The sequence below is a fragment of the Urocampus carinirostris genome, chromosome 1 (genome assembly GCF_059441175.1).
Source record: "Urocampus carinirostris isolate Australia breed hairy pipefish chromosome 1, RoL_Ucar_1.0, whole genome shotgun sequence".
Taxonomy (NCBI): domain Eukaryota; kingdom Metazoa; phylum Chordata; class Actinopteri; order Syngnathiformes; family Syngnathidae; genus Urocampus; species Urocampus carinirostris.
The window spans coordinates 23,820,593-23,964,771 of record NC_142349.1 but is presented as its reverse complement, the minus strand read 5'-3'; the positions used below and the strand labels follow the sequence as shown (position 1 = coordinate 23,964,771).

General features: G+C 39.8%; 4 protein-coding genes across 10 annotated transcripts; 3 read left to right on the top strand and 1 right to left on the bottom strand.

Annotated features, from left to right (window-relative positions):
- Positions 1-51,338: 51,338 nt before the first annotated feature.
- Positions 51,339-58,629, bottom strand: LOC148374006 (neurogenic differentiation factor 2-like). Of its 2 annotated transcripts, none has more exons than XM_088331128.1 (2): positions 58,279-58,629; positions 51,339-53,758 (listed from the first exon to the last, which is right to left on the bottom strand). In XM_088331128.1, exon 2 carries the CDS (start codon positions 53,749-53,751, stop codon positions 52,672-52,674), a length of 1,080 nt encoding a protein of 359 aa, XP_088187254.1. In that variant the 5' UTR covers positions 53,752-53,758; positions 58,279-58,629; the 3' UTR covers positions 51,339-52,671. The 2 variants fall into 2 exon arrangements, with proteins under 2 accessions (XP_088187254.1, XP_088187246.1); XM_088331120.1 differs by having other exon boundaries at positions 58,142-58,282.
- A 21,304-nt stretch (positions 58,630-79,933) lies between these two features.
- ppp1r1b (protein phosphatase 1, regulatory (inhibitor) subunit 1B) lies at positions 79,934-111,826 on the top strand. The gene is made up of 5 exons (XM_088331110.1): positions 79,934-80,231; positions 102,953-103,042; positions 103,428-103,503; positions 108,871-108,975; positions 110,922-111,826. Exons 1-5 carry the CDS (start codon positions 80,124-80,126, stop codon positions 111,074-111,076), a joined length of 534 nt encoding a protein of 177 aa, XP_088187236.1. The 5' UTR covers positions 79,934-80,123; the 3' UTR covers positions 111,077-111,826.
- stard3 (StAR related lipid transfer domain containing 3) lies at positions 103,012-130,945 on the top strand. 6 transcript variants are annotated; one of them, XM_088331077.1, is made up of 16 exons: positions 103,012-103,042; positions 103,428-103,503; positions 116,110-116,340; positions 116,415-116,492; positions 119,110-119,187; positions 119,276-119,329; positions 119,524-119,641; positions 119,718-119,819; positions 119,885-119,940; positions 120,022-120,114; positions 121,007-121,069; positions 123,506-123,601; positions 124,132-124,211; positions 124,276-124,380; positions 124,469-124,562; positions 129,461-130,945. In XM_088331077.1, the coding sequence occupies exons 3-16, from the start codon at positions 116,125-116,127 to the stop codon at positions 129,590-129,592; spliced, it is 1,365 nt and encodes a 454-aa protein (XP_088187203.1). In that variant the 5' UTR covers positions 103,012-103,042; positions 103,428-103,503; positions 116,110-116,124; the 3' UTR covers positions 129,593-130,945. The 6 variants fall into 6 exon arrangements, with proteins under 6 accessions (XP_088187203.1, XP_088187223.1, XP_088187210.1 ...); XM_088331080.1 differs by lacking the exons at positions 103,012-103,042; positions 103,428-103,503 and adding an exon at positions 113,870-114,186 and having other exon boundaries at positions 119,143-119,187; XM_088331069.1 differs by lacking the exons at positions 103,012-103,042; positions 103,428-103,503 and adding an exon at positions 113,872-114,186.
- A 147-nt stretch (positions 130,946-131,092) lies between these two features.
- Positions 131,093-139,700, top strand: LOC148374003 (melanoregulin). Its single transcript, XM_088331099.1, has 6 exons — positions 131,093-132,687; positions 132,758-132,930; positions 134,788-134,953; positions 135,021-135,111; positions 136,920-137,083; positions 139,257-139,700. The coding sequence occupies exons 2-6, from the start codon at positions 132,842-132,844 to the stop codon at positions 139,443-139,445; spliced, it is 699 nt and encodes a 232-aa protein (XP_088187225.1). The 5' UTR covers positions 131,093-132,687; positions 132,758-132,841; the 3' UTR covers positions 139,446-139,700.
- The last annotated feature ends 4,479 nt before the right edge of the window (positions 139,701-144,179 follow it).

Below are 144,179 nucleotides of genomic sequence, written 5' to 3'. Positions count from 1 at the left end.
AAAAACTGCGATGACGAGCATAAAGTCACTCTCCAACCTCCCCCCCTCCCCTTGTTTCCTTCTATGTAATGGGTTGCGTGTCCCAAACAGCGTTGCTTAAAGTAAGATAAAAGCAGGTAAGCGAGGTGGAAATAAATATGATAAAGGCTCTTTGAACTTAGTTGGGCATCATTTACACCTAATTAATAGACAAACTATTCTACTCCTTAAGGACACCTCATATGACACACTTCACCTTTAAATAAACTGTAGTGGAAAGTGATTCAATTGTTTGTTTTTTGTTTATTTTTCTTTTACTTTTTTACAAATGAACAGTTAATACACACTACAAGACGATAAATCCTCAAAAACCCTCAATTATTGTTTTACTATTGAATCCTAAATCTATGAATCATTATTTAGTCGTGAGCCTCCAAATGATCCCCAACCCTACAGCTATGGCACACTTCTTATGCCATTAATTCACCACTCCGGCCCTGTGGAAGTGTGGTTTCTACGATGGGGCCCCTGAAATAAAATGAGTTCGACACTCATTGTTTAACAGCTTTTCTTGCAAGATCTAACGCACACGTGCAAGAAAGCGCACGCGTACCGACCATGCATTGGACCAGAATGTGGACGGAATATGTGGGCTGTCGTCTTTTTGCAGCGTCTCTTTTTGTGGAGATGACGAAGGGAAGTGAAGGATCCTCTAGTGCATTTGTGAACATTGTAGGTTTGTGTGCGTGTGTGTTTATATGCGTGTACATGATGCCAGCTTGCCGTCAGACAGCAGCAGTTTGCCGTGTGAGAATTAAATGTAGGGAAAGATGCCAAGTGGGTCCCCCGAGACACATACAAGAGACAGAGGAAATAAAAAGGACGATTAAAAAAAAAGTAAAGTAAGTGCGCGTGCACGTGCACCTATACAACACAGAAAACAGAGCAAAGCCAATAGAAAAAAAAGAACACAAAGACGCATTTATCACACAGTATACTTTCACAGCAAACTCAGTGTATTGTAAATGTATTGAAAAAAACATGTTGAACAAATGTAATTTTTGTTTTGCAATGATTCAATTTTATAAACCCAGCCATATTCTCTATTAAAACCCCCGTGTGTGATATTTGACTTTTAGATTGACTTCTAGATGGCACTATATTGCCTAATGCGAAAAAAACCCAGTTCCACGGCGCACAGTGTGGCTGCAAGATGCCAGGCAAACATGGTGGTGACCTCTAAGGTAGGGATTCCATTATCCGTCCATCCATTATCTGCACCGCTTATCCTCAGTAGGGTCGCGGGGGTGCTGGAGCCCATCCCAGTTATCTCCGAGCAGTGGACAGGGGACACCCTGGACTGGTTGCCAGCCGGTCGCAGGGCACATTTGCTCGCTCATTCACACCTAGGGACAATTTGGACCGGCCAATTAACCTGACATGGATGTTTTTTGGAATGTGGGAGGAAACCGTAATGCCCGAAGGAAACCCATGGAAGCACGGGGAGAACATGCAAACTCCACACGAGAGAATGACCTCAGAACTGTGCCGCACACGCAGTAACCACTGCGCCGCCGGGGATTCCACTATGTACAAGAAATAAAATTTTCATTTTCTTTTTTTTTCATTAACATTGGTGTGATAGTTCATGTAAATTTACCTCGTATTCAAATCAACATTTTTTTACTGAAGGAAAGTGTTTTTATTGTACAGGAGGCATTAAGTAGTACAAACGGTCCCTTTAGGTAAATACATAATAATTAATGGGACATTCTGTTTTATCAAGTGCCAACAAAATTGATTTGAATAATAAGCAAAACTATATCAACTCTCGTATCAACGTGTATTTTCTCATCGAAAGGGAGCAGATATGAGTGTCCACCATCCTGTCTGCTGTGGATACACCTTAAACAACAAAAACCTTGTGAAAGAGCAAAAAATGAGAAGAAAAATGAGTCCTTGTGCTTTTTAGCACTCGTTTTCAGTTGCACTACAACAGGGGTCACAAAACTTTTTGAAGCTGAGAGGTATATTTTGTTACTGATTGTTGCAAAGGTCTACCAATTTGATATACATTTCTAAAATCACGATGTATGTTATTACAATATTGTTACCATTTTATCACCAGGTTGTCATTATTAGAAGTTGGTACGTATTAGAAATCAACCACTGAAAAATCATGTCAGTTAGAAATTAAAATTACTAAAAAAATCGCAATGACCCATCACAGGTGTGTTATTTTCAGAGAATACTCAGGTGTTTATGAAAAGTTACCTGGTACCAACTGTATAGTGCCTGTTAGAGACTACTGTACTATACAATACAGTGACATCTCGTAGTCAAACATTACTCAGTGTCCCTTTAGGTAACATAATAATAATATACAGGATGTTTAATTATTATCATTAGATGTTTGTATAGGGCGGAGTGTCAGCTGGCTGGTTAGCGTGCATCCCATCGGTGCAGAGGTTTAGGGTTCAAGTCCAGCTACCGCAACCTCTCCGTGTGGAGTTTGCATGTTTTCTCTGTGCCTGCATGGGTTTCCCCTGGGCACTGCGGTTTCCTCCCACATCCTAAAAAACATGCATGTCAGGTTAATTGGCCGAATCCACAGTGTCCCAAGGTGTGAATGAGTGAGTTTAATAAGTCTTATAATCTTCATTATTAATATTTTTAATTTAATTTGCTTTTACCGTGAACTTTTTGTGATATTTACATACTAAATGGGAATCTGTAAAAAAATATTTTGCAGTAAACTTAAATACAATTTCTGTCCAATTAATTTTATTAATCCATTCAGTAGATAATTACATCTCGTTATTATATTTTATTGCATACTTTGACAAGTAAGCCTCAGCTTTCATTCCCTCTAATTGCTGTTTTGATGGTGTTTGGTGGAGATAAACACAGTGTTATGCTCTAACTTCCACAAAAAAATACAAAATATTGTGAAGACCGTATTTGCCGAGGGTAGGCGGATCAATCCAAATACCAATATTATCGATACTGAGTAAGTACCTGGATCGGATCGATGCTATTGTCTTGGGATCAATACAGTCTTTGCATTTCCACTATTACTAGATTATACATACATTATGGGTGGGTGTATCTCTTAACCACTAGGGTCGTCGGGGCACCATTTCCTGTGGTGTATATTGGGCAAGTACAGCCAGATGGCACCCATCCTTCTCCATGCCAACAAATGTTTTCACCCGGTCTCAGAACGTTCGTATGTTATCAGAATTCTACTGACTTTATTTTCAAACTACTGTGCAATGAGATGTATTCATTTTAGTGGTTTTGTTGACGTTGTCATACAGTGTATTTTGTTTGGATCGCTTCATTTTTGGTTTGACATTTGTTCTGAAACAGTCGTAGAAGTAAAAGTTTTTTACTTTTTATACTTTAAAGGTTTTTACATTGAATTTTTTACCTTGTCTGTGCTCGGACTTCATTTTCAAAATACTGTGAAATGGAAAGTAAAGTTTTCATGCTGACTTGGTTATATTTGTATTTTTGTTACTTTGTTTTTTGGGGGGTTTGACTCTCTTGACATTTATTCTGAAACTGTTGTCATGGAAATATTTATATTTATTTTCTATATTGTTAAAATTTACATTGCAGTTATTAAATATAGAAAATAGAGCTGAAGCAAGCTCCTCGAGCAAGGAAGCGGATCGCAAAGATGACAAGGAATATTGTGGACGACGACGAGTTTCAGAAGAGCTACCTGCTCTTGGCTGACATCTACACACACTTGGGGAAGTAGGACCTGGCGGATGATCAACAGAAAATCTGTCTCAATAATAATAATAAAGTCTGCTTTGGCGAAAATATATAAGTGTGTTTTTTTCACGATTTGTTACATTTATAGCCACATTAATCAAGTCACATTTATTTGAATTATCTTTAATCACAGAGAGTCTCAAAGGGCTGCGCAGACAACCATTACAACCTCCCCTGGTCTGAAACCGGCATCCAGGCAAGGAAAAAAAATCAAAAACCCCAGCGTGAGGAAAATTTCTCGTCATGTGGTTGCAATTATTGGCTGCCATTTTCAAATCACAGAGGCTGGATTTAAAAAGGGAGATTTAAAAATAATTATGTTATTGTTTTGTTTCCCAAGTATCTAAATAACTCAGTGGCCTTGGGGGTATGGCGCCCGCCCCGAGACTGGGAGGTTGTGGTTCAAGCCTCGGCAGAGTCATACCTAAGACTTAAACATTGGTACCCGTTGCCTCCCTGCTTGGCGTTCAGCATTAGGGGTTGGAATTGGGGGGTTTGGTCACCTAATGACTCCCAACACCTCAGTTGGGTTGAGCGAGGGGGCTGGGAATCCCCTCCTCTGAATCAACCTCCCAAAAAGAGTCAGAAATGACTCTAGCCACCTCCCATTAGGGGGATATGGCTGTGGTATACTGTATATAATATCTAAATAACAAAGTATTTCAATAAAGCCAGTTCTAAAAATGCAAGAGTAACCTTTGGTTTGTGTTTCCTAAACGATAGATAGATAGATAGATAGATAGATAGATAGATAGATAGATAGATAGATAGATAGATAGATAGATAGATAGATAGATAGATAGATAGATAGATAGATAGATAGATAGATAGATAGATAGATAGATAGATAGATAGATAGATAGATAGATAGATAGATAGATAGATAGATAGATAGACAGATAGACAGATAGACTGATAGACTGATAGATAGATACTTTATTTATAAGAATGAAGAATTATTTTGATATTCAATTAATCGCTAATGATGTCATTTTATCGATAAATCGGATGGACAAACTGTTCAAACCCCTGCCTATTAAAGCTATGGTCTGGCTCATCCCTGAAGAGCAGGATGACACTTTACACTGAAAAACAACAAGGTATTGTATCTGAGACTGATCAGGAGGCTTCATCTTCTACTGGTAACCATGGAAACCAGTATTGTTTCTTGTAGGGGAGCAAACCTCTATCCAAAAAATTGATGGACGCTGCCAGGCTGTACTTGCTCAAGGCACACCACAGAAAATAGTGTCCCCACGACCAAAGTTCCCTCTAATTTTCCACGGGCCTGAGCGTTCACACAAAGTCGGTGAGGAACGCTTGAAACAACAGTGAGCAACAACAATCCCAAGTGTGGCAACTAAATCATGATCAAACATGTCCAAAACTTGACATCACGTTACATTTTGCTGACTTTCCGGCAATGCAAAATTATTTTTCACTTTTGAATGAATTGACTGATGTATTATTGCAAAGGTTGTATGGCCTACAAACGTCATTTGTTTTTACAACAATTCTTTCACAAGATTTCCATTTCTTTTTGTTCCTGGTATCTTTTGTCGCATAATACTAACATTTTTGGGGGCTTATTTGGTCGGTTGCACGATACAGAACTGTATTTAATCACATTTTTTTATTGGAAGCACAATGTGGGCAACAGGATTGACTTGGTATAATTGGAAATTATTTGAATGCAACACAAACTTTTTCCTCTTTTTCCTGTTTTTTTCTATTTTTTTTAAATTCCTTTAAAAAAATCTCATTTTGTTAATTTATTTCTTTTTGATCTCTATTTACTTTCTTTCTTTTCTTTTTTTCTGGCTTTTTTTCAGAATTTTTCCTTCTTTTTTCTCTTCCTTTTGTTTCTTTTTTTCTCAGCTTTTCACTACTTTTTCATTTTGGTATTTTTTTCTTTTTTTTTCTATTTCCCCTCCTTCCTTTAAGTCATTTTGTGCACAAATTTACATAATATTTGGTCGTGTAGGGATTAAAGAAGCAAAAACAACCTGGAGAGCCGTTTGGGACCTGAAAGAGCCGGTTCGTTTTAGTGAGCCGAGCCAAAGAAGCCGGTTCTCGAAAAACTCTACTGACTTTACTCAACTTCGTCCCGCTTCGACATTGACTTCAAAATACTGCATTTAGAACACAGCGTCAGGGAAACCCATGTATTTTTTACCTTCATGCTCTGTAACTTTGACTTATTTCGCTTCTTAATTTGCAATTCCGAGCCCTGATTTTTGTGTGCTGGCTAGATTTTCTTGTGCGTGGAAAAGCTCTGGGTAGTGCGCAATTGTACAAACATGCAGCCTAGAGGGAAGATGGCGCTGGATAGATTTTCTTGTGCGCTGAGAATGTGCGGGCAGTGACCACAACCCTAACAGTTAAGTATCAGTGTACTGTGAACCTTGAACATCTTTTTGCTGTTTTTATTGTAATTATAATCTAACTCAAGGGGGGTTCAATTATTCAATGAGCATGACGATTCCAAACAAAATGTAACGGTGCCAGTATCAATCGATGTTACCTTGTATATACTTTGGATTGGATGAATACCCCTAAAAATTTCCCAGTTTTTTCCAGCCCTAGAATTCACTGCAGCCAATTATATCTTGCCCTTAGTTGTAACTCCCCTGTGGTGGAAAGTCAAAACGTTTGCCCCTTTGAGTAACAGTCACATTAAGACAGCCCACCCCCCCAACCACCACACACACTTCCCTCTCACCCTCATGGCTGTCTGTCTGGTTTTGGCGGTCCCGGGTGAGGTCACGCTCAGTGTGCTGTCATGTGACACTGAGCTCTCACCCACTTCCTCCGCATCACACCTCTGCCCCCTATTGGGCTGGCGCTGCCAACACACACAAGTCAAAATACACACGGACACACAGCGCCTGACACCTCCTCCTCTTACTCAGTGGGATTCAAACATCACTTTGGAATTCTTCAACTTTTGCATGGACAAATTTAAATTTTCTTCCCACGTTTAATTTCCTCTACATGTTCCTACTCACTATATCTCACTTTAAAATTCAAAGATAGCCTGCTTTAAAACGCAAACTCATATCCAACAATCGGTAAATGGCCATGTTAAATTTATACAAACGACTATCATCCGTAAAGCTGGGGTGCGTCGTTTTGGGTGTCTTTACGGCGGCAGAGATATCCAAGGTGGCGCACGGGCGAGTGCAGAGGCTTCAGGCTCTCCAGTTAGTCTTTTTTTTTGTGTTCTTTTATCCCTCATATTTTCCCTTCGACTCCTTTCACGACTACAATGACATCCGCAATATCCTGAGGGATATACAGAGACCACCGGGATCTCCCTGGGTGATCTGCCTGCCCGACAAACGATGGAGGTGGTGGAGGGAGCGAAAGTAAAAGCGAGGCTGCCGGTCAGGCCTAGCTGCCAGGCTAAGAAGGCTACCACACAGACCAGCGCTTCCAAGCATGTTCCTAACCAACGCCAGATCCATCGTTCAGAAAATGAGTGAATTTGAGCTGAGGATCGCCACCAGCAGCTTCGTCCAGAATTTCGGTATTTTTGTCATCGCGGAGTCTTGGCTTCCCCGACGCCGCAGTCCAACTAGCAAGACGCACGCTACACCAGCACGACCGAGACGGAGACTCTAAAAACAGGGGTGGGGACTATGCGCTGCAATAACAGCAGAATCATTGAAACACACTGCTCACCCGATATAGAGTTTCTATCAGTATCGTGTAGACCCTTCTATCTACCCAGAGAGCTAACTGTGGTCATTGTTATTGCTGTTTACGTTCCACCGGATGCTAACGTTAGCATAGCGCTAAATCTCCTGCTCGCTGCTATCAATAATCAGCAGCTTGCATACCCCGACGGAGCTTTTATCATCGCCGGCGACTTTAATCAGGCATGCTTAAGGACTGTTCTTCCCAAATTCATTCCTTACGTGGACTGTGCAACCATGGGGGAAAAAAACCACTGGACCGTGTGTACAGTACCATCAAACATGCGTACAGAGCTTCCCCCCTCCCCCCACCTATCTGGATCCGACCATCTCTGTCTGTCCCTCACCCCCTCATACACCCCCTCCGGAGAAAAACAAAGCCTGCAACAAGGACAATACAAACATCTTCTTTGTTCCTTTATCTTATTTGTTCTCTTCTATCCTCACTGTAAAATGTGAACCTGGAGTGCCACGTCCAATTTTGTTGTCACAATATGTTCAACCCATTTTGTAACAATGACAATAAAGGTATCTTCTATTCTATTCTTTAAAATGTTTAAAGTAAAATGTGTGTTAACAATGCTCAAGAGAGTTCAAAGAGCCTTTATGCTTTATTTTCCACTGTGCCTATCTGCGTTATTGAGTGGTTTGGGGAAGAACACACTAGACTCTAGGAATGGGGGCTGTAAGTGTCGCGTGAAAATTTTAAAAGTAACAAGAGGCCTTCTTTAATTACAGTTCAAACGCCAACCCAAACCCCAAGAAAGATGAAATAAGAAGACTTCATCCAAGCCCGTTAGAGAAATGCACTAATTGCTTGTGCATCATGAATAAGCCGACTAAGGCCGCAATCATGACTTTTAGCCAGGGGATGGCGGCAGAGAATAAAAAAGTTCCAAATACCAAACAGCTCCTTCAATTAAAATTCTCGAAGCAAAAAAAGTTATGATATGATTATGATAATAATCGCTACTACTAGTAATGCCCCTACTACTACTATTGTAGGTTTCCCTAAGTGTTTTATAATCCTGATGGACCATAATTATGGTTTAATACAAACAGTCATAAGGAATCAAATTCATTGAATAGTGGTTATTTGTAAATAGAGACAAAAATGGAGCAGGTTGGAATTCAAATGTGTTAACTGTGCACTTGCAGCAGGATTGCTTGGATAATGTGTAATAGGCATACTCTACTGTGACAACTTCACGGTGGCAGTTTACAAAGCAGAGTTGCTGTGCAAAATATTATCACGGTAAACTAGGAAAAATGCCAGTCGAATCCTCCTTTGTGCCTGGTACTTTTATAAACAAAAGCAATGTGGAAAATTTGGGATTTGCAGAAATGTGTGAAAATGGCTCGTTCCAAAATTTTGTACAGACTTTTTGGTTCCCGATGGAACATTCTTAAACACTCCGGGCTGAAAATCAAATGTCTTGCCAGAGGTGACAGGAAGTGAGGTGGCAAATAAGAAAACCATGTTATAGCGATGGATCAATCCATTCCCCAAACCGCCTGGTACAACCCTGATAATGATACCTGGTGTACCAACTAGCGCATTGTTTAAATACAAATGCTCATGAAGAATCAAATTCATTGAATAATGATGATTTTAAATGGATCGAGACATAGGGCAAATTGGAGTTCAAATACGTAAACTGTACGTTTACAGCAATATTATTTGGCATTTTCCGAAAAAATTATGAAAGCCACAAACGATGCAATGTGTATTGTTCCATGTGATACTGGAAATTTGGGAACAGAATTGTTTTTTTACCTGTGACTTAAGCTCTAGTATCAGTATTGTCACTCAAATGCCGCTGCCCGTCACTGTTGAGGTCTGGCTCACCTGTAAAGAGCAGTGTATACCAAAAAACAAAGGCGACCAGATGATAAAGGTAGTAACCATGGAAATCACTACTATCTGTTTCATATGGGAAAGAAAACCTTTACCCACAAAAGCAACCTGGAGAGGGATGGGCGCCACCTGGTTGTACTTGCCTACGACACACCACTGGAAGTAGTACCCCTACGACCCTGGCAATTAACTCATTCTGTGCCCTAAACGCATTTTCACGTTGTTCAAGTTTTTTTGCTAGACACAATTTCTTTATTCAATCCAAGAAGAAAGATATTTTTTACTTTCTTAAATTTAGATTGAGTTATAAATGGAAGTAAAAATATTGGATGGGATGATTTCCATTTTACTTTAATTCATACCTAAATTGTATTTTTTTAAAAGCAAATTTGTCCCTTACAGCATTTAATTATTTTTTTTTGTGTGCCGACACAAAAACACGTAAATGACGTGAAAATATATCTGTCAGAGACCAGAACAAGCACTCGGATCCAATAGCGTCAGTTTTATAGTTTATTTGGACAAGGGTCGGTGGAGCAGGCTTGAGACGTCGGCTCTTGGTGGCAGAAAGCCTCTTTGGACGGAATGGCAGCTCCGTGGTGAAACGCGTGACGAGCAACGTAGCAGGTAAGTCGGTGGCCGGGGCGGGAGAGTAGATCGTAAACTTGTAACAGAAAAGGGTCAGGCAACGAGAAGCAGGCTTGGAATAGACAAAGGGACCGTGGGTACCTTGAATGTTGGAGGCTCACTCATGGAAACGAGGAGTACACTCGAACGTCCATCTCTGGACGCTGACAGCTTAAGTAGAAAGCTTCCACCAATCAGGAAGCGCAATCCAGCACGCCAGCTGATTACCTCAGGTGGCTCCAGTTATGTAATCACGACAATATCTTTGACACTAAACATGTCAGGACCAGAACGGAAACATGACCCACTCGCGTATCGTTTACCACAAGTTTTATTGAAGGAATGAGGAAAGGGTGCGCCCACAATCCAGTGTTCGCCCTCGTACTCGGCTTGTGATCCGAACATGGAAGTGGATCTTTCGTAGCGAGCGATGGCGGTGTCAGGGGCGGAAAACTGGTCGGTAGCCGGGACTGGGAGGGCAAGTCGTGTTCGGAATCACAAACGGATCGTAAGCCGGGACGGGAGAGCATACGTGGTTGAGATCAAAACAGGTCATAGCGGAAGACAAACAGGAACAAAAAACGGGACAGGCGTGAGTCAGGGTCGAAAAAGGGCTTGCCGTGTAAAAACAGAGATTCGCAGATGGACCGACAAAAGGGGACGGATAGGAGTGGGTTTGAATAGGGACAGGGAGCCAATCAGAGTACAAGGCAGTTGGCGCCAAAGGAGCGGGCACAGGTGATTCACATCGGTAATCATGACAAAATATGGTACATATTTTTTTTATCTTGTTTAAAATTTACTTAGATTTATGACTTTGGCACTGAATGAGGTATGAAAGATTTTTTATTTTTTATTTTAAGGTATTTTAACTTAAATTTATGACTGAATTTTACTTAAAGAAAATGTAAATGCGTCTCTTTAATACATTTCAATCACGTTTTTGGTGGTGTCGTCATAAATGCATGTGAATAACCTGAAAATGCATCTTTAAGACTAAAGAAGGTACGAATAATTTCTTTTTTAAATTTTCAGATACTTTTACTTCAATTTATGAAGAAGTTATGCTTAAAATGGGTCCTTATGTAACACATGTCCTTAGTTATTTAATGGTTAGGGAAACATCTGTAAATGATGTAAAAATATGTCTTTGGCACTGAATGATTTGAGGGATCTGCGATGTGATGATGATATGAATGTGTAAAAGGCATACTCTACTGTTACGACTCCACTGTGGCAGTTTATATAGCAGGGTTGCTCTGCAAAATACTATTACTAAAAGCCAGCTCATATGCCATTCAAATCCTGTTTTGTGTCTGGTACTAACCAACAGCAATGTGAAAAATTCGGGCTTGGCAGAAATGTGTGAAAAGGGTTAGTTTTCGCACAGACTATTTAAATCCCATAGGAACATTTCTAAACACTCCGGGCTGGAAATCAAATGTCTTGCCAGAGGTGACAGGAAGTGAGGTGGAGAATAAATCAGGCGGGGATGTTTTTCCAGGAAGTTGGCAGGCGGCGCCCCCTGGTGAGGAGTCACGGTTGACCCGTCCGGCCTGTTCGGACAAAAGCGGGCATTCGGACCACTGCCGCCGTGGTGACCGTGGCCGATGCCCGCGATTGAGATATTTTCGCATTAGTTGGTGTCAGGAGTAAATTAGAGGCCAGATCTGTTTTCTAATCAGAGCACAAGCAGCGTGTTAGAGGAATTAGGGCGACAGCTGCCGGGAGCTTTTTATTCCTCTCTGCCTGAGCCAGAGACAGGCGGACCCTAGCTCAGGGACCACCTCTTTACCACAGCCACCTGTCAACAGTGCTATGCGCGTGTACATGTGCACGCATGTGTGCGTGTGCATGCATTTGTGCATGTGCACTTTCTCCCTCCCGCATTAGCGCGAATCGGTCGTCGCTTGCACGCGCCAACACCGTCTGGCGGGCTGACCTGCCCGACGCCATTTTGGAAACGAAATGACAGCGCAGGTTGTGCTGCCGTCTTTCGTGCAAAAGTCTCTGATGATGAGCGATCAAACTGGAACCAGGCCGGCCTCGCATATGTTTACTATAATTCAGGCCTTGAAGTGTCGCTGATGTTACGTATTCCATCTTTGAATTGTTTTTCTACATGCGTTGTATCCATTGAGTTCAAATTGAGGTGTTGGGGATTACTTTTTCGAGCATTAATTTCCGTTTTAATGAATACTACACACACACTCTTAAGTTGCTGCCCTTGCAACTGGATGTATGAGATGGATGGATGGAATTAAAAAAAAGGAATTAGACATCACTTAATAATAATAATAATAATAATTTCCTTTGTATTGTCATTCTTTGTAACAATGTACACAGAACGAAATGTCGATACACCTGACCCGTTGTAGCGAGTCGATGCAGCCGCAGCCAACAGAGGGCGCCGCCATTATACCAATTAGGTATGTCTCGGCCGAGGCGCGAACCAGCGACCTCCCAGTCTCAAAGCGGGCACACTACCATCTAGGCTACTGAGCTTAAGACAAAATAATCTTACTACACCATAAATAAACTGAGCTAGTAACTTGATGTACCCTTAACTAATAAAGTTTTGTTCATAAGGAGGTTCCATACCTGTCAACCCCAGCAATTTGCTTCCCTTAATGATGATTGCAATACCCCTTTTTAAGCTTTATTAAACCTTACAAACACAACACGGCCCCTATTACTCACAGCAAGATAGACTATTTAGAATATCAGGACGATGTTAGCAATCTACAATGATGATGTCGTCTGCTTTGGGGGAGCCGGAGCTACACTGTGGGAGTCCCGGCAGCAACGGCCTGGGTTGTGGAACCCAGAAGGGAGAGGACCCACGCAGAAGGGAAAGGACCCACACAGAGGACTGGAAGAATGCTGCTTGGGAGGGTGGGATGGCAGAGCTATGCCCTTGCACAATAGTATTGCCTTTTACACGCTGGTTAACTACTGTTAAAAGAAAATAACTCTGAAATTGTTTAATTGATGTTGAAAATGTCAGGAAAAAATGTTAAAACGTCATATCGTCACGTCATATTGTCAAATATAAAAAAATTGTGAATATGCTTGATGGCTGTGTTTTGCTGCTGTTGGTGTCGGTGGATTTGTTCAGACCGAGGACAATCGACTTTGGGCTGGACGGATCTATTGACACTAACAAAGATGTTATATAATGAAATTGTGAATATGTTTGATTTTCGAGAAGGTTTGTTCAAACCTCACTTTGTGTTTGCTGTTAAAAACGTAATATTGGAATATAATATTGTGAATGTGCTTAATTGCTCTTGAGATTGTCATGATTGTTTTCTGTTTTTAGTGTCAATAAATTTGTTCAAACCAACTTTGGCCTGGACGGATCTATTGACACTAACAAAGATGTTATATAATGAAATTGTGAATATGCTTGATTGCTATTAAGATTTTCGAGAAGGGTTGTTCAAACCTCACATTGTGACATTGTGCTTGCTGTTAAAAAAGTCATATTGAAATATAATATTGTGAATGTGCTTAATTGCTGTTGAGATTGTCATGATTGTTTTTTCTGTTATTAGTGTCAATAAATTTGTTCAAACCAAAAAAACCAGTGACAGAGACAATTTGTTTTAGAGTGGAAAAGGGCAAGACAAGATTGGTGTAACGAAAAAACGAGATAAAAGAAATTTGTACAAAAATTGCTATATGACCTACACAATTTCAAATGATCAGAAAATCGTAAGAAAATACTGCCAAATCGTATTAGTTGACAGGTATGAGGTTTTTACGGTATTTGAAAAGTTTAAACTCAGTAAATTGGGAGCACGACAGCAGGCACCAAAACCATACCGAGTCATGAACACAGCTCTGAAAATAATTGGCTGCTCTCTACCCAGTCTGGAGAACATTGCTGGCTTGCAGTACCGCAGGAGAGACTACAAGGTTATAAAGGACCCTTCACCCCTACAGGTCTCTTAAAACAAAGTCTAACAGGCTCAGGGCCATCACTGCCCTAAACAAGTGCACAAGACTGGGGGGGGGGAAATGTATATATATCTTACCTATGTTTATGAAATGAAATGATCTGCATTATATAGCGCTTTAGAAAAATTGATATTTATATCTGACTTATTTACGAATTATGTTGCTGCTAAATGTCATTTCACTATTTTCTATTGCAATATTGTTCTGATGCACTTACAACCAAGCACTAACTAGTAAATATGATTTATCTATTTATCCTGATGCTCTTTGTATCAATTTTTTCTCTTTTTTGTTTTTACTATGTGTCTATCTTAGACTACCATGTCTGAATGTTTTTCAAGCAATGTTCACTACATTTTTATCAATGACAATAAAGACAGTTCTAATTGTAGTTGTTATAGCGTAATGATTACGTAAGTTATAAGTAAGCTATACATAGCTCATTCTTATGCCTACATTACATGTTCCTTTTAAGCTAGCAGACGGGATGTAGTTATGTTTTGGGGGACAACATACTGTATAAGTAATTCTATGGTTGAAATTCAATTGGGCAGTGTTTTTCTCGAAATTTCGAAATACTGCTAACCTGTGAATGGTTCTTTACTGGTACATGCTAGCATTGAACAGCGAAGTACTTTTGTCGGACAAACATGTAGTATGCATCATCCCTCCATCCCTCCATCTGTCCTTCCCTCCATCCATCCAACCATCCAACCATCCATACATTTTCCGCACTGCTTTTCCTCACTAGGGTCGCGTAGTGTAAAGTAAATCGTTTTTGTAATTTTAACAAAACACAAATAAACTACATTTTATGTCTTTAATTGAAAATGTTGACTACTCATTATTTATTTCATATGATGAAGACTCCACAGATATTCAGCAAATTGAGGTGAGTACACTGGCATTTTGTCTTCAAAGATCCTATCACCTATTCTGCTGAAAAAGGCTATAAATCAAAATATTCCTCTAACATTTGTAAATAAAGGCTTTTCATTGGAAAGCTTTCACCAGATGTGAGTCATTTACAATCATAGATTAAGAAAAGAAGAAAGATGCAAAATCTAGAAAACTGCACTTTGTTCCACATCTGAACCAAAGCTATATGTTTCCTATTAAAAAAAACAAAAAAACGTGACCTATAAGTGAATTTAAATTAACGGGTGGTAATCAGTTTGGTTCTGCGGTTGGCTTATTTAAGGCAAAGTCAAGGACAATCACGGGCGAAAATTAACACATTTTTGGATCGAGTCCAAAGGTGTTAACGTTCATTTCGGGCGCTGTGACGCTGAAAAGGGACGACGGGCGATTCGCAGGAAGATGGATGATGAAAACGTGAGCATCATGAGCCACTTGGTGCTGCTGCTGATGATGATGATGATGGTTGTGGGAGGGTGAGAGGTGTGGGAGGTATTGTGGCAATGCACGCAAACTATGAATGCAAAAACACACAAACGCTGATGCGCGCATATATGCGTGCACACAAACACACACACACACACACACACATTCTTTACAAATGTCACTTCCCTCTTTTTAAAATCCACTAAGGACTTTAATGTGGCTGCACTATTCCATCATTTCCTTTTTTTTCAATGGCATATTTAATCAGATATTTTAGAAATATTTACATTCATTTCTAAATTAAATAAGCTTTTAACAAATTCACTTCTTCTTCTTCTTGAAATTAGGGGAGATGAAACACTGCATATGTTCTTGTTTTTTGATGCATCTCCAGAGTTCCGAATTGTATTGTTGTAATATTGAAATTTGTCACCGCCCATATTTAGTAGTTGTGATTGTATAATTTTCTTTTTTATTAAGTCATTCATTTAGTAGTAATCAAGTAACTTCTGTTGGGTTTTATTGTATAGTCAGAGGTCGCCTTAAGTGCCATTGTTCGGTCAATGAGGGGCAGGAGCCGAGTCAAGTCAAGTCATGTTTTTTTTGTAGTCCTTAATCACAAAGACTCTCCAAGGACTGCATAGACCACAGGCTATTGCAAACTACAAACTATTATTCTACCATCCCCTGACCTAAAACCTACATGAGGGAAAGGAAAAACTCAAAAACCTCAGCATGAGGAAGATGAAGAAAACATCAATTTCAGCTCATAAAGAGATGTATTTAGCTCATGGATACCAGCACAAATGATCGCATTAAGTAAAGTCTTGTCTTCACCCCAAATACTTAAATTCATTTGATTTCCTCAGAGATATGTTGAGCAGTTTGAGTGAGAATTCCCCAAAGATAATTAGGCTATCATCATTAGAACACGGCTCTGATAAACTGTGGGACCCCTTTAATGTTTAAAGTTAAACTTTGAAATAGACTTATGAACTGACCGTTTTGTGTAAGAAATACGGTAAACCACCTTAGCTTTTGGGAATACTACAGCAATTGTCTGTAATTCAATTATGACCAGAATACTCTGTAAATGAAATCTTCGAAGGAACTGCTCTTCCATTTTTCAGACTTTATTTTGAAAACGTACTAACACGTGGTAGAATAAAAAGATGATTATTAACAGCGTAGGTTTGATCTCAGCAAAAGTGGGAGCATTATTTTTTTCAACCGATCACAAAATATTGGTGGGGACGAATCAAAGATGGCTCAATATTTGTGGGGACAAGTCCGGTCTGTCCATGTTGGTATCTACTTAAGTCTGGACCTTTAGTGTGCCGGCTTTGAGACTGGGAGGTCGCTGGTTCGCGCCTCGACCGAGACATACCTAATTGGTATAATGGCGGCGCCCTCTGGCTGCGGCTGCACCGACTCGCTACAACGGGTCAGGTGTATCGACATTTCGTTCTGTGTACATTGTTACAAAGAATGACAATACAAAGGAAATTATTAATTATTATTATTATTATTATTATGATTCAAATAAAGCATTCTTCTTCAATGAAAGCCACTATATTATATTTGAAAAGGAAGGACACATATGTGAGCTCTAATTTTGACATACATTTCGTTTGTTTCCTATTCTAATACGGCGTTTTTTAAAAAAAACACTACCTATTGTTATCTTAATACACAATCTCTTGAACAATTAAGAAAATTACTTTTTTTGTCCAAGCATTTATTAATAGTTCAGATAATTACCATACACTTTAAAGTTAAAAAAAAAACATGTGGTTACAAGATTATTTATGTTGTTTATTGACCCTGCAATTTTATCAAATTTATATATTTAAATGACCTTTTCATTTTGTTTATTTTTTATATATATATATATTTTTTTTTAAAGGGACCTTGTGTAATATTTGACCAAATCTATTGTGGTGTGCAACCGAAAACAAGTGCTACATAGTACAGGCAAGAATACAAAGTACAGAAACCTAAAGTTTTTTTTTTCTTAAGGTTTTTGGTTTATGAGGATACCCGTAGCAACAAGATAGTGGATAATTATTGGAGCTCCTTAAAGGTGAGCCTCATGTTCTGGAGATAAATACAAACTCTTTGACCTATGAGTTTTAAAATTATATGATAGATCATATAGTTTGCTTATTTTTCAATTCAATAGTGTTTCTTTCCTAATGAATGAAGTATTTTTCACCTCTAGAAGACGCTAGATCAGGCATGTAAAATATACGTGCCAGATCCTTTGGATGCTTTAATCGACCTGTCGGAAATGTATGTATGTAAAAAAAAAAATCATGTCACTGTTATTTCATTTCTATCAAAAGTTATGATTTTATTCAATAAATACAAACAAAATGTTTCTTCCTGATGGTAGACGGCAGTAAAGGTGTAAAATAGCTGTCGTTCTAGTCTGGTTTTGAGTTAAAGACAACACTGTGAATATTTTTTCAGCTTCAGTATGCCCAGCTAAGTAGTTTGATTTGATGTTATTGCCCTAAAATACTTCATATTTATTTTTTATTTATCTCAAAACAATATGACAACTGAGGCAAGCATGTTTTTATTCATAGACCCCACTTGAGTTTGTTTAGCGGGTGAGTCGGTTCATATGTAAAGCTGCATTCCATGAACTGTTAATGTGAACAAATAGTTAACACATTCAATGCCGAACACGAAAAAACTTTCCATTGATTGTGAAAGAATGTTTTGCGCATAGAAAATATCCCTTAGCATCCGTGATTATAATTTGTGGGCTGAATGATAAAGCATAATACTGAAATACGAAGTTAATTATTTGGCGTTAACATTATTTTACTGATACGTCCTACCTGACAACATGAAGTCTGAACTAAGTTTGACATGCCTGCGCCAGATAATATGTAATGCCCGTTTAAGATCATGATATCTGTGCAAAGAAAAAAAAGGTGTGAACTTAATTTGTTTTGCATACATTCTATGTTTTGTTTCGAAAGTGTGAAAAAACAACAACATTGCACCTCATTTGCACCAAAAATAACCTGGTAGCAGCGTGCTATTAATATCGTTTCAATATGGAATTTGGCAGCACAGATTAAAATAAATGACGCAGTAGCGTGACCCATCTGGACACGTTGAAGAAACGCTTCGCGTTACCCTTTTGGAACTTCCGTTTTTGTCACGTAGCCGCCAACGCTAAGTTGCTAGACACAGGATGTGCGTATACATACACACAGTATCATATATAGAGTGAGAGTGGCGATGGTGGGACTGGATGCAAGCCAGCTCTGCACCAGCTCGACGGTTAAATTATTAAAAATGACGGTGTATTTGGAGGGGTCATGACAAAGAATAGATTTTTTTCAAAGTCGGTGGTAGAATTTAGGATGAGCACAGGAATTGAAGCCCTCGATGTCAACGGTATGCTAATGGTAGTATGTGTTTGTGTGTGTTTTGCAGAATGAGGGGCGGGGAAGAGCAATGGCGAGAGATCTGGGAATGTTGGTTCCAATCCAGAGAGTTAATGTTGCGCTCATTGATGGATAGAGTGCCAGTGAGGAGGCTACGCACAAAAGATGGATGGAGAGGAAGTCGCTCTGGCTCTACCATCACCCTGTCATCGTTTTTATAGAATGGAAAATTGCGTGGAAAACAGTTGTTTTACATTTGGATGCTAAAGGTACTGGGTTGAGCAAAGTCATGTAATTTTCATATCATTGAAGTATGACGCAGCAGCAAACAGCAGTATCAGCATTAATCCGGTATGAATAAATGCTAAAACAATCCACCCTAAATAATACTGTTTTTGTTGTATTGATACGGGCTTATAGAATCCAATTTATATCCATATATTCAAATCGATAGTGCTGCAAGACTACAATTGTAAAACCGTATTGCAATAGTTTTAACAAATGCAATATCAATCATTAATAATGTTCCATGAATCTCTTTTGGCTTCAGTTATCCCATGTAATAGCATTTACATGGCAAATACTTTGATATGATATAAATACTATACCTCTACATGTGTGCTTATTGAGTTTTTCCTTGCCCTCATATATGTTTTCAGGGGATGGTGTCATGGTCGTCTGTAGTACAGCCCCTTGAGACTTCTTGTGATTAAGAACTATAAAAATAAACATCACTTGACTTGACTTGATTTGCTTTTTTGCTTGTTGCACATGCAGTAGCAATACTATCAATAGAGAAGCAATATAAAAGCACTTGTTCAACTACAGAGGAAAGCTATTAGAATTATACATAATTCTGGATACAAAAAACAAAAAACAAACTGACTATCACAGAAAAAACTAAACTTTGGAAAAAGTGCTTCATATACCTCAGAAAGTGACTCTCCTTACTCTCCTTATAAATTATAAGTGTTTTTTCTTTTTTTCTCTTTTTCTTTTTTTTTAGATTTTTCTTTTTTAAATTTCTTTACATGCTCCTTAAAGCAGATTTCGGGAAGCACTGGGCCGTGGACCCGGTACCGGGCCGTAGGTTGTTCCATTATTGTTCCATTATTTTCAACTATGGTTTTTCTGACCCTGCAACGTTTCAGACTGAACCTCAACCGGGGCTTTGAGGTAGTATGTTTTAATTCAAATCAGTGTGGTCAGCACGTCTGCCTACCAGCTCAGAGGTACCGGATTTAATTCCAGCTGCCGGCCTCCTTGTGTGGAGTTGGCATGTTCTCCCCGAGCACTCGGGAAGTCTGGTTTAGTCCTGAGTGCGGGGGAATATATCAGTGGTTATTCTTCTCTCTCGTTGTATGCTCAGTTGATTACTATATCATACCTGTCAACCTGTACGTTTTTGCCATACAAAGTACGTTTATTATGCATTTTAAGATGTGTACGACGTGCAAGAAAATCTGTACGGAAAAACGCAAATTTGTCGATTATGGGTAACATCCGGTAAACACTGACTATCACGAAACGGCAAATCGATCAAATCTCTATTGTTTTTTTCGTTGTAAACGAAGCGAGCGGTTTGATGCTACTGTGCGCATGCATCTGCCGCCTGGGGATCTCCTATCATGTATCATTCCGAAAAAAAAATAAAAAATATGACGTAAGATTATTTTGTATTTTGTACGGGAAAATACGACAGTTTGTACGGGCATGGGCATGGAGCCGTGGAGGTTGACAGGGTATTGTTGCAATTCCCTTCTCTATGGCTTACCTCAAAAGTCCTTCCATAAACTCTGCCCCCCAACGCTGGAACTCATTGCCACCTGACCTCTGAAATTCAGCGACCCTGTCCACCTTCATATCTGGACTCAAAACTCACCACTTTTGACGTGTCTATTCTTGACCAAATGCCTCACACACCGCCTCTTTTAACTATAATGTGTTTTATTGGCTATTTATTACTTGCTTGTTTTACTCTTCATTTGTTGTTGTATCCTACTCATATGTACAGAAACCTTGGGTGTCCCAAAAGGCGCTTCAAAATACAATGTGTTATCATTATCTCATCTCATCTCATTAGCCGTACCGCTTATCCTCATTAGGGTCGCGGGGGGGCTGGAGCCCATCCCAGCCATCTCCGGGCAGTGGGCAGGGGACACCCTGAACTGGTTGCCAGCCAATCACAGGGCACACAGGGACAGACAACTCATTCGCTCATTCACACCTAGGGACAATTTGGACCGGCCAATTCACCTGAAATGCATGTTTTTGGAACGTGGGAGGAAAACGGAGTGCCCGGAGGAAACCCACGCAAGCACGGGGAGAACATACAAACTCCGCACAGGAAGTCTGGAGCTGGATTTGAACCCATGACAGGTTCCCATGACATGAACTGTGCCGCACAAGCGCTAACCACTGCGCCGCCGTGCTGCTGTTATCATTATTATTATTATTATTATTATTATTATTATTATTATTATTATTATTATTATTATTATTATTATTATTATGTTTTTATACAGCACTTTGAGTGGCGATTTTTTTGCCTGAAAAATGCTTACAAATAAATTTGATTTGATTTTGGTGTGATGTTACAAGTACATCTGAATGTTCCACTTGACTGTACAGTAGATTTAGGCTCATTAACATTATTTATGTTGTTATGATTATAAATGTTATGATTGTATTTACCATTACCGTTCTTATCATTATTTAAGAAAAAGTACAAATATTTTGAATGCTGCTCTTAGGCCGGGCTGTGAAATGATTGCAAGTCAACGCATCGGTCCGTGGAACAGAAAAGGATCATTACTTTATAAGACATAAGCACTCACATTACGCACAAATAATACACATCTTACGCTAACATTTGTAAACTAAACTGTTTATTCAACATACTCATACTTTGTTATGCTTTTTGTCATAATGTAAAATAGATTCTACTTCTAAGGCTATTGAGGAGAGTTAACTATTTAAATTTAAAATAGACACTAGTGATTTGTTTTGAGTTATATTTTTTCATGTAAAATATTTACCTCGGCTCAATAAAAGGTGTGAATCCTGCTCTCCACAGCGATAGGCTACAAAAAGTATAAAAATTTCTAAAGGAATGAAAAAGAATGTTTTCTATTTAGATTTTCCTTTTCTTCCTGCTAGGGAGCCACCACTCACAAACAGTGCATTCATGCACACACACTCTCCCCCCACACACATTTTCCCCATCTTCTTACTCTCTAGCTGGGGCATCGAAGAGGTGAAGTGATCTGTGCGAAAGCCTCCTGTTCGATGCACCGAGGCAGAGGAGGATTGTGGGTAGCGACTGTCTGCAGGGGTTGGGGGGGGGGGGGGGGGGGGGCATTTGGGGGCTGCAGTGTACTGAAGTCAGTGAGGATGGGGAAGGGCGGGATGGGTTGGCGGGGCAGGCGGCAGCAGATGGCGTGCCACACTGCGAGGCCCGTCGGCTGGCATCCAGAAGAGGAGGAGGAGGCAGTGAAGGGATTGGAGGGGCAACGCTCCCAAAGTGCCAGCAGGCATCAGGGGAAGGGAAGCAGGGAGGCAGAGAGGTGAGGGGGCTTCGCTGGGAGACGGGGCCTGCTAGACGTTGCCGGATTAGAGCTCATCAACGGGATTGCGCGGCTAATTGCGCAAGAAAAACAGCAACTGACGCCCATTTGTCTTTCAAGTTGAAATCACGAGCCGCCGTTGACCTTTCTGTGCTTTGTCAAGATGGCTTCCCGCCGTTGCGTGATGCTGGCGTTGGGTTGCTGTGACAAGCTGCTCCCATGAGCCACAAGTTTGGCAGGCCTGGCGTCAAGTTGGCGAAAGACTCACACCGAGTTAGCAAAATCCTTGATATACACTATGGTTCAAAGTCTTTGGGTCGATTAAAAGGTTCCTTATTATTAAAGGAATAGCAGTGAAGTTTTCTTTAAACTAATCAGAAATACACACCATACAATATTAACGTGGGAAAGGACTATTTTAGCTGTAAATGTCTTTTTTAGTGCAATATCTACATAAGTGTATAGAGCCCCCTTTCCATTTCAGCACTCCAATGTTCAAATGCATTGAGTTTGGTAATTATGTAAGAACCCTAATGGATGATTAGAAAACTCTTTGAGCTAATGTGGGTGTGATTAAACTTTCAAAATGGCCAGAATGGCCAGTCCATTCTTGTTCTAAGAAGTAAAACCTTCTTCATGCAAGAAAGTCCCAAGAAACCGAAGATCGCTACAACTTCTACAACTTCTTTCAGAGAACAGCACAAACAGGCTAAGTGGCAAGATGCCCAGTTTATCTTCAGTTTGAGGAATAGACTCCTCGCAGGTTTTCAACTATGAGCTTGGTCAAATAGTACCTGCAAACCACCAATGTCAACAACTACAGTGAAGAAGTGGCTCTGATATGCTGGCCTTCAAAGCAGAGTGGCAAAGAAAAAGCCATATCTTAAACAGAGGAAAAGATTATGGGCAAAATAACACAGACATTGAACAACTAATTTAATGAATAAAAGTGTAACTTTTTTATGGAAAACACAAAATTGTCTGAGTGATTCCAAACTTTTGAACTGTAATGTATAATGTACCCTCTAGACCATGGGTGGGGAACAAGTTTGACACAAAGAGCCAAATTGTTTTAACTGTGAGAGTCAAAGAGCCACACCATGCACTGACCGGCCATGACAGACACACACACACACACACACACACACACACACACACACACACACACACACACACACACACACACACACACACACACACACACACACACACACACACACACACACACACACACACAAAAAAACATTATTTCCCATAACACACTTATCTCCTTTTAATACAACAAGTATTGTTATTGTGTTGATTTCAATACACAATACACAAAAAAAAACTAAACATGAAACAAGGCAAAGAGCCACAGTATATAGAAAATATAATGAGGCAAAGACCCGCATTCTTATTGGCCAAGAGCCGCATGCGGCTCTAGAGCCACATGTTCGCCACCCCTGCTCTAGACTCTGGATTAGGCTTTTTTTCCGGTTCCGGTTTCCAACATGGCGCGTGTTTACTTTGCGGCGAGTTGCTATCCGGCTATCCTACTATTTACCACTGTCCTCCTGCTTTCCTTTTTGGATACATGCGTGGCCAATAAGACCTACAGCCGGGAGGAGCTCACCCAACTGGGTGGGCGTCTAAATTTTGACTTTTCGGGCACTTTCTATACCACCCATGACTTTCCGAACGAGCTCCAAAGGGACTCGGGTTCACCCTGCTTTTCCGCTCCACCGAAGAAAAAGAAAATCGAAGACGAAGACGGCGCAAAGACAGAAAACAGAAGCGGGAATGTCGTGCAGGGAAGCGTGTGAAGTTGAAGGAGCAAGGACATGAAGATCTGTCTAATCCAACCATCATTTCTTCGTCGATTCTGCGAGTCAACCGACGCCTGAAAACCAACGCACACGAACGGCGACATCTTGTGACGATCTCTACAAAGACTACAGCTAAGTTAAATGATTCAAAGCTAAAATTTGGTCTTTTGAATGTTAGATCACTTGCTCCTAAAGCTTTACTTGTAGATAATATTATTCGCGATTATAAACTTAATTGTTTCGGTCTCTGTGAGACTTGGTTACGCCCGGATGAGTTTTTACCAGTAAATAATGCTTTGCCACCAGACTACGTTAACAGCCAGGTATCACGTTCTTTGAAAAAGGGTGGCGGTGTCGCGCTCATTTCTGAAAAAAAAACGCTCAAATTTACTCCTCGTACCTCTAATAATTACAAGTCGTTCGAGGCTCTTGTTATGAGGTCCTCTCCATTGTCAATTTATGTGCTAACTAGCGCACCAGGACCATACACAACTTTCTTAGACGAATTTGCTGAACTTTTGTCTGAACTAGTAACCAATGCAGACAAAATTATAATTATGGGGGACTTTAACATTCATATGAACTCCCCACTCAGTTCACTCACTGTTGCGTTTCAGTCTCTAATTGATGCATTTGGTTTTAATCAACTGGTTGATTTGCCAACCCATAAAGATGGAAACACGCTCGACTTGGTTCTGACTCGAGGAGTTTCAACCTCAAACATGACGGTGTTACCGTGTACTACAGCTATCTCGGATCATTATTTAGTTACATTTGAGGTGCTAGCTAAATGTAGTACCAAAAAAACTGAAGGATTCAATGGACGCAATATAAGCACGGGCACAGTTTCTGAGCTCTCCTATATTCTTCCAGGAGCAGTTGCGTCCTTTCCTTCCTATATAGGCTCTATCGAATCACTCATAAATGAATTTAATGCTACCCTGGCTAGTGCCCTGGATTCAGTAGCGCCCATCCGGCTTAAATCACGACCTAAAAGACGCACGCCTTGGTTTAATGATGAAACTAGATCCCTTAAACGAGAATGCAGGAAATCTGAAAGAAAATGGCGCGCTACCAAGCTTGAGGTTTCCATCAAATCTGGTGTGATAGTTTGTTGAAGTATAAAGCGGCCCTGGCCTCTGCAAAATCGATAATCTTAAACAGATGGTGTATACGGCCAAACCGACGACTTGCCAGTTCGTCCCGCTTCCAGGTTCACTTATTAAAGGTCTCTTTGGCGTTCTTGCACCTTCAGTTCTAAATATTTCAAACATATCACTCTCCTCAGGTGTAGTTCCAGCGGCTTTTAAGTCCGCCGTCATTAAACCCACACTAAAACAACCCAACCTTGATCCAAAAAACTTATGTAATTATAGACCTGTGTCAAACCTACCGTTTCTTTCTAAAATACTTGAAAAAGTAGTGGCACAGCAGCTGAATGATTTCATGTCCGAGAACAATCTCTTTGAATCAATGCAATCAGGATTCAGGGCTAACCACTCTACTGAGACAGCTCTGATTAATGTAACCAATGATCTCCTTCGGGCAATGGACTCTGGCGCATTATCACTTTTGCTGCTGCTGGACCTTAGTGCTGCATTTGACACAGTGGACTATAATATCTTGCTAGAACGGTTGGAAAAATGGATTGGTCTCTCAGGAAACGTCCTCTTATGGTTCAGATCCTACCTCTCAGATAGGACACACTGCGTTAAATATGGAGAATTGACATCTGAGCCCTTTAGTGTTACCTGTGGTGTTCCGCAGGGTTCAATGCTTGCCCCCCTTCTCTTCAGCATTTATATGCTTCCACTAGGTGATATTATTCGTAAGTATAATATCAGTTTCCATTGCTACGCAGATGACACTCAACTCTATCTCCCGATGGAGGAATCTGCCACACTAAACTGTGGAAATTTGGAGGCCTGCCTCACTGAGATAAAAGAGTGGCTGTCACTCAATTCCCTGCATCTTAACTATGAAAATACTGAAATGTTAGTTATTGGTCCATCTAAGTCCCGTGACTTATTCTCTAAAACCGCTGTGAACATCGACAATTGCCACATCACACAGAGCGACTCACTTAAAAACTTAGGTGTCATTTTTTACCCCGATCTGTCCTTTCAAACACATGTGAGGAATATTACTAGAACCGCTTTCTTCCATCTCCGTAACATTGCTAAAATTCGTCCTATACTTTCTCAGTCGGATGCGGAAATCATAATTCACGCGTTTGTTACCTCTCGTCTCGATTACTGTAATGCACTACTTTCCGGTCTTCCGATGACCAGACTCAAGAGTCTTCAGCTGGTACAAAAATGCTGCAGCGAGGCTTTTAACTAGGACAAAAAAGTACGATCACATCACCCCTTTTGGCTAACCTGCATTGGCTCCCTGTTAGTCTAAGATGCGATTTTAAAGTTCTCCTATTACTATACAAAATCATACATGGACTTTCCCCCTCATATCTTTCAGATCTGATTTCCCCCTATGTCCCGGCCCAAAGCCTTCGTTCCGAGAGCGCCGGTCTCCTGGTGATCCCAAGAGCCAAGAAGTGTTCCACTGGTTCGAGAGCGTTCTCCATCCGGGCACCGGTGCTGTGGAATGCTCTTCCCCCTGAGATCCGATCTGCAACCTCAGTGGAAATGTTTAAATCAACACCTTAGACCAAATTTGAGGCAGAGCAAGGGTGATGGATAACACAAAAATATGAAAAATAATCGTATAAACTCCATTCGCTAACATATATGTATTTCATTTTAAGATATTGTATATTGCTTTTTTAGTAAAATCATTATACCTAAAATAGGCACAATTGTTTCATCAAGCTGGTGATAGATCTTTGTAAGAAATATTTCTTTCCCGTTAGTTCTACTCCCTGACAACAGTGCATAAAAAAACAAGGGGTCCTGCTTTTTTATGATTTTCATACGAAAGAGAAAAAATGAACGGGGTGGTGATGGAGGAGCAGAGTGGTTTCAGGAAAGGAAAATGATGTGTGGATCGGGTGTTTGCAGTACGACAGATGTGTGAGGAATATTTTGCAAAAGGGTAAGGATGTTTATTTGGCTTTCATGGACTTGGAAAAGGCGTATGACAGAGTTGATAGAGAGGCATTGATGGTAATGTATGAAGTGGGTGGAAAGTTGTTGGAAGCATTGAAGAGTTTTTATATGAACAGCAGAGCATGTGTAAGAGTAGGGAGTGAGATAAGTGAGTGGTTCCCTGAGCTGACTGGTGTGAGGCAGGGGTGTGTGATGTCACCTTGGCTGTTTAATGTGTACATGGATGGCGTGGTGAGAGAGGTGAATACAAGAGTATTCGGCAGAGGTGTAGGGATGATGGACAACCGTGGAACAGCGTGGCAGGTAAGCAGTTGTTGTCTGCAGATGACACAGCGCTTGTGGCTGATTCTGAGGAAACATTGAGAAGGTTAGTAACGGAGTTTGGAAGAGTATGTGATAGGCGTATGTTATGTGTCAATGTTGGGAAGAGTTAGGTGCTGAAGTGTTCACGTGATGGAGTGGGCATGACGTTAGAAATCAGGATGCATGGACAGGTGCTGGAAGAAGTTGAAAGCTTTAGGTACTTGGGTTTTGATGTGGCTGCAGTCGGTGGAATGGAGTGCGAGGTATTGCACAGAGAGAATCAAGGAAGCAGGGTTTTGAGTGCTCTGAGGAGAGTGATGAGCAACAAGAGTATGAGTATGGATGTTAAGAGGGGACTGTATGAGAGTGTGATTGTGCCGACTGTGTTGTATGGTGCAGAGACTTGGAGCCTGAATGCAGATTTAAGAAGGAAATTAAATGTCTTTGAGATGAAGTGTTTGAGGAGTATATTAGGAGTGACAAGATTGGATAGATTGAGAAATGACATTTTGAGAGACAGAACTGGAGTAGTCGTGGAACTGAGCAAGCGTGTTGATAAGAGAGTACTCGGTTGGTTTGGACACATGGAGAGGATGGATGAGGAGCGAATCTTGAAGAGGATCTACAGAGCAGAAGTCAACGGAAGGAGACCAAGAAGAAGGCCGCGATTGACGTGGATGGATGGTGTTATGAGTGCACTGCAGGAAAGAGGTCTAAATATAATGGAAGCTAGAGCTCTTGTTGCTGATAGGAAGGAGTGGAGAGGTGTTGTGAAAGGATAGTGCGATTGTGGACACGTTCTTAAGGATGGGCTGGGCACCCGTATGATGCGGCAGGGGTAAACCAGTGAAAGCTGTCGGGCCCGGCTGTTGAACAAAAGAGTGTGTTGTGTCACCCTGACCCGAGTGACATGGTCGCTTTCTGGTGTCCTATTTCATCTGGAGGGACGAAAGCATGACCAACTAAGGGGCCGAGGTGCCTAACTTGTTTGGGTGTATGGCCAATTGGGTTGGCCATGGTCCACAAAATTTTTGTGTGTGTTTTTTGCCATTTTTTTTCCCTTTTATTTTCTTTGTTATTGTATGTGTTTGTCTTGCTGTCGGTCACCCCTCTTGAGGGATATGACCATGGTAGATAGATAGATAGATAGATATTCCATAAACATAGAGTCTGTGGAGTATAGATACAGTCAATGGGCCTGATCCTGTCTTTTCAAACAATACACATTAAAGGGACATTGTGTATTATTTAGTATTAAGTTGTTAGAAAAAATAATTAATTTGAAAAGCAACAACCAAAACTTGAATAATGGGCAAAAAAATCATATAAACATGCATGTATCTAGCTTGTATTCATTTTACATGACACGAGGCTCACCTAGAGACAGCTGACATGATTGCCACCTATCTTGTAGCTACGAGTAACTGCAGCGCGTCTGGGCTTGGGCGTTGTGCCTTCTCTGAAACCGTTCCTGAAGCGACGGAACACAACCTTGAGATGCCTCATACGACCGGTACCAGTAGTGTTCCTCCTCTTGGCCTTTGCACTCCAGTTGTACTTTCTCTTGCGTTTCTCGGGGTAACCACACTTTCCGCAGCAATACTTCTGCAAGTGATAGGCTTTGGAGCCACAACGACGGCACAGAGTGTGCGTCTTGTTCCTGCGCTTTCCGAAAGACGATGTTCCCTTCGTCATTGTTGCACAGTGGCCGAGGGGAAAGAGGTTAGTCATCATCAAGCAAAACTCTTGATGACTTCTAAAAGGACTGCACGGTGCCGTCAACATCTTCAGTTTAATCTCCAAATTCTGCCACAAAAAGTAGTTCCCCCCAACACCCCCACCTCTCATGTTCTGAATTTTTGCACTGAAATAATTTATTCCTAGTTTTAGTTTTTAAGGAACTTGAATGAAAGAGGCAGGAGGCTTTTATGTTTCATTCAACCTGACAAGTGTGTCTCATAATAAACTGGTAGTGATGAACAGCTTATTCTTGCTGCCTTGTGAGAAAGACTTAACATTAAACATTAGGCATACTTTCAATATCTACTTTATTTCCACAAAAAAACTCTTTAAAATATAAAATAATGACTAAAAGATGTTTCACTGTGGTAACTACTGAAATATTACATGTGATGCAGGGATTTCAAACACTATATAAACACATAATAGTTTAAATTCTAATGCAATTTACATTTATTTCCCTGATGGCAGACAAGGTTGAACAGATTTTAAACTTTTATTCTACTTTGTTAACTTTATCTCTGCCTTGTGATATTTGTTGTTACCTTTATTTTCCCTCTTATTCATTTTGTGTTTTACAGTTGTATGAAATAAAGCCCATGCTCTGTTTTTATAACTACTGGATTAGAGATTATCAAATAAAACAAAGATTTTTTTTCATGTAGTGAGCATGTGAACAGATACTTTTTTTAATCTGTGTATGGCAAATTGATCCATAATAGTTTTAAAGCTACTTTTAATTAATTCAAATTTTCCGGTTCAAAAAATGAATCGATTTGTTAAAATGCATAATCTGGTTCCCTCCTTAGTCCAAGTCTGTTGGACCATCTATTTGCTATGGCATTATTTTGAGCAGGGGTCTTCAATGTAAGATCGTTTGGCCTAATTAATAAACGTTATTTTGGTAAAAATGACAGAAAAGCGACGTGACGAAACACCGCATCAAAAGGCTCGCCCAGCTGCCGTTTGTTTTTTCGCCTGGAAAACTCCAGTCACGCTACTCCAGAGACCGACTGTAAATATTTCATCCGTTGTCATTTCGCATTCACACGTGCACGTGGGATGCTAATGCTAACCCACATCTTACGATCTTTACAAAAACACACACACAAGAACATGCGTGACACTCTTGGGCCAATCGTACTACTTAGTTGTTGAACGCACGTTTGGCAGTTTTCTGAGGTATCGATCGTAGATTATTTGAGGTGATAAGCGTGTTTGCATTGTGGTGAGGGCGCCTGCCATCAACTGCAAGTATTGCGGAAAATAAGCCCGTGTCCAATTAAGGAGCACCTTCAGCCGAGTGTGCACACACGCAGAAAAACATTGCAACCCGAGAAGGTTTGAACAGATGTTGACGAATTTATGATGCAAAAGGGAAGTGGGACTCCCCCCACGGTGTATTCCACTTCTTCCTACATAGACACACACTGACACGCAATCCTAATCACATTTTGCATTAGGGTTGGGAGATCTTATGGAGGTCAGGTTCTTCATTTGATTTTTCAAAGAGACTTGTTAGGTCAGGTCATTCCTCAAGAAAGTCAAAAACCATAACAAATTCTCTGTAATTGTTTTATTTGTTTTGCTCTTTATCAGTAGTTCTTAACTGGTCTGACTTTAGGGCCTACGATTCTACCCTATTGACAAGCTGCAACCCAAACAAGAAAGAATTTCAACTTCTCAAATGTATCAATGAAAATATTAAGCAGTTTAAAGCAGAGATATTTTCATATTTTGCAATTGATTCCTACTCCCATCGTTATTGTCTCTCTTTTTCACATTTCCTTCCAGTTATATGAGATGTGGTTCCTCTCAAATGCACCAATCATCTTTGATGTCTATTGCTGTCAGTGGTAGCTGAGCTTGTATGGATGCTTGACATCAATAGCTGTCAATGGCAGCCTAGCTAAAACTGATCTTTAGCGTCTCTAGACGCAGGTGGTAGCATAGCTAAAATGAAACTTTGACGTCTATGGCCGTCAATCGCAACCTAGCTTGAATAGATGCTTAACTTCTATAGCCGTCTATCGAAACCCAGTCAAAATGGATCTTTGACGTCTATAGCTGTCTTTGGGAGCAAATGAATTAAAATCACAAAATGAAAAGAAACATACTGAATGCTTTGCAGCATGTTGGCGATAGTTAGCTTCTCTTGCATTACAAGTAACTCCTCATATTACAGCACAAAGATGCATCTTTCGCATATTACGCCCATGCACATGGACATGCTTAAACCGCTTCCAGTCCTCCCTCGAGGGCTTGGCCCCCACTCCTCCTTGTAAGGGGGCACCATGTGGTACTCAATTCCCCCTGGCACGAATCAGCCCCCCTGCCAGCCCCACATTGTCCTCTGCCTGCTGGAGAGCACATGCCCCAAACGGACCCCGACTTCACCGACTCGCTTTTATCCCGTTTAACGTACATGGAGACGGATGCTCGTGTTTAAGGTCTCCAAAGTGCACACCTGAGACAAATGGGGTGTTCGCGCACATGACACACCTTTGGGAAATTGCCTTTCCCGCTTTGTGCTGCTTTTTGTGCTTTTGCCAAAATGTTCTCACTTTGTCAAAATCCAGCTGCATAACTAGTTTGCAAATGCTTGCTCTGGTAGAAATTTACTATAACATAATACATTGCTGCAAATTATTTGAGGCCCTTTGTTCTTTTAACAATTTTGGTAATCTTTTCAAAGTCCTCTTCACTCTTTACTCTTTGCATAAATATTTTACTGGTCAAGGAAGACACTTTCTGAGACCTAGGTAACATAACGGTCAAACTTTTGCTATTTTAGCTTAGGTATTCTGAGGGGTTAGGAACCCATCCTTTCATCCGTTTTCTGTGCCACTTATCCTCACAAGGATAAGTGGATCTTCGTGCAGTGGGCAAGGGACACCCTGAACTGTTGGCCAGGGCACACCGACAGACAACTCGCTCACTTGCTAATTCACACCTAGGGACAAATTGTACTGGCCAATCAACCTGACATGATTTTTTTGGGAATGTGGGAGGAAAACGGAGTTCTCGGAGGAAACCCACGCAATCAAAGGGAAAACATGCAAACTCTGCACAGGAACGTTAGTTGCTGGATTTGAACCCATGACCGCAAAGCTGGTATGATAGTTCATGTTTCTTTGCCCAATATTCAAATCAATGTTTATTTAACTGAATGAACGTTTTTTTTGTACCGCTAGGAGTCACTGAATATTACACATCGTTACATAAAGTTAGATTTCTGTGCAATCATTTTTCTCTTTTCTATCAAACACCTGCTGGTCTGTATGAAACAGCCACTTTGCGGAGCTAAACGGGAAGGGAACAAGAGGAAAACAAGCAGAGGAGAGATTCCCCTGAGTTTTGCATTGTTGATATGTTCCCAAGGCAGGAGTTCAACCATGAGCCACAACTAAATGTCACAATAAAGTTAATATTAGTTAGTTAATATTATTAAGTTTTTTGGGTTCATGGCGTTAAACTGTGAGAAAGCCGAACGTTCCACCTGAGCACTGAATTCGTACCAGCTAAAGTTCCCTCTTGTCTCGTAGTTACATAGTTACGCCCCTAGTTGAAATGTAGTGTTCATTCTAGATATTTTTCAGCAGTGGTAAACGTTTGTGTTTGTGTCATATTTCTCCTCCTACAGAAACAATTTTTGGACAAAAATATATAACATAATATATTAACAATCACATAAACACTCGTAGGTCAACAAATGTATATTTATACGACACAACATGAAGCTTATCTAGAGGAAACTTACATGATTGCTCACAATCTTGACACTCAGGGTACACTCCAAAAAAAAAAAACTTTGTGAAAGGCTGAGCAAAAAGTAAGGTTTGCTAACTTTGGGTGTCTGTAGTTTGCAATCCTCCATGTGCATCGTAGCACATGTTCTGGATCGCACTACACAAAACAGCAGAATTCAGTGGTCAAAATGTACACAGTGTCCCTTTGAATTTGATAGTAACACATTCATAAAACGCATTTGTAGGTTGAATTCTTTTTTACTTTTCCAAAATGCTTCTTTTTGTGTGGTTTTTATCTTTTTGATTATTTTGTTTTGTTTTGTGAGAGTAATGTCTATTGACATCAAGTGGTGAACTATTTCAACGCAATTAATTTGAAGCACGTGCAGTAGAGTGCCTGAGACAAACTAAACTTGACAAGGAAGATGTTAGGGCCTCCTACCACCAGAGGGACCCAACCGGGGTTTGAACTAGACACAGGTGCCCCAATAATCACTCACCTGTGCCCAATTATCCTGCACCCATTTAAAGGACATTTTGATTTGCACATGGTTGTTGGGTCATTGTGTCATTTTTGCTTCCATCACAACTGTGCCAGGTTTGTTTGTTTCTGGTTTCTTTGTTACTTTGCTCCATGTATTTTTCATTTTCAGTTTTGGTGGTTTTTTTTTTTATGGTTGAGACATTTCCTTTTTCAGAGTACCTATGTTTGTTTTCCGTTTGGTTCTCTCTTTTGTTAATGAATACCATCCCTCTGTTTCAGCACCCCTGCCTGCAGTTCCTGCCTCCCCCACACGGGGGCGGCAGTAGCTCAGGAGGTAGAGTGCACGTCTTGGGATCAAGGGATCCCAGTTCAAATCCCGGCTCGTCCGTGTTACTTGTCGAAGTGTCCTTGGGTAAGACACTGAACCCCTAATATCTCCAATAAGCAGGTTAGTGCCTTACATGGCTGCAAGGCCGCTATTGGGAAATGTGGAGCACATTGTAAAGCGCTCTGGGAAGTCATTGACTTGAAAAGCGCTATATAAAATGCAGATCATTTCATTTCATATCATTTTCCTCCAAAAACATAATTGAAGACTTTTTATTGTAAGCATTTTCCTTTAAATATGTAAAACTATCCCGTTTCTTTCAATGGGGCCTTTAGTTATTTTGTTAATGTTTTTTTCTCTTGATGGTTGTCTTCTAGTGCAGTGGTTCTCAACTGGTTCGACTACTAATAAACCCTGTACCTAAACATCCGTAATCATTAATGATGTAGTTATTAAAAAAACAATATACTGGTATAACGTATAAATATAACATTGTTTAACCATTTACTGTACCTTCTAGCAAAGCTCCAATGGAAGACACTTGTACACCATTTTCGTATTACAATTGTTTCCTTCAACTCAATCGTTGCTGTCACTGTTTTCTATTTTTTTTCTTCCCTATATGACTTTTTCTTACACTCACTCCTTACAACTTTCTTTGGACCCATTGCCATGTGCTAAAAAAGGAAATATACACTTGCGGGCATTAGGGGTCCTGTGTTTTGCCTAAGGATATTTTGACATTTAACTCTGAGGAGTCAGGAATCGAACCTGGAAACTGTCATCTATTTTAATTTCGGTTGATAACCCATCATTAGTCGCACATTTTACAATTATGTGCACTGGGTTTTAGAATCGGGCGGCACAGTGGTTAGCACGTGTGCGGCACAGTTCTGAGGTCATGGGTTCAAATCCCTGTGCTTGCGTGGGTTTCTTCCGGGCACCCCGGTTTATTCCCACGTTCCAAAAACATGCATGTCAGGTTAATTGAGCGGTCCAAATTGTCCCTAGGTGTGAATGAGCGAGCGAGTTGTCTGTCCCTGTGTGCCTTGCGACTGGCTGGCAACTACAAAACTCAATTCCAATGAAGTTGGGAAAGTGTGTTAATTGCAAATAAAAATTGATCCAAGTAAATTGCAAATTCTTTTCAACCCATATTTAAATGAATGCACAGCAAAGACAACATATTTATTGTCTTCACTCATAAACTTTATTGTTTTGGGAGAAAATCATCAACTCTGTAATTTGATGACAGCAACACGTGCCAAAATAGTTGGGACAGGTGTCAATAACTACTCAGAAAGTGGATGAATGGAAATCAACCAACTATTTGCAGGTGAACAGATGAATTAGCAACAGGTGAGAGTTGTTACTGGGTATAAAAAAGGGAGACCCGAACAAGCTAAGTCATTCACATGCAAGGATGGGGCGAGGTTCACCTCTTTGTGAACAACTGCGTGAGCAAATTGTTGAACAGTTTAAAAACAACATTCCTCAAAGTACAATTGCAAGGAATTTAGGGATATCATCATCTACAGTCCATAATATTGTGAAAAGGTTCAGGGAATCTGGAGAAATCACTGTGCGTAAACGGCATGGCCGTAAACCATTATTGAATGCCCGTGACCTCCGAGCCCTCAAGCGGTACTGCATTAAGAACCGACATCAATGTGTAAAGGACATCACCACATGGGCTCAGGAACACTTTGGAAAACCACTGTCAGTCAATACAGTTCGACGCTATATCCGTAAGTGTGGGTTAAAACTTTATGTTGCAAAGCGTAAGCCATTCATCAACAACATCCAGAAACGCCGCAGGGTTCTCTGGGCCCGAGCCCATCTAAAATGGACTGATACAAAGTGGAAAAGTGTTCTGTGGTCTGATGAGTCAGTTTTCCAAATTGTGTTTGGAAATTGTGGACGTCGTGTCCTCCGGTCCAAAGAAGAACAGAACCACCCAGACTGTTATGCACGCAAAGTGCAAAAGCCAGCATCTGTGATGGTATGGGGGTGCATGAGTGGCCAAGGAATGGGTAACCTGCACATCTGTGAAGGCACCATTAATGCAGAAAAGTACATTCAGGTTTTGGAACAAAGTATGTTGCCATCCAAACAGAATCTTTACCATGGGCGCCCTTGCTTCTTCCAGCAGGATAATGCCAAGCCACACACTGCACGTCTCACGACAGCGTGGCTTCGTAGTAAGAGGGTGCGGGTGCTTGACTGGCCTGCCTGCAGTCCTGACCTGTCTCCCATTGAAAATGTGTGGCGCATTATAAAGCGCAGAATAAGACAAAGGAGACCCCGGACTGTTGAACAGCTGAAGCTGTACATAAAGCAAGAATGGGAAAGGATTCCACTATCAACGATTCAACAACTAGTCTCCTCACTTCCTAAACGTTTATTGAGTGTTATTAAAAGGAAAGGTGATGTAACACAATGGTGAAGAAGCCCCTTTCCCAACTACTTTGGCACTTGTTGCAATTATAAAATTCTAAGTTTATCATTATTTGCTTATGGAAATAAAGTTTATGAGTTTGAACATGGATAATCTTGTCTTTGTGGTGTATTCATTTAAATATGGGTTAGAAAAGGTTTGCAAGTCATTCTATTCTAATTTTACTGACATTTTAAACTTTTTCCCAACTTCAATGGAATTGACTTTTGTAGTTCAGGGTGTCCCTTGCCTACTGCCTGAAGATGACTGAGATGGGCTCCAGCACCCCCGCGACCCTACTGACGATAAACGGTGCAGATAATGGATGGATGGGTTTTATAATCAACCGGTTTGGTGTCAGAATTTGGAGTCTCGCAACGATACACATCAAATTTCAATGCCAAGTCAAATGCATGACAATAAAGTTCATCAAATTAAAAAAAACATTTTTAAAAAGCATCCGAATGGGCATGGAAATTCCTTATCTGATGCTTCTCTCCCTGTCCTCTGTTAGTTTAAAATCGGTTTATGTCTTCTCTCCCTGTTTTGAGTGCTTGTTGATGTTTAAATTTAACACAGTGGCTATAAAAAACCCTTTCACTTAACAGGAAAGCAAACCCTCAAATTCAATCCTAATCTTATATATTTTGTTCTTCTTAGTTTTATTTTAAAATAAAATTTGACACATTTAATAACTTTATTTATCACCTTTCACCCAACACACCGCTTATCTAAAACTTGCAGTACAAGTAACAAATTATTAGGAATAAAACAATATAAAAAATAACCTTTTTAATGACAAACCCTACATCATATTACTTTGTGTAGCAATTTATTGTCAATTTAAATACTGCCCTGTTCATATTATCACTGCGTAATAGTCCTATTTTCAATTCTGCTCATAATATAAACTGAAGCTGTAACAAAGCGTCTTCATTTAATCACTTTTGATAAAACCTAACAAAATTACAATGTAACAGAATGCGCAACAGCTCGAGTCAACAATAAATACAGCAGGGAATTAAGTAAAAGAAACATTCTGAAAAGGAGCAGAAATAAATACTAAAAGCAAAGGATTGTTAAAGTCCTTAACATTGACTTTGAATAACAATTATATAAGAAAGATTAAAAGCCAAAGTGTCAAAAAAGTTTTGCTTGGAAATGAGTGTGTTGTAAAATATAAATCGAGCAAAATAGCAACACCATGGCACAGCTGCTCCGCGGGGCCCGACGGGGCCTCATGCCGGCCGAGCTCTTTTTAGCCTCGTCTCTTTCCTCTGTGCTCGGGTGAGAATTAGAGAGCTTTACACTCGCCTTGCTTGTTAATCCCTAAATCTGTGCTTGTGGTACAGGAGGGGGAAGGCTTTATTTCTTCTTGGCTCTTGAGGAACAAACACAACAATCAAACAAAAGAAAAAAGGTGAAAAAAGTTTGAACGTTATTTTGCGTGTGTACTTTCCACCCGTTCTGGCCTACAAGCTTCTTGTCACCTTATTCGGTCACTAAATAGGGATGGATTTAGAACAGGGGCTTTCGAGATTATAGTTGGAAGCCTGCTAAGTTTAATGGAAGTGAAGCCCACAGGAATTATGGTTACATTTGACTCATTGCATACCTGTCAACCTGTACGGTTTTGCCGTATAAAGTACGTTTTTATGCATTTTAAGACGAGATCTGTACGGAAAAATGCAAATTCGTCAATCGCATGCGTCTGCCGCCTGGGGATTTCCCATCATTCCGAAAAAAAAATTTGGTGTACGATTATTTTGTATTTTATACGGGAAAATACGACAGTTTGTACGTGCATGGAGCCGTGGAGGTTGACAGGTATGTCATTGATTCATTTATTTTCATATCAATTCTTCCTTTTTTATTTGGAGATCTTATTTTGTGTAAAAAAAAAAAAGTGTGTGTGTGTGTGTGTGTGTGTGTGTGTGTGTGTGTGTGTGTGTAGTGGATTTTTTTTTATCAGATCTTATCTTTTGGAAAAGCCGATTTGTCCCAACCTCACCCAGATACTGGCTTTAAATAGCTTTGAGGAGCGCAAAAGTGAGGATATCTTCAGTCAACAGCAAAGATGTCCCCTAAGAAAATGGTTAGGTGCAAATTGCTTCTGAGGCCATAATCTACAAACACAATGTGCTTCAGGATGCTTTGTTCGATGATCAGGTGTGTTAGGTTCATGTCACCAACATTTTTAATAAAACGCTCTGAAATAAAAGAAGACATAGAGAATCGGTTATTTAGAATTAGTTACTTTATTAATCATCATTTTGAGAGCCCCGGAGATCGAGCTGTTACGAATCTCCTCGCTTGCTCGCTAGCTGGGCTCTCCAGAAATCTCCGAATCTCCTTCTTTTTATTATGTCTTTTGCCCTGTAATACATGCCTCTTTACTGAGGGGCGGGGATTCTATCTAACAAAGGAGACTGTATTCTAACTTTTGCTACGTAGAGTTAATCAGTCTTCTTTGGAAAGCCTGGTTTCCGGCCGATGATGGAAGGTTTCCTTTTGTTTTGGGAGAGACTCCCTTTCCTTCTTCTCACGGCTCTTTGGTGAAAAACAATCTTGAGTTATGGCATGAAGAGGTCATTCCAGGTCAGGCTACATCCGTTGGTATGTGAGAACAAAACACAGTCTGTATATCAAAACACAACTCATGGCCTTGGAAAGTAATTTACAGGCTGAGAACTCTTCAAAATGGCTGAGAACACATATAACATTTTAAATATCAACTGTAGGATAAATATAATTATACAATCCTAACAAGGTGTGACAAAACCTAGGTACAAGGTAACAAGTGAGGAAAAAAAACATACAAAGACAAACAAACCAACCAGGAAGTCTCAAAACATCTAACTAAAGGAAGAAACTTTTAAACTAGCTAGGAGGACAGGGAGAGAAGCCTCAGATAGTTTCAAACTGGGTCATTTTTAAACATTAATTTAAAGACTTCTTAATCAGACGTCAGGTATGTTACCACCGCTACCCTCTGCAACTGCACTGTTTTATAATATTGTGTATTTTATGTATGTTCTCATCTGTAAAAGCCCTTCTGTGGACAGACATTGAGAATTAGCCTTGGCTAAAATGTTAAAATGTGTGAGAAGAGTTTATACTTGTCCCTTTTCGAATAAACAAAACTTGAAAGTAACAAAGTGTCTAAAACAGAAACAAACCTGACGTGCCATAACAATGAAAAGACAATGACACAACCACTTCTGCTGTTGGATACATTCAAGGCAAAGTGATAAAATAATAATGAAGTGCAGTTGTGGGGAAACATTAGGCGCAGGTGGGCGCTCTCCAGCCACTTCCCCTTGCTGACAACCTTTTGAAGGGAAATTATGTGCCAGATGCAAACAGTTTATAACAACTCCGAAAATATATTATTTTTAGGAAATCCTAGTTCGTCTTCTGATTAATATTTAGAACAAAGAAATCATGATACATTATTAAAAAAAACATTGATTTGATTACAAGGCAAAAATACATCAACTATCATACCAATGCAATTTTTTTCTAAAAAAAAAAAAAAAAAAAACCTCATACGTCAAGAAATTTGTATTTTTATTTCACCGTGGAAACCCCACTCAAGTCTGCGCCATATATGGCAGGATGCCACCATGCTGTGCTGTGTATCCCTGGGCCTCACCCATATCAGCTTGGTAGCATAGATGGTAGGGCGCCCGCTCAGAGACTGGGAGGTCGCTGGTTCAAGCCTCGGCCGCTTGGCGCTCGGCATTAAGGGTTGGAATTGAGGGGTTTGGTCACCTAACGACTAAAATGGCTGCGCCCTGTTTGGCTGCAGCTGCATCGGCTCGCTACAGTTTAAATGTACAGGTCAGGTATATCGACATTTTGTTCTGTGTGCATGGTTACAAAGAATGACAATAAAAGTAAATTATATTCTATTTAATTTCTATTCTATACCTGACAATAAATACACAATATATTACACATTAGGGCTTTAAGTTTCGTTCTTGTCAAAAAACGCTCAAGCCTTATAAAACAACGCTAGTTTCCTGATTCTTTTTTTGTGAATGGGCATTGACTTTTTTCACAAGCCCAGAATTTATTATACATTTGTATTTTTGTTTTGTTTGATATTAATGAAAAACCTCAACAGACCGCTGTGCTTCAGCGTTTTACTAAGAAGCTAGAATCGAACCACTGGATGAGAGACCTATAAGTTTACCTCCAACAGTAATTCTACTCAACTTCTGTATGGCCTTTAGAGTAAAGCCCTACATAAACTTCTTCAAAACTCAGCAGCACGTTCAGTTTCATTTTCGCCCAGTGTACCACCACACATCTCGAGGGATATGACCAGGGTAGATAGATAGATAGATAGATAGTACCACCACACAACCACTATTCTTAAACTGGGGGTGGCCGAAATGATTCAAATTTAGATACTATTGATACTGAGCAAGTACTTGGATCAGATCTGTCTTCCAAATTTAACTATCACTATAGTAATGTTGCGAGATTACACATACATTATAACATTAAAATTGAATTTGATTGTGCTTATTTTTACGACTTGTCAAAATATTGTGCAATGAAAGGTATTTAAGTGTTTTTGTTGAAATTGTTTTACAGTATTTTGATTTTTTTTTCTGCATTTTGCATTTACTTTTTTTGTTTGACTTTCTTGACTTCTGAAAAAGCTGTTGCCGTAGAAGTGTTTCATTTTTGTATACTATTAAACTTTTTTTTACATTGTTTTGTTTACACTATTTGCACTTTGACTTTATTTCTTAAATATTGTGCAGTGAAAAGAATAGTTGTCATGTTGGCGTTACTCTGTTTGTGCTTTTGTTAGATCACTGCTTTTTTGGTTTGGCTCGCTTGAGTGGTAACAAAAAAACGTATCCATTTTTTTTTTTATTCTGTTGAAGTTTGCATTGTATTTATTAAATAGAAAATATCTCTTTTTAAAAAATATTTGTGCTGTGTTTATCATATTTTTTCAACAAATGCAAGGTGCCCAATGATGATGGAATTTCTAAGCCCAGAGTATCAGTAATGAATCGTTATCAATCGATACTACTCTGTATGTACTTGGATCAGATAAATAACATATTTGCCAGTATTGCCTAGTTCTAACCTCACTGACTCCCTGTTTAAGCAAAGACTTTAATTCAATGGCGGACTTTGCTATAAACAAAGCGTTGGTAGGGCCTGGCATGAACCAGGAGGAGAGTTTGAAGCTGGCAGAGAAGAGTGATCACGTTCTAATGAATATCTAATGTGCGGCTGTACCCGAGCTCTTAATGCCCCCCTAATCTCCCCATCCCCGAGTGTCCTGAGCCTGTTAATCACAACCCTTTAAACCTTTAATCTGTCGCACTCCAACACGCCGACCTGCCAGGGCCCCACTGCACCACCGCGAAACCCGTTGCGGGGCTCCTCCCTGCTCTTGCCCCTCCCGACAAACACATGTGGCATATTGAGCGCCCCCAGCAAGATTCTTCCCCATGAGCGGCATTCCAGAGCAGGCTGTCCCATGGGACAATCGGCAGCAGGGGGGTTTGAGAGGCTCGGGTTGTTCATGCTAAAGTGTGCTGGGTCATGATGATTGGATTTTGTCTTGCCTGCTACTTTAACAAAAAGGGGGGTAGAAAAACTCCTGAGAATGTTCTCATGTATCCATGAAAAAAGATTGGGTCAATGACAAATAAAATATGCACATTTAATTGGAAAGGAAAAAGTAAAAAGATCTATACAGAAGCACAAAGCAGATTTCTCATCGGATTTAGTAACTCAGTGATTTAAATTACCTCATTTGATAGATAGATAGATAGATTTATACTTTATTCATCCCCGGAGGGAAATTCACATTTCCAGCAGCATCCCTGAGCTAGAAGAGGGCGCTTGCCACAACTGTCTCATAGAATATTTTCAGGAGCTTTTTGCAGATTTTGAAGGAGGCCAGCCTTCTGAAGAAGTAAAGTCTGCTTTGCCCTTTCCTACATAGAGCTTCTGTGTTGGCAGTCCAGTCCAGTTTGTTGTCCAGCTGCACACCCAGGTATTTGTAGGTCTGAACAAATTCCACACATTCTCCTTTGATGGTTACAGGAACCGGGTAAGTTCTGGTTCTCCTGAAGTCCACCACCATCTCCCTGGTCTTGGTGGTGTTCAGGTGCAGGTGGTTTGCGTCACTCCATCGGACAAAGTCCTGAATCAATTTCCTGTACTCCTCCTCCTGCCCATTTCTGATACATCCCACGATCGCAGTGTCGTCGGCAAATTTTTGCACATGGCAGTACTCAGAGTTGTACTTAAAGTCCGATGTATACAGAGTGAATAGAAACGGAGAGAGCACGGTCCCCTGCAGAGATCCTGTGCTACTAACCACAGTGTCCGATGTACAGCCCCCCTGTGTCACATACTGGGGTCTGACAGTCAGGTAGTCAGTAATCCATTCTACAAGGTGTGAGCTAACTCCCATGTCTGTCAGTTTCCTACTCAGTAGCAGAGGCTGTATGGTATTGAAGGCACTGGAGAGGTCCAAAAATGTAATCTTCACAGCCCCCTTAGCCCTATCCAGGTGAGAGAGGGATCGGTGTAACATGTATACTATAGCATCCTCCACTCCCACCTTCTACTGGTAAGCAAATTGCAATTGTTAAAAACGAAAATGAATTTAATTTGAAAAATTAGCCAAAGTACATACATTTTTATATGAATGTGCGCTTTATTTATTTTAAATATTCTTAAGACCCAAAAATTGTACCTATTTCTCATAACACGAGGCTCACTTAGATGTAGCTAACATTATTGTCATGATAATTGACACGATGTTGCTTCCATTGGTACCCCCAAAAAAACAAAAACCTTGTGAAAGGCTGGGCAAAAAATGAAAAAAGATTGTATGGGTTAATCACTTTGAGTCTCCTTAGTGTATAGTATTCTTTGTACTCGTGTTTGGTTGCACTTCACCAGGGGTTGGCAACCTACGATTTTGAAAGAGCCACAGTGGTCCTCAAAAAACCCAAACCAAAACGTATGTTCGGAGCTGCAAAAAATTAAAAGCTTTGTATAAGACTTATAAGCAAGGCAACACATATTGTATACATGTATACATCAATATTCATTGAAAAACATTAAGAATTCAAGGTGTCACCTGCCCACTGCCCGAAGAGATGGGCTCCAGCACCCCTGTGACCCTACTGAGGATATGCAATGCAGATAATGGATGGATGGATGGATGATGGTGTTGCAGAATTTATTTTGGCTATTTGCTTGGATGGTTCTATTTTTTTCCTGCAAATTTAAACAGAAAAATACGCATCACCAAGTGTTTTTAGAAACGTGCACTATAGTTCAAGTAAATTACAGTCCTTTTCAGGTGTCCTGCTGTGGTCACAAGTCGAAATCATGCTGAAAAACCTATTTAAAGGATAATTCTGATAATCCTGAATAATCTAAACATTTATTGATTGGTAGCAACCTTTTGTTGCATGTGTTTCCTGGGAAAAATGTCTTTGTAGTATTCAACACAGCATTCCTGAACATTCACAATTTGTTGTCTCAAATAACTCATACATGTTGCCGCTGTTTTGTTTGCATTGTATTTTGTGGTTTGAGTTGAAGTCCCAATGAAAACATGAACTATATTTAGATGTATTGAAAATAAGTATGTAAAATACCATAAAAATATGAATAATATTTTGTCACAAAGTTCATTCTCTCCTTTGAGAACATTTTGAATCGGTTTACCTGATCATTCTCCCTTTATTCTTTACTGCTTTGCGTGTGCTTTTAATATCCATGCAGTTAATATCCATCTCTTTTATCGTCTATTGGTCTCCCTTTGTCCTCTCATGGCTTTTCTTTTTTTTCCTTTTTCTTTCTACCCTTCTGCCTGCTAGTGAATATTTCATTGGCAGTGCGATGCGGGTACATTAACCAGCGGTGCCAGTCGAGCTCGCTGCTTGTGGCCGTATAAAAATAAACACACTCTCGTCGTAATGAACAGATGTCACACAATTTAACCCCTCCTCCACACACACACACACACTACTGCTACAACCACCCCCCCAACACACACACACTTTTTATTTTTACGAACGTAAAGGCTTCATGCTCTCCTCTGCCCTCTCTTCTTGCTCATCATCTTCACTCACGTAAAAGTGAGATAACAAAACAAGTCTGCGTGAACAAAAAGGTCCTTCGATTTTTTTCCCCAAATCAATAATTAGGGTGGTAAATCGGAGGAATTCAATTCCTATAAGGTCATAAGTTTATGTTTCTTTATCATAGGATGCTAGTTCCTTATTTTGACAATTATTGTGCAATGTTGTTTGTTGTTTTTAAATATTGCACAACTTTCCCTCTGTGCCAATCATCTTGCTCTTCATTATTTTCCACACCCATTAGGGCTGATCTGATCTTTTTGTTACCTCGAAGATTTAAAAAAAGAAGGTTGGATAGGGGAGGGCATAAGAGCGTGAATGGCAATTCCTTATCTGAGGCTTCTCTCCCCGTCCTCCTTGCTAGTTTCAAATCGGTTCATGTTCTCTCCTTGTTTTGAGTGTCTGTTAAAGTTTGAATTTAGCACAGTGGCTACATTAAACCTTTCCCTTTACAGGAAACTCAATTTCAATCCTAATCACATTTATGGAAGCAGGCACTATAGCTAAATTTGCTTTATATAAATCAAATACTATATTTTTGGACAACTAATTTACATGTTTTTGCTTTTTCATTTTTAAAGTATCACTTTTTAAAGGATTAGAGTTGCTGCAGCATCAACGCTAAATTCTATTAACCAACTTTGATGCTCGCTAAAGTGAAAATCTCAAGCAATGTCTCCCAAATTAATGTTATGTCACCGCAGTCTCTTTTACAAATGACTTTTATGACATCCCACAATCTTTTTTCTTACCACCAGTGTCCATTTTTTATGCCACACGTGTTTGTGTGTGAGCGTATGCATGATTGTGAGTGTGTTTGCATCCCCTTGTCACTATCCTGCTTTTTTCCCGCCCGCCATTGAGCACGTGCCAGCGTGGTGTGTTTGCTGGCTGACAGCAGCCAAGGAGAGACCATTGTTCTCCTCGTACCCGGAGACGCTCCGCTGCCAAGTCTGAGATGAGAGGCGCTCTCCAGTGCTGACTCCCTCGCAGTTGGGCATCATGCTGCAAGACACACACACAGGCGATCGCGCGCCAGGTGGGAGGGTGATAGCATGCTAAAACTTGGTCGGATCTATAAAGAGAGGTCTGTTAGGAAGACATCGTTTTTAAAAAAAAGTCATCTCAAGAGGCAGAGTTTTTCTCACACCAAAAAGCTATATTGTGATGGAATTTTGTGTTTATTATTATGAGTTAATATTAGGTTATCTATATAGTGTTGTCCATGTTTTATAGTTTGATATTGCAACAAATGTAATCAAATCACCTAGGTCAGTATTGAATAGACTGTTTTGGGAGAGATGAAGGGACCTAACTATTACAGTCAATATTTTTACTCTGAAAAGGACCTGGATGTTTAGGTGCCGCTAAAACAAGTGTTGAACTCCAGTGTTACCCAGATCTCAAAAATACATTGATTAAAAAAAAGTATCACAAAAATTTAGACTCAAAGAACTAAACTTAAAGGTGGCGTTTGTAGTTTTAGGTGTCCTTAAAAAGTTGAAAGTAGATTATTTTCTCTAACTACAGACCTACTTATAACCATTCGACTAACGTAAAACGGTAGATACGAACATTTTCTGGGGGATGTCAAAAAATATCCAGACATTACTGTAAGTCAGATTTTGGATTGTGCAGCTTTTTCTGAGTACAGGACATTATTACTGTAGTGCTTCTTTCTGATGTTCCCGTCTGTGGCGCTGTGAGAGGTCACAAGTAAAAATATCCACTTCCTCTTCCTACTTAGTATGTAAACATCTCTCCTTCACCGGCTCGTAATCCCACCGCTGCCTCCTCGTTCATAAAAAAATGCTTAGAAACACTCTTTGGAGAGGGACAACCGTCAGCACCAGTCTATTGTAAACACGCCAAACTCTCTCCAAAACTAAACTCTCGCGACATTTGTCACCCTACTGACGTCATTCACGCGCACCTCACATTCTACGCCCACACTATCTCCAGCGCGTTAAGAACTTTGACATTTTTTTTTACTTTAATACTGATCTGAATTTTGTAACCTAGGAGATTTAATAATGTTCCCGTCTCAGCAAAAACAATCACTTGGAACTATCCAAGACTGAATGGGACGTCTAATTACCACAACTATAAGTAAATACTTCACTCAAATACATATATAATCTTATAGTGCAATAATTACAACTAAGTGAAAAAATGACAGCGTGAATGCATCATTTCTTAGTCCCTTCAACTGTTACTGTACTGTACTTGTCATGATTACTGATGCGGGGCACGTGAGTCTGCTCCGTTGGCGCCAACTGCTGCGGACACACTGATTGGCTGCCTCCTCTTTTTTAAACCCCTGCCTTCCTGACAACACTCGTTGGATTGTTTGTGAACCTACGCTACACGCTAGGCAAACTTTTGTGACTCCTGACTCTATCCTGCCCTGTTGTTCTGTCTGATTTCCATTGCCAACCTTTTTCTGGACCCGTTTATGTTTTTGCTCCCCCGCCCCGGCCATCGACCTGTTTTTCCTCGTTCTCGACAATGCCTGCACTCGACACGGAAGTGCCACTTCCACATTCCCAGCGATCTGCTACCTGTGACCGACAATCCCCGGATTGTGGGTGCAAGTCCTTCCCTCCTTCTAAATAAAACTGAGTAAAACGAACGTAATTGGGTCCCGTCTCCGTTCCTAGTACGTGACAGTACTGTATTGTACTGTAGTTGTCTAACTGAACAGCAAAACAAATATTTTAGTTAAGGAATATCTGCACATATTTTCATTTCAGAATTCAATTTATGTGTTGACGAAGTCAAAAAGTCTTTCTAGTACAACAATTAATTACGCTCCGTACAATAGCAGCTCTGCTTTTTGTTGTTGTTGTTGTTCTGTTGTTCTTTTCTTAAAATGGCTTTCTGATATGCCCAAATTCAAAAATACCTTTCGGAAATTTGTGATTGGGCCTTATCTGTCTGGCCCAGAAATATTTAAAATTTGGTCCAACGAGGTCAGTATATAAAATCTTGTAACAAATGGATCCAGACGTTGACTAATGGGGGACATTTCTTGGTGACCATGGGAAAGAAGAAGAGTTGACACTTGTCAGAGTGTGGACTGTGCAAGGTTCTGAAATGAGATAATGAATCTTGAAACAAGAATTGATAGGTGGAGTATGAAATAATTGACGGTTTTGGAAGTGCTACTCAGAAATAGGAAGTGACTCATGACCTATGACCCATCAGTCTGAAAGGTGAAGAAACAAAATGGGCAGCGTGTCGAGGCCGATGGCTTCGGGTGAAAGTTTTGAGGGGTTTTGTGCGTGGAGGGGGTTGATCATTGGGGTGTGCTCAATGCCGTGTGACAGGTCCAGCTGGGAATGTACCCCCCCCCCCCCCCCCAGCGCTGCAAACTGGTCAATATGGAGGCCAATTATTCCTGCCCATGTGACCACGAGGACATCATCCAAGCCTATCATAACCGACCTGCGCGCAAGCCATCTGTGTAGACCAGCAACTGAAGAAACACACACACACACAAGCAGGGATATCCCATCCAGTTGTGTTCCCTCGCACGCGGCAATTTAACCTCCTAAACCAAGGCCAGACAATGCTCCCGCCCCTACCGACATTGACCCCGGTCACACTCATGTGCCATGAGGGTGAGGAGGAATAGCGAGGTGCTTGTTTAGGAGGACACCAAGAAAATAAAGACCTTTTTTTTCCTTTGTGCATGCACATCTGCCAGATGTGGCCCCTCCCCCCATTGACATTTCTGGGAACCTGCCAAAAAGACCCCTCTTTTGACTCCCGTTCCACTGGGGTTTTTCCCCAGAGCAGGACTCATACGTACCTCTTCTTCATCTTCTTCTTCTGCACTTGAGTGTGCTACTGGGCAGATGTTGTGACGTTCATTATTGTGCTCCTCATCATCCCTATTTCAAAATCCCCATCTGTACACAAAATTACTTTAAATTACCGAGAAAAAGGAAACACTATTTAGGTCCAAAGTTTAGGCTGATCCTTTGGGGATGTTTTGGAAACGAAAATAACCAAAAATGTTCAATGTGTAGCATGCAACCCCCAAATTGTGTCAAATTATCCCAAGTAGTAAGTCAATCCATGTTGTAACCAACAACATTTTTTGTACCGTAAAGAATGTATTGGTGGCATAGATCTTATGAAACTTGCATAAAAATACAACCTGGATTTAGTTAAAACAAAAACAAAAAACAGGATGAATTTTTGGTATCATTGAATGATCATCAAAAATGATAATAATATACAAAACCAAATTAATACATTGAGTTTTTACAATACAAACATTTCAAAATAGCAATATTTAAACCCTCTAATGCGAAACTACATCAGCGATAAGCGTTTTGCGTTAAGCAAAGGATTTTGTATAGTGCTTACTTGTAGAGTTAGTATTAAACACAGTCATGTTACTGATCTTTAGAGTTGAATGGTTAATATTAGTGCTCAAATGCAGGGTTAAAATGGCTTACTGTTTTGTGATGGATAAAGTGAGCACCAATAAGCAAAGAAGATTGTTTCATCTCATTCAAATCTTTGAATTCGTTTTTTTTCTCCTAATGTAGTATATTGTTTTGTAATGATTGCATTTGGTCTTTGTAGATCATTTTTGTAGTATTGACAACGAACATAGACTGTTGCACGCAGGCACGTGCAGGCCCATGTTTTATATATATATGCATATATATATATATATATATATATATATATATATATATATATATATATATAAATTATTATGTCTTCTGGTATCTAATTGGACTTCACACCATAATTGTACTTGTGACATTTTGATCGTGGCCATGAAGGACAAACACACTTTCAAGTTTTAGTGAGAAAAAGAGTGGGCCCGTTACACGGCACATGATAATTTAAACAGTGAGATCACTCACGCGCACGGTGTCAGTGCAAGTTTAAGCTAGTTTTTCACACAAAAAAAGAAAGATGAAAAATGTACCAAAAAATATTTTTTAAGAAAACGTTCTCCTAAGTGACTGCAACTAGGGAATACACGCAACAAAGCCTAAAATGTGAATCCATGATGATAAAAATATATAATAAAATATTACAAAATACCGCATGCATTATGCGCGCGTACGAACAGATGCTCCAAAAAATCTGCAAGGAGACATGATGGACCCCCCTCCCTGTTTTGGCCCGAAAAGCGTTGCTGCTGCGGGAAACATTAGGGGACTTGGCTCGCTATGACTGCATGGATCACACACACTGTCACACACCCTCACGCTGACAACCACTGACACCTCTCCGTACAATTCAAATAATACCATAAGGCGTGCAATAAAAGGAACGAATCACCCTAAAGCAGAAAATGTATATTTTTTTAAACTGTATTGACAGTTACTATGATTGCAAAATAGCCTTCTTGTACTGCAGCTGTACGAAAATTATAGCATTGAAGTTCGCAAAAAGTCAATCTGCCCCAAAATGTCAGCTCATATGAAACCCAAGAAACATATTTTATTGTTTTAAATACTATTACATGATTTTGAAGGTGCAAAAAGCGTTGTGAATGAACACATTTAAAATTAACCATGTATTTAAACAGTGGTGCCTACACTGCATTAAAACATCTCAAATATAAAAAAATAAAAATATATATATAAATATTTTAAATAGATCGAATAATAATAATGTTAATAATAACACAATAAGTCCAAAGTTATTTTTATTCCTTCAGTTTTATAATCGTAAGAGAATTGAGTCACGCAGGCCTTAAATGTATAAGGCCCTGCTCTTTTCTGTACGTGGGTGGTCACTGAAATAAAATCAAATGAAATAAAATCAAAATATATTTATATAGCACTTTTCAGACACTTAAATCCAACTCTGTATAAATCAGTGAATATATATTAAGAAAAACACATAGATACCCTCACAAAATAAGTAAAAACAAATAAAAAACGGATACAATAAAAATGCATAAAATCATTGTAAAATAGATGTACCAGAATGTTTACTTTTTAGTGAAAATTTGTAAAAAAAAATAAAATAAAGGAAAATGAGGTTAAGACTTGTGTTGAATTTTGGGGAACGAAAGGGGTAGAACGAAGGGGTGATCGTATCCATACGGCTATTCTGGCAAAGTGACAACGAATGCACCAGCATGTATTTTTCTGTTTATGTGTGCAGGGGTGTGTGCGGCAAACGTTTTGTTTTTCTATTCGTCCTCGATTATTTATAAACTGTGAAAATATATACCATGTGTCTTATTTGAGGGATTTATTGCTGCTAAATGGTGATGCACTTCTTATTATTGTACAATTTTTAAGATGCTCTATTCTTTTTCATTGCACTACAATTATAACTTGGGCCAGTTTTAAGTACAACGTTGTAAACACTTTTTTCTGCCCTTTATCCTGATAGTCTTTTATCTTTTTCCCTCTTTTAAGAGTTTATTACATGTTGACCTCGGAGTGCCATGTCTAATCTCGTTGCATACGATGTTTACCTCGTTGTTATCAGATACGATAAAGACAATTCAATTAAGTCTAGTTGGCGTAAATCAATTACATTTAATAATTTCACGTTATATTTACAAAACTTGACCACGGTTTCGATTTAATTTTATGATAATAAAGTTAAACAAGTGACTGTAAGGTAACACAGTAGAGGTAATTCACAATTGAACTGAACAATTTCAAAACTTGTTAAATGTGTTCAAACACAAGTCAATCATCTTTTTTATTAAGAAAACGTGTCCTTGAGTCATATGTGCAATTTTACAGATTATCCTGTTGACCTTGAATGCGTCATTGCGCTTTTAAATACACTAAAATTGGGCAGCAACATTTTTGCCTGGGGAAGGAAGCGACACCAAAGTTAACTGCCACACAAGATCGTATTTTACTAAGCTTTTGCGAAATACTCAAATATCAGCTAAACGTGAAGTGCATGCTCACTTTCGGTGCCTCGCGCATGTAGGGAAAGGTGAATGCTACATGGAGGCAGAATGATACATATACATTTAAAACCCGATCACAATAAAACAAAGTCTACATTTTGAGAAGTAATAGAGAATAAATGAGATTACACAATTGCAGTTTGTCATTTTGTTTTATTTTGTTAGCCACACAATTACATTGGATACAAAGTGTAGAGACTGAATTTAATAAAGAAACAGATCGGGTATCCCTTCATTTTATTTTGACTATTCACATTAATTTGGTGCTTGGGGTAATAAATAAAAATACAGCAACAACAATACATAATTTATTAAATAAAAGCAAGTATGTCAGTTAAAGGAGTATCGGAATAAATAGTGAGAAAATGAGGAAATGGTATCGTGTGCTTTTGCATAGGTGACAGGCAAAATATTTGACTGAAAAATCGAAGAAGTGAAAAAGGTCCGGCAAACCGTTTGGTCAGTAAATAAAATTTGAAAAAAGAAAAGGCATAAAAATGGCGGAAAAATAGCGTACATTTTACTTCGATTCACCAGTGGCCAATGCTTGATAAGCAATTAGATAAAAGCACAAATATAAAGTACATTGTTTTGTTTTTTGTGTTTTGCTTCGGAATAAGAATGCAACTACTGATTGCTTTGATCTTTTCATTAAACGAACAATTGGATAATAAAGAAAAATACATGTTTTATTGTCCAACCCAGGGGTCTCCAACGTGGTGCCTGTAGGCACCGGGGTGCACCCCAAGGACAGTCGGGGTGTCCACAGACCTGTTCTGAAAATAGCTCACCAGTGCTGGTACATAGTGATTTTAAAGTAAAATTTTTTTTTTGTGTGTGTTTGACTGAGTCCGTTTCACCCTACTTCTAAAAATAAACTTGGTAAAAACATAAAACATATACTAATAAGACATAACATAAAACCATATACTAATAAGATGTGAGGTTGATATTTTAGAAATGTATATCAAACTAGTTTCCTTTTTCACTGTTTAGTTACACAAAGTATTTCTCAGCCTGAAAAAGGTTGGAGACCCCTGGTCTAACTGAATGAACAGTTTGCAAAATACATATTATGTGCATAAACGTTGTGATTGTGGTGTGTAAAACGTCAGAAAGAGGCAAAAGTGCTAAATAATTTTCTCACAATAAAAGCAAATATTTCATTTTGATTCAACACAACAATGCATACTTTCATGAAGGAAAAATGAAATTGGAGAACAAGCTGAAATTCTGGGAATGTTCCAGAACTTTAAACAAAGAAGTGCAAATAAACCATAAATCAATTTTCAAAAATGATTGATATAATTGATTGTTCAATAATCAGTGCACTTTTTGAAACATTTCAGTGTAAACTACCAATCTGTTCATTTTCACAGCTCTCAATTCCCTGACGATTGCAAATAAATGTTCTCAAACTGAAGATTGTGGGCAGAGGGGGGGTGCTTGGGTTACCCCGACAGGGTTCAATTGTGGAAAAAGGCATTGAGTTCGTCGTAGGCAGGTGCGCGCTCGTGGTGCAAGTGCATGTCGTGATAAGGCAGGACGTTTTCCGAGTGAATGCCGCTGCGGGCACCCGAGGAGCCAAAAACCAAGTTGTGGGTACTGCCCCCGCCCGGCCTGGAGCCAGGCAGGCCGGAGTAGTGCATAGAGTAGTGGTAGGCCTTATCGTGGTCGGGTGAGGCGGCACCTTGATGCTTGAGGGCAAAGTTCCCGTTGACACACAGCGGAGGGCTTAGGGGCCCCTCATACTCGGGGCTGTTGTACTCCGGGGATCCGGCACCGTAAGCCGATTCGTAGGCGGGGCAATAGCCGTGTGCCCCCAAGGGGTGCGAGTTCGAGGCCTGGCGGCAGTGCGGGCTGGACAGACGGGCACACTGGTACGGGTACGAATGCATGGCAAAAGAGCCCGAACCGTAGCGGGCCCCCTCGGGGCACTGCTGCTCTGTCAGGAAGTTTCGCGAGTTGAGCTGCAGGCAGCCGGCCACCAGGTTGGTGGTGGGCTGCGACAGCCCCTTGCACAGGGTCTGCACGTAGGACACCAGGTCCGGACGCTTGCCTGAGCGCAGGATCTCCGACAGGGCCCAGATGTAGTTCTTGGCCAGGCGAAGTGTCTCAATCTTTGAGAGTTTCTGCGTCTTGGAGTAGCAGGGCACCACCTTGCGTAGGTTGTCTAAGGCCGAGTTGAGGTCATGCATGCGGGTGCGCTCGCGGGCGTTAGCCTTGATGCGCCGCATCTTGGAGCGCTCGATGCGGGCCTGCGTCATCTTGCGCTTCTTGGGGCCTCTCTTCTTGGGTCGCTCCCCCTCCAAGTCCTCGCCGTCCTCGTCCTCTGCTCCATCCTCCTCGTCATCGTCTTCCTCGTCCTCGCCTGCGTGTTCCGAGTGTGTCCGGCTGCCACTTTGCAGCTCGGAGGAGGTCTCCATGTTGTCCTGCGTGTCCCCGTCCTCGTCGTTCATCTTGTCATCGTCGCTGTCGTCCGCCCAGGTTGGATATTTCTGCACGTCGGGCAGCAGCGAGGGGTCGTTGAAAAGTCGAGTCAACATTTTGCCTCTGTGTGGGAGAGAGAAGAACATAACATAAGCCTGGGGTCAGCAACAAGTGGCTTTGGAACTGCCTGCGGCTCTTTGGTGCTCCCTAGTGCTTTTTCAAAAATGTTTGTTAATGGAAAATTATATGGTTTCTGTGGGAGGACAAATATGACACAGACATAAACAAGTTGTCCATGCAATATAGATATACACAATACAAGCAGCATGACCGCCATGTTTATTTTGTTGGTATTTATTGGGGTGTGTGTGGGGGCAACTTAAAACACTTGTAGGGGCGCAAAGGGCATCTGTGTAAATTTTCCCGAAAATATGTTTGACCATTCCAGAGCCCACAAAAGAAACGGTGCAAACTCAAATGGAGCATCACACGCCGACGTGTTGCTCGTCCAAAAATGTCCCTCTATGGCCAAGTAACAGCTTGCCGTAGTGGGGCTTCCCATTCTGCCAGTGACAAGAGTTGCCCGGACCGAATGGCTATAAAAAAAATAATTACGACCCGCCTCACCAGCTCTCCCACCCAAAGAACGACATCTATACCTGTACTGGCTGGGTTCGAAGGGCAAAGGCAATGAACGCATTTCAATAAACCACAGCCCCAACAACATCGCTCATGTAGAATGCCCAGCAATGTGAGGCCTTTTTGATCAATTTTGGTGGTATTTATTGCTGGTGCCTTGATACAAAACCTATTTAAATACACTCATGGAGGCCTAAAGTACAACCGTGTAAATTTTCACAAAAATCTGTTTAGCCGTTTCAGAGCCTATAAGTCAAATTTAACACACACACACACACACACACACACACACACACACACACACACACACACACACACACTGAAAGACACACTTAAAGGCATCCCTACCAAATCATAACCACCCCAACGCACCCCTACCCCATACCAACTGGGATTTATAAAGTAATTAGGAATTAGATAGATAGAGAGATAGAGGGATAGAGAGATAGATTTGAATTTGAGGTCTGCTTTTTGTTACTTATTAGCGCGAAGGGCTTTTGACGTGCATTTCTAAAAGAACATCTTGTTATGTTATTACTATGTTGTTACTATCTTATAACCATGTTATAATGTTCAGAGCTAGAGTTTATATAGGCTCAGTACATGTCCTTAGGCTATTCAGGTGTTCTTAGGGGGCTACCTGGTACGCACGGGCACCATGTTGGAGACCCCTGATATAAGACAATCTTTCAAAATAACTTGGTCCTGCTCGGAAAATAACAGACTATTTCCTTCACAGATCACATTTAAAACATGTTAATTTTTAGCACATTTAAAACTCACTGATGCTGTCATTAATTGTGTGTTTCTGAATTTTTGTAAAACACCAAATTGTGGCACTAAAGCTTTGTTAAAATGGTAAATTCCGACTTATACAACTTGGTTCGTGCCATGCTTCTCACTTACAGAACAATTTTGGGGAGGAGCTACGTTTGGACTGAGTTGTTACAGGGAGCCAAATTTGTATTATTATGTCATTGTCTAGGAAAATAACCAAGTACAATCAGGAAGGTAAATATGATTATTAAGGCAAAATAAGTTTGACTCCATATAAAATACAAGAGTAGTCTTGAGTTTTGGTCTCAGGTTGCAATGAAAATAGATCATGCTTTTTGAAAAAAGACCGAACAACTTGAAAGACAAAAATGTTGCAAAATTTAAATTTTCAAACTGTTTTTGCTTTTAGCTTCCACGTGATAGGAAAATGACGGATTCTGGAAGCTGGGCAGAGACAATGGGCCACTGCTGGAGTCAGAGATGAGTTAGAAACAAATGGACATTGGAATAAATCTTGTCAGTGGAGCCGTGAGGTATGAGCTCTAACCGTTGCGATGAAACTGACCTTGAGTGTAACTAAAAAATGAGCTAAATACACTTCAAAACCTTTTGATATATCAAGATGTGTATCTGCCAAGGAACGCCAATTACTGTAAAATACACCCCGATGTTAGGTCAAATCATATGTATTTGTATAGCCCTTAATCACAAATCAAAGACCACCATTACAACATCCCCTGATCTGAAACCAGTGGACACTACACACCAGAATTTGTAAATTTTATTTTCTTGTGGTCACACTCAGCGTAAGGGGGTTGTGTGGTAGTTGGAGGGAGGGGGGAATGGGGGGTGGTATTTTCACTACAGGTCCCATGAGGTGGGTGAGAAAGGGAGGAGGGAAGCTAGGACGCCCACATGCATCCTGGCGACATTCCAACACTATTCATCCCGGACACGTCTTGTCACTGGACGACAGAAGGACCTCATCTCCCCCACCACAATTTTCCTTCCTAATCTAATTGGGTGTTTCGCCTCCTGTAAAATGACTCCAAATATTAAGGGTGAAATGTTCGCTTAAGCCTCAGTTGAGTTATCTTAAATGTTGGAATTCTAGAAATAAGAACCAGGAGACTTCATGTTCCCTTTTAACTATATTTACCTGAAATTGCGGAAGAAGTCCATCCTATTTAAGATAGTACCTAGTCTTGTACTGTCTTGTAGGTCACATACGCAGGTGGGGGCGACGCGGCCTCTTCCATGTGCCTATGTGAGACTCATCGGTCTTAGGTCAAAGTAGAAAATGTGTGCAAGAGTGTGTTTAAATAGTAAAAACGCCAAAGCAAGGAACATCATAGCAACCTTCTGGATCATCCTAAATCTTGTAATTTCTGAGAGGCCTAATCATACTATAAAATTTGATTATTCAATACAAATCAATTAAGAAATCATTTTTTGTTATTGCTTTGTCTTTCCTCCTGATAATTTTATGAATCCCATTTCATAAAATCTAAACTGTTAGCAATTCGTTTAACGTCAGCAGTATTTTTATTTGTGAATTTATTCATAATTGTTGCAACGAAAATGTGATTAAAGTAGAGAGGAAACAATTACAGGTAGGTTTGTTTTATTTTTGAGGAAAGCGTGATTAAAAAACATACTTTTGACCTCAAATTAGCAGGAAAACTTAAAATTAAATGAAGCTTTCACCACATAAATAATTAACTCCGTAAATGTATTTCACATTTAGCAATAATGTTTGACGGTCGAACACCTTTAGGCAGTTAAAGCGAATGCGCATGTTTCCGAATGCGTGTGTGTTGTGTGTAGAAACGCGCCAGGGGCAAAATGTGGTCTACATTTTATCATCACAAACCTTAGTCTTTTCATGTCGTCTCAGCAATTTGAAGCAAAAACAATTAACAGGCCAAGCATGCAAAAACATGAAACTAGTGTGACTGCGTGCTCGTGCAATGAGCGTTGATGGTCACAGATGGATGGGTGAAGCTTGTCGGGCTTTTAGGGCTCGTTAAAAATATAAAAGTGGGCCGTGGGCTGTGATTTAATGAAGGACCCGCAACGTGTGCGTTGACTTTAAATGCGGCAGGAGAAGATGCAAATCAATTGTCAGAGAGACTCGCTAATGTAATGCTTTTCTTTCCTCGATTGCACGCAAAAAAAAAAACACGGATAACCCGATGAACTGAACTGAGCTCGGTTAGAGAGCTCATAAAATTGTGAAAGACACTTTGCACATTGGACAATACATGTTTGAACTTTTGATTTCTCACGGGCATGATGTTTTAGTGGTTGATTACGCGTATTTTAACTCTACTTCTAAAAAAATACAACCTGGTTATCACTGAATTAGGACCATCACGTCTAGAACTAATAGATTGAAAAACCCTCAAAAACACTTGGACGGAAATGTGCAGTAGTGACTTATATTTTATACGTTTACCCTCATTATTTTAGATTGTTGTATATTCTTAACTGTTCTTGCACCATCAGGATGGCACATTTTACTTTCGTTGTGCATTTCACTTGATATCATGACAATACATTATATTCGATTCCATTCTAAAAATCAGACCACAATGTTTTAATGATTTTTAATAGAAACTGCAGTTCCGAAAAATATTCACACACACGCACGTTCGATGTTGCTTATAGACGTTTAACACGCTCTATGCTTTGTACATATATGCCTTGTTTTAGGTGACCTCTGTAGAGTTTTTTTCTCTCGATGCTTTTTCTTTAATGATAACTCATCAAAACCATCAAATAGACAAAATCTGCAAAATATATAGCAAATAATCAATAAATTGTTTTTCTTAGATAATTGATACGATTCATTGTTCAATAATCAGATCCCTTGTTTTCAGATTTCAGTGTAAAATGCCAATCCGCCTCCCCATTTCTCGCGGCTCTCAATTCCCCGCCAATTGCAAATAAACGTTCCTCAAAATGAAAATTGTCGGGAGCTCGGGACCCGCCGCACGAAAAAAGACGTTGATATTCAACCCACGCAAATAGGATGTTGCTTAATGACGTTTTAACACTCTCTATTCTTTACAAAGAAATATTGCTTACCCATGAACACGAATTAGATTTGACGAATGGACAAAACATTCAGCTCGTTTCCATGTCGCAAAATTCCAATTAAGGTTGCGTTCGGGGGCATCCGTAAATGGTGCAATTGTCGGTCTCCACGATTGCTTGCAACTCACCTGCGCTTGTGAGCTCCTCTTCCGTGATGGGAGGGGTTGGAGTCCGGTAGCCAAGAAAAAAAGGGGAGGGGGCTGCCCGTAGTTTTTTTTCAGACCACCATCTTCAGAGACCAAAGTGGCACGGTCGCTCCGTATTGGCGTGCAGGTGCGTGCGTCGCTCTTCCTTGACTGGGTGCCCCTCCCCAAAAGAGGCTATTACGAGAAAGAGAGTGAACTAGGAAGCGAGAATGAAAAGCGGGGTTAGATACCAGTTCGAAGGCTGCGATGCGGTGAGAGCCATCACATGAGGGGCCCTCTGATTGACATGCGCCCGTATTCGTAGGGATCTGGCCTCCCTGGAGGGGTGGGGCCGGTCGAGACTGCAAGAGGGATGGAGCCCACGTAGATGGAGAACGAGCGCGAAAGCAGGAGGAGGAGGGATTTGCCATCTGTCACCGCACTATCGCGCACAAAGGCATTGTGAAAAAAGAAGACGAGTAAATAAAATGATGCTACTCACCAAAAAATGTTAACGGTAAAGTTTAGTTGTTTTCAGTGTTCGGTGCGTTACTGAAAAAAAGTAATTACCTTTACCAGTTAATTCACTTTAAAAGTAACTACGTAAGCGCCCCAGATTACTGAGACCCAAAAATTGCACGTTACTCTGAAAGAATATATCTAGTTGCAAATCACTGCATATAATCACATTGAAGCTACTTAAAACTGCTTACAAATAGACACATTAAAAGCTAGATTGGCTGTCCGCCATTACAGCATCACCTGTGTTAAGATACGAAACCCTTTTCGGGTGGTATTGGGTCATTCACTCCTAGATTGACATACTTTCTTGTAAAATATTTTGATTCGGGCCAGACTTATTCCGGCCTGAGAGATTAGAATGTCTTTCTGGGAAATATTCTGAGTCAACAAAACTAAAAGTGCTGAGTTGACTTTCAAACTGTCTAAATTACATTGTGTCGAAAAGTTATTTTCTGTCCTGGAGGAGGAAAATGTACTTCTTGTAAAAAAGCTGATTCACCAAAACCAAAAGTGTTGAGTCAATTATATGGGGGCATTTCCAGCTCTCGAGTGACTTGCATGGTTGCTTGTGAAACTTTCTGATCCTGGTCAAACTTGTTCTGCTCTGGGAGAGTACAATGTCTATTCTGGGAAAGCTGCTGACTCAGTAAAAACAAAAAAATCTGGTATTTTGGCAGTTTTTACATCTGGGGTAATAGACTTGACTGCCTGTAAAAGAGGGTGTTGATATCCAATGTCATTCTGGGCTGGGAGAGTGGAATGTCTTTCCAGGAAAAAAAGCTGCGTGAAGAACACCATCATTTTTTGACATGTAGGGTAATGGACCTGACTGCCTGAAGAGGTACCAATTAAATGGAGTTTAAACTCTTTAACTGTTTTTATAAGTAGTAGAGTAATGCACAGTGTTGTAACAACGTTTGAGTTGCATTTTCTTATTATTAACTCGTTACAATACTCGTGACCAACAAAATAGATGCGTTCCAGGAACGCGTTACTTTGTAACATTTTACTCCCAAAACTGTGTTTTATGAGTAGCTATGCATTGCATGGCTAACTGCATTAAGCAGATCAACCGCTATTAAATCATATTAACACAAGCGATTAATCAGTTTAGCGTCCGCATAAGACTGTAGGCGGCTTATCGTACAATTACATCAATTAAGTGGAGAAGGTGCAGGCTGCCACACTGCGGCCACTGGTGGGTGGGGTGGGGCAGTGCGGGTGGGTGGTTGTTGGAGAATGCATTAGAAGTGCATTAAGGCCGCCCTAGCAGAAGGCATATTGTTTATTTATTTACCTAATTGGATCCAATGATGCTATGCCGATGAATGTGGCCTCAGTTGGCATTTTGTTCCGTTGACCCATTTCACAAAAAAGCTACTAAAGGAAACTATTTTATTCTGGGATAAGGACGGGTGAGTAGGGGAACACCATTTTGTGCGTCTGTGGAAAGAGTTTTTGGATGTTGGGAGACCGCTGCACTTCAAAAACAGTAGATCTAACCCAGTGCATTTCAACTAGGGCACATTAGTGTGCTGTGAGACTTTGTCTTGTGTGCTATTGGACATTTTCATCTTTGCAAAAAAACATCTTTTCTCATCAGAGTTGCTTTCTTACAGTGACCAGTCGGGTAACTAATTTTCATTCATATTAGTATGTGGCATCAGATTAATATTTTTTCTTTTTTTGTACTAGTTATCTGCTCTTGAGGAAATATAAGGATATATATCTAATAACATAGTTTGTTTAGAAAACCAGTTTTAGCAATGCATAAGCTAATCAAATAAATCATATTAAGAACAATTGTTGCACATAATTTAGCTAATTCTAATTATTTTGTGATTTTAGAAAAACAGCTCGAACATAGTAAAGCTTTATTTTGTTCTATTGGCACATAACCACAAACCAACGCCCAAGGAAAATATTGTAAATAATAAAAAAAGGTTTAAATAAAGTAAAATCTCAAATTACAGCAAAATTGTTAACCAAAATGAATAATCTGTATACTCTCTGAGCCACGGTGACAACAACAATTTTATACTGTCAATTTACTTAATTTAAGCTTTAAAACACAACAAACGTAAAACTGGTGCCAGGCATTCATTTTTAAATATTTTTAACATAAAATTTGACTTGAGATGAAAAGTGTGGGAAAGGCTGTCCAAACCTACATGTGTAGTATTATGTCAAGCAAAAAATAAAATAAAATTACAATCTTATTTTCGAAAATTACTGGGTTTAGAAATGAGTCTGTGTATCTTGAAAATGCAGTCTCTGTGAGTGCCTGTGTTTTGGTTAGTAACAAAAATAGTATTGCTAAGCAACCTATCTACTGTAATATCATAAAATTAGCTTTCAAATGATGAATCATTGTCTTTAATTTATTTTTTATGCTCAAAGACTTCAAGCGTATTTGGTATATTTTGGGGGTGGAGGCCTGCTAGCTTCCTGCAATTCCACTCAGTAGCAAGTGACTAACTCCACATAACGGAAGACAATGTTTAATAAGAACAGGACAATTCAATCTCCAAAACTTTTCACTTGATTTTCGTTAGGTGCTACCGTTAGCAAATGGGCTCTATATTGACTCCAGTTATTTGAACGAGTCTGAATAGATCTCCCAGCGAAGAGATTTTTTTGATACAGGCGACTTTAGTAGCACATAGCAGGCTCATTTGGGCATTTTAGGAGTCGCGAGGGATGAAGATGATGACAGGGGCTACAGGTGTGCCCACTTGAAGGGAGGGTATGATGTCCGGCACACAAGCTAGTCACATTCCTTCCTGCGGGCCTGCGTTTTGTCTGTCTCTGCACTGACATCTCTATTTAGTGCACATTAGTAGAGTTAATGCGAGAGAAATGAGCTCCATGACCAATGGCATCCAATTTGGCTGGCGACAAGCGTTCCGATTTGCGCTTGTTGCGTCCTTGTCTGGGTCGCCCCTGCGCGTGTGTGCGAGCGTGAGCAGAGGGAAGGCTTGCATTCTTTGTGATGATGCGTTCATTAACTCGTCCATCCCTTTTGGGATGTGGGGATGAAGAGCTGGAAGCACACCAGCAAGCGAGAGTGTACGTTGTGTTAGGTGTGTGTGTTTGTATTCATCAGGTTTTGGGGACTTTGATCTTCCTCCACATTCATGCGTGATGAACACATCTTGCATTATGGACCACCATACTTAAGCAGAGCGATGATTAGAGAACACCCAGGTAATTTCAAAGACGTGATTAGGAAATATGCGTGCCTGGTGAAAATGATCACATGATTAAATAAGAGTTGATTGTTGAGAGAAACCAGCTGAGGTGGCTCGGGCATCTGGTCTGGAAGCCTCCTGCTGTCTGGGATTGATTCACTTACCACCTGACTATGAATAGGTGGAATAAAATAGATGGATGTAATCGTAAATAGTGTTAATAGAGAGCAGCAAAGCTTATTTCAGTCACACTGTGCCAAGCAGGAGACCGGGCAAAGGGAGATCCCCGACAACCTTAGGTGACCTTGCCAAAATGGATGCTGTATGTCAACAGAGCCGCTTTGGCCAGCATTTGGCTCCAAGCAGGCTGGCCAAGCAGTGGAGCAGCTTAGAATCCATCCCTGAAATGCTAATAAAGCCACCAGTGGGTTGAGTAGCAGTACAGGCTAACCATTATGAGAATGACAATAGATACTTGGCACCAAACCACTAGTTCAAGGGTGTCAAACTCATTTCAGCGTTCGGGCCACTTGGACGAAAATGCATTCTGACCCGGGCTGGAACCGTAAATTATTGGCATTAAAAGTGTGCCTTAGCTGAAGGGCTGTTGTCTTTTTGGAGGTTCAAAATTAAACTATGATACAGGAATGTAAGATTTGATCCAAAAATGGTTACTGAAGGGTCCCTAGTATTTTTTCCTTCACCAAGATTTAATCTCTGGTAGAGTTTATCAACTGTGCGGGTGTAAGAGAAAAAAGCAAAACAACAAATGATTTCATTTCCACTAGGCTTATTTAACTCTGGCCTCTCATAAATCCATACAGACTGGAGAGTGACAAAAATAGTGTACAAACATAAAATATAATTATTCATCTGTTGATGTAAAAGTATTTCTGCTTTTTATTTATACTATTTAATGAAAATGTTTAACTGAGTTTGGGAATTTTGACGTTAGATTTCATATCTATTATAAAAAGAAGCTAAAGCTTTTTACTTTTGCAAAGTCAAAGAGCTGCTATTTTAAAATATGTTTTGTTTTTAGTTTTTTCTTTAATGTCCATGGCTGTTGTTTTAAGTAAAATTACCATGGATTTTCTCTGGTTGATTCATGCTAATTAGCAAATACAGCTTCAGTGGGTGCTTTGCGAGTGGTGCCTGGTTTTGTCAACATTCCCTGGACATGAATAAAACTGCAAGTCATTCTTTGACGTGATGTAGCTATTTTTTCCCTTGTGCTTCTCTCAGCATTATCGTGGAGCCCCGAAGAAGAAATCTGGCTTCTACTTCCTGGTTCGTGTGTAATCATAACAGCATGTACTGTATCGCTAGCGCGCTAAGAACTTTGACGTTTTTGTTGTTTAATATCTCGTGCATCCATTCTATATGGTTGGTGTAAGTGTAAATAAGAGGCGAACCGTTTATTTTGAAACGAAAGTGGAATAAGAAAGTTTGACGTGTTTGAGAAAATTTTCTGAATGCTTTTTTTCGGCCACTTTTTAGCACGAAGGAGGACCTTTTGAAGCGTATCTCCCAAAAGTAAGTTAAGCTCAACTTTATTTATCTTTATAGAGCATATTATTTTATTAAATGTTTATTTTTTAGTACAAAACAATACAGGTTATTTATACAAGCCTTAAATATACTTATATAAACCTTAAACATACAAAATAGAGCACTTAAGCAACTTACGAACAAATTCAACTTACGATCGTCCGGAACGTTCGTAAGTAGGGCAGCTTCTGTATATGCATTAGCTGATCAATACATCCTAAAGAAACTCAATCTTGTAAACCAGTTTGCTCCCTGAATGCATATGTGTTGTTTCCAATGATAAGTTGATCACGGTTGGTGACCTGGAATCGTGTTTATTTTGGCCTTTACATTGTAGTTAGCATTTCAGTCTGACTGCCTGTGTTAGAAAATGTTCCAATGATCTGAGGATTCCTCTGCTATATCCCACTTCTCAGTCAGTGTTGTTTTTGGCATTTTGGCTTCAGTGTGAGTGTGCTATTTGCCAAAATACTCTCAATGACTTTGTGTTTGTATGTAGATTTAGCTGCAAGTGGATTTGGCCACCTGCTGTTGCTTTGGATAACTAATAAAGCTATCAACTTAAATAACCTTTATACGTCTTAATTTCTGAATGTCGTACAGTAGATGTTGTAAGTCGTCAAGCCATGGCTTCTAAATTTACATCCCCAATCTCCAGTCAAACACATGAGGTGCTGACCTGCACTTCTCTTGTCTTTCTGGATCTAGTACTTTCACACGCACACTCGCATTCACACACCAGCCAGGGACCCGGACCCCATCTGCAGCCTCTTTTCTCCAACCCGCTAATTGCATATGCACAAATGCAAATGCCTATTAATTAATTACTTGACTAATTAGTGCAGTGGTATTTTAGAGCGATAAATCAAGTGGAGATGGGGCAGAGGACATCTGAAGGAGGGGGTTGGGGAGGGCGAGGCGATTAGGGTGGGGCGGACCAATGGCAGAGTTTTAGGCGGACGGGTCGCAGCATCCGGCAACTTCAACCAATAAGCCATGGTCTGAAAGGAGAGGTGTGAAAGGTAGAGGCGGATTAAATTCAGACAGCACGTGACCTCCATCCCTCCCTCCCTTCCTCCCTCCCACATTGTGCCCTGCCAGCTGTGCCGCTTGCTGGCTGGCGGCCAAGTGGTAGCCACCCTCGAAAGGAGCCTGGATGCATATTCATAATAAAGGGTATGGAGAATAGGCAAGCAAAGCATTTTGTTTGTTAAAAACAAAACAAAAAAATCTGTACATTTTCAAATTATAGTTGAATCACAAAAAGGCAAAAAGAAAAGGGACAAAAATTCCGAAAAGTCACAGAAGGTCCTCAACTGAGATCCTGTAATATTTGCTGAAGTAGAGATAAGTGCTTGTAAAAAAATGTGACGTAGCTAAGCCGCGTGCGCATTGCTGGGGCTACTTAATTCACACATAAGTTAAACTTTAGATGAATTGACTTTCTTGGCTTGCACCCCCCTAAATAGACCCCTCTCTGGCCTATGACATTACAGCAGTCCTAGATTGAATGGAACAAGGGAAGATTTGTATTTTGAGTTGGGTTTTTAGAATCACAATTTACAAAAACAGCATGACTAACTCTCTTTTAAGTAAAACATTTTTTTTGCAATTCCAAGAAAAAATAGGCCTTTTCAAAAGTACCCTAGGAGCCTGTGGCTGCAAGCTATTAAGATATCTAACTGGACCCAGAGTATCATTAGGAATATCTGTGTTTGCAGTGTCTATTTCATATAGTATCTTTTAAGTAATCGTGGTTATCTGGTTGAGATTTACTTGAAAGCTAACCTTAGTAAAGGGAAATATCACTACGGCATTATGGGATATGAGAAATTGCTCCTCACTGGGTAAAATCATTTTTCCCAAACAGATCTCAACACAGGTTTTTTGGCCAAATTGTCCCTAGGTGTGAATGATCGAGTGAGTTGTCTGTCTCTGTGTGCCCTGCGATTGGCTGGCAACCAGTTCAGGGTGTCCCCTGCACACTGCCCGATGATTGCTGGGATGGGCTCCAGCACCCCCGCGACCCTACTGAGGATAAGCGGTGCAGCTAATGAGATGAGATGAAGAGATCTCAACACATTCATGTTGGTAACAGCAATTCAAGCCATATGAGCATTAGCTGTGGAGTCCATCAAGGGTCTCTGTAAAGACCGTTATTGTTTTTATTGTATATAAACGACTTATCCCGCGACCATACTGAGGATAATGGATGGATGGATAAACCTCTTATGTAATGTATAATCAAAACTAAAATGTATTTTTTAATTTGTGCACCAATACACACAACAGTTGGGCATGCTCTTTGGTAAATTGCGACTCCAAAAACACAACTCATCCTAAAAATATTCCCTCACTCCATTCAATCTCGTACTAGTGCTGTTTTGGGTCCATAATGGGCATGCATCCTGTACTGACCCAGTGATCTAGAGCGGCTGGAGAGATGTCTATAGGCACCTTGTTTTTGCTGTTTATGTGATAGTAGCATGTATTCACCTTTTACTTTTCAGTGCAATACAAAATCACCATTTACGTAAATAATTTTGTGAAATTGAAATAAAGGAATGATCATTCAAGGTGAACAGATTTTACTCTTTTGGGTGATAATTGTGTGTTATACAGGTATTATTTTTAGGTATTATTTTCTTTATTTAATAAAATATTTTTCTAAAGATAGAAAAGGAAACTAAACCAATAAATAAGAAAATACTTAACATAAACACGTTTCTTATTTTATTCTTGTTTTTTATTTATTATTATTTTTGTTTTAAACTGTTATACACATTACATATATTGCATTGACAGTCTGGCTGAGATGGAAAGCCGCATAATTGCGGTCTTGGTCTTACTGCACTTGTCTATTATAATTTATGTTTAATTTAGATGTTGTCTATAGTTTGTCTACATCCATTGACGTTTGGTAATACTGGAATAGGATTAGCTCTTTTCTTTCTCAAGGTTCCCATTTCCTGATTCTGGGATTTTTGAGTATCTATTGCCCTCAGGCAGGTTTTAGATCAGGGGATGTTGTCATTGTGGCCTTTGCAGCCTTTTGTGACTCTCTGTGATTAAAGGCCATACAACAAATGTGATTTGACTTGACTAATAAATATCACAAAAAATACCTGAAAAGAACAAAAGATAAGCCATCATACATATTTTATATATTTTCTCATTTCAAGTTGTATTTTTATTTTGTGTAACAAAAAATAATTAAAAACAGGCGAAGTAAAAATATAATTAATATATGTCTATTTCATCGTTTACAAGATTTTTCCATTACAATTTTATATAGTAATAAAAACAACAATTAAAAGTGGCAAAATCTTGCTTAAAAAGAGCCAACTTATCTGCAGTGTTCTGATTTAATCACAATGTTTCTGCATCTTTCTGCATTTCTTTCATTTATAGGAGAAAATCCACTCAGCGCACAGGAAAAACATAGGAAGGTCTGTTTGTTTAAACCAAACTGTGAAGTGCTCTAAAAAGTCAGTCAGCCAGCCATTTTTATATATATCTAACTCACAATTCCTTGGATGCTCATTATCATGGCAAAAATTAAGCCTCTTTATTTCAGCCCCTCTTTCAGTTTTAGATAATATTTACATTTAACACAATTGTTTGTTCTGAACCTCTTATTGTTCAAATCCACAGTGTTTAAATGTTCATTTTTTGTCACCTGCATGTCCAAAATATGTGCTGAGACAAAGAGCCTCTAGTAAGCACCACAAACATATTTCTTGAAAAACTGTGAGCGAGATAATCTGTTTTAAAAAACTGTATATTGCAAATTTCCTGTGCCAGACATGATGCAGCTGTAGTAATTATACAGGCGACTTCACAGTAAAAAACAAAGAAAACAAGAAGAGAAATGCTGTCACCTAGTGCCCTTCTGTGTTTTATACGAATCTGAAAAAGGTGTGCTTGTCATCTATACCAGCCAATAGTCGTATAGGTGGTGCAAAGCAGAACAGTTGGCATGGTTGGCACATTGTAGTCGGTGTGCTAATTGTGGCATCTGTGTTTTGGGACGGGTGAATGGTTCTTGGAGCCTTTGTTAATATCTGTCAGTTTTTGTGTGTTTGTGTGCGTGTGCTAGTGGGTAAGTTCCCACTAGTGACATGAGGCGAGGTTCGTGTCTGGTAAAAGCACAGTCAAATTTACAAATAAATAAAGCTACATCTTATCCATCATTTAATTGTCAGAGCAAGAAAACAATCTAAAAACTGTAACACGGGGAATAAAAAACATTGTATTGTCTGAGCTTAGAAGTGTGGTCCGCTGTTTGGGGTGTCCTTAAAAACCTTTAAGTCAAATATTTTCAACAATGCCCATCAGAGTTCAAACAGCCCTTATGCTTTATTTTCCATTGTTCCTATCCAATTTTATCTTATTTATAACCAATATGTTTAGTGCTGAAGTCAAGTCATGTTTATTTGTATAGCCCTTAATCACAAGAAGTATCAAGAGGCTGCAGAGACCGCAGATTAATGCAAACCACAGACTATTATTACACCATCCCCTGGTCTAAAACCTACACGAGGGTAAGGAAAAACTCAAAAACCTAAGCCTGAGAAAAATGAATAAAACCTTGAGAATGGACCGCACATGGAGTAATCCCCCCTTCCAGGATGACCAGGCTGCAATGGATGTTGCATTAACAAACAATCAAATTATTAGGTTCAAGGAAATGGTCATGGGGGAGTCCTAGAGAGTACCCTCATGCTCGAGCCTGAAGGTTTTTTGGTTGTCTGTGTAGCATTAAAAGTAAGAAAAGGCCTGCTCCTAGCCAAGTCCAAACCTCAAGAAAGGTAAAAAGAAGAGTTTAATCGAGTGCATCTAAGAAATGCACATACTTACACAAACACTATACATGAGCTGACAAAGGCTGCAATTATGACTTTAAGCTAGGAGATGGCGGCAGAGAGTAAAAACGTTTCAAATTTCGTACAGCTCCTTTAACTTAAATATTAGGTCAATGTACTGCTTTTTTAAAATAAAAGCATCAATAGATAGCTAGTCCTCCATTATGAAAAAAAGTGTATGAAACAAGGAAAACATTGCTGGTTGTCTTGACTTGCTAATACTGCACCCATCTTCACACGACTGAGGCAAATTTTCCAAAGGACGCTATCATCCTCGACGTTGAAGTCCACATCTTTTGGTCTGCACGCAAAAGTCCATCAGTTCCCTTGCCAACTCAACTCATTGCTTGGCCAAGCTTGGCCATCTTTTGGGACTTTTTTGCCTTTTAATTATAGTAAGAGAGGATTAATTATGGCAGCAGGAACAAGGGGGTTGGAGGTTGGGGGGCATGCATTATTGATGCTATGAGTGCAGGGCTGAAGGGGTGCTAATTAAATCACAGCCCCATTGCCGCGTCCGCCATTGCTCCCACCTGCTACATCCCAAAGACCCCACCCATCTTGGGCATTTTTCTCTAAAACACCCATATGTGTCACATGGATTTCAAACAGCACCAAATTGTTGCTCCTCTTTCCATATACTATAATATAATATTCATCTATGTGTGCATGTGATTACAAGAGCATGAGTTAAACAAAAAAATGGGTTAAAAGAGTGAAAAATTGTCCCGTGAGTGAAGATACTGCTACAGTAAAATTAAATTAAAGCATTTAAACTTGGGGTTCATTGTTTGAGGTGCTTTTAAAAGTTCAAGGTTACATTTTTCTACATTAAATATGTGTTAACAATGCCCAACTGAGTTCAAAGAGCACTTATGCTTCGGCAGCGAATCAAAGCGTTGCAAATTCCATACAGCTCCTTCAAAGGGACTGGGTGTAATATTCAGTGCCTCCTAGTGGTACAAAAAAACTTTCATACAGTAATAATCAACAATACTGATTTAAATACTAGGCAATAAATACATGAAATATCATCCATCCATCCATCCATTATCTGCACCGCTTATCCTCCGTAGGATCGATCGGGTGCTGGAGCCCATCCCAGCCATCTTCGGGCAGTGGGCAGGGGACACCCTGAACTGGTTGCCAGCCAATGGCAGGGCACACAGGGACGGACAATTCTCTCGCTCATTCGCACCTAGGGACAATTTGGACCGGCCAATTAACCTGACATGCATGTTTTTTTTTGGAATGTGGGAGGAAACCGGAGTGCCCAGAGGAAACCCAAACAAGCACACGGAGAACATGCAAACTCAGCACAGGAAGGTTGGGAGCTAACCACTGTGCCGCCTTGCTCCCTGATGAACTATCATACCAATGTTAATTTTTATTTGATAAGAAATCATACGTCGAGAAATTTGTATTACTTTTACACAGTGGAATCCCCACTTTGTTCGCCGCCATGTTTGTCTGGCCAATGCTCGCACAAGACAACACAATGCCATCTAGTGGTCAAATATTGCACAATTAGGGCTTTAAGAGTAAAGGTATGTACAGGGTATTTAAGACCAAAAGTGCAAGAAGTAATTTAAAAAAATGGTTCAATAAGTATTTTTTAATCCCTAATGCATTATTTAAAATTTGTATTTGTTTGATAAACATGAAATGAATGGACCAAATAATAAAATAAATGGTAGTCAGTCAATTAAACTAACAACACCGATTTGTTAAATGCATGCTTATTTGCTTCCGTATTTAATTTAAAATTACGTTATTTTATTATGGTTGCCTTTATTTAAGTAACTCTTTCGTAGTTCCGTCAAATTTGCCTGTCAAAGTTGGATGGGCCGGTCTTAAAACGTAAAGTGCTTCCCTGTTCACCGAGTCTCTTAAAATCAATTGTAAACTAGTGGACTGATTTTTCCTCTCTCTCTCTCTTTTGTATAATTAATTACCCATTAGTCCATTTTTGGAACTCCTTCGTCACACTTTAGCTTCAAATGATGAATCCGAGTTCTTTCGTTCACAAATTCAGATAGTTGCATTAGTGCGTCCTCTAGTGGTTACTTGAATATTGTTTTGCTATTTTTGTTTCGCTAGAAGCTGTTGTACTTAAATGGGCGAACGGTTTACCATACAAATACGCATCATGTTTTTAGTTTCAGGTCATCATTGCCTTTCTGTTTGTATTATGTCCAATCTAAAATATTAAAGCTTGAGATTGCTGATTAATGTATAACTGAAGGTGTTTATTCGCATGAATTGATATTTGTGAAAGTTTGCTTATTTGATCAACTTGTCCTCCGTTTGAGCACAGTCTTTGAAACGCAGATACATTATAACACCAAATGCATGCCTGGTCAAGTCAAGTCAAGTCATGTTTATTTGTATAGCCCTTGATCACAAGGAGTCTCAAAGGGCTGCACAGACCACAGACTATTTTGACATTATCACATGATCTAAAACTTATATGAGGGCAAGGAAAAACTCAAAACCTCAACATCAGGTAAATGAAGAAACATTGAGAAGGGACCGCACTTACCTGTCTGCAATAAAAATATACTCAAGTCAAGTAATAAAAAAAAAAATCACGTTTCCTCAAAATTCTTATTTTCTTGGTTAATGGATAATCTTAAAACATTTCAAAAAGTAAAGGTATGACCTGTTTATGGTCATACCCAGAGCCAGACTCAAGGCACAAGCGAGCTAAGCGGCTGCTGAGGGCCCTGCAACTACTAGGGGGCCCCCAAGAGTGGTTAACTTTTTGGTGCCAACAATGTCCCCATGATCACTTTGTGTGTCCACTCAATGGTAAATGGTAAATGGTCTGCATTTCTACAGCGTTTTTTAAGTCAATGAAGACCTCCCAAAGTGCTTTACAATGTGCTTAACACTTACCCACACACACACACACACACTAATAGGGAGTCAGACATGCAAGGCGCCTACCTGCTTATTGGGGGCATTAGGGATTAAGTGTCTTGCCCAAGGACACTTCGACACATAACAAATTCTTCTACAGAAATACAACAAAAATACTACATAATAACTACTAAACTAAATATTAGATATAGTGCTTAAAAACAGGGACCTCATATATCATTTTGCTTTTACTGTATTCTGAAAATTAAAAACTAAGATAGAATTACTATGAAAATACAACAACTGTCACAGACCAGGAACGGAGACGGGACCCAATTGCGTTAGTTTTACTCAGTTTTTATTAAGAAAGAGAACAGTGCTTGCATCCACGATCCGATGATCGTCGGTCACGGGTAGCAGATAGCAGGAACGCGGAAGTGGTACTTCCATGTCGGGCGAGGGTAGTCGTTGGTAACGGGAAAAACAGGTCGATGGCCGGGGCAGAGGAGCAAAAACAGAAACAGGTCCAGAAAAGAGGGCGCCAACGGGTATTAGGCACGAAACAGGGCAGGATCGTGTCGGAGAGTACATAAGCTTGCCTAGCTGAGATCATAGGTTCACAGACGGTCTGACGGGTTCCTTTCAGAAGACGGGAGTCTAAAAAGAGTCCAACAGCCAATCAGATCCTGTGGCTGTTGGCGCCAACGGGGCAGCTGCAGGTTCCCCGAATCAGTAATCATGACAACAACAGTAATATTAAATAACAAAATACTGCTACAGAATTATCTACTCCAAAAATACTAGCAAAACAACTACAGTAATATTACAAAAATAATAAAGAAATATGTCAAAAATACTGCTGTGAAAAAACTACCAAAATTACTTCAGAAATGCTACAAAAATAGTACTAAAATAAAACTACAGTTACACTACAAACATCTACAGAAATTCAATAAAAATCAGACTTCAGAAATACTAGATATCATATCATATCATGTCATGTAATATGTTTGTCCACAGATCTCTCAACCACCCATCTCTCTCCACGTTTTTTTTTGTTTTTTTGGGTGGGAGTTTGCTCCCCACATTAAAGATATAGTACTGGTTTCCATTTTCACCAGTAGCAGCTGAAGCCTCCTGATTTGATTCAGATATAGCGCCTTAGTCATTTGGTCGCCGTTTTTTTTTCGTTGTAAAGCGTCATCCCGGTTTTCAGAGATGAGCCTGACCTCAGCAATGACATGCTGCAGCAGCGTGTGACAATACTGATACTAATCGTACATTGTGCATAACAACAACAACGATAAGGATAATAGAATAATAATAATATCACCTACACAAGGAGGAGCTGATAAATATCGCTTTGAGTGTCGTGAAACTGAAGCACCACAAGATGACGCCACCCAAATAAAAGAAAAACAATACATATTTTCTATCATGCAGAGACCTTCCGGGAATGTTGCACAAAAAAATGTTTTTTTAAAGATTATCAACAGAAAATAAAGCTTAACCTAACAACAATCAGCATATAGGGGATTTTGAGAATAGTAAATCAACCGTAAGGGCACCATACTGTACGTATCTAAATGTGTGCCGCTTAACTGGTCTGAATTAAAGACCCACATAACAACCAAATTTCAAGCCGTGAAAAAAAAAAGAAAAATCCACTATTCAAATGCATTTACGTTAAAAACAACACAAACAAAGAATAGTGTACTGAATTGTAAAAATGGTGCAATGAAAGTAATACAAAATTATTAAGCAGCAGGGATTTTGAAAAGGACAATATAATTAAGAACCTATATTCACAATTTTGTGCGATAGTATATATTTTCTCACATTTATATTTAGCAACAACAAAAACAGAAAAAAAAGCCAAAGCAAGGAGCAAGGTATGTTTTCACAGTGTTGTGCATTTGTTTAGGGTGGTGATGGCCCTGGAGAAAAAGCTGTGTCTGAGCCGCGACATTTAGTGGTAAAATCATACACACTGTCCCTTTAATACTCTATCATCTGCATTTTTAACGTAATCCAAAATGCTCCTCTTCAGTGGCTTTGTCTCTGATATAATAAAATTAACTCGCCGTTGTATCTGCATTTGGCCATGCTCAACATGTGTGAGAAGTTTACCAGTCTCTTTGGCAGGTCAACTCACATATGCAGGTCATTATCACCATCTAATCTTAAAAATTGTAACTGACGTTCAGTTTTTTTTCTCCTCAGCATTATTCGCAAACCACTGAAAACGGGCCCAGGACCCACTTTTGAGTCGCAACCCACCAGTTGAAATATGCTGATCAAGGGTGAAAATACATGTAGTGATCACAACAGTTTGACAACTAGCAACAGATGATCTACATTTGCATGATTTCCTATGGGAAGAAATTAAATGTGCTGGGCCTCGGAGATTTCAATAAGTATGTTTGGGTTGTGTAAAATATGACCCACACCCACAAAGCTTCATAGCAGATGGCACAAAGCTTCTCCCATGAGTGAAAATATATCACGATTTGTCCCGAAAAAAAAAAAAAAAAAAAGTGAATGACTGAATTACACATGAACCCCCCTGCACACAGATTTACTGGTGCCCTCAATCTGATTTCCTGCATGCGTAATCCATTCAGACATCACGCACGCCACACTCAGAGAGCATTCTCCTCATTTACTTACTGCCCGGTCAAAGTTAGTTGAAGTCTGCAGTCGCTGACTTTAGGCTTCAATGCTTTTTCTGGGATTGATAACCCACCTCTCTTCACTGGACCATGCTCAATAAATACAATCGGTCTGTGATTGCATTTCTGCTTTTGAGGGTTTTAAGTGCAGTTAACTAAGGGCAAACTGAGCTAAACAATACCCACTTCCGGTAGCCCGGATGTAGAGTGAGATTAATCATCTCGTCATGCTCCTGGAGCCTTGGATGAGCCTGTTTTGTGTCTGTCCTTTATCAAATGTATACTGGACATGAAATGAGCTCAGAGATTACAAGACGGATGGAAAAAGCACATGCAGCCATTTGCCATTCCGAAAATCAAAACGCTTTGTGTTGGTAATATAAAATTGTAATCAAATCATTGAATAACAAGTATGCTGAACTAGTGGTGTCTTTTACTTGATTTAAAAACAAATGAGTGTTTCTGTAAAATGTGTAAAATTGTGGAATCATTGTGAGCTACAACTGATATAGTGTGAATGGTTTGAAGCATTTAAGAAGAGGGTTAAAACTTTAGTCTAAGAAAAGCATACAGATCAGTTAACAGTATGAGCTCATTTGTTTATTCAATTTTCTGCCACCTATCCTCTCTCTGGTCATAGGGGGCGCTGGAGACCCATCCCAACTGACTTTGGGTAGAAGGCAAGGCAAACACACACAGAACCTACACAGGGATCTTCAACCTTTTTCAAGCTGAGAGCTCCTTTTTATCAATAATTAGCGCAGGCACGTCAAACATACGGCCTGCAGGCCAGAACCGTCGTGTTGGATGATAGAATCTAGCCCGCCATACATTTCTGAGTACAGACGCTCCCCGACTTACGAACATTCTACTTACGGATTCCGGCAGATAGGATAATTTTTTTCGGGATGTTGAAAAATGTCCGGACGTTGCTGTAAGTTAGATTTTGTATCATGTGCACCTTTGTCTGAGTAAAAGACATTACTGTAGTGCTTCTTTCCGCCACTGCCGGCGTGTGGTGGCGCTGTGAGAGGTAACCCATGATCCACCCTAAAGAAGATATCTGGCTTCTACTTCCTGGTTCATGTGTAATCATGACAACGTGTACTGTAACGCTCGCGAGCTAAGAACTTTGACGTTTTTATTGTTGAACATCTTGTGCATCCATTCAATATCGTTGGTGTAAAGTATAAAGAAAAGGCGAGCCATTTCTCTTGGAATGAAAGTTGAGTTTGAACAATTTTTATTGACACTTTCAACAGCAATTAAACACATTCACAATTTCATTATAGCATAGTGGAATAAGAAAGCTTGATGCGTTTGAGAAAATGGTCGGAATGCTTTTTTTGGCCACTTTTTAACAACAAGTCCCAAAAGTAAGTAAAATCTCACTTTATTTATCTTTAGAAAACATTATTTTATGAAATGTTTTTTTTTTTAGAACAAAACAATACAGGTTAATTATACAAGCCTTAAACATACTTACATGAACCATAAACAATTAAAATATAGCACTGAAGCAAGCAACTTACGAACAAATTCAACTTGTAAACAATCGTCCGGAACCTAATTTGTTTGTAAGGCTGGCAGCGTCTGTATGTAAAAAAAAAAAAAAAAAAAGGCAAGGCTTATACTTTTATACTTTTTTTTTTTTCATACAAAGAAAAGGCTCCTTCGGGATACTGGAGTTGGATTACTGCAACTGTGCCGCCCCTTGTTTGTTTATATTTTTTATCATTATTCAGATTCAGATTCAGATCTACTTCATTGTCATTCTAGTACACGTGTATACAGAACGAAATGTCGATGCATCTGACCCCCACAGTTTCCTTGAATGTACAGATATAAATAATGTTGTATTGTATTTTGGCTACGTATAGTATTTTACCATAGTGCCGATAGTGCAAGAAGAGTAGCTAACCAGATGCGCAAAATGGGCAGTCAGGTTAACAAGTCAGGTACACAGTAACATTAACACTGTAACAATAACGCTGTAATTACAATAGTGCAGAGAGCAATGTGTAAGGAGTGGCAAGCTATAAAAAAAACTGCCAGTAGTGCAAAAGTCAGATTAGCAGCCGTTTAGATTTAAGTTAACTATATGTTAGATTGACCATTTAACAGTCTAATGGCCAGGGGGACTAGACTATTGCGGAGCCTGGTGGTCCTGCACCGCACACTGCAGTACCTCTTCCCAGAGGCTAGCAGAGTGAACAGTCCATGATGGGGGTGAGAGGGGTCCCCGGTAATGTTTTTAGCATGGGATAGGCAGTGCTTCTGGCCAATGTCCTGAATGGAGGGAAGTGTAGTCCCGATTATTTTCTCTGCTGTCCTCGTTACCCTTCTCACACTACCCCATATATATAGTTCATTTACTTTTGTGTTTTTCTCCTACAATGGGTAGGACTATATAAGTATTTTTTTAACTAATTCTATTCAGAGATTATATCAAGAAGTAAATATTTACACTCAAATATAGGAATACTAATAAAGTCTATTAATTACAACAACAAAAGATGGAGTCATAAATGACAAATGAAAAACGTATTCAATCATGACTATGTATACAGTGAAACATTTCCATACTCCGACAAAGCATTTACAAATTTGCGGAGTAACAATCTTTTGTATTCGGAAAATTAATTGATTTATGATTTAAAATTGTAAAATAAATTTATTTAAAGCCAAACAAAAACACAACAATCATTACATGTTGCCTGCGACCTAATGCCCTTACAGCCATAATACACTTGATGATTTTATATTATTATTCATAATCCTGGGCAGCACGGCGGCGCAGTGGTTAGCGCTTGTGCGGCACAGTTCATGTCATGGGAACCTGTCGTGGGTTCAAATCCAGCTCCAGACTTCCTGTGCGGAGTTTGTATGTTCTCCCCGTGCTTGCGTGGGTTTCCTCCGGGCACCCCGGTTTTCTCCCACATTCCAAAAACATGCATTTCAGGTGAATTGGCCGGTCCAAATTGTCAGTAGGTGTGAATGAGCGAATGAGTTGTCTTAACCTGTGTGCCCTGCGATTGGCTGGCAACAAGTTCAGGGTGTACCCTGCCCACTGCCCGGAGATGGCTGGTATGGGCTCCAGCCCCCCCGCGACCCTAATGAGGATAAGCGGTACGGCTAATGAAATGAGATGAGATTCATAATCCTGGAAAAACTCACAGCTAGTTGTGCAATAACACTGGCTCAAATTCAAAGAGGGTATTTTAATTTCTCCAGAAGTTTCCAGCAGCTGCTTTTTGGATGAGTTTTTCCATCTCCTGAATGAAGAATGATTGGTGTGGGGCTACCCATTGGGCCCTGGGGGGTGCTGCCTGGGACAGGGGGAGCTTTGTGGAAAAAGTAGCACGAAGATGATGAAATCAAAATCTGCTCGTTGTGTCCAGGCTCCTTCTACTGGAATATAAAGTACTGCTGTATTAGTTTTTGAACTAGCCCATCCTAGCCATCTCTAGGCAGTGGGCAGGGGACACCCTGAACTGGTTGCCAGCCAATCATGTTGTATTTTCCCTTACAAAATACAAAATAATCTTACACCATATTTTTTTTTCAAACGTGTTTATTTATGTAGTTTAACATTTATATTGTACATGTGTTTCGTTATATCATATATATTGTTAAATAACATTTTGTTGTGAGATACTGAGTTGCTCGACATGAATGAGGTTTATTATAAAAAAAAGTTCAAAAATAAGTAGCTTGGACGTTCACTGTAGAAGGAAAAAATACATGCAAATATAATTAAGTAGAATAATATATTTTATTATTCAAATCATTAATTCATTTTCTGCATTAAATTATTGTTGATAATATACTGATAAAAGGATAACCACAAACCTGTCTTTTTTCATTTTCTCCTTTTATACTTCCTTTTTTTTCTTAACTTCTTTATACAACATAACAATTCTTAATATAATGCGTCAAAGCAAGTGAGCTGTGAGCCGGCTCTCTTTAATGAGTTGAGCCAAAAAAGCCGGTTCTCTAAAAAGAGACGGACTTCCTTTCACTACATAACTACCACATGAAATCCGAGGCGGCAGATGCATGCGCACAGTAACATCAAACCGCTCGGTTTGTTTGCAATATTTTTTTTGTGATTGAGCTTGTCTATTTAACCTTAATTACTATAATTTACCTGATTGATTTTCCGTTTCGTGATAATCGATGCATACCGGATGGTACCCGTAATTGCCAAATTTGCGTTTTTCCGTACAGATTTTCTTGTACGTTGTACACGTCTTAAAATGCATAATAAACGTACTTTGTACGGCAAAAACGTACAGGTTGACAGGTATGTGAGTGTAACTTAGTCCACACATACTGTACTGTAAGTTTAACTTTAGAAGAATTGATTTTCCTTGGCTTGCACTCACCTTAAATACATTGTTGGTGTTGGTGAGATCAATAATAATGATAATTATTCTGACAATCAGTTTTCAGTCAACAATATACTAATGTATTATCAATATATATTGTATCGCATTTACATGAAGCGGCACAGCAGCACGGTGGTTAGCGCGATTGCAGCGCAGTTCTAAGGTCATGGGTTGAAATCCAGCTTTCCTGTGTGGAGTTTGCATGTTCTCCCCATGCTTGCATGGATTTTATCCAAGCACTCCAGTTTCCAAAAACATGCATGTCAGGTTAATTGGCCGTTCCAAATTGTCCCTAGGTGTGAATGAGCAAGTGACTTGTCTGTCTCTGCATGTTTGCCTGGTGATTGGCTGGCTACCAGTTGAGGTTGTCCCCTGCCCACTGGCCGAAGATAGCTGGGTTGGGTTCCAGCACCCGATCGATCCTACTGAGGATAAGTGCTGTGGATAATGGATAGCTGTATAACATATACATTAATAATAATGTTAAGATTGTTATTTTTATTGTAATTATTATTATGATCATGATATGTATTATTATTATTATTATTATTATTATTATTATTGAATATATCTACTGGTTAGTACCAGTGGCAGCAAACTGTCCATGGTAGGTATTGGTAGCAAACAATCATTATACTTACACTTACTAAGGCATTCAGCCTTCAAGTGGATTTAAACCAGATCCCGACGATTACTTACCAGATACTGTATGAAATAGACACCGCAAAACCCGGATATTTGTAATGATGTCCATGGTCCAGTCAGTTTTTTTAATGTATTGCAGGGACATTCGACTAGTACAGTCCTTTTGAAAGGCCTGTTTCAAATAGGATTTGCAAAAAAAATGTGTTCCTTAAAATTGTGATTCGTGCACCCACAGCAGCTGTGCATGTTGTTTCTGTAAATGGAGGGTTTAAAAATGTTACTCAACATACAAATCTTCCCTTCCTCTATTCAAACTAGTACTGCTACCACCTCCCCACTGTTTTGGGTCACCAATGCGCAAACGTCCTGTAGTTATCTGGTGATGACGTGGGCTTGGAAAGGATATGCATGTAACCATTTTTAAAATCTATTTTTTTTCACACGCATTATTTTTTAGTTGTAACTTTCCCTCAATATTTAGAGGGTCTATCTTGATTTTTACCCTTTACCCATACCCCAAATTTGAAGGAGAATGTTGTATGAAAGTTTTGCCCTTCTTCCTGTTCCTGTCAAGCCACTTCAACTCAAATCTCTCATTCACAAAGAGAGGCCAAACTAGGCTCAGCTGACGTGATTATTTTTTTCTCCTCATTTCTCTCTGATCTCAAATCCACTTGAGCTTAGAAGGAAAGTAAAACGCTCATCTATCGCTCCATCCTCTCTCTCTCTCTCTCTCTCTCTCTCTCTCTCTCTCTCTCTCTCTCTCTCTCTCTCTCTCTCTCTCTCTCTCTCTCTCTCTCTCTCTCTCTTTCTCGCCCTCTCTCTCTCTTTCTGCCTCTCTCTCTCTCTCTCTCTCTCTCTCTCTCTCTCTCTCTCTCTCTCTCTCTCTCACTCAACACCTCCCACAATCCCCCCTCAGTTCAGCCCCTCCCTCCCCATTCAGCCTAGTGTGAGGGCGGACCAAACCTAGGGCCAACTGCTGATTCTGCCTTCTGCCTCTCAGCAGTGGATAAGAGGAACCACAGTGAACCTTTCTAGCAAGTGTTGGTCTTGTGTGATCTGCTCACACTGCTCGAGGAAGACAAGAGTTGAGGATCATCAGGTCCTCCGGGGAGGTCGCACCAAACCCGTTGCGAGGACCAAGGAGCCATGGAGCCCTCCGTGTCCACAGATGTGGAGCCCAAGGAGAGGAGGAAAATTCAGTTTGCCGTCCCAGCCTCGGCCGCCCCCAATCTAGACCCCCGGCAGGTTGAGATGGTGAGTGATTGACATGGTTAAAAAAACTTTTCTGCCAGTGCAGTACTTCCTCCCCTGAAAACTCAGTGTCTTTACAGTGCAAGGATTCAACAAGTGGTGCTAGCACGTAATTTTTGTTTTGCATATTAGAAGCCATGCAAATGTAAAAAGTGTAAAGACACATTAAAGGTATTTTCAAATTCTTAAACATGCAAAATGTATCGAAATAGTACAAGATTTTTGGTTAAAATCGATATATTTTTCATCTGTATATTGAAATTATTCTCCAAGATTATGCATTTTGAAGACATGTCAAGCATGTCTTGTCTTTTTCATCCTGAGCTATGAAATCATAAGAGGAAAATTAGCACCCTAGCAGGCAAGTTGCCATATTGTTGTATGTATTATTTAGTCGAAGAGGTTACGAGTGTTTTAAGCAAAGTTTTGGCCGTTATTGTGGAGAATGCCTTGGCATCGTGATGCAGGAGGATGCAGTATTGGTACGCGAAAAGGTGACAAGCCAAAAAGGGGCTAACTCGCAAAAGTAACACACAGAGAGTCACCAAGGGGGGTCAAACTGGGTCCAATCAATGAAAGGCGGCCTTAGCCTCTGAGGAAAAACTCAAGGTTGGCTAACCAAAAAGCATGCAGTGAGCAGCCAGGCTAACTAAGAACTGACAAAGTAAAGCGACGACAGCTACAGCGACAAACGTGAAGCTTACCTGGAACAAAGGGACTACGCAAAACATGTGCTAACGGCAGCCTAGTCGGCCAAACAACACACGGTGTGCAGTCAGAACCAGAACCCACTAGGAGCAAACAAAACAGGAAAGCGCTCGTCAGACCTGACGCAAATGGGGAGCTGGCTGGCCAAAACTATACCAACCTTGACACACATGGCAAAAAACAAACTAAAAGCCACATAACCTACCTAATAGGAGGCAATACACTCAAGCAATACTGTAACACTGGTATCGATGGCAGGTAAACTTACCTTAAGCAGCTTTTGCATATCGAAGCACGCGACATTGTCAAGAGTCACAATTTCCCCAGCGACAGGGTGAGCAAAGTTCCAATTTCTCCAAGCAGAAGTGATCCTTATGCAATGGCTGTTTATTAAAATCTCTGTCTGGTTCCGAACTGCCTCACATGTTGCGTTAAGGGGATTTGCCCTTTTGAAATTGTTGTGTTCATTTAATGATGTCCCATTTCGAGAGGAAACATGCCAGATGAGAATACTTTGCAACATCATTGCATCATTGTGGGGAGGAAGACTACACATTCTGTGCTAAGGTGAAAAAAAAAATTCTGTTAGGGAATACTTTTAACAGTCAATTCAATTGTCAGAGACCAGAAACGGAGACGGGACCCACTTGCGTTCGTTTTACTCAGCTTTATTTAGAAGGAGGAAAGGGCTTGCAACCACGATCTGGTGATTGTCGGTCACGGGTAGCAGATCGCTTGGAACGCGGAAGTGGCCTTTCCGTGGTGAGCGAAGGCATTGTCGAGAGCAGGGAAAAAAACAGGTTGATGACCGGGACGGGGGAGCAGAAACGTAAACGAGTTCAGAAAAGAGGTCGGCGCCAGGAATCAAACGGGAAACAGGACAGGATTGAGTCAGGAGTCAAAAAGTGCTTGCCTAGCGTGGGGCTGAGGTTCGCAGACGAACTGACAATCGTTGACAGGAACGCAGGGGTTTCAAAATAGATCAGCAGCCAATCAGCGTCTGAGGCTGTTGGCGCCAAGGGAGCAGACTCAGGTGCCCCACATCAGTAATCATGACACTAATTTCATGATCCTAACAAACATCTTCGTCACCCTATACTATCATGATGACAATCCTGTTGAAATTGTACCTTGGTTTGAACCAATGCAGAACATTTACAAAATTAAATTTTTAAGGAATGCATAATTATTTTCCACAAAGAAATTCAACCAAATACATATATTTGATGTCAAGCGAACAAAACAACTAGAGTCACTTGAGTGCAGAGCAACAACCCCAATGAAATTGGACAGAAATCACAATGTGATGTGACTTTTCTTCATCGGTGCCCTCTGTATAACAGGGCTTTTTAGGAAAGAATCACTGAAAAGTAAATAATGAATTGCAAATTTCACAAGAAATTCACCATACTTGTCTATTTTTGAACCTGTTGGTTTATTTTAGCAAATATCAAAGATGGACACCCAGAATACTCATAGAGTTTCGGTGAAACGCAATGTCTGTATAAATACTGAGCACAAAGAACAAGAAAAACATTTTAATTTTACTGTAAGCCAACCATGTTCTAACATGGGTGAACACAATGATTCCCATTGACAAAGTTCTCATTTTGGTAATGTAAGTTGAGAATTTGCAAAAAAAATTGTCCAAACAAAAACTCATATCCTTTATCCTTACATCAATATGTTGTACATAACTTGGACAGCGATATTGAATTATAAGCAAAAACAAAAGTCAAATCAAGTCATGTTTTTTGTATATCCCAAAGAGATTCAAAGGGAGATTAATTCTGAAAGATATGAAGGAGCAAGTCCATGCATGATTTTGTATACTACCAACAGAACCTTAAAATCACATCTTAAGCTAACAGGGAGCAAATGCAGGTTAGCTAAAATTGGGGTAGTGTGATTAAACTTTCTTGTCTTAGTTAAAAGCCTGGCTGCAGCATTTTGTACCAGCTGAAGGCTCTTGATTTTGGACTTCGGGAAACTGGAGGTAACATGAATTATATTCCCCGCATCCGAAGAAGACAGCATAGGGCGCATTTTAGCAATGTTGCGAAGATGGAAAAAAGCTGTTCTAGTAATATTCTTAACGTGTGTTTGGAAGGACAGACTTGGGTCAAATGTGACACCTACTTTTTTGACTGAGTCATTCTGGGTGATATTGCATTTGTCAATATTCAGAGCAGTTTTTGAGAACAAGTCACAACATTTAGATGGATCAATAATTAATATGTCAGTTGTTTTAAATTTCCATAGTATTAAGGGGCAGATTTCTCCATCGGAAAAGTGACAAAAGTAGTTGAGTGGCATATGCGTAGCAATGGAAACTGATATAAAATGATAATGTGAATGTTTATTTACCAGCACATAACATAAGTTGGTGTAGGATGCATAGGTGGGCGTATGCTCCTTTTTCTAATTAGATCCTCCACAATACCCCTTTTTGTTTTCTCCTCCTAAAACTAGCTGCTTGGTCACCAAGGAGATGGGCCGTACAACAATGTTACTCCAAGCGCTGTCAGCGCGCAACTGAAAAGGTTGTGCCTAATGGACGTCCCCTTTGTTCGCACCCGGTCTTGTTCACGTTTGTACACAACATTTAGAACATTTCATTTGGAAGAACTGCACGAGATGATAATGCTTTTTTTTGATGGGTAAAGAGATTTTGATCTGTCGTTCAACTACAAATGAGTGACAAACATTTACGAACTGTTGAGTTAGCGTGACGATTCAAAATATGTATACAACAATCTCTCACTATAAGGCGTTTACTTTTCACAGCGTCTCTATTTTTGAATTTGCATTTTAAATTCTGATTGGCTAAACAGTCTCGCCGCTGATAATTAATCGACGATACAGCAGTTATTTGTAAAAAAAATAAAATACATTTTTAAAAAAAGAGTTTATGTAGTACTTCTTTTTGTTAAACAAATACTTGAGTTTGTAAAAAGGGGTATTCCTTTGTTTCAGTGCATAATAGAGTTCTTATTTCTATAATATGTTTTCTACCTTACAGTTTTTGCCTATCATGGTTTATTTTTGGAATGTAAGCAGAATAAAAAAGAGGTTACTGTATAATTTACAGAGATCCCTCGGTCAGACGGTTAATGAAGACCATAACCCCCTGTGAAAATCCGCGTCACACATTCACAAAAGACCCCAAGGGTCAAACTTACCTTGAAACAACAGCATTACCAACTGAGAGTGCACGACTTTAAGGAAATAACTGTAGATCTACAAATAAGAACACAGAACACACAATTGCATATGAATGAATGGTCTTTATTGTCATGATACAAAAGTACAACAATATTGGAGAGCTTCTGCTTTCAGAGGAAAAAGTGATTTAGAGAGCAGCCGGCTAGCTGCACTCTAGCATCAGGTAACCTTGACCTTAGCCAGGTCTACTGTGCAGCCTCGGTATTGCCCCGACGCCACCTTAGTCGTTTCCCAGACCCAATAACAATCCATGGAGGACCTGCTGGTCCTTACCATTTCTTTGCGCTCTACTGGCTTTTCCTAAGAGTCCGATTCATTTAATTAATTTATTTCAACGTAACAAGCCGTTAACAGCAATGTGGCGCCATGCTCCGCGGTCTGGCACTTGTGCACCCGCCCCGTGGTTTGAATGACAGCATACGCTGAACCTATCACAGTTGTGCACACAGACGGTCACAGCCAACCAAAACAAAAAGCACTCCCTAACCGGCTCCTGTGATGGCATTTGCTGTCTGTCAGAGCACAATCCACCATATGTTGATATCAGTGACAATAAAGACAGTTTAATCATATTCAAAACCCACAAAGGTTAACCAGCAATAACAGAAGCTAAGCGGTAAGCTTTAAGTGTTGTCCCCAACAATATTTTCCTTGTTTGTTTAAATAAACATTGTCTTATTTACTAATGACCTAACTTGACTATGAAAAGCCTAAACAAACTAACTAACTGACTTACAAAGGAAGTGAATGAGTGAGTGGGTGAGTAAGTGAATGAATGCGTGAGTAAGTAACTAAGTAAAAAAACTAACTAACAAATTAAGTCTCCCACAAATGTTACACCAAATCTCACATTGTTAGCACCATCTGGAAAATGATTTAAAAAAAAAAATTATAAAAGGGAGAGCTGCCGCAAATGTACCCACATGCATTTATGCGACAAATATTCTGGAAACCTTAGCACACGTATTTCTGAACAAGATTTTTAGCCGAACCCCAAAAAAATCTAAAAAACTAACTGGAAAATAGCGTGACAAAAATTTATAATTTTACCTGTATTTATAGTTTATAGTGAAGGAAATTCACTTGGGGCAGCACGGTGGAGCAGTGGTTAGCGCGTGTGCGGCACAGTTCTGTGATCGTGAGATCAAACCTCCTGTGTGGAGTTTGCATGTTATCCCCGTGCTTGCGTCGGTTTCCTCCGGGCACTCCGGTTTCCTCCTACACTCCAAAAACATGCATTTCAGATTAATTGGCCGGTTCAAATTGTCCCTAGGTGCGAATGTGCGAGCGAGTTGTCTGTCCCTGTGTGCCCTGCGACTGGATGGCGACCAGTTCAGGGTGTCCCCTGCCCACTGCCCAAAGATAGCTGGAATGGGCTCCAGCACCCCCGCGACCCTACTGAGGATAAGCGGTGCAGGTAATGGATGGATGGATGGAAATTCACTTCTTTTTAGAGAGCCGTCTATTTCACCGAAATGAGCTGGCTCCTTTGGCTAAGATTTGTTGTTGCTATCATCAATTTATTACCAATAATAATTAACATTATGATTAAAATGAATTAATAATTATTTTAAAAAGTGTATATACCATTATGTCAGCCCCTATTTCTTTAATATAAAGTGAACTTTTAACAATTATTAACCTTAAACCTTTTTTGTACTAAGCAACTTTAAATGAGTCAAAATTTTACTCTTTTTCCTGCTTTGACTCTTTTTTTTAAAGTACTCTCGTTATGTCCGCTGTACTGAAGTCAAGGCCCCCTCACCCTTCTCAGCGCACAAAGCATCACAGACGAGACGGACGAGACTCGGCCAGGTATATTGACTAATCACGTGCGCCGAGAGAAAGAAAAAAGCGTCTCAAAGGGAGTCAACTCATTCTCAGTGCTGGGGACCCGGCTTCTGTCATTCTCTCGAAAGAGTCGTCTCATTGAGCCGTTGGTTCATGTATGAACCATCGTTAATATTTTGGGAGGTTGCAAATAATGACCAATTGGACTTTTTCACTAACTTTACCTGGTAAGAAAATCCTTGATTGACCGATGTACACGGCACTAAATACAACAACAAAAAATCAGCAGCAAAACCTGTGAGCAGGGGTCGCCAAGTTATTTGGTGGAGTAAACATGTTGTGCCTGTTTTCATCACTTCACCCTGTGAGTGGCAGGCTAAGCATGTCTGAGGTTTTTGTTGCCCACCCGTCATCTACTTTTTCTGGGTTAAACGTCAAGAGATGACCTTTGAGGCTAGCCATGTTTGTGGGTAAACACGAGCGTTCGCCGCACTGTCAACACACAATCAAACGCACATACTAGCACACAGCACATCTTAATGGGTGGCACAAAGCATGCTGGGAGGGATGGCTGATCTTTCCTGGTATGTCCTGAAGGTTGGAATGTCCTTGATGAGGCATTCCTGAAAGTTCTTTGCTTTTGGAGTTTTCGTATGTGCCTGATTTTGATAATGTACATTTTAGCAGTTGACATAATAGTGTTTTAACTTGTAGAGATGTCACTGTGCCTGTGAGTTGGGAGCAAAGTAATACATTGAGCAGCAATTTGTGGCTATAACAGCAAACATAAATCAAAATTCAGTAATGCCTCTACTAACAAGATTGATTCGTTCCTGGATTGTGCTCGTGTCTAGAATCGTTCGGAACTCGAGCAAATTTACCCGATACTAAATACCTAAAAACCAATTACTCTGTACGAAACCTCCCAAAATCCCCCAAATTAACCTTAAATAGCTATAAAACACATCTTCCAGATCACAAAAAAACCCCCACATTCATATAGTAATTGAACATAAAAATACAGAAATAAGATAAATGAAACGTTAATAAAATTACTTTCAAGTCCTGCCACGTGCCAGATAAGCGACAAAGCTGTTGCATGCCTTGCGGCTGGATTTAGGTTTCCTTGGGCAGAGCGACAGCAAAGCAGAAATGGCGGCAACGGGGGATGGACCTTCTTCACGGGGTTGTCGTCTGCCCATTTTCTTCCCACGCGTCCCAGGCGCACGGGCATCGGCGGTCGGGGGCAGTCGAGAACTAACAGGGGCAGTCGGCTGGTGTTTGGGGCTTAGTGTTCTGTCAGGTGTGTCGTTTCCGGGGGATAGTCCTTTCACCGCAACTCCCCGTTGTGTGTCCGACGAGCTCGAAAGATACAATGCGATTAAAAAAAAACACAACAAAAGTGCGCAGGATCCGGTCTGTATGGTGGGAAACGCACGCGCTAACTGGGACTAGCTGATGCTGGTGGTTAGCTGTCTCACCCTGTTTCCAGTGTTAGTGTCTGGAATTTCTCAGAAGTTTTTTCTTTTTTCTGGTGTGTCGTGCAATATTTCTGTTTGAAAGACATCTAGTACCTCGGATTTTTGTATCTCAAAAGCTCGTATGTAGAAGTATCACTGGAGTTTTCTATTTACTATAAGTTTTACCCTTCAAATATCATGCATGCAGTATATTTGTTTTAAAATTCGTTTTTAAGGTAATACTATATAGACTTATTCTGAAAGGCGTTAAGATAAACCACAAAGCCCTCTAATGGAAACTCTTACAATATATATCTATTTCCACTATTATTGAATTTAAATGAAATGATCTGCATTTATATAGCGCTTTTCAAGTCAATGACTTCCCAAAGCGCTTTACATTGTGCTTCACATTTCCCAATAGCGGCCGTGATCTGTGCAGCCATGGCACTAACCTGCTTATTGGGGGTAATTGGGGGTTCAATGTCTTACCCAAGGACGCTTCGACATGTAACACGGACAAGCCGGGATTCGAATTGGGATTCCTTAATCCTAAAACGATAGCTCTACCTCCTGAGCTACTGCCGCGCAATGGTTACTATTACCATTCAGTTACCGATCAAAACAATATATTTCTATCTTTGCACATCTGCACATCATTTGCCAGCAACAGATACATCTATTGTATTGGTACTTGTCATTCCGTTCCAAGCAAAATACCACAAAACTCCATTGCCCTTTCTAAGCAATTTTATAGACACTGTCAAATGTCAAATCAAGTATTGCTGCGGGCTGCTGAAAGATAGCTAGCAGGCTGCAACTGGGTCTTTCCCCCACCTTTCTTCACAAATCCCATGTTTGCGATAACAACAATTTAATTAAACAAAAAAATTAAATTCATAGAAAATAATTTGAATAAAAAAGTAACTGTTTCTCTCTGTTTTGACTGTAATGCGTTGTTTACAATACGTCATTGTCAATATTAGCCAATCATATTGCTGTTTTTGATCTTGGATCCGAGCCCAAGCCCAAAATTTGGGTCGGGTCAGGCCTAAAATGTCATTCATAACGTTCGTATTCAGGCTTGGCAAGGCCTCTTTCACTTTTTTATTTTTGATTGATCCACTTGTCATTGTTCTTTGTTTCTTTTTCTTCGTGGGGGATCCGTACAATGGATCCCTATCGAGCACAGCGCAGCGCAGCCCACGTCTGCAAGCTCGGTGGCACGCTCAGTGGTGCACTCAGCCTCGGCATGTCGGAACTAGAGAAACGGGCGGGTGCACGTTGGGGGTGGGTCTGTCGTAGTTGGCAAAGAACAACCCTCCTCCTCGCGAGCCCTCACAAATAAAACATGAAAATTTGGTTTAAATTTGGGCTGGTTCAGGCTTTAATAGAATAGAATAGAATAGAATATACCTTTATTGTCATTGTTACAAATGGGCTAACATATTGTGACAACGAAATTGGGCATGACACTCCAGTTTTACACATTCATAGTGAGGTATGAGCAAGAAGATAAAGGAACAGAGAAGATAATGTTATAAGACAAGGGGGATAAGGCTATAGTTATAATTTACATGGTATTTACACAAGAAATGTCGGCATGTGGGATGTTACATACAGGGTTGTCGTGATAACGTTGGTATCGTAACGTTGTGCAATATTGCCCACGAGTTCGGGTAGGGCTGCATTTCTTAAGGCGCGATCTTACCTCTATTGTGTGTATATTTTGTGTAATGTGCACACAGTGTCAAAACAAAAATATTGAATGTTTTCTGCATGCTGCTAGTGTACACAAGCTTGTTGAGTATTTGCACCGTCACCATGGAGGCTTACCAGGTTCCTCGAGTGTCAGCATCCCAATCACTGGTTCATGACCGGGATTTGAATTCATCGAGGCATTACCGCGTCATCAGCGGCGTGGTACATGACGAAAACAAGCATGGCAGCCATGATGCGGGTGGGACGAGTGTTGGCGGGGTGGATTAAACCGCACATGACGGATCAAGCCGAGGCAACATCTGGAAATAACTTGTCATCACCGAAGGTCATTTCTTGGAAGCTCAGGGCAGCGCCACCTGCTGCATTTCCGCCACAGCATCCAGTCTGCTCGGCTTTGGGATGAGTGCGCCATGGCATGATTGACAAACAAATGGGATTGGTCATCTTACTCCCACATCCATTAAAATGTGACACGCATGTCGTAATCTGTAATTCTCCTGGATGTATATAGTTTCACGCATCTTTATTTGCATGCAAGGTAATTCACAATAGGCTTAATCGAAGGCACAGTGTGTATTATTTAGCGCCTCCTTGGGGTAAAAAAAAACCAATTTATTAACTCATCCGATGCTAGACACTTCTCTAAAACGGTGCCAGGGGCCAGCCAATTTTAATAATTTGGACGATTTTTTTTTCAGGCCTACTGAAAATGTCACTAGGTGTGAGTAAGCGAGTAAGTTGTCTGTCTCTGTGTGCCCTGCGGCTGGCTGGCAACCAGTTCACTGCCGAGGATAGCTGGGATGGGCTCCAGCACCCCCACAACCCTACTGAGGATAAGCGGCGCATAAAATGGATGGATTGATGGATAGGCATAGGACATATCTAAAGAAAGCTTCAACCATCATCTTTCATTAGAAAAAAATTATGTTTCTAACTTTCGCTATTGTTTAGTAAACAACAGTTGAACATTGCCAAGCTCACATGCAACTAAAGTTTTGCTTCATTCACTTTTATCTCTATTTTGCAGTTAGTCACCGAGTGAAAGTGGTTTCAGAACAGTTGTTTTAATGGCCACTTCAAATTGCTTGGCTAAAAAAATACAACATAGTTTGGACATAAAAATGTTTGAATTTTTTTTTATCTACAGTATATTTTTTATTTATTTTGACCCATCCTCAGTTTGAATGGTGTGCAAATTGTAGCTCTTAATACTATGAACTGCAGTTTTACGGCTGGGTAAGCATTTGGAAGTGATCCTTGGAATTAAAAGGAAAATCTATGGGAATTTACATGGATTAATGGGATTTAAAATGAATTTTGTAATATTGCGGGAAGTACATCAAAAGGAGCTTAAGTGTGGTTAGGTAAACATACAGTATATGTATGTATATAGATTCTGTAATTGTTGTTTTTTTTCTAAAAAATAGTGGGCAACTTCATGTAAATTCATATTCTTTACATTAACCCCAAACACACATTTATAATGTGTTTTAAATGTGTATTGCTACCTGCAACCTTAGAATCCTTAAGTTTGATATGGCTGTAAGTTATAACGTTTCGAAATTCAATCTCTTAAATTGTTTTCTCCTCGATGTAGCATTTTTTTAGGCAATAGTTGTTTTTTGCTGTTTAGCTGTGCTAGACCAAATGAACTTGTACAGGGTTCGTACAAGTGATTGAATTTCTTGAAAAATCTTGCTTTTGTTTGTTGTGTTTTCAAAGAAAAAAGTGCTTGAATTTTGGGTAAAGTGCTTTTAAATGCTTGAAATGTTTGCCATGTTTCTCACTGGGTTTGCTTAAAAATGACAGGTGCATGCTACACTTAAACAGGGCACAATGATTATCATGAGCCATGAAAAAAAAATTAAGTTAGCGGTTTCCAGTGGTAAATTGTAATCTGAATGTTATTTTTACTGAACACTTGTATAGGGGAGATTTTTTTCAAAAGCAAAAATATTAACTATTTACTCGAGCTAAAAATCATATATCTTGATATTTGCACACACAAGATTAAAAATCCCGTATGTAGTTCGCAGATATATTTTTGGCTCTGCAAAATACATAATTCACGGCAGATTTTTTATTTTAATGATACAGGAGAAATTGGAAAGTACCTCCAAAGGTTTTTCAAATGGGCTTGAATTTGGGCATAAAACAGGTGTTATGAACCCTTACTCATGCCCCAGTGAACTGAATCCATTAATAGTGAATCATGAGAATAGGGTGTTGAACACTTTATGCACTTAATGTATTGTTTTTCCCCCACAATTTTTGTTGCCATTATCTCCTCGTTAATGTCAATTTAATATTGACTAAATGCCACTTCTGCTCTGAAATTGATAAAAGTCACACATTAATGCTCCAAAAAAGATTGGGCTTTTGTGAAAAGTAAATTTGTAGAACACGGATGTTGTACGCATGTCGAATAACGTGACGTAATGGCCTTTAAAAAGCCTCTTCACCATCAACATTCTTTTGTTTTGTTCTGGCAACTTGACAAGCATTTGTTTTTACCTGGAACATCACTGTTCATTTTCATGTCTTTACCGCAAATGAGAAAGAGAAAAGTGCGTTGTGACGTTAACCTGTTTTCCCTTCATCCCCTGTTACATGCATCTCATTACAGGCACATTCAGGGCTTTTGCATGTGACCATTGTGTCACCGGGTCTCAATATTCTATTCAGGCAAGCAAGGGGGGTCAGTCATTGAAGAGCCCCTCCAGATGCTGTAGTCTGAGGCCAATCTGAATATTCAACTGCCCCATGGTGAGGCCAAAGTTCAGCCAGTCCACAAGACTCTCAACATAATGAGCAAGTCTGTTCATTTGATTGAAAATGAATGCTCAGGTAACAGTCGTGCTTGTAATTACGGTCATCACGACCTTGACCGGAATCGCAGTTGACTAGTTTGCAATACCGAGCCCCTCTCAATGGTCATGTTCATGGATGTGATTTGTCTGAGCTTGATCTGCAAGCTTAATCCTGGAAATCCTCTGGTGTCACAATGAATCTGGTCCTTAGTCTAACCAGCCGATATCAGATTTCCAAAGAGCTGTAGAATACACTGTTAATTGCTAGTTTGTGTTTTCATTGTTCAAGGTGAACAATACTACTACCGTATAGACCAGTGTTCCCACTGCTCAAAAGTTGCAGAACACTGTCTCTTTAAGACGGAAGAGTCGAGCTGTTAGAGCTCATGGTAACCGTGACATGTTGAAGAGTTCACATAAAAAAAACATTTTAAACAAATTCAAATAAAGTCAAAATCTTGCACAACATCTTGCTGATATAATAGTTTTCTTATTTTACTAAAAAGAAAAAGAGAACACATTATAACGTGGTAAAGAATGTTCCACTGGCAGAGGATTTTTGCTCTTTTTTTATCGTATAAAACCAAGATAAAAAGTGTAATGAAACCTTGAAAAACATGTATAAATATGGTGCAGCAAAGTTATTAACCAAAATGAATAACCAGTATTACTTCCTGAGCCATGGTGACCACAAATGATAAGAAATGTTTATCTTGAGGCAAAGCAACTTAAAGCCCCAATGTGTAATACTTGACCCCTAGGTGGCACTGTATTGTCTGGTAGGGTTGAGTGCCAGTGATACACAGCAAAGTGTGGTGGCCGATCAAAGAAGGGATTCCACGGTGAAAAAGGAATACAAATTTTGATATCTTATAAAAAATAACATTGGTATGATAGTTCATGTATTTTTTCTTGGTATATATATATATATATATATCAATGTGTTTTTTTTACTGGATGAAAATTATTTTGTACCCTTAAGAGGCACTAAATACTTCACACTTTACCTTTAAGCTTTCTAAGGCACACTGTACAAAACTTCATACAATTAATAAGAGTTTTAGATTGAATACTTTACAAACTTTTCAAACTAAAAAAAATAAATTCACCCAAGGAGTGAAATGTAGCCAATTGAAGAAGTCCATAGTAACAAGCCTTTGTACAGGTTGCAGTCAACACAAAAGTCTTCTTCTTAATTATATGTTTTATATCCATCCATCCGTTTTTTTTGCACCGCCTACCTTCAGGAGGGTTGCGGGGTTTTGGAGTCCATCCCAACTTTATTCGGGAAGTGAGTAGGGGACACCTTGAACTGGTTGCCAGCCACTCCCAGGACAAACAGGGACAGGCAACTCACTTGCTCAGTCACACCTTGGGAAAAGTCAGACCTTGACATGCATGTCTGTGGGAATATGGGAGGAAACCGAAATGCCCACAAGCAAGCACGGGGAGAACATGCAAACTCTACTCAGAAAGACTGGTAGCTGGATTTGAACCCTTGATCGAAGGACTGTGCCACGGTCACGCTAACCACTCAGCTGCTATCCCGCCATGTTGTATATCAAAATTTAAATAAGTTAATTTTGATAAATATTTTCATGTTCTTTCATTCTACTGGAAATTACTTCACAGTTGCTCAGGTGACAACCAATCACAAATCAGCTTGAGAAAACTGGTGGGCCATGATGGTAGACAACTGAGCCCTGAGCACTTCTGATTTCATTCTCAGTCAGCAGCATGAGATGAATACAATTTGATAGATTTTGCTTCCTAACTCATCTTTCCCAAAGACATAATAAGAGGGGGTAGGCGATATTGGGAATTTGAGTTTTGATCCGATCCAAGTAAATATATGGTTAGTATTAAATTGTATAAATTTGATACCGATACTTTTTGCTTGGAAATGTCATGATCATTTCATAATCGAACCCTCCTCCTTAAATTAGTGTATTGTTAAATCCACTAGAAATGAACACTAGATGGCACTTACTGTAGTTGTCAGGTACAAGTCAGGGCGATTGTCAAAGTGCGGCTTGGGCCGGAGAAACTTGACTTAAGTGGAGATTCCACTGTGTAAAACAAATACAAGTTTCTCAACCTATGATTTTCTATGAAAAAAATAACATTGGTATATATTGAATGTATTTTTGCCTAGTATCAAATCAATGTTTTTTTTTGTTTTTTGTTTTAATTAATGATAGTTTTTGTACCACTAGGTAGCATTAAATATTACACACTGTCTTTTTAAGATAGCACAACGATTTTAGGCATTTTTTCCTTTTTTATTAAATCCCTTGAAATCAAATGTTAACAGAATAATAATAAAACAGTAAAAATAACACAATAAATAGAAATATACCTTACATTGCTTAATGTTTTAAAAAATAAAGCCAGGAAGAGCAAATACTGTAAACAATACAAACTAAAAACCTTTGTAAATACAAAATAAATATAATTCAACTACAACAACTGTTACAGTGCAAAGGTCAAGATAGACCAACCAAAAATCAGCAATGTAACGAACAAGCCCTTTTGGCTCTGTTGCCATAGTGACCAGGGATTTACAGCGTTTTGTTCAGGAACCTTAACATGTTTAGGTTTTTAACTGTAGCTCGTTGCCATCTGTAAGGTGAATTTTTTTCATGTGTTTATCCAAATTCGCCACATTAGCGGACCACATTACCACACAAATGACACATGGTATTGTCCTTGTCTGTTGTTGAAAAAAAAAAAAATTGACGCGCTTTGCGCTTCTTGTATGCTTCTAATGAGGGTGCACGTCTAGATTTGGCCCTCTCTTCTGCCTGGCGGGCAGGATGCAGCATGAAGCCAGGTAGGGAGAGGTGCTAAAAGTATGCCTGGTAGTCACACAAAATGCATAAATTAAGAGAGTGGGCTGGATGAAGGACAGAGCTATGAGGAAAATGTGTGGAGGGGTGAAGTATCAATCTCAGGACAATAGTATGCCCAATCGTAATTGTTAGCATAATACTTCGTTTACAGTCATGTGGTTGCATGGAACATATTGCAAGTATTTTTCGGGATTGACTCTCATCAAGTGTAGGAAAACGAAAGGAAAAAGAAAGAAGTTTGGATACATTTCCTTTGTTTGTAAGCAATCCTTCAACCGCTTCTGTCTGTTGATTACAAACCTTTAACGCTTCACTAAATACATTTCAATTTGGGCGGACATACTTTCCAAGTTGCTCAAGTGTTCCCGCTTGGATCACTCCAAGAGGTTTTCTTACAGGCCTCATGAGGCGGAAAAACAAGGAGGGGGCTTGCAGTCCATTGGGAAAGGTCAACATTGTTTAATTGCTGTTGCATGTTCACGCGACTGGAAAAAGCAGCATTGCAAAGAGACAGGAAATAAAAAACTGATGTGGGACTGCAGGACTTTACCTTTGAGCCATTTGATTGATGTAATGAAAAGATGACGAATGTTAGTCTTATGCTAAATCAAGCTATCTAAACGTTTCACAAAGTTGAGTGGGTGAGTCTAGGGGGAGAAAGAGTGGAACAGATTGTTAGACAAAGATGGAAGTTTGAAACTGGTCTTAAAGATAAGATTTTGGGCCAGTGACATCAGCAAGTTGGCATGTGGCCGTCAAGGTGAGGGTTGCACACACTGTTTATACTTTTCTTTCAGCAATCAGTAAATGTGGGCTCATTAACTTGGGCTCCCACTTTCTTACACAAATCTATCTTAAAGGGACAGTGTGTCAGCACGGCGGTTTGGTGGTAGGCAGGCCCAGGGTTCAATTCCAGCTACCGCAGCCTCCCTGTGCGGAGTTTGCATGTTCTCCCGTGTTTTCTCTGGGCACTCTGGTTTCGTCCCACATTCCAAAAACATGCATGTAAATCGACCTGTCCAAATTGTCCCTGGGTGCGAATAAGTAGGTTATTTGTCTTTCTCTTTGTGCCTTGTGACTGGTTGGCAACCAGCTCATGGTGTTAAAAAAATGTCATTCATTGAAAAGAACATTATTGATTTAAATATCACGCAAAGATACACGAACTATCATATAAAAATGCGCTTTTTTTGGGTCTCAAAAATGTATATCTATTTTACATAACACGAGGCGCACCTAAAGGGGAGCTGAGATAATTGTCCAACATCTCGCTGCTAAGGGTAACCAAAAACCTAAAAAAAAAAAAAAAAAAAAGCTGGACAGAATATTGATGAGTAAAATGGTGCGTTTTGGTCACTTTGAGTCGCAGTGGTTTCTTTTCTTCCTTGTGCCTTTTAGCACACGTTCTTAGTTGCACGACACTATACAGCGACATGTAGTGATCAAATAATACACACTGTCCAATGGCCTTATACCAATTTGCTTTGTATTGTGTTACTGTTTTCAATCATGCTATTTAGATTTGTAATATACATTTTGTCTAAATATTGAGATTTTGCAATACTCATTTATACACATTGACTTCAATGGTTAGGTATTTGAGAATGTTTATTCAAATGTTAAAGTTAGTATACACTGTCCCCCCCTATTAAGTTCACAATACATTAAGTAAATAAATACTTCTAACTAACCTATGTCACCGTCTTAAGGTACCCTTACCAGACAGATGACTGACATCCGTGTCAGCTCCCTCGAGGTGAGGCTCAGGTTATGTCAGATAAATGCAAGTTTCTCGACATACAAGTATTTTATAAAAAAAATGCATGTATTTTTGCTATTATTTCAAACAATATCTTATTAATTATGTTTTTCTTTACATGGATGCACTAAATGATGAACAATGCTCTTTTAAGTTATGAACTCCATAAAGAAAGGGCAACCTTTTACGTCGATTTTTCTGATTATTTATTTAAGTTTGAAGTGCAACGGGAAATGGTGACATTAGTTGTGCAAAAATAAACCTTTACCTTACATGCCTAATTTGTATTTGTATTGGCAGGGTTCATACAGGCACTTGAAATCCTTGCTTAAATTTTAATGTTGTGTTTTCAAGGACTGAAAAGCGCATGAACTTTGGGTGAAGTGCTTGTAAATGCTTGACATTTTTGCCATGTTTCTCAACAACTTTTCTTAAAAATGATGCCGACACTGGCCTTTGGTGGCTTTACTTTGCCATTGCATTTCTTCTACCCTTGTGATTAATGGTAGTATAGCATTGTCCTTTGAAGTGTGGTCGCCCTCTTGGGTTGCACCCAAGAGGACAGGTGCATACTACACTAAAACAGGGACTATGAAATGTGTATTAGCAGAAGAATTACTTAGCAATTATGCACATTTATTATGGGCCTTGCAAAAAATTAACGTAGCCGTTCTTAGTGGTAAATTGTGATGGCAAGTGCTTTCAGCAACCTAATATGTAAGCTACATACATATTATTTTTACCCAACACCTATATGGGGAGATTTGTCTCAAAACATTTACACGTGTAGTCTTCAAATCCACAAAGTTTAAAACTGTAAATACATCTAAATAATCAATTAAAGATTTCTTTACCGCTCGGGGGTGAAAGGTACTGTACTTTGTGATTGACTTGTTATTCAAATCAAACTCATCCAAGCATACTCTTACAAATTATGACTCGCATGTACTGACAGATGATTCTCCTCAAGAATTTTTTTATTTAGTAGCCCCCCCAGATATATCCCTGTGATCTAGTTCAGGCTGTCCTCATGACGCGACTTTTTATAGGACAGCGATTGCCTCGCTCGGGGACCAGGCCCACATTGGGCCAATGCTTGAATTCCAAAGCGTCAAACAGAGGCTCATGTCGTAGAATAGAAGGGAAAGGGGGATAATGCATAGTAATCTCCTCGCCCCCAGCATTGGCACAGATGAGGAAGTCACATATGATTATTACGTAAGCGGCCTCCAGCGGGCTGGTTTTTAAAGCTGGAGAATGTCTAGAGTGGGTTTATTTCCTGCGAATCTACCTGTTGTCAGGGCGGCGGTGTCATACAGTTCATGCACCTAATAATATGCTGTGGTGGGTGACATGTGGCAGGCACAACATGCAATTAACGTACCAAATGCGAGAAGAAGACCACATATTATTCTGCTTTTACACTACTGTTCAAAAGTTTTGGATCGCTTAGAAATGTCCTTATTTTTGAAGGGAAATCACAGTATCTTTTCAATAAAGATTTTAATGCAATATCTACCTAGGTACAGAGAGGCTCATTCCAGCAACCAGCACTCCAGTGTTTGTCAGTTGCGTTAGAAGGCAAATTGATGATTAGAAACCCTTGTCCAATGATGTTAGCACATCAGATAACAGTTAAGCTAGTTAAAGAAGCTATCAAACTGACTTTAGACCTAGTCTATTAGCTACAGTATCACATGTTTGGGTGTGATTAAACTTTTAGAATGACCAGGAAAAAAAAGAACTTTCATTTGAAACTGGACAGTCTATTCTTGGTCAAAGAAAAGAAGGCTTTTCCATGTGAGAAAATGTCAAAGAGCTGAAGATCTGCATCAACAGTGTGCACTACTCCATTTAGCGAACAGCACAAACAGTCCCTAACTAGAGTATAAGGAGACGTACCAAGATGCCAAATACATTAGAGTCTCTTGGTTGAGAAATATACGCCCTACAGGTTCTCAACTATCAGTTTGGTTAAGTAATACCCGCAAAACACCACTGTCAGCTTCTACAGTGAAGAGGCAAATCTGAGACGCTGTCAAGGCAGTTTGTCAAAGAATAAGCCACATCTGAGACTGGCCAACAAAAAAAAGAAATTAAAAGAATACAGACATGGGACAACTTATTTTTTAGATAAAAGGGTGGCTTTTTCATGGAAAACACAAAAACTGGACGTATATATGACGAGCTCATCCAGTGGCACTCTTATTAGCAGTTTCTTTTTTGTTATTTGTACTCCTTTTGGCTAAAGCTTTATTTAGATGTTTCTCATTTAATAAGGCTGCATCTGGCATTTGTGATTGAGTGAGTGTTTCTTACGTAGACGGACTTCCGTGCTGCATGATCTGATTACATTGACACTGCAATTATTCTCCTGCTGTACTTACTGTTATTTATTTATATATGTATATATTTATTTATATAAACAGTTTATTTAACAATTCTGATGAAGGGCAAAGAGGTGGAATTTCCACATACATGAACTACATCTTATATCTTACGTTTTCAAATTCCACCAATTAATTTATCTAAATCGTTAGTGCGTGTGCAAATTTAAGTTATAGCTGCAAATGTATATTTTGATATTTTATCAATACTTTCGTTGTTTTGTCAAGTACCTAATAAATCTGAGAAAAACTAAATACCTGAAACATAATTATTTCAAATAAACATGTTTTTTATGCGGCTTTGCAGAGTAAGAGTAAATTATTTTACTATTATTAATATTATTATTAGCAACTGGTTTTGTCCATAAAATGGCAGAAATTAGGCAAAATATTGATCTTTATTTTCCAAAGTAAAAAGGTGAGCGAGGAAGGGGGGCAAGAGAAAGAGAAAGTGAGATGGAGAGAGGGAGAAAGAGACAGAGACACAAAGAACCAGAGACACAGAGCCACCAAAAGACCTACAAGAAACCATGTGCTCACGTATTCCTAAGGACAATTAGGTCCTTCCAAGCAATGTTTTGGGGATTAGCCCAGAAAAAAAAATCAATCAAGCACAGGGAGAACATCCAAACTCCACACATAGATATATGTAGCTCCATCCACTATGCCTTTGCTAACACAAAGTAAAATATTCTGAAGATAATTGACATCGACAGTGGATGAACTTAAATTCTTAGGATCTAGAGAGCCAATTAATTTGATTAATAATTAGTTAGTCAGTTATCCTATTAGTTGTTGCTTCTTTGAAGGAGGGGTGTGTCGTTTCAAATGTCTTTAAAAATTGGAAAGTGTATTTTTTTCTCCTTTAAGAAAGTGTTAACAATATCCAACTGAGTTCAAAAAGCCTTTGTAATTTTCAACGCACCTATTTTGCTTTGATTACTTTTAGCACCGTTGTTCCAGGACTCGCAACACAACAGAAACCAGTAGAGGGGGGAAGAAGGAGGAAGGTAATTTCATGCTCGTTCCCGCTTATTTGGGGTAGTTTCTATTTTAACCTGTAAATGCTAAAAGTACGAAAAGGGCTTTTCAAATACAATCCGAATGTACTTAGTACTTGATAAATGAGCTGACTGAGGCTCCGATTATGACTTTAAGCCAGGAGATGGCGGCAGAGAGTAGATAAACTTCAACTTGCTGACATTACCTTAAATATACTGTAGATCCATTACCTGCTGCTTGTAACTTTTGGAAATAGGAAAAAACTCTGTCTAAGTTGTGGTGTTATATGCATATTTTTTCAGCTGTATTTCTATAGTTCCATCCTTCTATTTTCTGTACCGCTTGACCTTACTGACGCTAGGGGAGTGCTGGATCCCCATCTCAGTTGTCTCGGGGCAGTGAACACGGATAGCCCGAACTGGTTGCCAGCCAGTCGCAGGGCACACACAGACAACCATTCACACGCTCACTTCTACCTAGGGACAATTTGTCCCACCAATCAACCTGCCATGTATGTTTTTGAAATGTGGGAGGAAATTGGAGTGCACAGGGAAAATATGCAAACTCAACACAGGGAGGCCAATAGCTGGAATTTAACCCAAGACCTCAGAACAGTGGGTGGACCTGCTAAACAGTACACCATACCGCCGCCCCTATTACGATAGCTAAAGCCATTAAAAAAAGAGAGGTTAATTTGATTCAAATGTTGTAATCATGGAAAATGTGTTTAAAATACTGAGGTAAATATCTTAAGCGGTTCTTAGCAAGGGCTGAAGAACCCTGATGTTAGGTGCCCAATAGCCAGTTCACCTTAGTGTGTGACAATGGGGAGCTCTGTAGCAGGCACGGAAGGAAGGTTTTCAGCTATTATACAGGGTCATAAGGAGGAAGAAGACAGGAAGCACACACTTGTGTTAGCGTAATCAGGGATGTTGTATTCTGATGAAGAATGTGAAGGGAATCTAGGAATGAAGTAAAGGTTAGTAAACAGGAAGTTGAAGCCTGCAGGGTTACTCGTGGCGCCACAACTGAGGGAAGAATTCACCTTCGAAATCATGTGGTGGTGGTGTTGTTGTGAGGCAAAGTTAATTCCATGCAGTTCAGCCCCGCGGCCTCTGCCACACACTTCTCCTCCCTTTTGCTCTTTTCCCGTCATGAACTGGATGCACAAACGTTCATGTCATGGCCAAGGTCGGTTGTTTAGCCGGTTGGCTCACTCTCCTCAAAGCCATGTGTGCCTACCATCCGATTAAATCTAAAAAAATGTCCTGTAGGTAGCGATGTGTGGGAATGCTCAACCATATTAGCTCAAAACTCCATACATTCCTTCCATGTGTGGAAAATATATGTTATATAAATGTTAAGGGCAGAGAACTGATATAAAGTATTAAATTGCAGAGGTATACAGTTAAACTGATTGGGACTGAAGATATTCCTTGTTTTGAGGAGAATTGGGGGAATGGTGCCATTGGATGCATTTTAACGGTACATTTTGTATTATTTAGCACCTCCTAGTTGTACACTCACATAATTAAATAAAAAAAAAACATGTCTTCTTTTTATGATTAATTTCAGAAATAAACACAAATATTTGAAGTATCATATGAACTTGCATTTATCTAAATACTTGTAGGTCAAGAGATTTCTTTTTATTTTACATAACATGAAGCTAACCTAGAGGAGCTGACATGATTTTCTGCCATCTTTCTGCTACGAGTATCCCAAAAAACAAAATCCTAGCAAAAGGCCGGGCAAACAAATGTGAAGAAAAATGGTGTGGTTTGGTCTCTGTTAGTTCATATTCTTGTGCTTTGAAGCACTCTTTTTCGATTGCACTACACCAGTGGTTGGCAACATTTTTTGTACCATAGACAAGTTCAATCTTTGATATCATTACATTTTTACTACTAATAATAATAACAGTAGCAATAACAATAATAATAACGGAATGAATTTGGCCAAAAGAACGTTGTACAGCGATTGACCGATCAAGATAAAAAAAGGCAAAACAATGTGTTACCATGAGTGAAAATAGTCTGATGATGAGATGAAATCTAATGCTTTTTTCTACGTTAACAATGGTGCTCACATAGTTGCGATACGGGCATGTCTCCTGTCGCATCTGGTGTCGAGCAAATAAGTGTGTGGGGACTGATCGCCAATTGCCCGAATACTGTACTGTAATATACCAACCTAAAACCTCACAAACATAGTAAAAACAGAAATTGTGTGTATACTCGAATAGATTAGTATAAGCTGTTAGCAAGGGCTGTCAGGACCAGAACAGAGACAGGACCACCTTGCGTGCGTTTCTCTTAGTTTTACTGGGAAGAAGGGAAAGGATAGTACACACCATCCGTAGATTGCTGGTCGCGGGAAAGATGTTTTTTCAGACGCGGAAGTGGTATTTCCGTGGCGAGCGATGGCAGTGCAGAGAGTGGAAAAAAACAGGTCAGTAGGGAGCAAAAATCGTAGTCGAGATCAGAAAAAGGGTCGGAGCCGGGAAACAGACGGGAACCAGAACAGGAGAGAGTCAGGGTCGAAAAGCTTGCCTAGCATAAGCTGAGGTTCGCAGATGGACTGACAACCAGTGACAGGAAGACAGGGGTATAAAAAGTGACAGGGAGCCAATTAGCGCCCGAGGCAGTTGACGCCAAAGGAGCAGGCTTAGGTGCCTCGTATCAGTAATCATGTATCTGTGCGGCTTGGTACCAAACGACCCACGGCCAGCTACCAGTCCGTGGCCTGGTGGTTGCTGACCACTGCACTACACAACACTGCAACATATAGGGGTCAAATATTACACAATGTCCCTTTAAGTTTTCTTGAGAAATTATTTATTGTGTTATCCATCTCTGCGATGTATTTAATACCTCCTTAGCAACACAGAGACATGATAGTAGTTCTGTCAAGCTCATGTGACGAATCCAGTTATTTGGGGCCTGTTCTAACACTACACTTAATTTTCAATTTAATTCTGCCCCATTTTTTTGTCATCTTGCTTTCAGATTCGGCGCAGGAGGCCGACCCCTGCCACTCTCTTCAGAGTTGCCGACCAGGTTTCACCCGAAGACGACCAGTCTGGCCATCAGGTGAAGGTACAGACAATTTTTTTTGAATAATAAAGCTAATTTTGCTCTCATTGTTTGAATAGAAAAGAATAGAATAGAATAGACCTTTATTGTCATTGTTACAAAATGGGTTGAACATATTGTGACAACGAAATTAGACATGGTACTCCAGTTACACATTTAACTGTAAGGATAAAAAATTAAAAAAGATAAAAAGATAATTTACACAATATTTACACAAAAAGTGTGGGCATGTAGAGGCAGAAGATTTTTACATTGGGTGTTTACTTACAAATAAATGAACGAACGAAAGAATGAATTAATGAATAGTTTTTAAAAAACAACAACAAGGATCTGAAAAACGATGAGCTAATGCAATGTTCTGATTGTCTCGAATGTCTTTGTGGCATAGTGGGTAGTTGGTGAGAACGGAGTCCTCAAACCCAAACGAGTTATTCCAAACATCTACCAGCCTCCATCACTTAAAGGTGAGTGTATTTGTGAGCCCGTGTCTGGGTCTGTTTTTTTCCCGATATTTGTTTTACCACCATGCTTCCTATTGACTACAAATAAAGCCTTGGAGTACATCAATGCACGATACAACATTGTCCACATGGTTGTGAAAGATGATATGTTGGGAAGGTACGAAGTCCAGAATGCAAAGATAATTAAAGTAAATTTTATAGGAAAAAGTAACTTGTACCTTTAAAATGAATGTATATCCTTAGAGGTAATAATGTGTGGGGTGGGTGTGTGGGTGGCTCCCTTAACCACTAAAGTTGCAAGGGCACAATTTCCTGTGGGGTGTCTTAGCCAAGTAAAGCCATCCCTCTCCAGGCCAACACGGGAACCTTTGACATGTAGAGTGAATGTGCTGAACTACCTTTAAAAAATTTGTACCTGGCAGCATATTTATTCCATTTCTGAAAATAGTGTAGGGATGTCTGTAATTTCCCTCATATTCCAAAAGAGGCACCAGTTTGGTTTCATTTTAATTTCATGAGTAACAGTCGATACAACTAAATAAAAGATCAGTCTCCTCATTTAAAGGGGCTCACCTTTATATGTTAATTTGTAAATAGCTATAAAACCCATGTTGATTGGACTATGGAATTACTAATTCTGCCAAGAACACACACATTTCCCTGCGGGGATGAATAAAGTATCTATCTATCTATCTATCTATCTATCTATCTCTATCACATTGATTGAAATGGTACAATAAACAGTGTGTGTTCAAATCATTATTAATAAACAAACACTTCACTGTGAAAGTAATCAGATTATATAATATATATATATATATATATATATATATATATATATATATATATATATATATATCTACCTTGGTCATATCCCTCAAGAGGGGTGACCGACAGCAAGATACACACATACAATAACAAAGAAAAAAAAAAAGGGAAATAAATAGCAAAAAAAACACAAACAATTTTTGGGGGGACCGTGGCCAACCCAATTGCCCAAACACCCAACAAGTTAGGCACCTCGGCACCCAAGTTGGTCATGCTTTTGTCCCTCCAGATGAAACGGGACACCAGAAGGCGGCCATGTCACTCGGGTCAGGGTGACACAACACACTCTTTTGTTCAAAAGCAGGGCCCGACCCTGGTTTACCCCTGCCGCATCATACGGGTGCCCAGCCCATACTTAAGAATGCGTCCACGCCGCATCCTTTCACAACACACACACACACACATTTATATATATATATATATAATGTATAATCTCATCTCATTCTCATCTCATTAGCCGTACCGCTTATCCTCATTAGGGTCGCGGGGGGGGGCTGGAGCACATCCGAGCCATCTCCGGGCAGTGAGCAGGGGACACCCTCAACTGGTTGCCAGCCAATCGCAGGGCACACAGGGACAGACAACTCATTCGCTCATTCACACCTAGGGACAATTTGGACCGGCCAATTCACCTGAAATGCATGTTTTTGGAACGTGGGAGGAAACCGGAGTGTATATATATATATATATATATATATATATATATATATATATATACACAACATATGTGTTTGTTCGCATGTTCTCCGGGCCCTACCATCTTCCAAAAAACATGCATGTCAGGTTAATTGGCCAGTCTAAATTGTCCCTAGGTGTGAATGCAGCAGTAGCTCAGGAGGTAGAGCGCTCGTCTTGGGATCAAGGGATCCCAGTTCGAATCCCGAACATGTCGAAGTGTCCTTGGGTAAGACCCTGAACCCCTAATACCCCCAATAAGCAGGTTAGCGTCTTACATGGCTGCAATACAAGGCCGCTATTGGGAAATGTGGAGCACATTGTAAAGCGCTTTGGGAAGTCATTGACTTGAAAAGCGCTATATAAATGCAGATCATTTCAATAAGTAAGTTGTCTGTCCTTGTGTGCCCTGCGACTGGCTGGCAACCAGTTCAGGGTGTCTCCTGCCTACTGCCTGAAGACGGCTGGGATGGGCTCCAGCAATTTGTACACACAAAAAATACATTCTGCAGATTGATTTTAAGGTACAAGCTACTTTTCAACAAGATGTACCTCCATAACTTTATCCCCACTTTAGATGTCCTCAGTCGTGTGCCACTCAATTGTTTTGACCGTGAACAGGGCAGCAGTTACTGCATGTTTTTGCTACGGAAAAGGGGGCGGGAGGATTAAAGGAGAACAGCTGTGAGTGTGAGTGTGGATCATCCTGGATTACAGTCAGTTGTGTGTACAGCTGTGTCGCTCACACAAACACGCTGAAAATGCATACATTAACACAAAGACCCTTTTGTGCTCTTATTTATGAGGCACACCGTCTTTCTATTACGACAAGATGTGTCACGCGCGTTACCTACGGTGACAATTGACAGCTCATGGTCGCTTGTGATGCCCAGAAAAATAACCCAATGATGTGCCTGGGTGGACCCAGAGGAATAAAAAGAGGCGTTGTTGGCGAAACTGAGGTGGTGGTGGAGGTCCCAGATTATTTGTTCATTACTGGATAATACAGTACATGTACACTGCCGTTCAAAAGATTGGGGTCGCTTGGAAAATTCCATTCTTTGACGAAAGCAAAGTTTTAGGGATACAAATGTATTCAAATAAAAATCATTTTTTCCAATTATTATTTTCATTATTTTCTAATTTCTTACTTAATAAAGGTTTTCATCACACTGCATTTGTGCTACAGGGATCTTCTTTGTGAAAATAGGTGATGTTGGCTTCCCCTTAAGAGAAGGCGCAATGTCTCTCATTATTTATTAAAACAGAATCTGATAGGCAGACTAGGTAAAACTATAGAACTAAGTATGAAAAAAATCCACGGTCATGGCCATCATTTCGTGCATGAATCAAGACATTTATGGAGACAGAGAGAGTGTAGGACCTTGTGAACTTTTGAACGTGGTAGCTGTAACTATGTGTCAGGAGTACGGATGGACTTTTTGAGAAAACAAAAAATAAAGTGTCCCAGAATATCAATGTTTTCATTAGATGTTCTTGGTCACCCACTTCTTCCTATATCTAACACTGTTCCTGTTTCCATACATTTCTTTTGCCATGCAGGAATTCACGTATGTGACCGTGGATCTCCTCAATACTTAGTTCTGTAGTTTCGTTGAGTTTGCCTATCCAATTTTCTTTCAATGAACCAAGGCACATTCTACCATCTCTTGAGGGGTTTGTAGGGGTTCATTAAACATCACCTCTTTCACAAAAAGGATCCCTGCAACACAGTACACAACACAGTGGGGCGGCAGTAGCTCAGGAGGTAGAGCGCTCGTCTTGGGATCAAGAGATCGCAGTTAGAATCCCGGATCCTCCGTGTTACATGTCGAAGTGACCTTGGGTAAGACACTGAACCCCTAATGCCCCAATAAACAGGTTGGCGCCTTGCATGGCTGCACGGCCGCTATTGGTGTGTGAGTCTGGGTGAATGGGTAAATGTGAAGCACATTGTAAAGCGCTTTGGGAAGTCTTTATTGACTTGAAAAGCGCTATATAAATGCATATCATTTCATTTCTTTTCACACAAATGCAATGTGTTGATAACACTTTAATAAAATCCGAACACACTTGAACATGTTTGAATAAAATATTGAATAAATTGTATTTTAATATATTTTGGAAATGGTTAAGAGATTTTATGGACATATTGTATAAATACATAAACAGCAAGCCCGAAATAATTTCAGTTTTTCGAATATAATTTTTTTGTCTATACTGTATACTATAAATAATGTAATGTAGTTATTTTTTGTAAAAGAAAACACTTTAACAGATTATTCATCTCATTTTTTTCTATTAAAATAAACATAACTCCTATTATAAATAGGAACAAGATCATTTGCCAATTTGAAAACATTTATTTATTCATTTGTTTATTGTATTTGCATCATGGTATTCACCTTTTAAACTAGACTGCGGGTATTTTAAAGGGACATCGTGTATTATTTAGCCCCTCTTAGTGGTGGTAAAAATTAATTAAAAAAAATAATAATAATGAGCAAACTTACATGGATTTAGAACTTAGATTTAAAAAAAAAAACTAAGTCGAGAAATTTGCGTGTATTTTTGTCACAGACCAGAACGGACACAGGACTCAATTGCATGAGTTTCTAAGGTTTTATTGAAAGAGAGTGAGATTTAGGCTTGCTTGATTGCTTGATCCGAGGCCTGGCGAAGAGGGTAATCTAGCAAGGCGGGGGTGACACGTCCGTATCGGAAGAAGGCAGGCGGGAATGGCACGTCGTTTGACCAGAGCTGGAGATCAGAGGCGATGTCGAGTTCGTAAAATTGATCGTAGGCAGGCGGCAGGCAGAACAGGCGTAGTCAGGTTCAGAAATGGGTCGAAAACAGGAATCAGGCAGAAAACAGGTTTAACAGGGACGGAGTCGGACGGAAATGCTCACTGAGTGAAAACACAACAGCTCGCAACGATCTGACAAAGTTTGAACTGGAGACGGGGGCTTAAGAAGGGTGTGGCCACCAATCAGCTTGTCCGGGCTGTTGGCGCCAATCAAGCTGCCACAAGTGTTCTAAATAGGATAATCATGACAATTTTACATAGCAGCTGGCATAGTTGTCCACCATCTTGCTGCAATAAGTACCCACAAAAAAACAAAAAGCTTGCCAAAGGCTTGGCTGAAAAATATAAAGAAAAATGGTGTGGTTTATACTTTGAGTCGCTGTCGTTTGAATTAACTTTTTCAGAAATCGAGGAGACACATTATAGTGACATATAGTGGCCAAATTAATGAAACACTTTAAAACATCACGTTAATAAAACACAATCAAGGGAAAACCAATTTAGAAACAGAAATCATATTTGTACTCTTTCGCGTCCCAATATTCCCATGGTCATTTAATAAACTATTTTTTTTTTTCAATTACATTGTCATCTTCAGAAAGATTGAACTCTTTGAGAGTTTTAGAGAGTGATATATCACGAATCCCTCAAGCGCAATTTAAAGGCAAGGGCTGGTAGCTGGATTTGAACCTGGGACCTTTGAACTTTGAGACAGAAGTGCTAATAATTAGTCACCCACCATGCAGCCCAATATTGGATACGATTATTTTGTTCTCAATGTCAAGTAACATGTTGCTAGTTTTCACAATTTCATGTCAAATATTTGCGGAAATATTTTAAGTTTGGAAGTTAAGGGGCTTAGTATAGATAACAAAGATCGTCAAGTCAAAGTACAACAGAAACATCCGTTTTCAGACACAATCTGTATTTTGTTACGAAACAGAGAGAATTGAAGCATGGTCAAAACAAAACACCATACCCTTCTTATCCTGGTGTCCTTGTGTTTGTGGACTGTCTTCTCCCCTTGTGTTGTGTGTTTGTGTGTGCGCTTGGGCGCATAGCTGTGCAGAAAATGGCCGAAGCGCACATGCAGAACCTCGGCGTCCGCCCTCCTCTGGAGAACCCTTGTGAGGGGGACGAGGATGACGACCCTGAATTTGCTGCCGGTGAGGATGAAGCTCTTATTTTGACACCGGAATGGGCCACCGATGACCTCGCCGCACACATTTTGTGTTCTGGTTTCTATAAAAAGAAGAATGCACCCGGTACAGTCGCTAGAGTATGAGTAACAGTGTTTCTATTTTTTCTGAGGTGGGAGGAGGAACCTAATTTATATTGGAAAAAAAAGGCTGTGAAGTGAATGTATTTTTACAGATCTTCAAAATAAAGATTTAAAAAAGGGAATCTTAATCTTAAGTTAAACCATTCTTTGAGTTAACAGTGGCACCTTTTCATACAAGCTTAATTCGTTCCAGGATCATACACAAATTGCTCGTGTAATGAGAAAATGTAAAAAGCTAAATAGCTCTAAATAGCTATAAAACCCATCTTCTCGACCACTAAAAATGCATCAAAAAGTAAATAAACACAAAAAATACAGTAATAAGATAAATAAGATTATATAAAAAAAAAAAAAGCAAGTTTGTTATGAACACATACCATGGAGCAAGCTGGCGTAAGAAAGGTTTATGCGTGGTGAAAAAGGAGAGGGCAGTGGTTGCACGGAGAAGTGACGGAGATCCAGCATATCTGTTAACTTAAATGTTTTCTCTGTATTTTATATGTTTTTTGATGATTTTCAGATTGAGTACGACATGCAACAATTTTTAAACAGATTTTTCTTATTAAAAAGACTGATCGCGTCTTGCTCATTTTGACTCTAATCTGGATCGCATCTGTCACTGGTAGCAGACAACAATGCCATCGTAAATTACTATTATCACGGTGTTCTACATAGTCAGTCTTGCTTTGAATAATTAATTGCCGTGTTGTGTTTGTAAGACGAATTATTGCCTAAGAAGGGGAATTGCAACCATTAATACAGGGATCAATTAGCTAAGGTATTAGATCGAGATTGTTGATGATACGTAAGCACCTACTGTAGACTTAAAATTAAAGTTACTACAACTTTAAATGAACGTACACAGAAACATTTTTTAAGTAACTTTTTTTTGCCTTTAGTAGTTTAGATGCTCAAACTGGAACCAACACCTGTCACAAGTGTTGAGCGGTCAAAACCCATGAGCTGTCACGGGCTGTCTCTGTGATCTGGATTTTCCTTGTATAGCAAGCAAGATTTTTGTTGCAAATAAAACCAGGACATTGACATTATTGTGTTTAGAGGTGCTCGTCTAAAGAGGTACCACTGTACGCAGCGTGATCAAGAATCAATAATAGTGGGTTGGTGCCCTCTCATACAACTACTTCGTGAGTGGAAATGCTGAAATAAGTGAGGGAGGAGAACATCATTTTTGGATGCTATTATGCCCCCGGGGCTCAGTGTAGCACTGAAATGACAACAGCAGTTGCAAATGATTTTTAAGTCTGTTCACAAGTCCCTTATCAAAGGAATAGTTGCAAATTGGACACTCCAGAAAGAATAGAGAATTGTTTGACCTGAATCTTTCAAACTGAAGTAATGCCAACCATACTCCACAATTGCAGTAGTCAGCAGGCCACAGTCCTACATGTTTAAGAGCTTTCCCCTCATATACACACCTTATTTGAAATGTCATCATATCTATCAATGGGCACGATTAATTAATACAGTGTGTCAGGTGAGGGTAACCACCCCCCAAAAAATGGCAGATTGCAGCCTCGCAAAAGTAATGTGTATATTTACGCTCTCGTGTCCAATGTACGTGTCCAAACTACTGCGTGGGGGCCTAATTGCTGCCCCCTCCTCCACCAAATTTCAATGGGATGCAGTCTATATTAAATGGACACTGTGAAACATTAGGCTTATTTGACCGCTGGGTGCATTCTTTCTTTTGGGTCTGTGTCTACTATTCTTCTTTCTAATCACTCTGTATTTCCACCCCTCCAAAATATGTCCCCAAGACTTACAGTGAAACGTAAAAAGTAAACATATGTACTTCCCCCCCATGCTTAGACCACCAGGAGCAGTCGGAATCAACTCCTGCCGCCTTGGAGACGGTAAAGATGATTCGAGCATTGCAGGTGGAGGACAAACAAGAGGAGGAATGGGAGGATGAGGGAAAAGGCCGGGGGACGACGGAGGAGCACAAGTCACTGTGCAGTAACTGAGAAAAATTCTTGTTTCATACTAACCAAAAGGCCTGCACAGCTCTCTTGACTCCCATTTGTTTCTAAAGCTGAGGTCAGTGTGACTTTGTAAAGAGCAGCGTCAGCACTAAGCTTTTAGCTACACAGCGAGACTCTTATTTCTCACTAGAAAATAAAATTCTGTATATGCTGTCCATGAGCTGTTTAGCTATTGTGGAGCCTGTAACACATTCAGTCTATACTGGTGGATTTTGGAAATGCTATTCATCTGTTCCAAGAGACGATCAAAGTAATGGTTGATTCCTTATTCACTCTTTAAATTTACAAAAATAAAAACAAAAAAAAGAGTGAAAAATATAAACTTTTTGTTTATTTACTACAATATTTTTTGTATCTGTCATTTGAAACCCAATCAGTTACTGCCAAGATATATACCTTTTAAGTATGTTAGATATACTAACAGGAGTTTTAACAAAGATTTGGTGTTAAACTCTTTGATTATGACGCCGACATGTTGGATTCTCAACAAGTTCAGGCCCCTCACACTCTGCAACCAGCATATATATACCGTCTGTTGACAAAATTTAGGGGGGGAATAAATGTATAAATTGGGTGATTCAATTTAAAGCTTGGATCAAAAACATCACATTGAAAACCAAGCTACTAGACTAGACAAAAAACATATTTAATTGGATGTGCCTATGCTAGCCTCAAGTGTTGTATTGTCTTGTTATCAACACCGTAGCATTTTTTTTTTTTTTTTTTTTTTTGCTGCCACTACTACGGTAATATAATACATTCTGGTGTATTGTTACCTAATTATTAGGGGGGAAAAACATTGTTGTAAATTGATTCCTTCTTGGTTTTTGGTGTTAACATAAAGAAAAATAGCGATCTGACAATCTGTGGTGAGGACATTTCTTTTTAAGTAGTCACGGATTTCTCCCAAAACGAAAATAAAAAAACAAATTATGTACCAAATTAATCAATCATGATTTATAATTGTTTAAATAGCTAATTAAAAATGCAAAATGTGATTTCTTTCCAGATTCAAAAAGGAAAAAGCTGTATTCTAGCATTCATAAGGTTCATGACATGACACCAGATCAAGATTAATCTTAAGACGTTAAGAAGTTTTGTCTTAAATTGTCTACATTCTCAATCCCTTTGCAACCATAAGACAGTTGTATTATAGATACAAACAAAATACGATAGACAAGTGTCACATTTTGCAGAGATTTTGTGTGTGTTTAACACGTGCTTGTCATACTTTGGCCAAAATCACCCAGTTGTAAGAGGAGCGATGTATGAGTAAAGCATTGAACTCTTGTTAGAAGATGTTCTGCTTCCACACTGCAAATAACTGGTACCTGTGTTCATTTACAAGTGGCTCCGATTTAGGAAGGATATGAATTTTCAAAATACTGAAACACTGCTTCATCAGCAACAATTTGGCAACAAGACGCTTAATTTCCATTTCTTGATAAGCTGAGTCGACACAGTGGACAGATAGAGCCTAACACCTAATGCTTATGATCATATCCCAGACTTATATAATTGGAACTCACGCTGACTTCTGGTGGCTTTGAGATGTCCTACTGTGCTGAACAGTGTTTTAAAACAAGGCCCTCCTTTCCTCTTGATATGGATATAACGCCATCTAGTGGCAACTGGCAAATACAAATTCGCCTTCAATTTAAAAGAAAGCTATAAAAGGCTGATATTATTTTTAAATAACTGGCTTAAATTGCATAATATCAACGCAGTTAACGTGTATCTGTTACGTCGTTGGTAATAGAGCTAAAGGCGAATCTACCTCCAGTTTTTTTTTGGAAGCTGATCCCCCTGGCATATATATATGTATATGTATATATATATATATATATATATATATATATATATATATATATATATATATATATATATATATATATATATATATATATATATATATATACTCATTCATGTTTATCTAGAATTGACACCATCTTCTCTATTTTGTCCTTAACTTGCTGATCCAAGGATGCCTGGACGGGCTAACCAGTATTTATAACGTTGTCATTTGGCTCTTATTCAAATGTTTCTGCTGATTTTTTTGTTTTCAAACGATCAACTGTAAAAAAAAAATCATCACAATAAAATACTTGTATTCAATTCGGTGTTATCGTCTTTGTAATGTCTGTCTTTTCGACCACACACACACACACACACACACTCTCTCTCTCGCACACATGCACATTTTTGTAAAAGTAATGATTTCAACCTTGTATTATACCGCAGTGAACTGTTATCCAATGATAAATTATACATCGTTTTGTTTGTGATGCAACAGCTCTTGCCTCTTGCAAGATTAACATTGCTTCTAATTTACTGTAATTATTATAATACAAGATGATACAAAAAACTATTGGATGGATGGTGGCTGGAATGGATGGATGGAGCGAGGGATTTAGGGAGGGAAGGGTGGAGGGGGAGAATAATGGATAGATGGATGGATGGATATTATAATCCAAATCAGTAAGACTACAAACTATTAAAAAGAACAGTGTGCATGTCGCAAGTAAAATCTATTGGTTAAGCATAAACTCACTCCCCTTCTAGGTTAGGCTTATACTGTAATTTTAGCGCTTTACACATGTATTTACTGTGTGAATAGTGACTTTGATTTGAAGCAACCGTTCAATAAAGTATTCTATTTTACCATTTACTTTATTCACAAAAAATTGTTTAAAATTGTATTTATGAAGGCATACCTATGCCACCGAAACCGGAAGTTTAGTGTAGAGAATGATTGTGTTTCCCAAAGACTGCAGTGATTACATGAGCTTTGATTTTGCAGTTTCCTTTGTGTTTCAACAGGCATGAAGTTGGAGAGCAACTGCATAACAGTTACTTTCGATACTTTGATATGATTGATGTATCCAAAATATAATCTCTGTGGGTTCGAACAATAAATTTCAGGAAGTGAAAACCAAAATCTGCGCAAGCGCACATGATAGAAGTTGGCACGTCACAGGGTCACATGCGACAACGATGCAGGGAATGATCTTGCACCTTGCTTTTTTCCTCTTCGGAAGGTCGGAAGACTTGGCAAGAAAACTTGGCATTGCGATGGTAACTCGGTAAAACAAGTAAGTTAAAAGTAATTAAATACCTAGTTATGAAAACTCAAATCATTCGTGTGTGTTTCTTGTACTTGGGGGTTGGCCTGAATTTATAGAACATTGTCCAAACAGCTACCCGAAAAGGGAAGATAAAATAGCCATTTCGTGCTAACATGGCAGCTAGCATCATTTATAAAGCTATACAATAAAACAATTGCTGACCTAAAGTAAGTATTAATCCCTTATGTGTTCACCTCCGTTCAGTATACTTTACACTGATGACCGGAAAGTGTTACCTGACTTGTTGACCTGTTATCGTGACTCAACATTTCATTAGCGTACTACACGGTTGTATTGTTGTTATTGCTTGGACGCCAACGTGCTACAGAAAAGCTGACCATTTTCACCTTAACTACGTTTTGTGAGATGTGACGCAATGTCAGCTGTGGAACAATGACTAATGGCAGAGGCTTGTTGTTTTTTTATAAACAGTCAATTTTCTGGATTGAGATTCCCGATTGGCAATAGTCTTCGTGAGTGACAGAACTTCACTGACCACGCACCTATTACCTCAGCTCTGTAGAGCCCACTCTGGCTATTCGAGTTGCTGGAACAAGACCGAGATTTTCCAGTCCATCTATCTGAATTTTATGCAGCCTCTTAGTCGATCAATAAATGATTAAAAGCATAAAATTAATATTCATCCTTTGGTTTTGGAAGTGGGGTTAAATAAACTCAGGCAACCACTAAAAATACATTTCTTCTAGGAAATAACGATGACCCATCACTGGATAGCTATGTTCAGAACAGTTTCGCCAGCACCCCAGGTGTCCTTAGGGGGCACACTGGTGCTCATGGGCACCACATTGAGACCCCCGTACAATGTACTGTTGAACTTTGTGCATGAATGCACACCTCTAAATGCTGTATACATTTCAAATCTTTCCCACTGTATTCTGCTGTATACAAGGCGCACTTTCAAATTTCTTGCCATTTCGGGGTTTTGAGGTGTGCCTTATATTCAGAAAAAAACGCACATTTTCTTTCCGTCCATCCATTATCCGTACTGCTTGTCCTCAGTAGGGTCATGGGGGTGTTGGAGCCCATTCCAACCATCTTCGGGCAGTGGGCAGGGGACACCCCGAACTGGTTGCCAGCCAGTTGCAGGGCACACAGAGACAGACAACTCACTCGCTCATTCACACCTAGGGACAATTTGGATAGGCCAATTAACCTGACATGCATGTCTTTGGAAAGGGGGAAACCGGAGTGCCCGGAGGAAACCGACACAAGCTCAGAGAGAACATGCAAACTCTGCACAGGAAGGCTGCTAGCTAGATTTGATCCCATGATCACAGAACTGTGCCGCGGGCGAACTAACCACCTCATTTTCTTTCAATTTCTTAAAATGATTAATTTCCTATGTTTTCATGTAATTGCATTTAAAGTCATAAACAGTTTAGAACGTGTAGACTTAACTTCTTAAAAGTGGGGTACGAAGTTGAGGTGTCCATATAAAGTTGAAAGTTATATATTTTCTATTTAACTATGTGTTATCAATGCCCAACTGAGTTCCCTGAGTCCTTAAGCATTAATCTCCATTGTGCCTATCTGCTTAAATCTTACTTTTATCAGGCCTTTTCGGGGTGGAACAAACCGCCAAACAAATTTAAATGAAGAGTTTATTACACCGTGTCCAAAAAATGCACATGAATTATGTCTTACTCTGCCTCCATCTCCTGACTTAAAGTTATGATTTCAGCTTTACGTTTTCAAATCCTGCATATTACCTTTATGCTCTGTACCTGATATTAATATTGTCTTCCATATTTTGCTTATCGATTTGAAAATTTCATTCTGCAAGTTCAAATATAAAGCAATCCATGTGCTCAAAACAACACATAACAAAGTCCACAAACAAGCATTCATTTCAGTTTTCTGTGTCTTGAGGTGATTGAGTGGAAAATGCCGGGCGCGGAGTATGGGGAGCTTGGAGGCAGCCTGCCTGCCATCGCCTCACTGAACGCGTCATATTCCACATCGTTGTCGCTGCCGTCTCCGTACCTGCTGCCGCTTCCCCTCGCTGAGCGCAAACTCATTTCGGATGTGCGCCGAACATTTTGCCTTTTTGTCACCTTTGACTTGCTCTTCATCTCACTGCTCTGGCTCATTGAGCTCAATGTAAGTGACCTCATTGAGATGGTATACATCACTAAAGATTTACTGATGTGTGGGTTCATGAACTCTCGTTTTAGATCTCCAGTACTATCTGGGACAGCTTGCAAAAAGAGGTCCTACGCTACAACTTTCGGTCTTCCTTCTTTGACATATTTGTGAGTAACAGTAGATTATTTTTGTAGCAAACTTCTTTTAAACTGAGTTGCATCATCTACAATGCTATTCAAATCCATTTACCCAGAGTATTGCAGAAAAAAGTGCAAAGAAGGACTAAGTGACGATCAAAAACAAGATGGGGCTTTAATTTCCCAAAATGTATTTCTTGGTTTTGTAATCCACTGTAACACAAGTTAGGGATAAAATGTCCGATTCCTAAATGCATGGCAATTCTGACGGGAACGAATCGATTCATAAACTTCCAAATTTAGATTATTGAAGTATGTCAAATAACATAAAAATGAATGGCTTAGTATAAAAGAACTAAGAAGTGAGATTCTGTTTCCACCCTAATGGATGCAGCTCTAAAATCCCTGATCAATTGGCTTGCTAACCTAGTTGGTTCTTTATGCGTGTAAATTGTTGCAGGAATTGTAATACATTTTAAAAAGCCCTTTTCTATTTTCATTCATTTTTAAATATTTATTGTTATTGTTGTTGTCCTTGTTGTTATTATTACATTTCATATTATTTACCTACATTTCTTTACATTCGACATTGCCCCCAACCTCTCTTTTCTAGTTGAAAATATAGGGCTACATCAATTTCTTCCACATTGTTAATATCCTTTTTCATACTCTTAATTTTCAAAGGGATATTCCCATCTTTTTTCCTAGGCCTTTAAAACAATGCCGTCTTCACATCATCCCATTGATTGATTAATTGGGAATCCCAAACAATTTTGAATTTTTATTGAAATAGTATTAATTCCTTTGTAATTACCGTAAATTCCGGACTATAGAGCGCACCTGATTATAAGCCGCCCCCACCACATTTTAAGAAGATGATCGCTTTTGTACTTACACAAGCCGCACCTGTATATAAGCCGCGTGCGCCCACGCTAAAACTTGTAACACAATCACAAAATTAACCCAAACTTTGAGTCCTGCGATTTTAACTGAACATCAAGTACTCAGTTCAACAACAACAGCCGGCAGAATGAACGGACAATGATACCGGTAGTTAAGATATTATGCAGACCTGCAGAATCCAGGTCCCGTTAAAAGTAATCCAAGGGAAAAAAAGTGTATATTTCCAAAGGTAAGAGTGGGAAAAATATATATCCAGTTTGGTCTGCCGTGTCCACAAACAATCACCTTTACCGGTCCCCACTTCCCGTCGTCCCCCGCATCTGTTACTTCCCTTCTTTTTAATTGGTCAGTGCAAGACTTATCAATACAAATATAAATACAAATAAATACATTACAAAAATATACAGTTGCAAATACATATTATACATGGTTACACATATTTACAAAGAAAGATGGTACACCAAGAGAGTTTTCAAAGCTTTAATAATAATATTATAACTTTCATACCAAACCATTTCTGTGAAGGGTAGCAAAACGCTACTAACAACACGCTCGCAATACTGTTAATGGGTCTGTTAAAAAAAACATACCGTACATGTAGAAATCACGGTAAACCGCTCTCATCTTCCTCCCTATAACTATCCTCATCAAAGTTGTCCCCCTTTAGTATGGGAAAGAGACACTGAATATGCGTTTCTATAGAAGGCCAGCTTGGACTGTTTAGTCTTCACAATGCAATAAGGAACTTGTTACTTTTTATGATGCTTTGTATTTCTTTCTTACTTTTATTGCTACATGGGTCTGCACTGATATTCGAGTATGTAAAAGAAGAATTAAGAGAAACTTCCACAATCTAGAATTAGGTATTAATTGCTTAAAATTATGTGCAATATAGCTTGGATTACAATATGGCAAGAGACTACCTTAACATAGAAGCTTCAAATCGGCAATCTTGGATGTTATACATTAGATAGATAGATAGATAGATACTTTATTCATCCCCGTAGGGAAATTCACACTTCCAGCAGTCTACCCTGTTGTTTATTAACAGATGAACATGATGCCCTAGAGGTGCTTGTAGCGGAGTGGATGACGTCACACGCCAGTCCAAAAGTTCGACATCCCTGCGGCAGATGGAAAACTTTTCTTTGTGAAAATCCAGGGATACACCACCTCGTGTTAGCAAGTCCGCCTCCTCTCCGATTCCCCCCGGCTTTCGTGTCTCTGTTTAGCGGTGTTGAAGCCGGATTGCTCCGGGTAGCTCTGGGTGGCTACACGTTAGCGTCCGGAATGCTAAACGTGAGCCACGTTTCCGCAAAACACAGCAACTACGCTCCCTGTGCGCTTCGATGTTTTTCACCAGCACTCGATGATCTTATTTGGTCATGAGTTCGCATTTACCATGATTACGGATGGTACCGAAGACTTATAACGCCGCTAGCCGCTTCGCTAGCTCCGGCTCTTCCTCCACGATAGGCCCCTTCATCACGCCGGCACGAGAATTCTTCAGGGCAAGGAGTTGAAATTCCTTGAATACACACATTTTTTGTGCGCTAAAACCCATGTCCATAGGATAGAAGTAATCCATAGTGTAGTTGTCTAAACGGGAAGAAAAAACACCGAAGATAGGAGCAGACAATAAAACAATAGGGCAGCTGCTGGAAAAGGCAGCCGCTCATGGCAGCGCCGCTTTAGTGTTGTTTCACTAAAGCATTGTAGTAACATGAGCTCTTCTTTTTCACAGCTCCTTGCACTGTTCCGCTTCCTCTGTCTGCAGGTGGGTTATGCCGCCTTCCGGCTGAGGCACTGGTGGGTGATCGCGGTGAGTCAACCTAAATGTATGACCCATTTCCAAACATACATTTATTTTACAAACTCAATTATATAAATCCCTTCCAAAAACTCTGCAGTTCACCACCCTTGTTACAAGTGTCTTCCTCGTGGTGAAGGTCATCGTTTCTAATGTGAGGCACACTACTTCTTTTTATGTGTTTATTGTGTTCTACAGGCTTTTCATTTTCTACCTCGTAAACTTTTTCACTTCTCCCTCCGCTTCAGACAACAGAAGCACTTTCTGTCATGTTTTATTGCCACTCACAATGAGGAAGTCTTACTGCTTTTGACAGCATGTTCATTGTGAACATCCTGCTTTGTGCAGCTTCTCTCCCAGAATGCATTTGGCTATGTGCTTCCCATCACGTCCTTTGTGGTGGCTTGGCTGGAGACGTGGTTCCTGGACTTCAAGGTGCTCACGCAGGAGGCAGAAGATGAGCGTGGTGGGTGGCGACCATCCAAATTGATAACGTACCAAGAAAAATCCGTTCTTCAGATGTTTCATTGTTTCTTCCCCAGCTTACTTAGCGTCGGTGAACGCTGCCTGCGAGCGCGCCCCTGTCATGTACCCTCGTGCCCTGTCTGATGGACAATTCTATTCACCGCCTGAGTCCGTGGCAGGTAATGCTATTGGAGTTTGTATCTCCCAACGTATTTACTGACTTCGTCCCCACACCCGCAAACAGGCTCTGAAGAAGATCTCGACGAAGAAGGTCTCGGTCGGCGCGCCGTCACCACACAGGTACCCCAAATGAGATGAGTGCGCCATATTGGATGCAATGTCTCATTCCTTTATGACTTTCTGTGTGTCTTCCTGTTACAGGAGAAAGAGTTTGTCAAACAAGGTCACGAGGCTATGACCATTGTGGAGCAGATACTCACCCAGGAAGAAAACTGGAAATTTGAAAAGAACAACGTGAGACTCTCCTGTCTGTTTGCTTGCTTCATTATCCATATTATATACAGCTTGTCCTCCCTTGTGTCACATATGATAATGGTGTAGTGTCTCCCAGCTAACTTTTTACATGGACCACCACAGCTAAAACTGGCTGCTAATACTTACTTTTAACTTTCTTTATAAATCTTGCACATATATTTCCAACAGACAGAATGGTACTTTGTCACCACTCTCGAATTGAATTTGTATTAAAAAAAAAACTGCACGATAGCCAAAACCTGCGAAACAACTAATGCAAACCTGTCCCATGTTGCCAACAATAACCTGATAACCCCAAAAAACTGGGGACGTGTGACATGTCATACAATGCCAGCGTAAATGAGTAGCTTCTTGAATTATAAATAGAAAATGTTCTTGTTATGGCATGTGTTGGTTAGATTTAGAGTGCCAAAGTACTGCAATGCCCATCTTCATCACACTTGTCAATGAAACAAACAAATGTTAAATGTTAGACTACAGATTAGTCTGCACTTTTGTTGTGTTCTGACTCATGCCTTGAGATTTTGTTATAAAGACTTCAAGTCGGACGGAAAAAAGGAAATAATTAAACTGCCTACAACAGGAATTCATGGTCTATTAATCATTATATTAGGACAGGCCTGTGCACAAAACAAAACATTAATGTATTTATTGAATATGGTATTATTTATTGTAAAACACTCAAATTTTTTGGGTGCATTAAAAACTATCCATTATCCATCCATCTATTACCATTATCCATAACCCATTAAATTGAAGACCAGTTTTATCTCTCACAATATTAATGATTTTCCATTCCATATTTCTATAAATTTATAATTGTCCAGAGTATAGGCCAAGTAATTTTTATCTATTTTTCGTGTTGTTACAGGAGGCTGGCGACTCGGTTTACTCTTTGGAGATACCATTCCACGGCAAGACATTCATCCTTAAGGTGTGGGCATAGCATTTGCACAAGAGATGTCCTGATCCGTTATTCAAAATCTGTATTGTCACTTGATACAGATGCTTTTGTAATCAAGCCAAAACCTCAAATGATCAATCATGCTTCATGTGATTTTGCTGCATCGACAACCATCATCCAGATCACACGCCCAGATATGTTGATCGGAACATTATGAGTTTGCAATGGCAATGTCACGCTATGTTGCGAATGGTGACCCACATGTTGTTGATGTTTTTCCACTTATGTTGTCAGGGTTTGCAATGTGTGCACAAAGCTATTTTCAATCATACAATCTTGTAATTGTCATTGCTTTTCACTGCGTAACTGGACTAGCATTTCCCGCTCATCAAATGTTTTCCACTTGAATCAATTGGCTTTAGCTTTGACATCTAGTGAAGTTGGGTTCAACTATTTTTGTGCAAATAATGTGCTTTATGTAGTAATCAACAGAAGGTCCTATGGTCTGAAAGCATGGCTAAACCACTTCCTCTGTGAATTAACACCCATTCAGGGTTCAGAGAATCTAACTGCTGTTGATAATAATTATTTCACGGGTCACTGGAGTTTTTTGGGGTACTTGGCACAAGCGTGGAAAAAGGGACATTTTAAGTGAAACTTTTTCCTTGCATAGTTTTGACCAATATACCATTATGTGAGAAGCTCTGATTTAGAAACCCTTTTTCCCTATCGTTTTTGACAGAGCTAGGCACTTTGATTGAAAAACGGGCCTATATTTGACACACGTCAACCCCATTTACTCAAAGGCTCAATAACTTGGGCTTCAGTTCCACAGACTTGTGTATACCCTGCCCTATTCTACTCGATCCAACTGAGTTGTACCCTAAAACGAATTTGGTCTAGAGAGCCATAGTTACTGCCCATAATTGATATCGTACTTGCGAGCCAAATGCTGCAGAGTGCTCATGCAGACAGTCATACCTTTTGAAAGATAGAAGTGCTTTAAATGATAGCTGCACATTTTGTATACTAAAAACAACTTGATACAAAAAAAGCGACTGGACTTCATCTGACATTTCAAAGCAACCACATAAAAAGTTAAAACTGATTCACTTACTTATATTGATGTGATGTCGAAACTGGGAATTTACAAATCCCAATTCACAGAAATTGGCATGATTATATGTGGCGTCCATTAAATTATTTTACTTTTATCCTGTTCGGCCATCGTTATCCTAAATTACATGGTAGTAGCTCCTCATTTACATTTTTTTTTCAAGGTTACATTGTGTTATATTTGACCACTTTGTGTCGCTGTACAAAGCACAGGGAAGATTACAAACTACAGAAACTCAAAGTGACGAAACCAAACCAATTAAAAAAAAAATCCAAGCGCATTTTTCAAGGGTTCAGTATTTTGGGGATACCCTTAGCCGGAAGATGACCAACAATTACGTATGCTCCCTCTAAATCAGCCACCAGTCATATCAAATACGTATATTTCATGACCTATGAGTTTTGAAAGACTATGCATATTCATATAATAAGTAATGTATTTATGCTTATTATTCTAATCAATATCGTTTGTATTTTTCCCAATAGGAGGCCCTCAATAATACACAATCTCTAAAGTTTTTTTCTCTGCATTAAACCAAATACCTGCAAAAATACGTCATGTTAAGGCCGGGCTATTTTTTTCTCACTCGAATTAGATTGGGGTACCAAAATTGGCATGCCGTGTCGAAGAAAGCAGAGCTACTTTATCTATTAAGCCTCCAATTTCATCGAGTAGAGCTCTAAAAAGAGCTAGGTACACCCCGTCTTTCGAATTTTTGCTACATATGGACCAAGCAATAAATTAAGTACATTTCACTCTGAATCCGGGAGGGGCCTTTGCATCATTACGCAGTCATCAAAAATGTGCAAGTATTTGCCAAAAGATGAACATTCTTCAATAACAAGCTGATGTCATGACAGACGTGCACTGCTCAGTGATTGGGCTAACTTTAAAACTGAAATGGTATCAAAATTCTCCCTTAAAGTTAAAAACAAATGTTGAAGTTATTCATTACCAAACACAAGCTTGGGCTTGAAATTGGTCTAAAAGTAGAGGCAACATAAGGATATTTTGAATAAGGTGGGTTCTAAGAGTAAATGGTGATTTTGACCTGGAATTTGGATACAGTCCAAAATACATTCCTTAATTTAAACAAGAACCTCTCTAGATGACTGAGATTTTAGTGTCACATTTAAAGTGGGTTAATTTAGCTTCCCTCTATGTAACTCAAATAAATGTGGGTTAAAATGGGCACAGGTGTAAAATTTAAAAAATGTCGAAATTGGACTTATAATCACTTTTGAAATAATTTGAAACAAAAATATTGCATCTTAATTACAAACATGTTTATGACATTAACTCACTGGTCGTGTTTTGGTGTAGGCTCAGATCATGATTTTGCCTTTCAGGCCTTTATGCAGTGTCCTGCTGAGCTTGTCTACCAAGAGGTCATTTTGCAGCCAGAAAAGATGGTCCTGTGGAACAGAACTGTTTCCGCCTGCCAGGTGAATTTTAACAGCTCATAGCTTCACTAAGAAACTTTAGTTGCTACAATGAACCGTTGGCAATTATCCATGACCGTTAGACAAGAGCACTACAAGCATTCTTTTTGAGGGACTTCCAGTATACATCATGTGACAACTGCGTGAGGAAACATTCTTACATTTGAATGATTTTCTTCTTATTGAGTGGTATGGGAATTTTTTAATATATTTTTTTCCCGCCACTTTAGTTTTAATCTGAAGTGTGGGTCAAAATGAAGATGCATGAAGTGAACTCTTTGGGATGCTCATGTCCCTAGAATTTGTGAGTTATGGACATAAATCTGGTTGAAATTGTTGCATATTGAAAAGCTACTCAGTGAGCGAAAATAACAAATAATAAGTGGTAATCTTATGATATTTTTCGGGTTTCGATACCCCAGCTACAAAATGCTTTGTGAAGGTTTTATGCCCCAATTGACAGTAGTCCGTCATGTTTTCAGACATTCTGAATTGGTCTATATCTGCAGTGTTTTTTGTTTCCGGCTCCTCAGATTCTGCAGCGGGTGGACGACAACACGCTGGTGACTTATGACGTCTCGGCTGGGGCGGCCGGAGGAGTGGTGTCTGCCCGGTACTCATCCATCATCTTTGTTCTCTGCTTTGAAAATTACAAATCATACATTTCGTCCGCACAGGGATTTTGTCAATGTCCGGAGGGTGGAGCGTAAACGAGACTGCTATCTCTCTGCCGGCATGGCCACCGATCATGACGCCAAAGCACCATGTGGGCGTTATGTCAGGTGATGAAAATAACTGTCAAAAACATTCAGGTTTTTTTAAGGAAGGGGAATCTTTATTTTATATTTATTTTCAACTTCTGCACCACAGGGGAGAGAATGGTCCCGGTGGCTTTGTAGTCCTTAAATCCAGCAGTAACCCATCCGTCTGTACTTTCATATGGATCCTTAACACGGATTTGAAGGTGAGGAGACATGAAGGACAGTTGATGCACACAAGTATCGAGACACATTTTTTTCCCTGAGTTTACAGTTACTTTATTTCTCGGTCTGGTAACTAAAGCTAAGCTTTCTCAAATATGAGGCATTAGTTAAAGATTTTTATCATAACAAAGTAGAAGAGGCAGGATGCTGGTGGGCTAAAATCACAACAAGAAATGTTTGGTCAGCTAACTCATTTTGTACCTTAAAAACTTCAATGCCTTTTTTTTTGCATAATACTCAATTAGCAAAATGTGCTAAATGAGGCAACAAATAGTCTACAAGTCAATATTGGATAAGATCACATAAAAATGCATTTGTGTAGCACTTTTCATGCAACAAAATATTACTCAAAGTTTAGCCTATTGTAAAAAAAACAACAACAAAAAAACTCCCCGCCCCGACACCCCCCCCCCCCCCCACAATCCCAGAATGTCATTTACACAGACCCAAAGTGCAGAAATTAAGGCAAGGCACAGATGCCATGCAATAAAAGGGACCTAGTGTTTTATATTATGATTTTAAAACAACACATCTAGTAAACAAGTCCAATGTTAATTTAACTAGGCAGATTTTGTTTAAGACTTGCAAAAACAAATGACTTGAAGGTATTCCCAAATTCTTTAAGCCTCAGTGTGTAATATTTGACCTCTAGATGGTACTGTATTGTCTAATGTAAACAAAAAAACAGTGCCACAGAGCACACTGTAGCAGCAAGTTGAGAGACAAACATGGCAGCAACCATAGGTAGAGATTACACTGTGTAAAAGTGTTGTGGATACGCTGTCAGCTTCAGGCTGCCAACAGAGCTTGCTAAGAGTTTGAGAAAAACAATGGCGTCATCGAAAAATTGGCCCGAAGCAGACAGCTAATCCGCAACAAAAGAAATACAAACATTTTCAACCTATGATTTTTTTTTTTTAATGAAAAATAACAAAGTATGATAGTTCAGGTATTTTTGCCAAGTATTCAAATTAATGTGTCCTTTTTATTGAATACATTCTTTCTTTGTACCACTAGGAGGAACGTATGTACCGTTTTTTCCGCACTATAGGGCGCACCGGGTTATCGGGCGCACCCCCAAAAAATGTTTTTTGGTCCTATATCTTCCATAGATAAGGCGCACCGCAATGGGAACGTCGACAAAACAGTCAGATGATTCAGTCAAACTGATTACCCCCTTAACATTCCCAAAGCTTGCAAAGAAGCAAATACGTGTCGTAGAACCGTGCGGATGCGGTGTCCGTACGATATCACTTAAATGCGTCATTTCAAATATCATTCGGAAGGTTAAAGTCTTGGAATTCAAGAAATGCCAACCATTTCTTACTTTCTATTTTCTTTTTCGCTCGCAACTTTACTGTGCATATGACAATAAACACTTGAGTTTAATTCACTCAACTCATCACAGCAACATCAAGATCGTTCTAAAACAAGATACCGGGAAAATATAAAGCCGCATAACTCACCTAAGTTCTCACGTACAATAATGATACGCAATCATGGTCTTCTTACAACCGTTAGTGTAGTAAATCCAGGAGAGTAAAATGTTTTCAAATACAGACTAATGAAACATGTTTCTTTATGGCGAAGTTTAGCAAGCTTGCTATTCAGTCATCTTTTTCGGCCAATTGCAGGGTTTGTTTTGGCCCTCTAGCGTATCCGAGGCTCCGAATAACTTCAGCCAATAGCGATCGATTTAACGGATGATTGACACATCTTTTTCGGCCAATTGCAGGGTTTGTTTTGGTCCTCTAGCCAATCCGAGGCTCCGAATAACTTTAGCCAATAGCGATCGATTCAAATGATGATTGACACTTTGGTTAGCCAATGAAACGCCTGTATATAAATCCCAGCATACACCGCGGACTACTCCACGTTCGGGGGAAAATCGAGTTGGCGGCAGTTGCGTAAGTTGCGAGACCTTGCGAATTTAATATTGAGCCATATATAAGGCGCACTGTATTATAAGGCGCATGGTCAGCTTTTGAAAAAAAATTAAGACTTTTAGGTGCGCCTTATAGTGCGGAAAATACGGTACATACTTTTTGCATAAGATTTATATATACAGGACTGTCTCAGAAAATTAGAATATTGTGATAAAGTTCTTTATTTTCTGTAATGCAGTTAAAAAAACAAAAATGTCATACATTCTGGATTCATTACACATCAACTGAACTATTTCAAGCCTTTTTTTATTTGAATATTGCTGAATTTGGCTTACAGCTTAAGAAAACTCAAAAATCCTATCTCAAAATATTAGAATATCATGAAAAAGTATACAAGTAGGCTATTCAACTAATCACCTGAATCATCTAGTTAACTCGAAACACCTTGCGAGGGTTTCCTGAGCCTTAAAAACACTCAGCTTGGTTCAGTAAACTAAATCACAAGTATGGGGAAGACTGCTGATCTGACTGCTGTCCAGAGGACCATCATTGATACCCTCCATCAGGAGGGTAAGACACAAAAAGAAATTTCTCAAAGAGCAGGCTGTTCACAGAGTGCAGTTTCAAAGCATATCCACAAAAAGTCTGTTGGAAGGGTAAAATGTGGCCGGAAACGCTGCACAACCAAGAGAGATGACCGCAGCCTTAACAAAATTGTGAAGAAGAGCCGCTTCCAGAATTTGGGGGAGCTTCAAAGACAGTGGGCTGAAGCTGGAGTCTAGGTATCAAAAGCCACAGTTCACAGACGTGTCCGGGAAATGGGCTACAATAGCCGTATTCCCATGGTCAAGCCACTTCTGAACTCAAGACAACGGAAGAAGCGTCTGACTTGGGCTATGGAGAAGAAGCACTGGACAGTTGCAGAGTGGTCCAAAGTCCTCTTTTCAGACGAAAGCAAGTTTTGCATTTCATTTGGAAGGCAAGGCGCCAGAGTCTGGAGAAAGGCTGGAGAGGAGCAAAATCCAAGTTGCTTGAAATCCAGTGTGAAGTTCCCACAGTCAGCAATGGTTTGGGGAGCCATGTCAGCTGCTGGTGTTGGCCCACTGTGTTTCATCAAGTCCAGAGTAAATGCAACTGTGTACCAAGAGATTTTAGAGCACTACATGCTTCCATCTGCTGAAAAGCTCTATGTAGATGAGGATTTCATTTTCCAGCATGATCTGGCACCTGCCCACAGTGCCAAAACCACCAGTAACTGGTGCACTGACCATGGCATCACTGTCCTTGATTGGCCTGCTAATTCCCCTGACCTGAACCCCATCGAGAATTTGTGGGGTATAGTTAAGAAGATGAAAGACACCAGACCTACAAATGCAAATGAGCTGAAGGCCGCTATTGAAGCATCCTGGGCATCAATAACACCTCAGCAATGCCACAGGCTGATTGCCTCCATGCCACGCCGGATTGATGCAGTAATCCGTGCAAAAGGATTCCCAACCAAGTACTGAGTGCATCAATGGACATTTTCAAATGTTTGATTTAGTTTTGCTGTTATAAAATTCTTTTTTTACTTGGTCTGAGGAAGTATTCTAATATTTTGAGATAGGATTTTTGAGTTTTTTTCAGCTGTAAGCCAAAATCAGCAATATTCAAATAATAAAAGGCTTGAAATAGTTCAGTTGATGTGTAATGAATCCAGAATGTATGACATTTTTGTTTTTTTAATTGCATTACAGAAAATAAAGAACTTTATCACAATATTCTAATTTTCTGAGACAGTCCTGTATATTGTGTGTATGTATGCATATGTGTGTGTGTGTGTGTGTATATATATATATATATGTATATATGTCATTTGTATATTACAATTATTTTACGAAATGATGCATTTTGAGACAGAATGTCTTGTCTTTGTCATCCTGAACTTAGATGTCATCGGAGGAACATCAGCACCCTTGTTTGCTAGCCGTCATTTGTTTGTACGTGTTCATTAGTCAAAGAGTTTATGGGACTTTTGTGGATAATGCCTAAGCGTTGCAGGTGGCTGCAGTAATAGTACTACAAAGAGCGAGCAGCCAAAAAAGGGCGTAACTTGCAAAAATAGCCCTCCGATGGTTAATGTGGGCTAACCGTGATGATCAATATAGGCAGCCGCAGCTTCTGCAGAAAAACCCACAATGAAAAGCGGCAACGGCTATGGCGACAAATGCAAAGCTGGCCGGGAATAAACTAGTGGACACTGCAAAATTGCGCTAAGGGCTGGCGACTCAATCGAAAAATACAAGGTGAGCAATCTGGTTAACCAGCAACAAACAAAGAAAAGCGGCAATGGCCATGATAATAAACGCAAAGCCAGCCGATAATAAAACAAAGGACACAGCAAAACCAGCGCTTACGCCAGGCTAGCCGGCCAAACAACACACTGTGGGCAGCCAACGAGTGCCAGCCGGGAGCAAATGAAACCGGAAAGCCCTTGGTAGCTACAAGAGTGACAGGGAGATAGCGGGGAAAAAAATTATATTGACACAAATGAAAAGCCACGTTGTCTGCCTAAAAAGAGGCGAAGGCAAACAATGAACGCACGCTGTAATGTGTTAGGTAAATTTGTCCCATGTAGCTTTTGGAGATCGAAGCACGCAACACCAACCAAACACTCAAGGCCCCCACAAATGGTATGCAAAGTTCCATTTCTACAAGAAAAAAATAACGTCATTCAATCACTGTTCATGACAATCACTGTCTGTTTCAGAGCTGCCTCACATGTTGTGTTAATGGGATTAACCATTTTGAAAGTGTTGTGTTCCTTCATTGACGTCATAGCTCTAGAGGAAACAAGCCGAATGGGTCAACGTTGTTTTCATAATTGTGGGGAAGGACACTACCTCTTCTCTTTGCAATTACAAAATCAAATCTGTTAATACTTTTAAGGGGGACTGGGATGTAAAAGACTTTGATTTACTCTAAAAATTGACTTAATTCGCAATTGCTCTCAGGGTCGGCTACCGCGCTACCTCATCCACCAGAGTCTGGCCGCCACCATGTTTGAATTCATGTGTCATCTGCGCCAGCGCATGCATGAACTGCGGCCTACCATGCGTGGCCATCGCGAGCACCACCCGTGCTAGGACTACACGGTGGGGTGACTGCTTCACAGCAACGCGCCTACTCCAAGGCTAAGAAGACGTGACACACATGTGCATGAATTGACGCCGGGTTAATCACACGGCCGTTTAAGACTGAACGTTTCTCAGAGCCTTAATTTCTTCTACTTTTTTCGCTTTGCTAGATGACCGTTATCTGGTGCTTTCCCACGCAACATTACCCTACTTGGTCACATGAGGGAGACAACATCTGCCAAAGTTTTTTCTCCTCGCTTTCCTGTGAAAAAAAAAAATACACACGCATACACACAGTCTCCTGCTAAATAGGGTTTCGATTGCATCCGCAATTTCTGGGGATGTATGATGGCGAAATAAAAAAAATGCTGGATAAGTACAGTGCCGTTAATACTTTTTGTCATTGCCAAAATTGCCACTCTACTGTCAATCAGCAATTTTCCAATATCCAAGAGCCTATCGTTTTAAAATCAACAATTTATCTCAAAGCTCTTCATTTTTTAAGAAAGTATTTAGTTATTAAGTCTGCTTCAAAACCCCTATATGCTTAGTCCACCTGTTCTATCACATATGCACTCTCAAAAACATGCCAGGCATTTTTTTAAATGACAATACAAAAACACATGACATGGGATAAATCTATAAGACATGAAATGATTCCCTTTTATCTTTTAAAGCCTCAATGTGGTCAATGTCAGTCAATAGAAAGGATTTGTTTTTTTTTAAAGTAAGTATTGGCAAAATTGCTATGATAAACATCCAAATGGTGCCCACATTGCATGGTTATTTTTTAGCTGCCAAAGTGCCCAGAAAAAAAAGCATCCCTACTCCACGGGAGTAGGATCTCAAGGCTCAGTCCTGTTAAGCAGACCCTGACCACTAAGTCACTGCGCTGCTCGTTTCCGAACAGAACGCTTGATTTAAAAAAAACAGACAATAGAAATCTTTTCCAGCATGGAACAAATTTTTGTGTGGATACAAAGGTTAGCACAAGGTTTAAATGTTTACACATAATCATTGTTTTGAGGCTGTTTTGAAGAAAAAAATAAAACAAAAAGAACTGTAAATAATGATAACATGTGATGCTCCCAGCCAAAGGGAACAGATTGTTCTTTGCTCACATTCAGCAGGCAGACATGTGAGTGTGGAAATATTTTAGATGGGTGTTGAGCAATGGACGCATTTTGAGTGCCTTCAACGCAAGCTTTGCTTTTTCTTCATGAATGCACTTTGTTTTAACACTGTTATACTCATGCCCATATGTTATACTGTACATGTGTTCTCACACCTGAATTCATTTGTAGTTGTTCTGAGAAACTGTTTTTAGCCACTGTCTAATAAATTGATCTCATTTTGTTATTTTTTCTGTCCAAGAATCTTTTGGAGCCCACCCCCAGACCAGTTATTGTTCAACCAGACATTGGTTCTGTTAATGCAAGAAACCAAGTCTGCACCAAATCTTCCTCAACAAATCAATGCAGTTGAAGTAGAGCTTGTCTTGTGAAGCTAAATTTAAGTTAAATAAGACTTTAAACAGAGACAAAGAAGAACAATGACTGGTAGACAATCAAAAAATAAAGTGAGAGCCCGGCCCGACATAAATATAAAGATTGACATTTTGGCCTGGCTCTGGCCCCAAACTCGATTGGTCTTGGGTTTCAGATCTTATATCTAGGCTGAAAGCAGACAAAACTTTTCCCGCTTGCGAAAGACTTGCTGGTTTCAGACCTTTCACTATTAAAATGACACAGCAATATATTTCGCCATTGCTTTAGTGGTTTGCCAACCATAGTTTGTGAATCAGTGACGTTTCCCAACACCCACTCGCAGGCAGTCAGGTGCCAAATCTTAATCTAATTGGCTAAACCAACAGGTTTCTGGAAGACTGATGTTAAAAGACATGGCCTTCTGGATTTTTTGTGAAGGCCACCAGATAGATTTCTGAGTCTAGCAATGACTAATGGCTGAAATTTGAATGGTTAAATACTTGAATAGTAAAGCAAATATCTAGAAGCAGTGCAACCAGAAGCAATGAAAGGGAAGGTGACAAAACAATTTGGAATTATTCAAAAGTATTGATGGACAAGATATAATTACCATTGCATGATTCAGATATGGGCGGCACAGCAGCTGAGTGGTTAGCGTGTCCACGGCACAGTTCTGAAGTAATGAGTTAAAATCCAGCTACCAAGCCTTCCTGAGCGAAGTTTCCATGTTCTCCACGTGCTTGCGTGGGTTTCCTCCGGGCACTCCGGTTTCCTCCCACATTCCAAAAACATGCTTGTCAGGTTAATTGGCCGAATCCAAATTTGTTCCTAGGTGTGAATGAGCGAGTAAGTTGTATGTGTCTGTGTGCCCTGCGACTGGCTGGCAACCAGTTCAGGGGTCATCTGCCCAAAGACAGCGAAGATAAGCGGTGCAGATAAGTGATGGATGACTCGGATATTTTCGAGGCCAGCAGAGAACGCCATGGAGGCCCTGATGGCACACCACTGATTAAAATAAAAAGGATTCCCCGATAATGGTGGAGACATGTCCTCTTGGTCCGCACCAAAACTACCACAACTCCTTAAACAGGTTGCTTTTTTTTTGTGCCCTGCTCGGATCAATTTATAAGCTTGTGAGACTCAGATGACTGAAGAATGTTCTCTTAAAAAAATGTGTTTATTATGCTCAGCTGTGCGTTTATTGATGCATTCCTTATGAGGCAAAATCTTAATGTACTGATCTTTTTTTTTTTTGGTAGAAGCAGGTGACTTAAAGTTCCACAGTGATCCACAATAAAAGCAGTTGAGCAGGCCTACCAGGTCACATGCAAAGTTGAGGCCCCTAGGGTGCCAATTCATGCCAATTTGAAGTGTTTTCTAGCCGATGAAGGCGCGGCTAAAATGGTCAACACGCCCCTTTGCGAAGATAAAGAAAAGAGGTGCTGTCCTCTTTCTGAGGCGAGGTGGGGAGGGTTGTCCAACTCACATGACATGGTTGTGACCGTGTACTCAAGTGAGTTTGTGTTTCAAAATTGCGTGTACCAGTTGACTGGAGTGGCTGCAGACCTTCTCTGGCATCTGCCGCAGCATCTCGGACAATGGGAAGTTAAAAAGGAGGTAAAAAGGGTTATGGTCCTGTTTTCTGTTATCGATTCCTAAATGAAATAATTTTTGGGATTTTCCTCAGCATGTGAAAGCGAGTGTGAGGTGAAAGGCATCCCGAGATAATTAAAACAAACGTGTGGTTGGGATATTCCGGCGTTGATCCTCCATGGGCTCGGCGTTCTTCAGGTTCTGCTGCTGCTGCTGCTGCTATGACAGCGATGACGACGACGATGACGAGAAGACGCCCTTAGTGGGGTAAAAGCAATTTCACCCATCTTTGTGGTTTTGTTTGTTTTAAAGGGAAAATGAGACCGTGACCTCAGGATGATACCATGTTAGAAATGATACCAGAGGAGATATGAATGCCTCAGTGATTGAGGTTTTATAATTACTTCTTTATTGTTGCGGCAGTTGATTACAAGTTGTTTTACTGTTTCCCTTTTTCAGACATATAAGTCAAGTCATGTTTATTTGTGTAGCCCTTAATCACAAAGAGTTTCAAAGGGCTGCACAGACCACAGATTATCGCAAACCACAGATTATTATTACACCATCCCCTAATCTAAAACCTACATGAGGGCAAAGCAAAACTCAAAAACCTCAACATGAGGAAAATGAAGAAACCTTGAGATGGGACCGCACATGAGGTAGAAGGACAGATTGGCGTCAAATGTGACACCTACATTTTTGACTGAGTCACTCTGGGTAATATTACATTTGTCAATTTTCAAAGCAGTTTTTGAGGACAAGTCACAGCATTTAGATGGACCAATAGTTTCGGTCTTTTCCGAGTTAAGGCGCAAGAAGTTGAGTGACATCCATTCTTTTATCTCAGTGAGTCAGGCCTTCAAATTTCCACAGTATAGTGTGGCAGATTCGTCCATCAGAAGATATAGTTGAGTGTCATCTGCGTGGCAATGGAATATGATATACTTGTGAATGATATCACCTAATGGAAGCATGTAGTTGAGGACAGCAGGCCAAATCCAACTTGCGAGAAGTTTTTTTTTGAATCACTATTATACACCAAGAATCGTGTTTTTTTTTTACTATACGTTAGGTTTCATTAAAGGTGGCGTTTTATTCTGTTAATAGAATGTTGTACTTTATTATAAATAATTCCAGTTATATTAGAAAAAATATTCCAGTTGAGTGTCTGATAGAAAATTGCCGTTATCAGGCATGAAAATCTCTTATTTTAAAGGAGAAATTCACCGTTTTCAAGTGAAAAAGGGTGCCCTACGTTAATTATATATATTCGAGGAGAAAATGTTTTCAGGTGTGGCGGGGTGGAGTGAAATGGGGGTGTGAGGTGGTGCTGGCAGGAGTACTGTATTTGTGTGCAAGACGTAATAGATTTTATGTTGTTAAGACATTATTTTTTTATTCCACAGAGACAAATGTTAGTGAATTCAGAAAACAGACAGTTTTTGAGCCCTGACCCATTTTCTTGCCTGTATTATAACTTTTTCTCGAACTAAAAACTAAAGGCTACTGATGGTGCCTGAAATATACAGATACTTCTTTGATTGAATTTTCATGTTATGGGGATTTATATACAAAACAAATTAATCTTGTTTTGCCAGCTGAAAATTGAAGATAACTGATACAGCAATTCGAAAATATTGCTTCATTTATCAGATCTCATTGAAATATATTTGTCAGATTTTCAGTAGGTTCCATTAGGTTCACTAGACTGTAGGCGTCGTTTCAAAAACTGACATTAAATCCGTCCGGCCCTCGGCTTGTAGCCATTTTCTTATTTGGCTCTGTGACAAACGGTTTTGAGCTATCTCTACATGTGATGGTGACTGATGTCAGAATGCCTAATAATGGCTGTTTTACAATTACCAACTAATTTTTAGAAGAATGTTTTTATAGAACAATATTATTACATGTACATGTAGGTATTGAAAATTGTCAGTCATCTTTTTGGGTAGAGGGAAGGGATTTTATGCTCTCTTTTTATCGGCATCTGGTATCGACAACTTGAGTATCCGCAGTCTGAAAATAGGTTGGTGCTGTGGATCCCAAAGTTTGGTAACTACTATAAAATGTCCTGACTACCCCGACTAATAACCATACCCCCAATTGTCCGCTCGCACTTCCAAGGACCCCGGACCCGTTAGAGTATTTCAGCCGTGAGGTTCAGAAGCGCCGTGACGAAGAGGCAAACCTTTGGAGCGAGCCGGGTGACCCGAGCCATACTGAGCGGGATGACGACCGGACGCTCTACGCACTCCTGCAGGCTCGCAACAAGACCCGCATGGGATCCACGGTACAGTCGCCAAAAAAGACAATTATCATGCGGGGATGAAAGAGCTTTGCGTTCTTAACATTTTCAGGGCTACCGCCGCCTGAGCGTGGACATCGAGGCCATGCGGGACACCCGTAGGGAAGTCCGGGAAAAGTGGAAAACCATCTTGGAAAACCTTGGTGAGCCATGTGTTTAACTTCAGAAGTTCAAATGTTTTGCGTGAAATGAAGTGGTGCCAAAAGGTCTGGTGTAACGGGGGACTACAAAGTTAACGGCAGCAACTAGAAAAAGTTAAACCGCTATCAATTGGAATCCGCGGAACAAAGACACCGAAATAAAAGACTGTGAAATACAAATGATACCAATTCGTCAAAGCTGTAAATGTAAGAATCTGCTTCTTTGGGTCATTTTGGAAGCCCTTTAGTTAATATCCTGAAAAGGCCTGCTGTACTCGGGCAAATTCTATATATTTGTTTGGATTATATTTGGTAGTAAAGAGGTGAACCAAAACTATGCTTAACTGTACATGTTTTATTTTAAAACGTACTGGGTTCTGCATAAACCTTTTCAAAGATAAAATTAGATAAAAAGTAATGTGTGAAGTTCTACATAGTAACTGAATCAAAGTACACTGGAAACCTTTATTTGAGGTCACCTTTACAATTGTCCATCCATCGTCTTCCACTTAGCCTAGGGAAGCCCAGACGTCCCTATATTCCCAGCCACTTCCTCCAGCTCATCCGACTGGATCCCAAGGCGTTCCCAGGCCAGCCTAGAGACACAGTCTCTCCAGCGTGTCCTGGGTCGACCCCGGGGCCTGCTGCGGACATGCCCGGAACACCTCCCTAGGGAGGCGTCCAGGAGGCATCCTTTCGGATGCCCGAGCCGCCTCAACTGACTCATTTCAATGCGGAGGAGCATTGGCTCTACATAGAGTCCCTCCTGGATGACTGAGCTTCTCACCTTATCTCTAAGGGAGAGCCCAGACACCCTGCCCAATTATATTCAATAAAAAATTATGTTGCTTTACACGCCAACTTAAAATCAACTGAACATTTTAGTAATGTTATAATACTATTAAACACAATTATTTGTATTCATTTTATACTATTACTACACAGTGAAATTTAACCTTCTTACAGTACAGTAATTGCATAATTAATTTAAAGAAGTAAACCTTTTTTTCAGTTGACATTGTGCTGCTCCTTCTGTTTTTTGCCTTTGCTAACTCTGGTGATTAAGTAAGCATTGATTTCACAGTTGTAACATTGCAATAGTTTTCTTATTCATTAGCCTATTTGTGGTGTTCAATGTGTTTTGTCTAATTTAACCACGACTTTGTGTCAGACATAGTTAATTTAAAGTGGGATGCGTTGTTTGAGGTGTCCTTAAAAGTTGAAAATAGAATATTTTTATCTATTAAGTATGTGTCAACAATGCCCAACTGAGTTCAAAGAGCCCATACATTTTCCCACTTGTATCAAAGCTGTTCAGAATAAAGGAATGGAAGGGCAGGTGGCCGGGGGGATAGTCGAGTGACTTCATGCTTGTCTCTGCGTATTTTGGTTTTCTATTTGTTTAGCATGAAAATGGTGTAAGTAAGAAAACGCCTGTTTTGGATATAGTCCAAACGCCAACCCAAACTCCAAGAAAAATGAGAAAAAGAAGAGTTTATTCAATCACATCTGAGAAATGTTCGTGCTTGCACATGCACTATAAGGAGCTTGACAGAGGCAATGATGACCCAAGCTAGGATTAGGCAGCCGTGGGTAAAAAAAATCTCTACAGCTCCTTTAATATGCCTTATATTGAGTTTTACAGTAAATCTAAAATGTGTGTGCTAAATAAAAATTTAAAGAAAGCTTCATTGGAGTTGATTTAATTTCACGTTCTAACAAACCACAAAATAGCTGAATTATGTGCTGATTTATCGTGGATTTTTTGTTGACTTTTATCATAAGCTTAACCCCTTGTTGTCCTCTTGTAGGCTTCATGGCCGAGGCTGACTCGCTGCTGACTGTATCCGCTGGCGCTTCGCTGGATCGCATGCGCAATGCCGCTGCTGCTCGCTCGCTGTTGCAAACTCTGCACTCAGAGACGTCCCTTTTCAATAGCAGAGAGCCACCACCGGAACGATATCTCTTCATTCTGGTAAGGAGGAGCCTGAATTGTCCTCTAATGGTGTTGTTTAACACTGTGAAAATAAGTTTCCATTTTGGGGGGAGGAAGTTTTCTAAGAAACAAACAAAAAGTGAGATGTTTCCCCTTCTAAGTAAAGATAGGATTGGGCCTAAAAAAATCTAGCCCGGCATGACCCGGACCCCAGGGCATTGATGCCCGACCGAGCCCAATCCCGACCGATAGACTTGATTTGCAGGACCGGGCCCGAAGCGAACCCGAAATTTCGAATTTTATCTGTGAGGCCTCAGGATTAGGAGAATTGATTCATGATAACAAATTAAAGCCTATCCTCTTGATGAATCTAAGTTAAACAAGACTGTATAAACCACATCTGTCAACTCATGACCTGCAGGCCAAATTTGGCCCGCCACATCATTTTATGTGGCCCGGTAGACAATCATGGGAGAAGCACAAGAGGAAAATGAGTTGAGTCACGTCAAACAATGACTTGCAGTTCTAAATATGTGCACTGGATATTGCTAAATCACCAACTCACAAAGCACCCACTACAGCTGTATTTGCTGACCACCATTAATCAACCAGAGAACATTGAAGAAACCCACCCCAGTGTTATTTTATTTAAAATCAAAGTTATGGCTGCGCTGTTTAAGGCAATTCAAAAAGATAAATAGCACCTGGGTGTCGGTGCAGAAGCTTTAAGAAGCTTTAGCTTCTTTCTAAAATAGACATGAAATCTATTATACTCAAATCTTACGTCCCTGAATCCTAATTTAGTTTTGAACCTCTGAAAAGACCCCCAGCCCTCCAGCTGAAGCACACTTTTTATGACATTAATTTACTAGTCTGGCCGCCATGACAATGTTTTTTTCTTTTACTTTACGACCATGTGGCCCCCATCTAAAATGAGTTTGACACGCCTGGTATAAACATTTACATCGTTTATATTTCTGTGTCTGCAGAGGTTACCTTCAACGCCAATTTTCCATCATTGACTGTTTTTTTTTTTTTTAAGAGTTAACTGGAACATTTTCAGGCCGCCGACATTTAGACGGGTTGAAAATCAGACCATACACCACAGCAGCAGTACGTCCTTAAGAATCTAGTGCAACTCTTTAAGAAAGAGAGAAAGCAGAGAAACTAAGAAAAACAATAACTGGTGAATAATAAACGAGAGACATGAAGTTCTTTGAAGTGATATTGCAAGAGTTTGGATGAGGCAACTTCGGTCTTTTGCAGACCACAGTCTCTCGTGGCCAAAACTACTCTCAGCCCCGAACCGCCTCTGCGCACTGTAATGTTAGTCGAGTGAGTTGATATAAGATACTGATTTATCACGGCCTATGTTCGGTTGATGGATTCCTTAACCACATGGGTCGTAGGGGCACCTCTTCCTGTGGTGCGCCTTGGGCAAGTACAGCCTGGCGGCGCCCGTCCCTCTCCAGGACGTTATTGTAAGAGATAGTACTGGTTTCCATGGTTACCAGTAGCAGGAGAAGCCTCTGAGCCGACTCCGATACAGCATCTTCACCATCAGCAGTGGGCAGGGGACACCCTGAACTGGTTGCCTGCCAGTTGCAGGGCACACAGAGGCAGACAACTCACTCATTCACACCGAGGGACAATTTGGACCGGCCAATCAACCTGACATGCATGTTTTTGGAATGTGGGAGGAAACCGGAGTGCCCGGAGGAAACGCACGCAAGCACGGGGAGAACATGCAAACTCCACAGAGGAAAGTTTGATGTCATGACCTCAGAACTGCGCCGCCGTGCTGCCGCCCTAAATCACTAGGCAAATATCTGTTTTGTTGTGAGTAGGCCCATTTGGTCGTGCAATACTCATTGCATCACTTGTAGCTTTCATATTTGTCCAAGAACTAGGCGTTTTAAATGTAATTGTATCTAGATTCAAATTATTTACCTATTTAAATGAACAAGTAACTATATGAATAAAACATGAAGGTGAAAAACAAATGATTTAAGGGAAGGTACCCGAATACATAAATTAATAATTTAATGGTTGCATTAAAAATACGCTACTAGCCCCAAAAAAATGTCAGTGAGAGAGAAGCCCGGCCCAACTCAAACGTAATGAACGACATTTTTAGCTCGACCCGGGCTGAAATTCGGGTTAGGCTTATACAAGGGCTCGAACGTAAGATATTGTCTCTGACTCTCACCAGGACCGCTTGCTGTACCTGGACATTGCCGAAGATTTCTTGACCAAGGCAAGACGTTTCTACCCGCCCCGTGACTACTCTGACGAAGACGAGCCGCCCGGAGCTATCAACCTACCGCTGCTGTTGGCCCGCGTTGAGGCCATGAACGGCTGCCCCGACGACGACAGCGGGGGGAGCCTGGAGAAGTCCTGAACAACTGCAGCAATCTCAGATGGCGGGCAGGGGGCGACAGACGCAAAGGTTAGACGGTGGCCTTGAGGGCTTCGCATGAGCTTCACATGACTAGACAGTAATATGTTGCTCAGGCCGACAGCTGACTCGCTGAACCACGTTTGGACAAAAGCAACCAGTCAAGTGTTTGTCCCCCTTACCCGACCAGTCACGCTGCTCTCTATATTTGTCATGTCGACAATGATAACTAATAAAATTGCAAGCCTGTGGAGTCGATCATGAGTCAGTGTCCAGGCTTGGGGAGTAACGGAATACATATAAGGGTGTTTCCAAAAAATGTAATCTTATTCCATTTAGACCTCAACTAACAACTATTTTAATACTCGACTGGTCATTGACTATTGAAATGATGCGTTGGATATTTGGATAAGTTGATTTAACACAAGAATAATAGGTACATACATACAGCTTGAAAAATGCATCCTGGGCCCGCGGGTAATAAAGCCCGACCCCGACCAATTAGCCTGATTCTAGAGACCAAGCTTAAAGAAAAGCTGAATTTTCATATTTTATTTGGGAGGAGTCGGGGGGGATTTTGACCAACTCCTCTCCCCCACCACTCGCCCGCTTGCTTCTCTGCGACCGGCGATGCCACCTAGAGTGCCAACGAGGACTATGCCGTGCAAGAGGGGGACAGAATCCATCACACAGATCCTCCGCAAGGAAATAGAATCATTGAACACTGACGAGTGAATAGTTAAAAAATGAAAATAAAACATTCGACATTTGAGGCACGACCCGGATTTCAGGCCGTGCTCGGGCTTAAGATTTTACTTCTAAAACCAAAACTCGTCCATTTTTGGAGACAGACAAAAAAAAATTATACGTTTGAATCAAGTAAACTTTTCGTATCCATATAAAGCAGGTAGAGGAAACTTAGCAGCACTAGAACAGTAAATAATACTAACATGAGCAGTGTTCTCGTTTTGGCACCACTTCATTTCACGCAAAACAATACTAACATGAGCAGTGTTCTCTAGACGCATAATTTTTGCTGGGGACACATTGTGTCAAAAACGTGCGTCTCCGGTACGCAACTTTTTTTACACCAAATTGTCATTATTACCCAATTACTTTCTTTTAACAAAGATTTACCGCACTCCAAACTATTCGTCAGGCAGATCCGCCATTGTTGTTTTGGTCTCGCGCCGATCTCGGCAAACGAGATCTTGTTGCTTCGAGATGACGTCATTGTTTTGGTGGTTGTCGAGTAAGAGAGAAGTATGCCTCCGTAAAAACAGAAATTGGTAATTTCTTCAGTGTCGGTAATAAGTCGAAACATAATACAGAAAGTGGTAACAACTGCAATAATTCCGGCACGAAAAAACGGCAGAGAAATTCTTCAGAAGACCGCGAAGGCAAGGAAAACACGTGATTTGAAGCGAACGATTCGACGAAAAATAAACAAAAGAATACTCCTAGCAAGAAAAGGACTTTTCTGCCAAAATGGACTCAATTATATTCCTGGTGACGCTATGAGGAGGATGGTAATGGAGGCTACATGTTCTGTGATGCATGCACCCAGCATGACAAAAAAAAATGGATTGCATAAATCATTTCGCAAAACGAACTTTTCAGAAAAGAACATTGAATCGGCACAACGACAATGAAAACCAAAAATTAGCTATGGAAATTCTGTTGCTGCAATTGGACCTTGAGAAGGCATTACAACAGCAAACCATGAAGAATATATGAACTGAAAAATATGAAGTGATTAAAACTGCATGAATATATAGACTAATATCTCAGCAATATTACTTTGTATAATGTACAATATTTTTGTGAACTGAAAAATCTGAAGTGATAACTGCTTTGTATTACCAATTAAGTGTGGGGATTAAAACAGAATGAATTTATAGATTTATATATTTATTTATATGTTTGTCGCCGATTTAAAATTTCAACCTCGATAATACTAAATTTTGGGGACCAATAGATCTCTGTTGGGACCCATAGATTTTTGAGAATGCGGGTCCCCTGGACCCATCACTTTTCACAGGTAAAATGAACACTGCATGAGTTCCATTTTGTTGATTACATCCAGTGGTCAAAGGCAAAGTCTGTAACAAAAGTACTCTACAATTCTCAACAGTTAGTAATCAAATTGTTCTAACAATCAAAGTTTGTTCTTCGGACCTCATGCATTTATTTTCGAATGTTTGTTAGGCAATGTCTAGCATAACGCTCAAGCTTTCTTTTATATATATATATATATATATATATATATATATATATATATATATACACATGTAAGATGCAAGATGCTACGTTACTTTATTTTTCCGAGGAAAGGCCGTCTCCGTTTCTCTCAAAAGTCCGAAATTGTCAGGTAATATCAGAAACAAAGCACAAGGAGTCATAAAAACGTGGATGCAATCAACCCAACAGGGGATGTTTATTTAATAACAATTTGAGACTCACTAACTGACAAGAAAGAACGTAACCGGGAGTGCCGAGTAGTGGATTCCTGGGTAAGTTGAGGATTCATTTTTGGAAGGAAGAAAAATATCTTGAGAGGAATATCTTGAGGATATTACATTAAGAAGAGTTTCTGTATATGAAGAGAGTGTAGTCTTGGAGGGTGATGTCTTGAAAAGAGTACATTGACCAACCAGCAAAGTGAAGTAGAAGACCAGAGTATTTATAGCAGAGGGTGGTTAATGATGATTGGGAATACCTGGAGTGAGAGTGGGAGAGACTGGAAAATGGAGCAACGGCGCCATCTCTCAGAATAGGAGAGGGAATGCTGGTGCCAAACCATTACAGATGTGCTCCATAAATGGTCGTGGGTCACCGATCCACTGCCATGATACAGAAGGTCTGCTTTGAAAACTTTGCAAGTAGTCTTTTTTTATTGTTGAAACGCTCCCAAACTTCAGAGGTTTTAGTACGCGTGGCTGATTTTCACTCAATTGCTGTAGGTTTATGTTTCTGCTTGAGAGAGATGCTATTGCACATGCACGACTCTCAGATTCATGTATAGATGCTTCTTTCTGTTGGAAAAACGTGACCGGTGTCAAAAGTAACCAATGAAATTCATCGTCGACTATTTCTATTATCAATTTTTTTCCGTCACCCTAATTTCATTACAGTAACGCAAATCAAATTACAATTATATCTAGTAAAATCAGTACTTTGCAGGCATACTCTTTTATTTAAAGGAAGTTTACATCTAAATTATGCGCCGTTAGATGAATTGTGTCTACCATAATTCGATCACTGACATTAAAGAGACAAATGAGGCTTACACACGACACGCATGCACCTTTGTTTGAGTAGTTGCTGGCATGGCCTCCAATGAAAAATGCTTTTACTGGGTGGAAAAGCCATCACTAATTTGTTTATTGAGGTGAAAAGGGAAAAAAACAACACATTGCAGGGCAAGTTATGCCTGTCAAACTTGAGTATCCAAAGACTCCAGTTCTAACTGGAAGCTACATTTTAAGACGTTGAATTTAGTTAGCTAGCGTACGTGCTAAAACTGCTATAACCACTACCAATGGAAAGTATTTTCAGTGCTTTGTTAAACAATAGCCCTGGTTTGCCCGTAATTAAAGTGTCCCGTATTTACACATGTTAATGTGTTCCTTAGCAAAAGACTAGTTATGCCAAGTGCTGCGGAATGGTGAATGAGCTGGACAAGCAGGTTGGTAGTCTATGTCGATTTCATTTTGTGAATGAAAATTAAACAAACATTTGTTTATCAATGACAAAAATGTCAATTTAATATTCAGTATAGGGGTAATCCAAAAGTAATTGATGGTAATCAAGTGACATTACTACAATTATGGTATTCAGATTACGTTACTGATTCCATTTTTCAACAGGTAATTAGTAACTGTATTGGATTACGTTTCTTAAGTAACATTTGCAACCCTGTCCGTGCCACATGTTGTCAGCCAGCTCTTAGTAGTCTTTCAGAGTGGTTTAAAGGAGATGTTTCTGGCTCTGGACGCGGTCCCAGTTGACAGGGACTCGGCGCTCCGCCACAGATGCCGCAAATCCCCCGGCCCAGCGTGGGGCGCCGTCCGGTGTCTGCTTCTCAGGACACTGTTTTGGTGCTCAGCTGTTGCTCCGGGTTGTTGTTTGTTATTTTTCTAAAGTTCAAGACAGGAGGTCATGCACGGGAGATGATTAGGACTTTTACTACAAAGACTACATTCAGATTATGGAACATAAAAACCTTGTGGGGACCTGAAATTGTTGTCATGGTGATGATTATTATTATGCAACAAAACTGGGGCTTGTTCAGATATTTGCCATCTGGTATTCAGGGTTCATACGGGTGCTTGAAATCTTTGAAAATGCTTCATTTTGATGTGGTTTCAAGGATGGAAAGGTGCTTGAATTTTGTGTTTCGGAAGGCTTGAAACTGTTCCCATGTTTCTTAACAAGGCATCTTAAAAATGACGCTGACACTCTGGTGGCTTTGCTTTGCATTTCTTCTTCCTTCAACATTGAAGGCAGCTAGCATTAGTTTGTATGGCATTGTTCGATGAGGCGTTGTTCATAGAAAATAATAATTTTCTCGAATCGATATGAATATTATGTATATTTATATTGTGCGTCGCACTACACAATTTCCTTAACTTTAAGAGGATAAAAAAGGAACAAATAGTTGATAATAGTGGTTATAATAACATTGAATTACAATAAATCACAACAACAAAACAAACAAAAACACACGCGTTATCG

Excerpts from the sequence above, each read along its gene's own strand:
- ppp1r1b (XM_088331110.1), top strand. The coding sequence starts at position 80,124 with ATGGAGCCCTCCGTGTCCACAGATGTGGAGCCCAAGGAGAGGAGGAAA. Across the intron at positions 80,232-102,952 it reads ACCCCCGGCAGGTTGAGATG|ATTCGGCGCAGGAGGCCGAC; the intron begins GTGAGTGATTGA and ends TCTTGCTTTCAG. Across the intron at positions 103,504-108,870 it reads CCAGCCTCCATCACTTAAAG|CTGTGCAGAAAATGGCCGAA; the intron begins GTGAGTGTATTT and ends TTGGGCGCATAG.
- stard3 (XM_088331077.1), top strand. The coding sequence starts at position 116,125 with ATGCCGGGCGCGGAGTATGGGGAGCTTGGAGGCAGCCTGCCTGCCATC. Across the intron at positions 119,188-119,275 it reads GGCACTGGTGGGTGATCGCG|TTCACCACCCTTGTTACAAG; the intron begins GTGAGTCAACCT and ends AAAACTCTGCAG. Across the intron at positions 119,820-119,884 it reads ACCGCCTGAGTCCGTGGCAG|GCTCTGAAGAAGATCTCGAC; the intron begins GTAATGCTATTG and ends ACCCGCAAACAG.
- LOC148374006 (XM_088331128.1), bottom strand. The coding sequence starts at position 53,751 with ATGTTGACTCGACTTTTCAACGACCCCTCGCTGCTGCCCGACGTGCAG.
- LOC148374003 (XM_088331099.1), top strand. The coding sequence starts at position 132,842 with ATGGGCTCGGCGTTCTTCAGGTTCTGCTGCTGCTGCTGCTGCTATGAC. Across the intron at positions 132,931-134,787 it reads GAGAAGACGCCCTTAGTGGG|GACCCCGGACCCGTTAGAGT; the intron begins GTAAAAGCAATT and ends CGCACTTCCAAG. Across the intron at positions 137,084-139,256 it reads AACGATATCTCTTCATTCTG|GACCGCTTGCTGTACCTGGA; the intron begins GTAAGGAGGAGC and ends GACTCTCACCAG.